Below are 141,340 nucleotides of genomic sequence, written 5' to 3' on the forward strand. Positions count from 1 at the left end.
ATTCGTGTACTTTATGAGTCTGAACTCGTGACCTCAGATGCATCGTGGAACAATTTATGTTTTCTTTTTTCTTCCTACATGATGAACATCTGCAAAACCCCCCCTGAGCCAACACGCTGACAACTTACATCGTAGGAGTCTAAAAAAAAAAAGTGAACCCACCCCTTTTCTCTCTTCCTTCCTCAACCCTTCCCTGTCCTCTTATCCCCCTCTTCTTCTTCTTCACTCCCATATGTTTCTCTAGTCCTTGGAGGTAGAGAGGGGAGACAAAGATGGGGGGGGGGGGGGGTAGATCCTGCTCCACATCTGAGGTTTATTTGGTCTCTCCCAGGGGAGCGTGGTGAAGCTCTGCATCTCAAGGAAATTGCCAGCACTCTCTGGTTGGCTTGGCACACTCTCAAACACACTCACACTACACTCGTAGACGTACATAAACACACACACACACATTCTTCTCAGCTGGCTCAAGTCTCCATTTCACGCTGTCAAAGTGGCAAAGTTTGTCCACTTTTCTAGCCCTCACTGTCCTTTTTGTCTGGATATTGCGCACTATTTTAATGTAGTCCCATTGTCTCAGCATCAACAGATGCATTCCCGCTCTGGAAACCCCCCGATATGCATCCTACGGCATGGTTAAGGGATAATTTTGTCGCCGAGCGGGCCTGTACTTGTTGAGGAAGAGGGGGCATCTAAGAGTGAAAATGCTTTCAACGGCGTGGATTTTTTTAAAATCTGTCTTCATGAGATCAAAATCTCATTTAAAAGAGCAGCCACCAAAATGCTGAGCCATTTATACTCTGATATACAAATTCTGTACAGCCACAAAAAAAATCACACACATGTTGCAGAAGGACTGTTTTAAATAAGCAACACGACGACTTAAGATATCGTTTTCCCTGTTTGTCGGATGGAGAAGTTTGATTGTGGCCGGTCTTTGTACCTCAGACACGTCGACTCGGTGAAGGAAGGATACAGACGGATGCCATCCTCACCCCTCGGGCCTTCGTTCCCTTCTGCATCCCCCCTCTCCCTGCGTCTATTCCACACCTGGCTGCCATTGAGGTTAACAATCTGGGTGTTGGGGGGGGGGAGGGGAGAGAGGGCCACAGGATCACAGACAGGTGGCTCTTCTAGTGACCCGGATGTACTTATCCCTTGATCCCCAACAACCCTGACAGGAAGTAAATCGCTGGCCAAGTGACCTCCCCTGGTGGGCCTTCCTGTCCCCACATTGCCTCTGAGGAGGAAGGAAGGATGCGGTCTGTTGTCCTCAGGCGCCGCTCGTTCGCTCTCCCCTCCTCAACCCGGCTTGAAAATACAGATTATTGATTCCAGGCTCTTCTTTCCTTTTGCATTCATTTCCCATCTTCTTCTCAGCACCAACTTTATCTCATTTTGACATCTTTGCTCTTCTACTTGTCCTTTCTGTACCCTCAAGTAAGTAAACACTGAGGACATGACAAACCGCGACATCTCCAGTTACACTCTGGGATCCAACAGCACATTTGATTTATAATCTTCATTTTATTTTAAGTATTTTATCTGACACTGACTTGTTTATTTGTGCTATTGTAGTTTTATTGCCCTTTTCTTTACATTAAATGTCATTCATTTAATGTGGTGGAGACGTCCTAATGTCAGGCTTCTGGGTTTAGTCTGCTCTCAAATAATGTGCATGCACATTGGGAATTACAAGACATCATTTGGTGGTAGTTAGGAAGAGAGAGAAGGGGACTTCCAGACAGACAGAGACGAAAACCTCGCTGACAACATCAAACAGTGTTTGTGTTCTAGCTGCAGTTTAACAACAGAAACTCAAAGCACCAGAGGTGAGAAGGTCATGGAGAGCCTTTGCTAACTACTCAGCCACACTAATAGCACCAAAATGCAGATAACGCAACAACGTCATGAACTCACGGTCAAATTATTCATTCATTTATGATCCAGGCTGAGAAGGTGGCTCATTAGTCCATGTTGCAGCCACATAATGGTAACATTTACCACCTTGATATGATAACAATTTATGGTCTCAAAGCTAAATATCCTCATATTCGTTCATTTGTAAACATGGTAAATTTAAAATTCAAATATATGTACTCGATAAACAAAGCAAATGGGATTTTAGGCCTCATTCGAGTGATGTTTTAGGCTATATGTTCATAGTGTTTAGTATTTTTTGTTGCAGTAATAAATAGAAAATAAAAGAACCTTTGAGAACCTCAAAGCTTGACCTAATATATCAGCCCCAGAGAAGGCAGTGGTTTAGGATTAGGAACTATTCTTTCGTGAAAATGATCACAACAAACATGACATTTGAATATGACATTTGAATAAAGTATTAATATATATATGTAATATGTAATAATATGTATAATGTAAAAATATGTATAATATGTCGTTTTCTTAATAAGTTCCTTTTTATGATCAATCCCCTGCTGTCCTCATCAGACAAATCAAATGGTTTCTTCTTTTTAAAAGTGAATCCTATTAGTTGTTTAGTAAACAGAAATATAACACGTTCTAAAAGACTTGGGACACACGAGAGAACAGCAGGGACAGAGAAGGAAGTGAGATGGTGTGATCCCACAGGTGTTTCTCTACCCTCTGTGACGCAAGGCTGCAACTGCATTGCCACCTAGTGGAATAGGAGGATCACTCTCTTCAGATCCTTGATGATTTAAAATAGTCTTTATTCTGAAAACTGATGTAGTATGCACTAGAGAGGCTTCTGTGGTGAAGGAATAAAAAACTGCAAGGTCTGTCATCATCTCCGCTTCCTCCATTGGCTATTTCAGGTCAGACCGTTGCTCTCCGACAAAGTTTTCCAGCCAAGCAAATCCATTTATTTCTCCAAAAAAACATCAGCACCAAAAAGCCAGCCAATGAGTTCACATCTGGAGCTTATGTGGGGGATAGACATTGATATGTCAGACATTCAGGCCGTAAGCAATCATCCTTACAGTTGCAAAGTATCAAGAAAGCCCGTATTAGATAAATCACTTAACGCTTTAGGCCAGAGACACTGAAAAAAAGTGTGTCTGTTAGCAACAAAAGAGGAGAGAGAATAAGGATAGCTGGAGGCAGGGTGGAAAGAGAAAGAATTTTGTAAAGGCAAGGGCTGGGTTTAGTTGGCTCTGTTTTGCTAATTGGTCTCAATGGGGGAGTAAATGGTTTTAAGTTTATGTTAAAGCTCCACTGAAAAATAAGTTGGAAGCAACAAAAGGCTCACTTTCTGTAATTTTCAGTCCGAAAATTTTGTGTGGAAAATGGAGACTGAAAATTACCTAATCAAGAGCCACACATAGCACATCTTGTTACTCCTTCATGTTTTAAACAGATGTTGGGGGAAGTGAAGTGAATTTGGAATGGTTTCACACATTAAAAGCCATTTCAGTTTTTTTTTTACACCTCAAATGTCAAGCACACATTTGAAGATCATGGAAAAGCTTTCATCCACGTTGATACCGCCCATGTCCGTCCAGTGTCTTTCAACACTATCGGGTTATGAGGGCTTCTTCTTCTCCTGACCCTCACCAGTCGTTTTTGGTCAATCTCTCATCGACTGTAGGCATGTGGCAACAGCGCTCTGCTCTGGTCAGATGGCATCTGTCCCTCCAATAATCCCGGCGTTATCGCTACACATCAAAGAGTTAGAGGCTTGCATAATTGAGTTAACGAGTGTTTTCTGGACGTAACCTAATCTTTTATTCCCCGTGAGGAGTGCGGCCACAGTGTGTGACCACAGACACAGGCGAAGACAGGGCGGGACGGAGCGGGAGAACCCTAAAGCCCCTGCAACAACTGCGGGTTCACGCCGTGGGCCTGGCAAAGTGCCCGGCGCCCCGGGGGCCCGTACCGAGCTAATGAAACAACAACAGAGGGGCAAACGCCGGTGGTGCTGGCGCTGCGCTCCCAGCGCCAGCACCCTGCCCGCTGCACAACTGCCCCGGGTCAGCACTGGCACTGGCAAGCGGAGCCAGTTGTCACGGCCTTAATCCTGCTTGCTGAATGACCTCATCCTTCTCTGCTCTGACCGCCTTCCCTGCAGCTGCTGCCGCGGCTCGTTACTGCAGGAGCACCAGGGTGACCTCACTTGCACGCCGCACACAATCCCATGCAAAGCAAGCAGATACACTGGTGCAGTGCCCCGAAACATGCAAAAGCTCAAGGAATACAATCGCCTAAATTGCAAGAAGACATTTGTCTAACGATGGCTTCTGGCCATGCAAAAGGAAAAGAAATATACTTTTTAACCTTTAACAGCAAGGAGTCTATCCAGTCCCGCTCACGGTGGAAAATTCACAGACCTCGCTGTGGGCAGTTTGGATTGAAAATACATTGAATAAAATGAATTGCTCCAGTGAAAACTGTCCTCGGAGAGGCCTGTGGATTGTCCAGATTAACCAGGGCATTGTTTCTGGGGTGACATGTTGCTATAGAATTTTTCAAAGCTTTGCCACAGTCAAAGTAGGTCTCTATTTGCAACACAGGTAGCAGTACACTCAATATGGAGCGAAAGGAAAAGGGGGTTGTGAAGGATTTGGTGGTTGTGGATGTGTGTCCAATCGCATCATGTCACAGACTTGAAAATAATGTTCACGTCCAAACCAACCACAGCTGTGGTCTTATTCAATCACAGTTTGAGTTTTTTCTGTTTCAGTTCTTTTTATTTAGTTTCCTATATCTAACCATACCTCAGTCATAATGCATTTGCTGGACCCATACCCTTTCTATTTAAATTATTGTAGTTGCCGTGAGCAGATATTGTATTTTTTATATTATTGTCATTTTTTATAACATTTTCATACTGCTAATGTAGCCTGATGCTCCCACTGTGCACAGTGAGAGATTTTCCCTTAGTGATCTGGGTGCGTTGACCCTTTGCAATTAAAAGCTCCCATGAATATACATAGTTCATGCATTTTCATGACGGTGCCTTATTGCACTCGTATCGGACAGGATCAGACTGTTCTACGCACACGGACCAATGCTAACAGGGACAAACACAGATGTAGTGTTCACGAACATACATCCACACACACACACACTTGTGTGTGATGAAAATAAAGAGACACTTGCTCTGTTGGCACCTCCTCCAATCACACACGCCGCCTCCACTCCTTCATCCCAGCTGTCACAACTGCAAAAACTCTACAAATACACACGCACGCTCTCGCATATTCACACTCACCCACACACAGCACTTTTCCTGCTCACACCTTTTCCCGCTCACCATGGCTCTCTCCAGTTGGTGCTTGTGTGCCCACTCTATGCTGCAGCTTGCATGTGATGCGTGTGTTTGTGTGTGTGTGTGGTTTTTTTATGTGTGTGTGCACGGGTGTGTCATTGCCTTTTCCTCAGGCACGTAGAGCCCACCTCTGGCCCGGCAGCGTGAGAGTCGCGTTTCATTGCTCATTCATTCCTCCAAACTGCGGAGAAAAAAAATGTCCGACGCCTACGACTCAAATTGTTTTGCGTCTGAGAGCCGAAGGGGGGCACGGATAGCAGTGAATCTTCTGCCTTTCCTCATCTTCAGCCTCCTGAATCTCATGATCAGTGTGCGAAGTCACTCCTGTGCTTACTCTGCATGTTTTGGTGTGTCCGTGCACTTTACGCGCAGCGTTTCCTGTTTGACAGCCACACCATGTGTGAGGTCGTAAATTTGGTCACCACGGACCCAGAATACCGTGACACTCGCGCCTGCAGGAAGCACCCTGGATTAGGGAGAATTTATGTTCAGGCTTTGGGTAAGGCTCCCATCCCTTGTGAATGCATCCAGTGGACGCTCTTTCTCAAAAGGACAATGCATCTTTGCCAGTGCAGACTAACGTTTCTTGCACCTTAAATCAATCCCTGAGAACGCAGAGCAGATTAAAATCAGATTTTGCTTAAAGTACCTATATCCAAATAATAGGGGGACGGAAATAAGGAGCAGATATTTGGGGGAAACTGGGCCTTTGGTAGCCATTATTGTCCTTGTTGAGTTTTTCCATCCTAGTACCTTGGCTCCGACTCTTATGTCTGGATCTTTTAAAGGGCCCGTGGAGGGTTGGGCAGGTATTATTTTCAACACTTCAGATTAAATTCTGCAATGGCTCTCTGAAGCCTTACTAATACGGACCCCCTGCTGAGTTACAGCAAAAGAGAAAAAAAAGAGCAGTGAGTGAGAAAAGCGTATTAAAACTGGGTTGGAAATCGAAAATGCGACACCGAGATGCTGTGATGACGTCTTTGGAAAGGTAATAATTAACGCAGTCACCTTTTTTACGACGTAGAGGAAAGAGAATCCAAAAAAAAATGCACGATGACCGATTTGAAGTCAGCGCTTGGCTTCATTGGTTTGGGACGTTAAAATGTGGCAAGAGAGGAATAGTTGTGCCAAAGCAATTTCAAATCACCAGAACACATTGTTGTTGCAGAGGCCCATTTCTCTCCATTTTCTCCCCTGTAAGTTACAGTTGATACAATTGGCGCCAAGCTCTCACATAAATTGTACAGTGAGAACAATCCAAATATTATTTCAATCATTCATCAACCTGTGTCTCTCAAGATGGGATTCAGAGATAGAGGAAAGTGAACACATTATTTTAACAAATAATAATTCTAATCCAAGTTTGAATAAGAGTAAATAAGTAATGGCAGCAATGAAACTTATTTGGAGTGAAATCAAACTACTCTACACTGAATAGGAATGATAAACATTGAAGATTTTTTAACTTACTTCATCCTCATCGTGGGGAAGTTAAATCTGAGGAATTCTCTGATATTTACCCAGAACAAACATAAGACTTTGTGAAAAAGCAAAAAAAAGTCTAATGAATGAATGATTAAAAGCTTTGGGAATCTTGCGATTCTGAAATAAATCCCATTCACATTCAATGTGGTCCAATGATGATAAGACATATACTGTTTCCCTCATTAACAGACTTGATACGCGTCACTTTTTTCATTACAATATTTCAACTGAGAAGTCAGTCGTGAAGTAATAATCAGGATAATTGAATGAACGTGCAGGTATGAATACATCAAAACGCAAAGGATACGTACTTCAGGTCAAGTTTAACACAATGCGGTTTATATTGTAAAGATCCACTCCACTACCCTCCAAAATGTACATTGCACACTATAAACAAGCAGCACTAACGCCACTCATTTTCCTCTCTCTCCCTCACAGACACAAACCAACACACACACACACACACACACTTTGTGTCTCTTATTTAAGATGCCTGGGAGAGCGAATAAGTGCCAGGCGGTACCAGTCCGCCGATGGTTGTCCTCGCCAAGGCCTGACAAACAGGGGTACCGGCTGACAGGATGCCCCCCCCCCCCCCCCCCCGCCCCTCCTCGCTGCACTCGGGTCGGAGGCAGCTGAGGGAAAGCGCGGCCAACGGATCAACAGTTGCTGTGACTTTGGTTTGAGCGACTGGCCGGGCTGCCGCACGCCACCCGGCCCGCATTCAGGGCACCTGACCGTGGGTAAACTGACAAATGTCTTTGGGTGCGCCTGCGGATTGACGACCCTGAGGTCATTATGACATGTTTTTTTTTTGTTCAAATGCACTGCTCTTACCCACGCTTTTCAGACTGCTAAACTTGTTGTCATGGAGACAGAGTAGCTTCAAGGAGGCTTGCAGCCGGTAAAGAGGGCTGTAATTTGCTCCTCATTAAACAATTGAAATTCTATAATTTTAGTCTATTCTTTACAACTGAATCACACTGTTGATTTTCATTGCAAAAAATAGGTTTAATCTTAGTTTACACATCTTGAGATACAAAGTGCTTCCATAGTTTGTATTTAGGTTTACTGTGCCAGTGCTGCCATATTCCCTTATATACACACAATCACATATGCTACACAAGTTAACACTGTAGCCTTGCAATGCACATGTATCACTCATCTTGACAACATCGTTACTTTCTCTGAAAGCAGGGAAGGTTTCCAATGGTTCTCCCTATCCAAGTCCTCTCTTCCCTCCAAAATGCCCAGCTGTTGTCGCAGTAGACAGCTGCTTTCATGGTGGAACAAATCTCAGCTGTTGAGGGGAGTTGCCCGAGGGGGTGTCGGTGGATTTTGGGGTTTGTATGTGGAAAAATGCTGACGGAGGGCAGATTTTAAGGACAGAAACCCGAGGCCACAGTTGTCTGCGTGTTTACAACCAGAACTGCTCAGAAACCCCTAACCTGGAGCCCCGGGGGTCAAATAAGTGCCGTAAAAGTCAAAGTAGAATAATGAATCTGCACTTGCTGTGCAAACTACAGTGTGTGGCAGATGGAACATGAAAGAGGAATATCATATGCTTGCTGCTTTGATGTTAGATTAACATTAAATAGTATTGTTACATCAAACCTTAGTCACAATGCATATTTACAACATAAGGATCAGTAAGCAAATATCATCCCTACCATTGAAACTACCATAAACATGACTCACAAGCTGTTTCTTTCTGCGTTAGCTTCCAATCTGTTTGATTTATGTAATAACTGGAGCTGCCTCTCTAAATCTGTTCTTATTCCCAGCACATATTGTAAAGGTCAGAGGTATTGCAAGCTCAACAAACTCTTGTGGGGAGCAAACGAGGCCTCCGGGCTACGATCTTTGAGCATATTCCAATGGTCCCCGACAGCATGGCGCTTGATCAGAAAGGCAGTTGTATTATACTTAAATTCTATGTTGCATAACCAACTAGATTACATGGGGAGGGGGGGGGGGGCAATATCATCTTGGTACTGGCCACAGAGGATCAGCGTCTAACCGGAATATGCTGCCGTTCTTTGTTGCAAATGTAAACAATTAGTGGGCCATGCTAAAGAGGGACATCCTCCATGTCATAGAGAGACATTTAAATGGTTTTGACTTTTCTGGTGTGATCACAACTAGCGTATCGATGGAGGCTGAACAAAGCTGTCGGTGGAGATGCCCCTATAGACTTTACTATATGCAAATTAGATCAATTAAATTCGTCTGATTTGCTTCAAATGTCGGTACATTTGAATTAGTTTGTTGGTGTTTCCCCAAGGACTTCAGCTATTGTCCATCATACTTGTGTAGTTGATATCTAAAACAGTTCCTACATTTGGGAGTTGTTCTAATTAAGCCCAATTCATTTGGCGTTAGTCCATTTGATTGATTTAAGGGACCAAGATGCTCTACAATGATACTAAGATGAACTTTAGCCTGCTGTTCTATTGCTTTTCATCTGTAACTTTCTATTTTATGCTCATACATTGCCCTCTTGTGGTGCCGTGATGAGATCACATCCCCGACGCGGTCTACAGGTGGCTGCTTGTTGTTTTTGATGTATACCGATGGGAGTGAGTGGAGGGTCCCACATTTCATGTGGAAATGTACTCGCTGCTTCTTAAAAAGTGAAAGCTATTAAATGAGTTGAAGAAAGTCAATGGGTCGTGTCCTAATGCATGTGCAAACGAAGTGATTAGAAGGCTGTTATGAATAACGCATATTTTTTTATTAATGCTTTCATTGATAAAAAACATTTTAAAAATCGGCGTTGTCACTATAACGGAATATAACTAAAACATAGCTCTAAGTATGTTATATAATGTCTTTTTTTATATATATATTTCGAATATTTAAAACGCAATGATTAAATGCCAGAATGCAATTACTAATTATCAATCAGTCATTGAGGTTCATAATGTGAAGACACTTCACACGACGTTTGCCAGAGAGCGTTAATTTGAACCCAAATCAATACACGTTCCTTGTGCTTAACCCCGATGACCTGTAGAGGCAAACTTCTCCCACGTGAGATGATGAAGGGCTGGGGGCTCTTCTTCAGGCGCGTTTGGACTTCCGTGCAGAGTGCGCCTCTGCGGCCCGAGGATCGTCGTGCGCTCGAGGTTGGAGTTTCTTCTGCCACATCGCATCCAATCGGTGCCCGGGAACAACGCGCACTCATCTCAGCTGTTGTCAGCAGCGGGAAGCTAAAGGTGGTTGTTTTTGCATTTCCAGCATCTCCTCCCCTTTGCTTTGGGCAGAGAAGGTGTCGGACCATGCGTTCGACGCGCAGGTGAAAAACAAATCTCCGATTTCAAGTTTGTCGCTGCAGCAACTTTTCGCCCCCCTCGGAGGATTCTTTTTTTTTCACTCAACATTGATAAAGATTTTTTTTTTTTCATTAATCCTGAGAAATGTCTCGCAAGAAGTCTGCCAAAGGCAAAGCCGCGACCAGCAGCCCGTCCGCGGGCAGCATCACCGGCCAAAGGAGCGGGAAATCTGCGAGGAGCAGCCCGGGCATCGTGCAGATGAACGGCGTGGTCCATCCCATCAGACCCTCCGTCAGCTGCAGCAGCGACTTCTATGACATCGCGTTCAAGGTAGGACGGACAAACTGCAACGGCCGTGCATTGTACACACCCGAGAAACAACCAATGCGAGGTATTGATTTAATATAATATGCATAATGTGTCACAGGAGTGCGGGACTAACGGTATTAGTGTCGTCTCACTGGTTTTACAACCACTTTTTTAAAAATGCATTATTAATCAGTAGCGAGGTCCTGACACCAGCTGTGTCAATAAACAGTCGCTCTGTCGTGTTTGTGTTTGTTTGTGTGTGTGTGTGTGTGTGTGTGTGTGTGTGTGTGTGTGTGTGTGTGTGTGTGTATTTGCCTCAGCAGTGAGCGATTTGTGTGCTTCACCTAACCTTTCCCCACATTCACACGCACCGATTATCTGTGTTTACTACAAGCTTCAGGGGGACTCCATGGGTTTGAAGCAGCTGTGTGATGTGGGGAGGCGGCACACTGCTTTTGCTAAGCTCCTTCTGCAGAACGATGGGATGTTTTTTTGTGGCCCTGAACATCTGTACACGCCATATTTGCCGCCAAACATGACGATCAATGAAGTAGCACCGTGTTCAAGCAGAAATACGATAAAATTCTTCGTAGTTACAGGTGTTGAGTTACACTACATGTCATTTGGCTGACGCTTTAATCCAAGGTGACTTGCAATAAGTGCATTTCAACCATAAGGATACAAACTCAGAAGAACGAGAGTTCAAGGTGATTCCAATGTCCCGTTGTTCATCGTTCCCAATGGATGCCAGTCGACTTTGAGTCGGTGAAAAGAAATGCATTGCATTTGAATACTGAAAGTGACGAGAGGGACCAGGCAAACATTCTGCTTATGTAGCGAAAGAAGACAACCTGATATAGAGATTTGTAAGAGGAAAAACAAAAGTTTGAAATGGTTATTAAGACCTTTCCATTCTGTCTTCCTCCATCTGTGCTGCTCCTTCTGTGCATCGAAGAGGCAATTTTGATTGTCAAGGTCTGGAACATCACAGTCCCTCAGCTAAGAAGATAACCGTAATCACATCAAACCTTTTAACTTCATCACAGATTCCCCCCCCCGAAGCCTGTTTTGTAATGTGTCCATGCCTCAAAGGTGGTTATGTTTACAGGAAGGATCCAAGGACATCGACTAACAATAACCAGTAGTCTCGTACTCATTCACGTGCACCCTCTTCACCGGCCGCGTACCGAAATAACAGGACAGATTTAGCTGAATGATTCAAATGTCCTGTTTTTATTTCTTGAGGACAGACAATTAGACACTAGTATTACATTAACATGAGTACCGCCCCCCCCCCCCCCTCCCCCCCACTCCCTGTTCATTTTTTTCCTGTGGTGACTCTGTGCAGCCCTCCAGTCAATTCCTGTCTTATTTTCCCTCCTGTGTTTCTGTGCAGGTGATGCTGGTTGGAGACTCCGGTGTGGGGAAAACATGTCTACTGGTCCGTTTTAAAGACGGAGCTTTCCTGGCCGGCAGCTTCATCTCCACTGTGGGCATCGACTTCAGGGTGAGTTCAAATCCATGCAACTTAAAACCCCAAAATGAACCACGTCCGTGCCAGCACACTGTCTGGTTTGTGGAACGGGGCCACGTTTGTACTTTTTTTTTTTTTTTATTCAATTCACATGTTCCAGAGCTATGAGTAGTTCCAGTGTTACGCAAGATAGGGTATTGATTTCTTAAATTAGTTTGACATGCTTTAGTTTTTCGTTCTCCCTTGTGGTCCCGCATGGGCACTCCAACTTCTTCTAATGATCACACTACGGTGTCCAATAGACTGAGACCGACAAACAAACTGACCTGGGCAGCAAAAAAAGAGGCAATTGCTTCTATAGGGACCGGGTGCACAGGGTCACGCCAGCCACAGGAGCAGCGTGTTTGGTGTGTGTGTTTTAGAGGCGTTAATATCAGTACTAATTTAGCCTTGCACTCCTATAACATTGTCAAATTTCCAACAGACAGTTTTAAAGTCAAAAATCAATGCAGGGAAACCGGAGATGTTGTTTTACAAACCTGATGTTGTGCTTCTAGCAGCTAATGTAGCCTCAAGCTGTCCTGCTCAGAGATGAGGAGCGTGCTCCCGAGTTAATAAACTCTCTTCTATCTATCTATCTAACACACAGATTTCTTTGAATTTTCAACCCAAATTAATATATTGCTACAAATGACATCGATTTGGACAATTTCACAGACACAAGGCTCTCGCGCAGTACTACTCTGGTTACCCCTGGTCCTTGTTAATCACAATAGTTTGGTGGATTAGCTGGCGTTTAAATGACATTGCTATTGCTTACCCTCTTCATGACTTGCTTACTTATCAGTTACTGCCTCTCGATGTACATTTGGGCCCATTTGAGCAAAGCTTTCATCAGCTTTCTTTGCCAGCTGCATTTACTTTTAATGGAGGAAGAAGTACAAAACTCAAAAAGTTCAGTGCTTAGTCGGCTCTTTTGTCAGACTGGGTTATTATTTTATTGCAGTGTGGCACAGAGCTGCGTCTCAAATAATTTCATTATCGTCCTATTCTCTTTCCAGTCGGGGTGAAATAGTCCTCTCGACTCACAACGCTCCTTTCTGAGTTAATCTGTTGGGTTAATTGGATATTTGTTTTAACATATACCTCAATGTACATAACGAACCAAACATGTCATTGGGGATTTGATCCAATTCCTACTTCAAAGCCTCAAGATGCTATGTTCTCTGCTGTTGTCTTGCCCTCCTTGTTTATTGACGTGTCATCTCGTTTAGACCACAGCATGTTTTCAACAATAAAAGAGCTTTACTTGTGCGTTGTGAGGCTTAAAACCCCAGTCATACCAAGAAAACATAAATCCACAAAAATTGCATTTTATTAGAAGACCCTCCCAATGAAGGTATTTTAAGGGCCATAAATAAATAGACAAAGAATAAAAACTAGACAATACCTGATCATATTCCATGCCGATCTCCCCTTTTTACAACCCCTTGCTTGGTATTATTCTGATAAATCATTATTGCCTAACACTAATGAGAGAGGGGACTGATTCTATATGACCCGTGGGTACATTTATGCAAATGTCCTGTAGACCAAATCAGGTTTATTGATGTAATTTCACCTCTGTAGCCTCCTTTGAGATTTATTGCTTACACTACAATAATTATTGTCACAGTGAGTGTGACGGGAATCTCTCTGCTGCATGTGTAAAGGGCTAAAATGTAAACTTTTTCTATCGCTTTAGGTTAATTTTCAAATACATACAATTTTACATCCACCCTTTTTTTTAGAAATGGCTCAATAACAAAGAATGGCCTCATGTATTTTTGCTCAAAGCTGAAGTGCCGTGCTCGTCCCTGTGCTCGATTGTGTGGCTTAGAGTTCTTGGCTTGTGAGGTGTGATGTTCTTCTTTTTTATTTTCCTTCAATCAGGAGGTCATGAGCGGATTTGTGTGAGGCGTCGGATGACTTTAAAGGACTCAAAATGGAGCTTGACGTGTTCCTCTTGCTCGCTGTTCCTTTTTTGGGCAAATACAGATTTGTAACCGGCATAAATCAAATACATAAATATCACACTTTAATGTCATCATATACACTAAACCACTTTAGGCTCGGGCTATGTAGTGTTTTTGATGAAACGTTTCAGGGGCTGCAGTAGTTATCTAAAAAAAATGTTGAGCTCTGCAGTGCTGCAAGGAACAGGTTAATTTATTTACAAAGCATACAAAAACATACAGGCTAGAAATAAACTGCACATTTAATGGTTGACTGGCTTTCTTTTATCATTATGACACTTAGTTATTTATTTTTTGGTAGGGTTTAGAGTATTATAAAATAAAGAATTAAGTGAAACTTATCATTCAGAAAGATGGAGAGCGAAGGAGCAATCTACAGTCGACTTGCACTTTATAGCAAGGAGCTTTTTTCATACAATTTTCTTCAATTTGAAGTGTGTTCATCAATATTCAACATTTTTTTCCTGTCAAAAAACCCTGTGAAAAGAATGAAACAAAGCGTGTATTAGTCATTTGTACAATACTTTTCCCACTCCCCCCACCCACCATGTGTGCATCACTGGGCAACATGGCACCGTCTGTTAGTGGAACTGTCCTTGGTGCTGAACTCCTCCAGATTGGAGTTCAATCAAATCCGCCTGTGACCAAATAAAACGCTTTAAATATTGTATTTGTTATTTAGCCGAGTTAAACTGAGTAATCTCATTTTCACGCAAAGTGAAAACATTAATGGCAGCTTTACAGAGGATTCTTTCTTCATCAATGTGGTTAACAGTCAATAGGAAGACATGCAAAAATATGTCCAATGAGGGGGGAAAACAACCTCACTCCCTCCCATCTTCAGAATTTACCTCGACTCACAACCAGAGAGAATTTATTTTTAAATCCCGTAGCTGAAGTAAATGCAATGTTGGGGAGAAGAGCAGCACTTCTCACTCTTATTGAAAGACGATGCAGCTTCACCCAGCTGTCAGTTTTGTCTACTGTGCCTCAAGTGACAGACCTCTTATGCAACCACAGATTTCACCTCTCTGCACCTAAAAGTCGGGGTGGTTAGTTTTGGGGAAGCAGAGTTCGTATGATGCCTGAAGATAGATCACCAAATACTTTAGAGGCTTTTTGACCTGCACCAAACCCTCCCCCTGCAACTACGAAATGTTCCCCAGAGGAGAATTATTACTGACTTCTTTACTTGTCCTCTACAGACACCACGAAGTTGGAATTTTTTTCAGTCTGTATTGACATATCAAAACGACCTGCCTCCACTGAGGTTCCCGTTTGCCCTGTGACCCTCTGATCTTTTTGAGTCACACGTTGGACCTGAAGCTTCACACCTCAGGGTTGAAGCCAGTGAATTAAGTTTCCCTTTCTATGCACAGCAGGGGAGTTTCACACATAACTGACAGACCTTAATTCAGAATTCATTTCCATCTGCTGTTATTTTTGGGTGTGATTTGTATGTATGTGGGGGTGGGAGCTATCAAACAGGCAACAGCCAAAGTTGACTTGAAATATAAGATAACTTGACGTTTTTGGTCCCTAGAATAAATGTCTCGAGCCTCCGATAGATACTCTGAGCATGACAACATGCTCCCTCTCATCCTGATTAACAAGGATTAAACCCAAGAATTTCCTTCACCGGAGATAGGGCAGGTATGAATTTCCTCACCATGTATTTTTGTGCATTGATGTAGAATGAAGCAGATACAGCAGCATTAAAGAAAGGAAATGACACAGAGACAACCACAAATAATATATTTGCATATTGTTCCAGTGCTTTTTCTAGGCATCTTGTTTTTGTGAGATTTTAGTTTCGCCTTAGTTTGCTTGTATCCATCAAATTTAGACCCTTACATTATTGCTGATTTGGCTGTCAAATCTGCTTGAATTCAGAATTTAAATTCAATGTTCATAATGCACCTCACCCTTCTAAGTTGCATTTTGTTTTTTGCATTTCAACAAGATTGATGATGTTTTTTTGTCAACCGTTGATTTCTTTCCTGACCTCTGACCCCATAATGCAGAGCATCTACATCATAAATCATCCCATCTACAACATCACAACGGTTCATGGTTCGGTCAACCTCTGAACAGGTTTTCATGGTTTCACTGGGGAAGCCCTTGTTGTTAAAAATGGATTGTTGATGATGACTTTGTGTGAAATCCGGAAGTGAGATCTTGCTGTGGTTTCCATTCAATGCCGGCCAGCCGCACATCTGATGGCACATATAGTGGCCGTTAAAGACACAAACGCGCGTGTGCCAAAACAAAACAAAACACAACACAATCCCACTACTAGAATGTTCCAACAGATGTGGCAACTGTTAATAAACCAGAGGAGATCCATTAGGCGGCTCTTGTTGCTCAGCTGTCCATCTCCCCTCGCTATAGCCAGACATTGTTAGCAGCCTCCTCCTACATCACTGTTGGCAAGTCTTGCTTGTGCAAACTGGCCCGGCCTGCTGAATAGTCTCCATGTTTTGGGATCTGTTTGGATGCAGGCAGTTTCTCTGTCAAGCTCAGAAGTGATGTGCTGCGACGGGTGCCGCATTGGGGGGGGGGGGAGCCTTCAAAGATGAATGAGCCTCTACTGTTGTTGTGTTTATGTGTAGGATGGAGTTTTATCCATTTGCAAATGAATATATTAGCAACTATTTCGCAAAGCACTAATAGTTTAGTCAGTCTGAGATTTGGTCATTTTTGCTTCAAAGTAAATGACTGGAAACTAGTACACGGGTCTACTTCACTCGGCATTTCCATTTTATACTACTTTGTATTTGTACATCACATTTATATATTCTTCACAGAAAACAGATATTTTCTAACTGAATAATTTAAAAAAATAGTTGCACATAGAAATTCAAAATACTCTTATAGGGACACACTCATCCTCTGCATTGACTCATGAGCCATTTCAGCCTTAGTGATATCGCTTTGATTAAATTAGAATGAGCGTGATATGAATCAGTCTCCTTACTTTCAAAAGACCAAAGTGTGTGTGTGTGTGTGTGTGTGTGTGTGTGTGTGTGTGTGTGTGTGTGTGTGTGCGTGCGCACGTTGTACACCCCCAAACAATCACTGCACTGCAGGTTGCCATTGTGACGTCTGCTGTTCGTGACTTTTTCGAGTGCATTAATATACAGTGCATTTTTAAGTGTTTGTTTAGTGGCTGAAAGTCTCTCTGTTCAGACAAACATGAGGTAATTATCGCCAGACAGGTTGGTTTGAGAGGGTGACTCATGCAACAAGTGGATGTTCGTCATCTCATAAGCACTCTACCTTAGTTGGAAAGATAAATGCACTGCTGTTGAAGTTGATTTCGATATTTCTCATTTTAATCACCCGCCGGTTTATTTACTTTCCTTCCAGTATTTTACTGACTTTGTAGTTCAGCGTGAGTCAAAATTAAGGTGTTGACGAAAGCAGACGGGTCAAAGGTTTTGCTTTGATCAGTTGTTGATGGTTGCCGATGGCGTTGTGTCTGATTGTCCCTCAAGCTATTAACAAAGGACTAATCCAATGAATGCCTCATTTATAATGCAGATGAATGTTTCTTTATGCTGATGACAAGGGCGAGTGTGTCACTGAACGTTTCTGCGTTTGCGGGTCTCAAAAATAACGCACAAACTCTATTATTACATCCTCTTCTGAATGCTTCGGCTTTGAAGGTTCCTCTGTCATTGTGCCTGTCACGTGTCTATCTGAGTGTCACTTGTTCCCAGCTTCTATGCATATAGTCTTGTGTTGTTTCTACTCTCTCCCACTTGCCTTCTGAGTGGGTGCAATTGGTGCCGAGAGTGAGGTTTTTTCTTCTTGAAAATTCAATTGATTAAGGTGATGTTGGAGCTACAATGAGAGCCCGAGGCACGGTTGGAGGTGCAAAAAACAGGCGTGTGTGTGTTGAAGTGACCTTCACTTTAAGCCATTTTGCTGGATTTTCAGTAATTGTTTTCGGGTGTCTAATTGTATATTCATGTGTGAGCTGGCCTGGTGTGTTTATATTCACGCCTCAGCCCGTTCTCAAGCATTCTGTCATATCCGAGTAAGTGTGAATGTGTGTATCCTGTGTGTGTTTGTATTAGTTGGGGTTCTCTTCTGCCTAGGGAGTTTGTAATTCATTAAAAAAAAAGCAGCTTTGCCACCTGCTGCCCTAATGTCACTGAGACCTATAGAGGCGAGGAGACCCATGAATATTTAACCATGGCATGGATTAACAGAGATGAGAAACATTAATTGTACATACAATACATTGTATTGAGAAACAGAAAATGTGGAGTATTGCTCTCTGTTTGCATCAAGTAGTGCCAAAACGGACCCAAGTAAGGCCTGATCCTGTTAGTTGATCTGCTGAAATGGATAATACCTACAATTTAAAATGTACTGAATTGAATTTCCTTTCCTAAGTATGTCATTACGCAAACCCATTTTACAGCTGAACCGTAAATCAATTGTAAAGGATAATACAAGTGCATGATTAACAAGCAGATGAAAACAATGAACCGTTATCATTCATTTTAATTGTATGAAGAAAAATCATTTATTCTGCTTGTAAAAGACAAATGTACCCAAATTAACACGGTTACATAAAGCATATTTTGCTAATTTAATAGTTTTTGTGCTAAATTAAACTCCTTTCACCGCGGTTTACAGGAAGACATTACGGGGAAATTCATCCAGAGACGGCTTTCTGTCAACATTAATGTCACATGCAATACTTGAGGCTAGTGTTCGTATTATTATTTAATGTCCCCATCGTTAGTCTATATGTAGAGTGTGCCGATTAGGGTTGGGTATCGAGAATTGATCGGAATCGGGACTAGCTTTGCGATTTACCCGGTATCGTTCAAAAGTTTAAAATTCGATTCATAGTTTCGATTCTCAGTCCGCCGGCGCCGACCGGAAATAGAAACCGCTGAAGCAAGGTAACGTTTATGTACCTGCAGTATCATACACTCATGTGTAAATGTGTTTTTGTGAGGTTTCAAAAATAAAGCTCTCTGGAGGAAAGTGTACCCCTGTTAAAATATATTCATAATTTATAATGTTTATACAATATTCAAGTTCATAGTTTGATATTTATATTGTCGTTGAAAACAGCCCTGTTAGAAATTCACAGTAATTAATAAAGTTAATAAAAAGTTCATAGAATTAACATTGATGGAGAAGGTCAGACTATTTCCGTTCAGAAAGACCCTTGGTTAGCTAGCTCATATAAAATATCTTAAACTTGACTCTGCCTCTTAAAAGAATCTGAATCGAGAATCGCTGGGAACCGGAATCGAAACCAGGAATCGGAATCGTTCAAATTCAAACGATACCCAACCCTAGTGCCGACTAAAGGTCATATTTGATTTGGATGGAAGGAAGCTGGTGGATGGAGTCTAAGCGGTTAAGACTGTCGTTTGTCCAGGTTACATTTGTTTTGTCTCAAGGCATTGGCACAAATTCTGTGAAAATCCGAGTAGAGGGACGATGAGGCTCTCCAGGCTGTGTGTATCATATAAATGAATGCGGAAGCCCGCCACTTTGGCGCAGTGCAATTGTCAATGTCCATTGGCCTAAGGCCCTCTGCTCCTACAATTAACTTCTGTTTTATTTTTATTTTTTTTACTTCAGAGTCTCCCAAGTGGAAAATGTCAATACCAGGAAAGCTCTGGCTGTTACACAGTCACAGGGGTTTTGGGGGAAGCAGACTTTTTAAGCAATAAATCTCCATTCTTAACCTCCATGTTTATTCCCAGAATGAAGTTGCTATCCATATAAATACAAAAATAACAATAATGTGCAAAGTAATTAGACAAGTGAAAACATTACACCAAAAAGACTTGCCTTCATTTCAGTTGAGAGTACAAGCAATTATCACAACTGGAAACCATTGTTTCCACATTAGCAAAGGTCAGCAAGTACAGCCCAGAGGTGATGGATCGCATAGCCTCTGTAGGTGGCTTTGTGTCTGGGTCTTTGTCTAATGGGATTTATTGTGCTGCCTCCGTTTCCAGGAGAACACCAAGTGCATCTTCATTAGAAGTATTTGTGAAAGGGTGTTGTGGCTCAGAAATGCTGATGATGCTGTATCTAGGAACGAGAGCGGGGAGGCGGTGAAGGGAGGCCACATGTCAAAAATACTATAATATAATGGATTCTTGAAGTTGAAGGATGATTGTGTATAAAGTTGGGCTAACTGACCCGAAGCGGTTGGAGTTGGACTAACAACATCAGCTGCCACCTGCAGGCAGAAAGCAGCGGACACAGAAGTGTGTGCATGTGTCGGCGCCAACGTGACTTGGGGAACTTGACAGCCGGGAGATGGGTTGACTGTAGAGTAGAGGCCTGGCGCTCCCTTTGCCCTCCGTTCTTGACTCCCCATTGCTTATATTTCTGACGTGTGTGTGTGTGTGGGTGTCCAGACAGCCTCATGCACCGCTGAGCTCTGGGCAACGAGAGAAAAGACATCGAGCAGCCTCCCTCTCGCTTATTCAGTTTTATCAGTGCAGTGAATCTGTCTCTCTCTTTTGCGGCCATCATGCTCCTCTTCTTTGCCGCATGCCGCTGCCATTAATGTTTTATTGGCTCACACTTCACGGAAACCCTCTGAAAGCTCTTTGTGCATTTGTAATTCATGATCCCTGCGAAGAGCTGTTGGAGTCCTTCTGCAGCCGGCACCCTCTCACTCTCACACGGCCCTTTTTGAATAGCCGAACTCCGGTGTCTGACCGGTGAGTGGAGCCGCTTGTGTTTGAAGGTGTGTTCTGTTTGAAGTGTTAAGGGTTCTGCTCAGGAAATGACGTTGACCCGAGTGCGGTGCTCCTCGGCTGTAAACCTCAGCCGTGTCGGCGTGTGAGTGGTGGAAGTTCTAAAAGTAAACTGGAGCCGCGTGTTGCTGGGAGAGTGATTGACAATTTGTAATCCGCAATACTTTACTTTAATTCCCTTCCCTAATCTTTCGACAGTAGGTTTAGTGCTCGGATACTTCTTAGTCCAAACTCTCGGGCGCTCGCAAAATCTGTTGAATTATGTCCTTGTTCAGGCGGATTCCATGTAATTCCTCTCAGCAAATTTATAATTATCAGACCAACCACCCAATATCCTTACGGTGTGCTATCATTTAGATTCTATTTCTGGGTTACTAAATATTTATGAAGCCTCCGAGCACGTTGTGAGTTGTTTTTAGCAATGGCAGCAACGGCGCTGATGAGATTCCCATCAGCGCACACTTACAAACTGCAGCTTGACTTATTCGTGAATATGTATGGGAGTCCTCGTCTGCTTGGAAGGTGAATCGACCTGTCAATCATTCTATTTAGAAGGGCTCTGCTGGCCGATTCTTGGGCTTGAACATAATTTCTTTCTCCTCTGGGATCGAGGAATTGGGAGGTAGTAATAACTCTGAGGGGGAGGGGGGGGCTGAAGGGAGGAGAGACGCCAGGTGCTGTTATCCACATCGGCCTACTAGCAGGATTGTGGGTCACGGACTTCTTATTCTCTTGTGTGCCACAGGGTCTTGTGGTAATAGATGCAATGGGAGCTTTTCCTCTCGACCTACAAACAAAAAAATGGAAGAATTGCAGGGATTTTTGCAATTCCTGCAACCGAATGTCTGAAAGACCAAAGACTTACAGCTCGCCTCAACTGTACAATATTTATGTCTGATAGAGAATGTTAGCATGCTGACAAGCTGAACGTAGATGATAATGTGAAATAATAATCACGGTTTGCTAGGTTTGTCATTGTGAACATATTGGCATGCTGCATGCTAGACTTTAGTTATACAAATAAGGTAATAAATATAGGTATAATAATAGGAATATCTTTGTGCTTTTTGGACTGACTTTGACTTTTTTGGACCAATAAAACCAAAAGGAATTCGAAGACGCCGCATTAGACTCAGAGAAATGTATAGGTCTGATCTTATATGAACAAAACAATTCTAGTTATATACTAATATAATGTAGTTTATGAAATGTGTTGCAATGTTCTTCTGGTGTAGATTAGTCCGATGTGGTGGTTATTTAACCAGGACTGTAGTTGCTCAATAAGCTGAAGGGCAGAGGCCACAAGGCAGGTTTCGTACCTCGGAGCTGGCTTTTCCTTCACTTCTTTATACAGTGGTGCAAATGGCTTTTTAGTTCAATTTGTACCCGGGTATTTGGTACAAAGCCACGCTTTTGAAGGACATTTAGTCCAACTCCTGCCACCTTTCGGATGGACTTTTATTTAGCAAGGTGTCTGTCTGACCTGGAAAAGTGCATGTCCACTTGGATGAGCCTCACTGTGCTTTGTGGTGGAGCAGATTGAAGCCCAGATCAGAGGAATGTCTCTGAGATGGCGAGACGTATGCGAGGAGAGCGCAAAGGAGCTCAATCCTTTGGAGAAAAGAGACGAGGTTCATCAAAAGAGCCCAATGTAAGGTGGCGGCATGCAATATTGATGGATAGAAGAGAAAGTGTCCAGTAGATTAGAAGAAGAGCGCATTCATCCAGGTGTGGCACCACAAATTGATGCAGACCCACACCTCTGGTTGTTGTTTTTGCTATAGGCTGAAGAACTTGTTTTTCATTAAATGTTTTTAAATTCAGGCGCTGTCCCTTACGATGTCTTGCTTTCATTTCCAGAATAAAGTCCTGAACATTGATGGAGTCAAGGTGAAGCTCCAGGTAAGAACGTGCATTCATCCCAGCAATAATCAACAGCTGCTACCACAATGTCAATACGAGTTGTCGTCAAGAGCAAGGCGTAAATAAGAACCAGTCTTTCACTCCGGTGGCGTTGTAGCCACCTGTCAGATCCTGTTTCCAACACCACCTGCCCCCTCGATAAAACTCACTTCAGCTTCAGCAGTGCCTGCTTTTTACAAGATCCGTTTGCAGCACTACAAAACGAGAGAGAGGGGAAGATATTCATCCCTCAGTAATTGGCGTCCTTCATTAGGGCAACTTGGATCTGGGGGGGGTGGGGGTGGTGGCCCTGGGGGTAGTCTTGAGACACAATCAGCAAGAAAGCTGTATTATAGAAGAAGAAAAAAGATAGACAAAAAAGGTCCAGGCAAAAAAGGTGCGGGAGTAATTGACAAAAAACAGTAATATCTGCAATTACCTGCAAAATGTCTGCTAAGGAGAGTGAAACTGCATCAACTGAAGAAACCAAATGAAAGGAAAATATTTGTCTTTGATTAACCAGGGTGAAATCCCAGTCACTACTGTGGCTCCATGGCTGGTCACCTATTATTAACGTTGATTTCAATGTGTTTACAGCTTGCGCGCAGAAAAACATGAATTAATGCAGCTTGAAGTACAGCTCTTTTTCATTACTGAATTCATAAAACAAAGGACTATTCATTAGTCCTCTGTGTCTCATATCCATATTGCAGACTATAATTGGAGGGGTTCACAATGAGCTACAGTGAGATGGCCGAGCAAACAGAGGGCTTATTATAGAGATGGAAACTTCTCCTCCATTCAGTGATTACCTCGCTCTCCTATGCTCTGCAGATCTGGGACACAGCTGGACAGGAGCGGTTCCGTAGTGTCACTCACGCCTACTACCGGGACGCCAATGGTGAGACACTCGCATGCAAAAACACACCGAATATGTTGTTCTTTTTTACAGCAGAGGATTCGCTTTGAAGGTAAAACAATGTTAATTTGCTCACATGCATCAGGTGCTTGACATGTAGCCTAATATGCAAATGATGGCCTCATTAGAATAGTCTGGAAAGGAGTCTGTATTCTCTTCCTGTGCACATCAAGGTACAATAAATGTGAGGTTTATGAGAATTCGCCTGAACGTGTGTCCATATAATTTCATATATTTTATTTAAGCTTTTGTTTACATGATTTCAGACAAAGCCCTTTGCGGGACTTTAGTGCAGCATGTTTTGGCCTCTACATGTACATCAAACATTTTCTAAAGAAACTGATTTGGTCAAAGGGGAAAAAGTAGAACTTAAAGGAGCTTTAATATAGTTGATTTGCTGCATTGCTGCAAAGAAGAAAGAGAATAAAAGATCCACATCTCAATTTTGCGTCTGCTCATGTCTTTGCAGCCACCTGGCAGGAAGTAGAACAAAGACTTAAATGATTTGTCTGTGTGTATAATCCTACTATGAATGCAATGCATTGGCAGTTAGCCCGCATATGCATTGCAGGATTTATTTGTCTACTGTAACCTGGAGGACCTTTGATGAAACTGACGTTTAAAAGAGTGGAATTGTGTTTTCTGCTTCACGACTTTCATTTAATGAAAAGCATTGAAGCTCAATCTAAAAATCTGAAAAGAATTATTATACATGTCATGATGAACCATGGAAACAAACTAAAGCTTTTCAAATGATGTCGATGAAATCCCAGGTGTTGAGATGTTGCGAATGATGTGTGAATGTGAGGAAGAGATCAAAAGAGCTTTAATTCCCATCGCTGTTCTGTCTTTGTTTTCACATTTTGAAGTTTCTCACCAAAAAAGGCTTTTTCTTTTGCAGCTTCTGTGTCTCGGCTTCTTATCAAGCCTTTCTCTATTCTGTACACACAATCTATAATCATTTCCTCCTTCAAAAATGTTCTATTTGTCAGTAAATCATGCCTATTATAGTTATTGATTGAGTTGAAAAAGAAACATGATTTTGTGCAAAACATGTTTGTTTTGCACCAAATCGACACACCTGCTCCGATATGTAAAAGCTAGCCTGACAAATAACATGTCAGGCTAGCCTTTACATATAAATGAGAATAATTAACAACTTTTGATGATGTTTAATAATGCTGGCATGAATACAAATAAATATAAATAAATGATTTTCTGTGTCCTGACTCAAACTATTAAGTGATAGCTGAGGGCAAAACAGTGCGAAGCGGCTCCAGGAAAAGTCTGTATTAGCTTTATTACTTTCCTACTTAGCTGTTAATCTTCAACATGATCATCACTCTTGAATTGCATCCTTTCCAAGCTGTGCAGGCCCTTGATGCTTCCCAAATACCTGAACTCCCCGGGCTCCATAGACAGATAGGGAGACATCCAATGAGGTATCTTTGATGTATGAAATGGGTTTTTCACTCACATTTTCTTTTCAGTGCAGATGTTGGCAAAGTTCCTTGGATGAGAAGAAGCAGTCTTTGAGTTGTGTTTTATGTGGGAGTTCAAGGACCTGTCACAATCAAATATAATTCTCAATTTCTTATGGTGGTGCTGCATGCCAGGGCAATGCCATCTAGAGAATATATCATTTCCTAAATCATATTGCCTAATGGAAGTGTGTGTATATAAGACAGAGAATTCAAATTATTCAGCGTCAGGCACAAAGTAAACTTCATTTAAAAGGGAGTTCAAAAAACAAGGGGAAAGCATTAATTAAACACTTTATTTAACAAAACCATACGCTTAACCTTTCTTTTTTGTGTGTGTTTTTTTAGCTTTGCTTCTGCTATATGACGTCACAAACAAAACATCCTTTGACAACATACAGGTAAGTAACATTTTGTTGATCTTAGTTTATTAAGTAATAGTAAAAATGTTATTAACTACTTTGACAAACGAAATATAAATGTTATTCTTAACTACAAGATATTCCCATCATTTTATAAATGTGCAAATGTCACATCTTATATGGTCATTTTTTATTATACTTGATAAACATTCCCGTCACATTAAATTTATAGATTGAAAACTGCGGTTGGATTCCGACTTTGACAATTGTCACAAAAGGCTCGTGTGATACTGATAAATGAATCTTTTGTAAAGATGCTAAGATTCATTCAGTGTCGTTTTTTTCACCATCATTAACCTGCGTTTTCATCAAAGTCAGTCAGTATGACCAAGTAGGGACTTTAAGGACAAAGGGGGAAAGAATTACCAGAACTAATTGAACAGGAGGAATGGGGGCAGTTGAGCGTGTCCTTGTGTCCCTTCTGAGGTCCACAGGAACTAATTATCAGCCTCTTAGCGTCTCCATCCCTCTATTTATCTCCATCTCTACCAAGCTATCTCTGATATTTGGTATGCCTCAATTCAAAAGAAGGAAAAAAAAGCAATTTTGAGCATCTTCCGGTGGTGAAAATGCATTGACATGGCTGCTTCCCCTCTTTGAATCTAATTTTGGATTTCCGAGCCAGCAACAAGTCTGAATTTGTCGGTGTTCAGTTTTCGGCATGAATGTAGTTGCGTCTGGTCTGTCTGTAGCTGTACCTCCTCTGCTCTTGTTCTTCTTATCTTTGAAACCATTATCACACAAGATTTGTGATTTATTTCCTACATGACTGGATGGATACATCTACTAAAACAAAGATTTATTCATTAAAGTTGATCACAGAAAGTTACACTCTTTGCCACCCAGACATATTCAATTTAATGTTGCAGCTGATTAAATAAATGGAACATTTTATTAAAAAGTTAATCTTATTTCTCATTAACGACACACCATCTTGACAGAAAAAAACAAATGTAGAAATTTTTGCACATTTATTAAAAGGAAAAACTGAAAGCAACAGGGGGGGAAATCTTTTCCTTTTTCTCTGCAGTGTATCGGGACACTGAGACGAGCAGAGCATTAATGTCACAGCTGTCCGTCATCTCAGCAAATAATTCGCCGTGTGCTCGGGCTCGCTACATCTTCAGCTGTTTAAAGGCAATGACAATGCATTTTGCTGCTCCGTGCAATAGAACTTACTGAATCGCTGACGTGTTTCAGCCAAGACGCCGGCGCCTGCAGGGCCTTTTTGTAGCTCAACCTTTTAAAAAAACAAAAACAAAAAAAAACAGCGGTTTTCATAACATTTTAATTCATCAGCATCAAGTCGGCCGTCTAATTAAATTAGCCTCGCAGGACACAAACTTTATATTTGTTATCGACCGTTAACAGATCAATAGCTCCGGCCCGGGTTCAGAATACATTTTCTATGAGTATGATAACATCGTTCCCATTGAACAGTCTGGCTTTGATGCCGATTGTTAAATGATCCAGTACTTTACCGCCGCCATTGCTCGTGTGTGTTGTGTGTGTGTTGTGTGTGCTGATGCCTGAATGCTTGATCGTGCTTACGTGTCTGTGTTGTAGAAACCCAATGAAAGCAACGAGCGAGATGAAACCTTCATTCATCGCCCTGCGTCTGTCTCCGGGGCGTGGACGTCCAACGATGCCTACCTCATAGCTGTTAGTTAAATGTCATGGCACCGCCGCACCAGATGGTGATGACAGAAAGTGTACGTAAATAATGCAGCCTTATGAATTCTAATAGCGTTCATTTGTAATCAGAGGAGACCCGGCGCTTAGCGGGGGGAACCGCGCTGTGCAAGTGTTGCATGAAGAAACCAACCGTGGATTGTTTTGCACCATCAGGTTCTATAGAAATAAAAAAAAATTAAAAAAATGAGGCAATGCACATTCATTCTGTAATTTTGTCTCCTGTGTGGAACATTGTTAGTCTGCAAGCTCCATTGCTTCTGTATATTCCTGCCTGTCCTTGAATGTATGCTTGTGTGACAAAGCCAATGGAGCAAAGTCCTGCTTTTTGCTGCTGTTGTTGTTGTTGAAGAAATTCAATTTCCCAGACGGAATGGAATAAGTGAAATACCTTAGCCGACGTATTCATGTTGAAGGGGAATGACTGACGTTATGGAAAAGACTTGAGGGTGGATGGAAAACAAATAGCAGAATCTACTTAATTCAGCCATGTTGCACGATTTTACAACCTCTTTGTCGATGGGTCACGGAAAAAGCAAGGCCATCATCGTATTGTTCTTTGTTACACAACACACCATTTCCACCCCCGCTCATCAGAAAAAGGCCCTTTATGTTCCTCCGAGTTTGTTGCAACTGTGCAGAAGGAAGCTCTTTACTCGTGGCGGTCAAAGGTCAAAGCCATTCAAACTCTGAATATAGTAGCTACAGCCATAAATGTACCATATATGTGTAGCAATATTAAAGAAAGAAATAAGTGTGCTTTTAAAACTACTTTTCACTTGATCCAGAAGAGTTACATTTGTACATTAACTGCTTGCATATACTTTAATTTAAATTCATGGAAACTCAAACGTCAGAGAAAATGTTTCAGTCTTTTCAGCCACAGAGTTGATTTGATGTAAAGAAACGGCCACTTTCAAATTTCACAGGGTCCTGACATAAAGCCCCCTAGTACCCAATGGCGTAATCATTCCATTAAAATATAATGACTGATATTATAGAAATTGCACCTAACCTGATTGAAAATGTAAGGAAACATAAAAAATTGAATCCGTCGCCTCACTGAAATTTTTACTATTAATGTCCTCCCTTTTGAGGATGTTATTTCCCCAAAAACTGATGTTGATGTTGAACTGATGAATGTTATTGTTATTAACGGATACTGGGAAATGCCTGCACAATTTGCAGAAGAAAACCCTCAAAGTACCTCCATAAATGTCACCAAGCTGATGTGAAAATGCCAACATCATTAACCCTGTATGCGAACAGGTTGAAATATTGAATTTTGGTGCACTCGCTGAGCCGTGTGCACACGGCTTTCTCTGTGTCCTCCTTGTGTGTCTGACAGTGACGCTCCTCCTCTCAGGGGACAAGTTCCACTTCCCTCCTGTACTCCTCTCTGAGATGGCCCAGTCTGACTCTGCCCCTTGCTGGGAGAAGACTTAACTGCTGGTTTAATGCTCTGATCAAAGCTTGGCAAGGAACGGCAAATCTGCTTCGACAAAAGTACAGTGGAGAAAAAGTTATTGTGGTCAGCAAAAGTATGACGTATGATCAATGCTTTTTATTTGCTAACTAGAAGACGTTAGTGGAATCCAAGGACATTTCTTTTTTCGTATATTGTTTTGAGGGACTAATTGTACGGTGGCCGAGAAGGTTCAGACAAATACAAAAGCAACAACACAACCGCAAATGCCACAACGCAACACGAACGCCACAACACAAAATACAAAAAGCACATCACAACTGCAAATGCCACAACACAACACGAACGCCGCAACACGAAAATACAAAAGCCACATCACAACCGCAAATGCCACAACGCAACACGAACGCCGCAACGCGAAAGCGAAAACGGAAGTAGCTGCCCACGGGAGCGAGCGTATTTTGGAGGAACGGAGCTGGAGGATGGCAGATCGTTTAAGAAGTAAGTGAAACATGATTCCTTACTTTAACTGTAGCCGCAAGGAATCATGTTTCACTTACTTCTTAAACAATCTGGCATCCTCCAGCTCCGGTGTTACGTGCCGACTGGGTTTTTGAACCTACTGGTTTGGCTACGCGTGCGTGTTTGTTTTGCCCCGACAGCGGCAGATGTTGTCTGCCTCGGTCACCTGATCCGTCACACAGTCGCAAACATATTTCTGAAAATGTTCAAAATGTATCCCATATCCAATGCAGCGGTTATGATTGTATAAGTGAGCACTACATCACTGCTACGTATAAAGAAATAAATAAAAGAACATACGTTTATTAAAAGATCGCCACAACCTGGATTCGAACTCGCAGTCGAGCAAAATAGCAAAACTTTATAAGACGGCGGCGCTACGCCGTCGGCCAACCGAGCTGTCAAATGCCGCTACTGATTTCACTACTTATCATGAAATTGCAAATCGTCAGTGGCAAGAACATCTTTTGGTTCAGGGTGTATATGTATACGTGTGCATAATTACGTATGGGTATGTGAGTATATGTGTATGTATATTGGTAATTTTTTTTTATCTTGATCTAAAAACCGATAGACCTGATGCTACACGAAACCAATTTGAACGGAGGACGTGCTTTTCGTTTTACTTAAGAGGTAAAATACAACTCTGAATTCTATCTCTGCCTGTTATACAATTCAAATCCTGGTCTTTGGGGGGGCGGAGAATAACAAATGTAGGACTCAGTCTTGCTTTTTCATCTCCGCGACAACTAATGCAAAACAGGCAGCGTCGGAAGAAACTCTCGTTGCTCCCTGCCAGTGGCAACTTGTTTCACTACACCGCTGCCGGAAGATGTCTGGGCTTTTATCCTCCTCTTTCTTTTGTCTTGTCTCTTACCGTCTCTGTTGTCTGTCTCTCCATCTTAACGCCTTTTTGGCCCCTTCTGTTGCATCTCTACCACGTCCCTGCCTCGCATCGCTCCTCTGCCGTCGTTTACTTTGAGTTTTGACCTTTGGCATCAAATTAAATGTTATAGAGCAAATGGGTACTAATTACCGCTTATCTTTTTGTTAAAATTGACCGAACAAGTTACGTGAGTGGTTTGTAAAGACATTATAATACATGAGATGGTTCGACTAATGAGAACTGAAAGCATACGTGTAAATAAGGCTACAACAGATGTTACAGGCACAGCGCTGCTGATGGATGTATTGGCTCTCAGAAATGGGATGTTCATCATTATATTAAAGTGGACTTTGTATCTTCCAGTTGAATTTGTTTTTTGAGGATACGGGAGACGTATCACAGGTCCACCAACAAATACAAAACCATATAAATGAACTATTTTATGCAAATGACAGTGAGTACTGGGGATGCAAATTCAAACAATCCAAACTTTTTGTCACGGTTTGGTCCCTCTTCCTGTTTTAGTTTGAAGTTTCATGTTCCTTGTGGTCCTGGGTTAACTTCACTTCCTGCCTTGTCTTGTGATTGCGTGATTGTCTCCACCTGTGTCCAATCACCTGCACCTCCCTTGTGTATTTAAGCCTTGTGTGCCTATTGTCCTTTGTCGCGTCATTGTCTAATGTCCCTCGTCGTTGGAGCACGTCTATGGTTTGTCTAATAAAGAGCACTTTGATTGAAGAAACTCTGCGCTTAGGTCCTCACTGCAACCTGCCCCAGCCCGAGTGTGACACTTTTATTTTCATCCATCGGGCTTTGCCCGACCTTTTTTTGGACAACTTTTCATGTCCCTCAAAGCCCCTCCTCACTGGGGATTTGGCTCTGCAGCTGGAAGCCCGTCAATTTATTCTAGATCGCTTTGTGAGAAATGCTGCGGACAGCAAAAAAGGACGGTAGCATAAATATTCTAATTAATGAATGAATGAATGATCTTCCTTAACCCCAGCGCCATTGACAACACGTTTCCTGTATCGTCTCCTGTTCTTTAACATGACCTTTGGCTTGAGGTGAACCTCTAGTATCACAGTCATCAGAATAAATCCTAGAGGGGCTGTGGGAGGGGGGGGGGAGGGCTCTGGAGTAGGACTACTTAAGGAGAGGCAGATCGATCACCTGCCAATCAGACATCCAATGTGGAGTCATTCACCGTGGTTGCAATTTACGCCCTATGTTGAGATGAGGGATTTATTATTTTGGCAGGAAAGGTTAGCGGGTGTCTATCAGAGCTGATTAAATGAGCAGTAACTGAGGGGGGTTGAGGTGCTGTGGGAGCTCATAAAAACTCTTTCTCTCACCTGTGTACTGACTAGTTACTGCAGGATGGATTATTTCTCTTTCTCACGTACAGTACCAGTCAAAAGTTTGGACACACTAATTTAATCTAATTTAATTGTACTGTAGTTGAAGCCCTTCTACCTGTTTGCCAGACTTGACAATTGCCGTACAAGATGTTCTCTTCCTGAAAGCCCTTTTTCTTGTGCAGTACATATTTTCTTGTCTCTTTTCTCAGGTTGTTTTTTTAGGTTTTCTAACAGCTCATCTTGTGTGTGTGTCTGTGTGTGTGTGTTTTTCCCTTTGTTGTTAACAGGCATGGCTGACTGAGATCCACGAGTACGCCCAGCAGGATGTGGTGCTCATGCTGCTCGGAAACAAGGCAAGTCATCGGGTTAAAGAAAAAATCTAAGGCCGACAAATGGTAGATTGTAAAGGCCCAAATAACGGCAACGGAGCAAGAAAAAGCCAATTCATCTGCTGACATCACGCACTTCACTCCTGTTTACCCCATTTTCTCAATTTGTTAATTCGGTTAAATGAACAGTTACATTGTCATTGTCTGACTGGCCTGTATTGTGGACAATGTGTAGCGTTACATATTTTAGAAATAACCTTTTTGTAAGTGAGCTGAAAACCGTTCGGATTGGAGAAAGCCTCTTGGTTTTATGAAGAATATGTGGAATATGAGCATTTATTTTGAAGCTCTTTAGTCTCTAAAGCAACAATGTGTAGAATAAAACTGTTAGAAATAGCCCTCAACAATTAAACAATATTACCATTATGTGTTGTCTTTTTTTCCCCAAAAAGACATTACCCAGTTCTTCAGAAAGTGATACGCCCATATAAATTAAAGTGATACATTTTACACATTTGTATTATGATTTACTGTTAACCTTTGGCTTTAGGCTCGGTGCCATAGTCCGGATAGAGAAAGTGTTTCAATTTAGACAAACGCTCAATTAATTACACCCTGACAACAATGTAAACTATTAGCAGGAGAGGTTTGACTTCCTGTCATATCTCTAAAAAGGGGAAAACTTCTAACACTCTCCTCAATTTGAGGTATCCAATAATGTATTGTTTTTTTTATATCTCTTCCATAACTCAGTTGCCGTATTCCGAAAGCTAACAGTATCCAATGCACTCATTACATTTCATTACAACATCATTAACCAAACTAATGTGATTTATGGATAATTAAATCTGTTTTCAAGCACACAAACCTCTTGCAATATCTCAAACTGCTGATTTGCAAATAACATTGGTACCACTCACATCCCTCCTCCCCACTCAGTGCTTAATTGGCATCCTGAGAGTCAATCTTAAGTCATTATTTGCCATCAGAACTGAACACCAGAGGAAAGCTTACAGGAAACCTGTGGACAAAGAGCGAAGAGATCAGCAAATGGTGTGGGTGGAGGTTGGCGTGACCTTGTTTTTCCCTGTCTCACCAGGCCGATGCCACTCACGAGAGGGTGGTGAAGAGAGAAGATGGTGAGAGGCTTGCAAAGGTGAATAATAGAAAATTTGAACCTTTTTAGAGTCCAGATCCTACAAATGAGTACCTTCTTATCGTGGATTTCTCCTTTACAACAGCATTTGGACAAATGCATCACATCCACGCTGGATTTATTGCAACATAAACCAGTTCACTGGGAGGCAGCAGCGGGTTGAAAAGTGTTAAATGACCATGCATGTCTTCTGGGCAAACAGTAGTCTTCAATAATTGTCCTAATTTTGACTCTTCAGGAGTTTGGCGTTCCTTTCATGGAGACCAGCGCCAGGTCGGGTCTAAATGTAGAGCTGGCTTTCACTGCTGTGGCAAAGTGAGTATCATCCTCTCTGCAGGTGATGTGGATCAGTCTGATTTTGTCTTTTCAATCTTCTAAATATAGAAATATTAAAGGAATTCATATAGGAATATTGACATTAATAATGTGTTGAACTTGTTAGTTTAACAAAAAAACGCATTTCTGATTGATTATGCAATTTTTCTCCCTTAACCTCGATTCTGAAATATTCTCCTCATTTCAAAAGCTAATTTCTGGTGCATGCATCTTACCTCCATCTCAGGGAGCTGCAGCACCGCTCTCTGGAGGATCCCAGTGAGAAGTTTAAGCTCCAGGAGTACGTAAACAAGGAGATGAAGAGCACAAGCTGCTGCAGGTCTTAGATCGTGTGTGTGTGTGTGTGTGTGTGTGTGTGTGTGTGTGTGTGTGTGTGTGTGTGTGTGTGTGTGTGTGTGTGTGTGTGTGTGTGTGTGTGTGTGTGTGTGTTGGTGGATATGTTATATCTGGACTTTTCACCTGATTACACACCAGCATTACGAGGACCTATATGGTATTTACGGACCATGCTGAGGTCCTCATAAAACAAAGAGTGTAAACGGCTTATAACTGTTTAAGTAACATACTCTCTCTTTTTCGTGGAAAGTCCTTTTTTACCACTTTACCTGATTTCTGTGTATCACAGTGTATAGAACAGCGCCGCGTAGCGTCCTGACCATGCTGGTGCTGTTTCATACACATTTTGACACACACGGTTAAAATTTCGCGGGCTGCCTTGTGATTGGCTGGTTTTTCCTGCGGAGCGGGACAGGGTGAGTGACGTCGGAGGGGCGGGTCAGTCACGTTGGAAGGACTTACGGACGTCAAGTACAAGGTCTATCAGCCCTTTAAAGATGAAGACAGGCTTGAATACCTAGCTCCGAGATGAAACCGTGTGAGGTGAGATATGATGGCATGCTTTATGATTTTTACGTACGAACGTCAAGTACAAGGTTCATCAGTTTTTTAAAGATGAAGACATGCATGAGTAGCAAGCTCCGTGAGTTACGTTAGCTCCTGGTAGCTCCGTGTATAGCTAGCTCCGAGTAGCTCCGTGAATAGCTAGCTCCGAGTAGCTCCGTGTGTAGCTAGCTCCGAGTAGCCCCGTCTGTAGCTAGCTCCGAGTAGCTCCGTGTGTAACTGGCTCCGTGTAGCTCCGTGAGTAACGTTAGCTCCGAGTAGCCCCGTGTGTAGCTAGCTCCGAGTAGCCCCGTGTGTAGCTAGCTCCGAGTAGCTCCGTGAGTAACGTTAGCTCCGAGTAGCTCCGTGATTAACGTTAGCTCCGAGTAGCTAGCTTTGTATAAAACGGAGCTAGCTACAGTTACGAATGGAGGAGATGAGACCGTGTGAGGTGAGATATGATGATATGCTTTGTGTTTTTTTAAACGAACGTGCAAAACGTAGCGGACATGCTAGGGACTTTCTTAACTTCTACAGTTAATCTTAGAGCATCTAAAGATGTTCTTAAATTGTGAAACAGTGTTAAATTAAAATTTGAATTGCGCTGTTATGGATTTTCTTATATTATCTCCGTTTATTACTGATTTAAATGGCTATAGAAAGTTTTCTGATCGTGCATGTTCTATAAATAAAGATAAAAATGCTGATAGCCTTCTTTGGTCATTTCAGTAACAAAATATGCATCGGCGAAGACGCTTAAATCCGAAGGATGATGCCAAATTTTACATTGATACTGGAGGGGACAAAGTGGGACTTGATGTCAAATACATCAATGCCTTCAAAGGTAAGTTGAATGTTTGGATTTTGTAATCCTGATTAAAGTATGAATGAACTTGACTGATGTTTTTTTCTGTCTGTCTATGAAATAGGTCGCGGCATCTTCACCTCGGCTCCATTTGATAAAGGAGACTTTCTGTTAGAATATAGAGGTGAACTAATAAACCATAAAGAATGTCAGAGGAGACAGAGCCTTTACCATGACCACCTTAAGGTGTTCATGTTCGAGTTCCATTTTAATGGAAAACTATGGTGGTGCGTATCATGTCAATGCTTAGTCTAATTAAACGACACATTGCCTTTATTTTATATATTTACTCTTGTGAAACTAATGTTTACTTGTGTTTTTGTAGTGTTGATGCAGCAAAAGAGGATAGGTCTCTTGGAAGGCTTGTAAATGACGATAATGTAAACCCCAATGCCAAGATGAAGTACCTAAACATCCAAGGGAAGCCCCATCTGTGTTTGTTTGCAGCACGAGACATCAGTCAAGGAGAGGAGATCACCTATAATTATGGTGACTCTGACTGGCCATGGCGATGCAAGGTAGTCAAAATATTTCTTTGTGAAAATGAAGTTCTCCTTGCTCTTTGCTCACACGCAGCTTTGATTTTACATATTAATTTTTCAATATGAAAATGGTTTTTGACATTGTGGGTTGATGGGGTACAAAAGACATGCTGCTACATACAAATATCGAATTTCTGCTGTATTAACTATTCAGTTTTTACTTGAACCCTTTGGTTTGATGTTTATTGTTAAAATCTTCAGAAATATTAAGGAAAGTCTTCTGATCGTCCACCCACTCCCTTTCTATCTGCTACAGATGATCACTGCGAATGAGCTGATGGAGTCTGCTGCAAGTGACGAGGCCAACAAGATTGAGACCTCTGTGGATGGCCTGAGTCCAACATGTCCACAACATAGTCCCCCCAAAAGGGTTGAAAAGGTAAACTAAGTCTAAACTTAATTACTTGTGAAAAAGCATTGAATCATGTTTCATGTGTTTGTGCAGTTGCCTCATTAAAAGCCTAAATATTCTCTCTAATGGTACATTTCCAGTTTCTCTATTCATTGTCCTCCTTTTCTATCTGCTACAGATGATCACTGCGAATGAGCTGATGGAGTCTGCTGCAAGTGACGAGGCCAACAAGATTGAGACCTCTGTGGATGGCCTGAGTCCAACATGTCCACAACATAGTCCCCCCAAAAGGGTTGAAAAGGTAAACTAAGTCTAAACTTAATTACTTGTGAAAAAGCATTGAATCATGTTTCATGTGTGTGTGCAGTTGCCTCATTAAAAGCCTAAATATTCTCTGTAATGGTACATTTCCAGTTTCTCTATTCATTGTCCTCCTTTTCTATCTGCTACAGATGATCACTGCGAATGAGCTGATGGAGTCTGCTGCAAGTGACGAGGCCAACAAGATTGAGACCTCTGCGGATGGCCTGAGTCCAACATGTCCACAACATAGTCCCCCCAAAAGGGTTGAAAAGGTAAACTAAGTCTAAACTTAATTACTTGTGAAAAAGCATTGTATCATGTTTCATGTGTGTGTGCAGTTGCCTCATTAAAACCCTAAATATTCTCTAATGGTACATTTCCAGTTTCTCTATTCATTGTCCTCCTTTTCTATCTGCTACAGATGATCACTGCGAATGAGCTGATGGAGTCTGCTGCGAGTGACAAGGCCAACAAGATTGAGACCTCTGTGGATGGCCTGAGTCCAACATGTCCACAACATGGTCCCCCCAAAAGGGTTGAAAAGGTAAAATAAGTCTAAATTGTATGTATGTATGTATGTATGTATGTATGTATGTATGTATGTATGTATGTATGTATGTACACATACATATAATATATGTATGTACACATACATATAATGTATGTATGTATGTACACATACATATAATATATGTATGTACACATACATATAATGTATGTATGTACACATACATATAATGTATGTATGTACACATACATATAATGTATGTATGTATGTATGTACACATAATATATGTATGTACATATAATGTATGTATGTACATATAATGTATGTATGTATGTATGTATGTATGTATGTACACATACACACATACATATAATGTATGTATGTATGTACACATACACACATACATATAATGTATGTATGTATGTACACATACACACATACATATAATGTATGTATGTATGTACACATACACACATACATATAATGTATGTATGTATGTATGTATGTACACATACACACATACATATAATGTATGTATGTATGTATGTATGTACACATACACACATACATATAATGTATGTATGTATGTATGTATGTATGTACACATACACACATACATATAATGTATGTATGTATGTATGTATGTATGTACACATACACACATACGTATAATGTATGTATGTATGTATGTATGTACACATACACACATACGTATAATGTATGTATGTATGTATGTACACATACACACATACATATAATGTATGTATGTATGTATGTACACATACATATAATGTATGTGTATGTATGTATGTATTTATATGGTGTATAGGGACAGTGGTGTATAAGGACATTAGACATGGGAATTAAAATCAGAATCGACATTCTCGATCTAAATCTACTAGCTGTGTGTGTGTGTGTGTGTGTAGGCGCCTCTCATGGTGTATGGGGACAGTTTTATATGAGGACATTCTCTGAATCTACTGTGTGTGTGTGTGTGTGTGTGTAGTCGCCTCTCATGGTGTATGGGGACAGTTTTATATGAGGACATTCTCTGAATCTACTGTGTGTGTGTGTGTGTGTGTAGTCGCCTCTCATGGTGTATGGGGACAGTTTTATATGAGGACATTAGACTCTTTAACTCAACAACGGTGCTTTTGAGGAACTAACTGCTCAAAACTCATAACTAATCTTGGTACACACATTTAATGGCAAAGATAAGTTACCTGATTTTATTTTAATGCTTCAAAATGGCACTTTGGCTTAATTGTGCCCCTTACAAATCAATCATCCAGCCCCCAGCTCAACGGTTGACCTACGTGTATGAAACTTCGTAGTCATGTATAACGCATGTAAACTAAAAGTGTCTTGGGATAGCCCCCTAAAAAACATAACTCTTTGTTGTGAAAGCATACAGATGTCGCACTATATGACTGATTGACCTGAAATGTGGCACACATGTTAGAACTTATAAAATACCAACATGTCAATGTGACACTGTTAAATATACATTATATATATATATATATTTTTTTTTTAACAGTGTCTAAAGCATCACCTGGTGTCCGCAACAATATCCTCTTTGGACAAATGTGTCCAATGTGTGGGACCTGTATCCTCCTTCAAGTGGGTTGGCTATGAATGCAGAGGTGAGCTATTTAGTGAATTAGTACAGAGTTTGTCTTTGGGTATTGGGTCGATATATTTGCTGTGTTCTAATGTACACACCATTCTATAATGAAACTCTTACATATTTCTTCGTTCACAGCATAATAAGCTGATATATCAACTATTTCTCATAATTGTGAAATGTGTAAACATCTGTTGTGATGAAGTTGACATAGTTGGTGTGGAATATCATTCAGATTACTTAAAAGGTGTTTTATTTTGGCACTGACCAGATCTGTTGTGCTTTAATGCTAGAGGTTTTTCTCCAATACATTTGTCATTACAGTTAAAGGTACAAACATGGGCATTTAAATTATTAAAGGGGAATCTTTTGCATTATGCATTTCAGATCTCTATTGATCTGACACAACAACTTATAATAAATCTGTGGTATTGAAACTTATACTAAATATTCAAAATGTCTCAGTTTGTTCAGGAGTCTGGCATAAATCCTGCCTCAGGAAAATGACGAATGATAACCAAGACCCATCACAGGTCAGTTGGACACAGAAAACAGAACAAAGTTTGTTGAACTCTTAACTGTCTGGAGCTGTCCATCACGTAAAATCCTTTCGTTTTCTTTCCAGTTTCTCGATCAAATATCTGATGATGATGACGATGATGACAACGACGAGTGTGTGTCGAGTGAGGAATACATACCAGACTCGGAAACCCATGATGAGGATGATGATTCAGATGCAAGCATCCCCATTACCCCAAGTCAGTTGAAAGCCGGATGGATTAAAGTAAAACCAGTGCTACCTGATGTTGGAACAGCCCATGGGTCAGACAAAAGCATCCCAGTTCTGTCCAGTTCATCAAAAGGTTGCCCATCTGCTGCTGAAACATTGAATTCTCCCAAAGACTTGACAAAGGAAAAGTGTGAAGTTGAGCTTAAACAAGTAAACAATCTGACCATGACCAAAAAGAATTACTGTTATGTTTGTGGTAAGCCACAAAGCAAAATTTCCCGCCATTTGAAAACACACAAGACGGATGCTGAAATTGTAAAAGCATTTTCCCTCCCTGAGCACTCAAAAGAGCGCAAGATTTTGGTAGAAAAGATGAGGAATAAGGGAAATTTTAGACACAACACTGCAGTTTTAAAAGATGGAACAGGGCCACTGAAAGTGAAAAGAAAACCAAAGGCTAAAGCACTCGCTGGAAAGTTTATTCACTGTATGTACTGTCAGGGCATGTACATTCGTAAGGAACTTTGGAGACATGCCCGCAGATGCCCCTTTAAGCCAGAAAACACTGAACTGAATAGAGAACCTGGGAGAACAAAAGTACTGGCTTTGGCTGAAGCTCAAAAAAATGCATTCTGTCAGCAGATCTCAAGCGGAGTGTGGAAGATCCTTAGTGTCATGAAACAGGATGAGGTTGCCTCTGTTGTGCGAAATGACCTCTCCATTATTAATTTAGCTCAGTCACTCTACAACAAACATGGACAAGACCCTACTAAGTACGAGTACATACGACAGAAGCTCCGTGAAGTGGGGCGTTTGTTGCTATGTCTGCGTACAGACTTCTCTGTGCATAACCTAGAGGAGGCTGTTAAACCTGCTAACTTCCAGAGGGTTGTGCAAGCTGTAAAGAGAGTTTCCGGTTTTGATGAAGAAAAACACTCGTATGCAACACCAAGCCTCGCTCTGAAATTGGGTCATACACTTCAGAAAATTTGTGACATTGTTCATTGTAGGGCCCTCATGGCCGAAGATGAGGACCTGATCAAGTCCACTGACATGTTCAAGAAGCTCTACACCACCAAGTGGTCTGAGGTGGTGTCTCACGGTGCCCTGAACACATTGAGTGATGCAAAATATAACAAGCCATCAACATTACCCTTCACAGAAGATGTTCAGATCCTTCATCGGCACCTTGAGAACTCTGCAGAAACTGCCTTTCGCAACTTGGAGGAGGCCAGTACTCAGAACTACGCACAACTTGCAAAGTGTACACTTGCACAAATCATTGTGTTCAATCGAAGACGTGCTGGGGAGGTTTCAAAAATGCGCCTCAAAAGTTTCCATGAAAGAGACAATACGAAGCTTCATGAAGATGTTGCAATGGGGTTGTCGAAGACTGAACAGAGACTCTGCAACTATTTCAGCCGAATCGAAATAATGGGGAAAAGGGGCAGAAAGGTTGCAGTTCTGCTCACACCAAGCATGGTGGAGGCTCTGTCACTCCTTACCAGCAAAAGAATGGATTGTGGTGTTTGTGCCACAAATGTCTTCCTGTTCGCCATACCCAACTCGATGAGCCACTACAGAGGACAGGACTGTTTGCGTGTTCATGCAAGCGAGTGTGGAGCAAAGCACCCCGAGTACCTCAGGTCGACACAGCTCAGGAAACATGTCGCCACACTCTCTCAAGTCCTTAATTTGAAAAACAACGAACTTGATCAAGTTGCAGATTTCCTGGGTCACGACATCCGTGTTCACCGGGATTTCTACAGATTACCAGTTCCCACAACACAACTGGCAAAGATTTCCAAATTGCTTTTATCGATGGAGAAAGGGAATCTTTCCACCATGCAGGGGAAATCACTGGACGAAATTGAAGTGGAAGGTTTGTAAACAAATTAACACTTACAACACACCTGATTGTGGTTTACATTTTACAGGGCAAACATTGCCAGAATTATATGTATACATAATATCTGCAAATAATTGTTGAATCTCCACCCACAGACACACACTACCCTGACACGCCCAGAATGGGTAGGAAAGGGTTAACTTTAAGTAGAAATGTGCTAAATTAACCTTTTAAAATTAATTTTATGCATTCCTTAAAAAGCTTGACTTTTGATTTTTAACGATTGCCCTCTCATCCAAATTGGCTCTTTAGTTTACACTGTGCAGCCACTTGTGGCCTGAAATAATGTTACTATATAACAAACACACATCTCAAACTTTGATTTTTAGTTATGTCCAGCCACCCATGAGTGCTACTAATATTTTTCAGATGAAATTGCATTAAGCGACGCTGAAGAAAAGGACAGTGGGAGTGAATCAGATGACGGTTGCACAGCAGGCAGAGGATCAGAGGGTGGGACTAGCGAGCCTGTAAATGCTGCATCCGACTCTACAAAGCAGGTCCATGGCTTTGACGATGCAGGTAGGTTCCCTCACTTTATAGTTGTCACTGTTGACCAAATGTACTTAAATTCAATTTGAAAATAAATTATTGTGAAATTTGTTTTAGCAGGAACCGTGTCGTCCACAGTAAATGAGAGCTACCCTCTCTCTGAAGGTAAGCAAAGTTTGATGGTAGAGCATCTTTTTAAAGTACTTGGACACAAAAAGGCATTGCTACAAGGTGTAGAAGAAAGAAAAGGCCAAAATAATAATTATTTTTGTGTGATCGTTTTTGTCTACTTCGTGTATCTTCCAGGAAAAGATGCTGGGTCCAGAAGAGGGACAAAGAGAGCGTGGTCTAAATGTGAGGTTCAAGCGGTAATGCGGCACTTCAAAGACCATATTCGTAAAGGTCACTTGGCCACCAAGAACGAATGCAGTCACTGCAAGTTGGTTGAAGGACCCGTCTTGGAACAAAGAACTGTGCAAAATGTCAGAGACTTCGTCCGGAATCGGGGAACAGCTGAAAAAAGACGGTCCCAGCTGTAAACAAACAAGCGTTTTTGTTATTTGTTCTACATCCTTTTTTGTCTTATCTGTTGATTAGGTAAATTTCCATGGTGCGATGAAAAAATGTTATGTATGTCCTGCCCATCGCTCTGTCGTTCTCTTCGGTTGTTTGGTAAACAGGACTTGTTTTTCCAAAAGCACTAGTCTTTTGTAAACAATTGTTTCATAAAATAGTTTACAAAACCACTGTAGTCTGGTTGCTTGTGTCCTGAGTGGGACAGTAATAAAAAAATCGCCCCAGCTCATTGTTGTGTTTTTCATGTTAAGTGAAACCCAGGTTGTAGGGGCTGATCTCCCTCTGCATAGATGGATCATTAGATAATATAGATAGATTTCTACACATACTGTCTCAGTTTGAGGGGCTAAATTTGTATGCCACTAATTTGGCCATCCTTTAACAATATTTTTTTATATTAAATTGATGGTTCCAGTAATGCTGTGTCCAGTCTGTGTGTATTTATGTTAATGAGGAGGGCGGGATCATTGTCCCTTTAAAGACCCAATAGTGTTTTCTTGGTCCTTATAAGTCATACTTTTGTCAAAATAAAAATGTCTACCTATACCACAGTATAATTAGGTTGCTGTGTATGAGGTTGTGTAGGGTGTATCTGAAATCTAAAGTGAGCTGATTTTTTTTCAGATTTTTTGAAGTGTTTTAACCTAACTGCCAAAGCTGAAGGACCTCAGGAAAGGGTAGTCCATCTAAACCACACCCGGGCCTGTATGGCGAAAAAGTCCACCTAATACATATCTACCTGTATGTGTGTGTGTGTGTGTGTGTGTGTGTGTGTGTGTGTGTGTGTGACATAATTCGTTTTCATATCACAGATATATTCATCTCTGGCGAGTCGGCTCCACCGAGGTATAAATAATTCTGCCCTTTTTGTTCCTACTCTCTCAATCCTCCTTATCAAAGTCCACAAATCAGTTTGTTGTCTTTCACTCATCTCGCTGCACTTGTCTATGTTCACTTGTCCTCCTTGCACTCATCCTCCTCTTTCTGCAGCTGTGAATGTAGCTCCAGGTTACGGTTTGCCAAAGACAGTTAGACGCTCCAAAACCCAGTCACGTATCAATTCATTTATTACTGTAGCTGCATGATAATTAGAAACGTCGGAAACCACTTGTGTGGTCGTGTCATTGGGATGGGATGTTTTTGCATCAGAATTTGTGGTGTTTTACCTGTAAAGTTGTTTATTTCCCATCAAATTAAAAATGTCGGTGACGTCCAACATTTTGGGAGAATGCCCTCAGTGTGTGGAGGAATGTTCATATTAGATAGTTTATAGTGATGCTTGTTCTGTCCATAGTTCAGTCTTGTCTGTAATTTAACAGGCTCTTTGGAGCCAATTTTGCTCACCAGCATAAACTATTACTATTATTTATCATTAATTTCAATCTAATCCAAGAATTGGAGTATGGATGAGGTTTTTGGGGAATAAAGAGAAGTGTATATCTCTTGCTTTTTAATGTTACATTTGTTGTCAGATTTTCAAATATATGTAAGCCGCTTTAGTTTTTGCAATCAAATATATAAATGGAGTATATAGTGCCATTTTTTTCTTAAAAAAATTTGGACCCGTGCATTTCTTCTAATCTATTTTAACCAGGTCTCAATAAAAGAATCGTAGGCCTATTTTCTACATGACTGTTTCTTTGGTGGATTGAATTTTCGTCATAGAAACTGGATATCGCTGTGCAGTATTTACTATACATATTATGTTTTTCCTATCTTGATGTACACAGGAATGTGTTGATTTTGGGCTTTACTTTTTAATGTGCAACTGTATCGGAAAAATAACAACAATAAAAAAAATGAGCTCCAGGCTATTGTGTCTGGATGTCATAGAAAATCAAATGCTTGCCTCTGTCTCCATCTACTGGATAAATGAATCCCCATGAAAGTAAATGCTGAGGTGGATTACTATTTTCATACGGTTTTACATCCTAAGAGAAAAAGGAATGAAAGCACCTTAAACAGTGTTAGTCAATATAGCATCACACACTGAATTTAGCAAATTTTACTTAAAAATTAAATACATTGAAAATAAAATAGAACCCTTATGTGGATTAAATCTCAGCATCTGCAACTCATATTACTGAAAACATCTTTTGACATCTGAGCAGTGAAAATTCAGATTCCCACAAACAATCACACCAGGACGATTACGATGACTTCCTTCAGGTGTGTAAGTAACATTACGACACAGACGCAAGGATGACATTCATGAGCTCGGGAGTTATTGGCACTCTCTTAGAAATAGTTCTGGCTCACAATGACACTGAGTGCGATGGCGGCTCGAGAAGAGTCATTGGGGTAAGATTCTCTCCTAATGGAACTTTGTCTCTTGACACACTTAATTCTTCAGGTCCTTCTTTTCTTCCAGTTCAATGGCCTAAAGCCCAGCTTCAAGCACTAAGACGGTCACGGTTTGTGCTTGAAATAGGCCTCCACTGCAGAGAAAACGGAAACAACGTATATCAGACTAATACGTTGTCACGAAGAAATGAGCTACATAATGACTTTTCGGGTGTTCAGTTTACCTGCATACTCCCGAGGCTGCATTGGCCTGTTGATAACAGTCTGAAATGCCGCGATCCATTCTTTCTGATCCTCGTCGGTCTCACACGCAAACAGAAACTTCCTGTCTGGGGTCTTGATGGTAATTCCAAACTGCCAATGGTAGCCTTGCGTGTTCTGGGGAAGGCCGGGATGCACACTGTAGCTGTTTTCCCTGCTGCCAATGAACACCTCGCCTCGGGCATAAGCGTCCTGGCAGCGTAGGGAGACGTGCATAGTTTAGTCATCTTGATTTAAACTGCAACTCTGTGTTTTTGAATAAAACACACTGATTTATAGTGATCGTTGAACCATAAAAGACAAAATCTCGATAGACCCAGATGGAAAGCTGCTGTTATTGTTAGTGCTGGGTCGAGAGTAAATATATATTTTTTGGACCTTGTTTCTCACCGAATAGACATAGACTAATACATGTTATGAATAGGTGTTAATACCAGTGGATCTTTGAAGTACATGAGCCTTCTTTCATCCATCGTAAACCATCTCTTCTTAAAGACCTCTGTATGCTGTGGGACAGAAATGAAAGCGGGACAATTCATACAGGAGAGCCACAAACTGGCGTGAATGATTCATTAGTCCTGATGGTCTTTATACAGGACCAAATCCATTAAAGAAAATTCAATACATTTATTTCATACTCAGCAAGACAATTCCATGGGTATTTCATATCTCCCTAACATATAAACTTCATTGTGGATATGTGATACATTCACAAATATGTTCCAGGAAAAAAACGACAGAAAACGCCTTACCTTTGGACCAGTCTTCTCCATGTAACCCTCCATTATATAGTTCCTGGTTAGCTTTGGCAACAACTGGACGAACAAAGAGCAGATACTTAGTCACTGATTTAACTCTCTATAACTGCTGTTATTATTTTGGTGGATTTTTCCTCCAGATTGGACACAATTCTGGTGTGTTTTTTAAACATAAAAGCTAATGTATTAATGTAGTCAAGTTTGAATATATCAAAATTAAAAATAAAAAAACGTAATTTTCCCACCAAGACAATATACAATAAGGGCTTTTGTATGTGCATGCATGTGTGTGTGCATAAACTCACATCAGAGATCGATGCTCCAGGAAAAGCCACCTGGAGGTAGTGAAATCTGGCTGCTCTGATGCCATTGAACCAGTCCACCATTTCCTTCCAGACAAGGACCCAGGAAGTTCAGTAATTGATTTCTTTCTGAAAGATAGCTTTTCCTCACACATGCCTCCTCATCCCTGATTCTCCATAATAACCTCCAATGACGGAGAAAACAGTTACTTTTCTAGCTCTTAACCCAAAGGATTGGTACTGCATAATGAAGAAGTAGATTGTTCATATAGTATGATTTTTCATGCTCTATGAGTGTTACCAAGCCTTGACCATCTCTCAGTTGTAATGTCAATCTTTGTCCACCAGGGGGACCCTCAGCTCTTTCTCTCCACTTACAACACAACACAGAAAGGTACTGCACCCCACCTTTCCATCCTCGTGGTAAACAAAGATGTTCCTGGTACTGTTGTCTTTCAAATAGGTTATCTGGAGGCCCTGGGCTGTGCCCATTTTGGTTGGCTGGAAAGTGGCATTCAGAGTATTGATCTTCATTGTTGCTTTGGGCTCTCTGGCCTGCAGAAAATATATATATATTTTTAAAAGTTAGAAGATAGTAAATGGTTTCATCTTCCTCAAAAAAAAAGCTCTGTATAAAATGATGCATGACTGTGAATGTTTTAAATGGGTGACCACTACTACTCTGGTGTACTAAGCAACATTTTAAACTGGAATTTGAGTGGGATCTTCAGATTCTACCAGAACATCTAACCTTTTATTTGAGGCACTTTGACCACTGAGATCAAGTTATCAAATTCATTTTTTTTAAAGATAGAAAGTGGAACACTCACATCATGCTTTTTGAAGTACTTCAAAACACCTTCTCGTTCGGACAGAATAAATTTCCGGCTGAGGTACTGTCCGTTGTCTCTGCCTCGTTTCCATAGAAACCCCTCTCTGTAGCCTGCCGGTAAAGGAGTGCGAGGGTCACGCAGCAGTAACAGTAGAAAGGAGGAAAGACAGACATTTTTACAATTAAGAATTCAGCGTATTAATGTTTTTTGCCCTTCAAAGAATATACATCCAATAATCATTAGACTTCCTCAGTTGTTAAATACTCTGCAAATGGCAGTTCATATGTCACTGCCATTTGCAGAGGTTGCTAAAAAGCTAAAACATTCTAACACACAAGTCTAGAGATCCATTGGGCAAAATTATTAATTGACAGTCATAAATGATATTGTCTTTCACTGAATAACATTTTAAAAATGTAAAAATATATTCTGATGCTTTTTATAAATGTATATATCTTTACAAATTGTCATCATAAATCCCATGAAAAGTGTGCACATGTGGTTCAGCAGAGTTCACTCTCATGTTTCATTCATTTGAGAAAATTACACAAGGATGGAAACCAGGAAAACTCCTCTCAAACAGCAGCTGTAGAATTAGTGTGTGTCAGTGTGTGTGTTCACACGTTTAGCTATGTGGTCACTATGCAGCAGCTCAGCAATGCTGGGAGGAAGCACCTCTGTTTTTACATCAAACATACTGTATATCTCCGCTTCAACTGCAACTTCCTCTTCATTCCTCTACACACTTTTGGGTGTGTCAACTGCGAAAGCACCATCGTGCCTCAACCCACAATCAAATCAGTATAAATATGCACAGAAATGTCTATCTGTTATAACATTTTTATTTCATTGTTTGCGTATTCAAGTACAAAAACTAATAATGTGTTATTAATCCGGCGGCGCTGGGCCACTACTTTTCAAGTTTAGAGTCTTTTACCCTTTTACAGCTTGTTTCTCTTTCATTTTGGTTAAGTTTCTGATCTTTTATGGCAATCTCTTGTGGTATTTGTTATATTTGATTGTATATATGCATGTATTTTTTTGAATAAATGGAATAAACTAAGGCTTTAATGTTCGTCTTCCGGTCCACTTACACCTTATTTCTTGCGTCCCTCATCTTCCTTCTTTATACAGTAATAATTCATCATCGACTGGTTGGGCTGCAGTAAACCTCTGGTTGAGCAATAGCTAAATTAATTATTCACGATCCAATGTTTCCTCCGCTTCTGAGAGAGGGTTCAAACTGTCCAAAACTACTTAACACTTGGTAGAAAAAAAGAATACATTTAGTGTTAAAACAGAAATGTCGAAAATGCATGAAAACTTTGGAGACCGAAGGAAGATTTTGACTGCAGCGTCTCACAGCCGAATCATCCTGACATGAAACATGGAATGTTAGAAACAAAAGAGACTATTCTTCCTCTGTGGTGGAGACACAACCACATGCTCCTAAACCTCTGCACAGCACAACACAAATGTGCCTTTGAGAGCGGGAGGACATGGAGACACACTGGAAGGGTTTGACAGTCACCAGACTCTGAGAATAGAGCTTAATCATGTCCACCCCTGAAATTGATTTATATTTAATAAATGAAATTTCAACTGCAAGACTGCTCAACTCTAGACCCTGTTAGCACACAGGCTTTCTCAATCTGAAGTTATTATGAATTTGAAACTTTTGTGCGAACTTGACACCTATTTCTAGAGACGACATCACGATGCTGCAAGTTTAAAGAGAAAGCTCTTGCCCATATCTTCTACAGAGAAGGCATGAAGTACCACAGACATATCTATATTTCAAATCTTCCCTCAAACAAGTAGCCGCAAAACATGACCTCAATCCAGTTAACTGACTATTGTTGCACATCTTTCCGTTTGAGGCACAAGTAAAAAAAATAAAAATAACAGTCAACAAAACCTGATAGAATTGGTTTACCAGGGGAACGTGCTTACAGCATCCCGTTTTAAGACTGTGAGAGGCATGGCACATCCGCCATGTCAGTGGGCCAGCATTCACCACACCAACGATCCAGGGCAAATACCTGCATGAGATTATTATTTACAAGTCCAACTGCGAGGGTGTCAAAGTGCTCGTCGTTTTGCATTTGGATGAGTTTCAGGCTGAGGACAATCAACCTGCTGTTTCCTAACGACAGGGGAGTGGTCAGCGCAGCCGACTTCCATTAACGAGGGAGTATTTAACTGGAGACTAGGTGAAGCGTCAGCGAAGACCAGCAGAACAAGGACAAAGGAGTCTTTCGGGGCAGCTGAGTGCGGCGCCTTTCATATTCATTCATAACTATGTGTTTTATCCCTGTACCTGTTCGTATTTCTACCCGCAGATACTACCGCCCCCGGACTAGATCAATTCTTAATCGTAATCTCTCCTCTCTCTCTTACCTACCTCACCCGCTCCACACATGTCCAACACCTTGTCATAGGAGGCCTCTGGAACATCCAGTCAGCTACTCGCAAGGCAGACTTCATCTCCGGCTTTGCTATCCAGCAGTCGCTTGACTTCCTCGCCCTCACTGAGACATGGATCACACCGGACAACACATCCACCCCAGGTGCTCTCTCCTCTGCCTTCTCCTTCAGCCACACACCCAGACCCAGACCCCTGGCAGGGGTGGTGGGACAGGTTTACTCATTTTACCCACTGTCTTTTGAATTCCATGCTGTGACCGTTACTCACCCGGTTAAATTAAACATTGTTGTCCTCTACCGTCCGCCAGGCTCTTTGGGTCATTTTCTGGAAGAACTGGACATCGTCCTGTCCAACTTCCCTGAAAATGGCCCTCAAATCATCCTCCTAGGAGACTTCAACATCCCGACAGAAGTCATCTGACCTCATACTCCTACTTTCCTTCCGAAATACTCCCACACCACTTCTCTGTTCTCTTCATTGGTTACCAGTGGCTGCCCCCATCTAGTTCAAAACATTGGTAGTTGCGTACCATGCTGTGAATGGATCGGGACCAGTTTACATCCAGGACATGGTGAAACCGTACATCCCAAGCCGCACACTCCGATCTGCATCTGCCAAGCGGCTTGTTCCTCCCTCACTGAGAGAAAAGCACTCGGCGAGATCTTTGCTCTTTGCTGTTCTGGCTCCCAGATGGTGGAATGAGCTCTCTGATGACATCAGGACCGCAGAGAGCCTCTACATCTTCCATCAAAAACCCAAAACACACCTCTTTAGACTCTACATTGACTAAAACACTAGCAAACTGTAGCACTAACAAATGATAGCACTTAAACTGTACTCATAATGGCATTTTTCAACATGTTTTTAAAACTGCTTATTTGATGAAAATTGTACTTTCTTGTTACTTGTTCTTCTGAGTTTGTATCTCTATGTGGAAATGCACTTATTGTAAGTCGCTTTGGATAAAAGCGTCAGCTAAATGACATGTAATGTAAAATTAGTAAAACCCAGTTGTGACAAGGCAAAAATTCATAGGTTATTGTTGACAAATACTGTACATTTATAAACACTTAAAATGACGTAATGATGATCTTATCCTTTGCTAAGAAACATTTAGTGTGGAGGTGTTTTTTTAAAGAGGGAAAGGTGTAAAAGTGTCAATGTTTCTTGTGTAATATTTAAACTACCTCAACTCGATTCACTTTGCGTGACATCAAAGGTCGATCCTTGGCATTCACCATGGAAATGTTTCAAGTTTCCTGAATCTTAAAGATCATCAATTGACCAGATCATCAATTGACCAATCTTAGCAGCTGCACAGCCACTTACTTTACGAGGGCATCCGTTATTGATTAGCCGAATCTCGATAGCAGCAAGGTTGGTGTAACTCTCTCTCTTTTTTAATGAGGTGCCACCAGACAACTAGCCACCAGACATTTGTCCTTTGTGACACACGCGGTCGGCACGCATGCACATGATTCAGCTCGAGAGACAGCGATGTGGGTTACGCAACAGATATTTAGTTAGCAGCTGTGCCAGTGACATCCATGAGAAAAGAGAGAAAATGATTGTGGCTGTGGAGGCGCTGACACACCCTCCATCCTCAGGCGGACTTGGGGGGGGCTAATTGGGCTGGGCTACGCAAAGGATCAGTGGGTAATGGTGCCTCCATTGAACCACAAGTTAATTAACAACCCTTAAACTGTGTAATGACATTGGCAGGCACGATAGCACCTTTACACACCCTGACAGATATTTGTACACTTTTCTCACAAGGTCACCAACATAAGAGTAACTGCTCTGCTAAGTACTATGAATACATTAAAATGTTATGGGAAATGAGCAAGATACATTTGATAGTTGTTAAAAATACACTATTTAATTTGGTTGGGAAGGTTGCTAGCAGTCTCCTATGGGTATGGGACATGGTTAGCTTAGCTTAACATAAAGACAAGCAAGGAGAAACAGGTGTGAAAAGAACAATGTCTTACAACATCTGTAAAGCTCACCGATTACTCGATGTTGGTCACTTGTTTGGGCCATACAAAAACAGAAATGTAAAAACTTTCAGATAAGTTACATGCTGCATTTTTCAATGTTAGCACTGATATAATATGCCATGTTTCTGCTCCATGTTGAATATGTGGCGCTGTGTGAGTACCAGAAAATGATTTGTTCTTCATGAGTCGGCCAGAGGTATCGTTCTATCATTTGTTTGTAGCTAAAGCTGGAGGCAGAGACGCATTCCGTTCTTACCTGCCGAGTAAGGCTCCTGCCTCTCCACATACTGGAACTCCTTCCTCTCATACTTGGCTCGGATCCATTGGTCTTTCAAGAGCCTGCAGACCAGTTAGACACTCAGCTCGGCCCGGGTTTGATGTGTACATGCGTGTTAGATGAATTTGATCTCTTTTTGTTTCTTCTAAGGATTCTTTTTAACATTCTCAACGCATCCTGCATGTCACAACTCGTCATAACTGCTGTTTCCTCTTTAACATGTCTGCATGTCTTTGTAGATATCGTTTCTATTGTATCAAAACTTCCCTTTTTTTCGGCCTTCAAGAATCTTCCTCGATAAACACATTTAAGGGGCGGCTCTAAAATACACTTCACAGCACATGGTTTTTGTTGCATATGCATATTTTTATCACTCGATTTTTAAGTAGAAACCCTTGAACTGAAGTGTTGCTTCCTGTTCACAGGAAATTGGTATTCTTATCACTGAGTAGCTTCTGCAGTCAGCCTGCTCCTAAGTAAAGAATTGCATACATTTTTTTTCGTCTCCTTGCACAAAATAACCATAATATACAGTACATATATTATAAGTAATATATAGTTACAACACTGATAACATTTGACTGATGCAGCGCTGTCGGCAGGGCCTACTGCATCGTGTGCAAGCTTCTGACGCCATGTGGTCAGTGCTAGAATTGTGGATGGATGAATCGTGAATGAATTAACCCGCCCATTTCCTCTAATGCAGCAGCAGTGTCGGCCTCAGTGGTTGTTCAAAATCCAAACATAAAAGAAGATATGTACTAATCATTCTTAGATGCAATGGTGACTTGAATCTGACACACCACTTACATGCAGTCTTTATATGTGGGGCAGTAGTAAAAGGCAGGAACTATCTTCTCATATTTCGCCTTGGCAGCATTGTTACCCACAGATTCCATCAACTGCAGAGAAGAGGAAGAGAAACTGATGATTGTAAGTGGTATATCTGTGTATTACTGTTACTCAGTGACCTAATCCCTTTGAGCACATGTGTTATGGGCTTTTGCTCGCAGGTCGCGTTCACACGGCCACACACACACACACACAAACTTAAACACAAAATATAATAAGGTGCTTGCAAGACAGTGTTTGCGTGGCTGACTCCTTGCCTAGAGGCAGGCAGTGTTGCTGACATAGCTGCTTCTTCTTTTGTGTATCTGTACGTAACACAGAGAGCACTGCTAGGCGTGCATTAGCACACAGCGAGGAAAACACAAATCACACACGCACAATCTTGCCTTGAGGCTCACTGTGGAGCATGGGGTTAGGGTTAGCGTTAGGGTGCTGGGTGCTGGGTGAGGACGAGGCCAGAGAGTGCAGACAATTACCTCCAGCCAAGCATCGGACTATAACTTGGGCTTCTTGCGCAAAACATGGGGGGTTTCTATGTTTTGGGTTATGTATGAACAACACGCAACCGACACAATGGCTTACCTCCACCTCAGAGGCGCTCCAGGGATCCAGCAGTACAGATTTCACTTTGCTGATCCGAACGATGTTCCTATGAAGACCCGAGCAGCTGAGACACACAAACACTCCTAGAGTATAGGAGGCCCATTCTGGATCTGCAACAAGACATATGTTGATGCAAACACTGTTAGATCATGATACAACTTTATGGAATTTCCTTTTGGCTCAGCTATCATTAAAGCACAGTAAACAGTCAACAACTCTGATATGACACATTACGAATCCTTATCATATTTAAATAATGGGTATTTGCCAGTGGTGTTGGACCAGAAAGAACAGAAAGGTATTTGGAAAGGGTCAAGAGAGAGTTGGTTCCAATCCTAGGAGTAATCAGAAAACCCAAGCTTGAAAGGTCCTCAGAATTCTGATGAATGTGTGACAAGCTCTCAATTGTATTCAGGTTTCATGTTTGAAAATCTAATCTACGGGAGACATTATATTTGAAAACATGTATCACGTTGCCAATACGTATTCATGTCCCATTGTTATACTGTGTAAAAATACATTTAAAAAAAAAGGAATTACCTACATCTACAACTACGGGACAAGTAAGAATATTTGAAATTGACACAATTACTGTTCATCGGGTACTGCTGTGTGCGACACGTTATTCACAGCTACATAATATTCGCACCCTGAGTCATTACAAACCTCCAACACAAATGACTTTTTGTAACAGCGTGTCACCTAGTTCTTGCTTAGGATGTTCAGTGAAAGGTCAGATCTTTCTCACACAGTTAAATACTTTTTTTACCTGAGGGACCCAAAAGATTTTCACAATGAGTCCGCTGAATGCTTTCGAATGGCTATGAACACGAACACAGCGGCAATATTTAATAGTCATATCAATTCAAGCAGAGGTTACAGCTGAAATGGAGTCACTGCTAAGTAGTTTAATGCTGGAGCCCATCCGCCACTGCTGATGAAACTCTGTGAACTCATACTACCAAAATAGCACAAGAACGAAAAAAAAGTACTTCCTTGTGCATAATCACAAAGCTGCACACATGCATCTGTCCAAAGGACACAAGTATCTGATGTGTAAGTAGCGCGTGTGGGCCTCTTGTGGAACCAGTAGAACACAGAAGTGACAACCACATGCCTACAAAGTCAAATAACGGATGAAATGCATACTTGGCGTGGAATAAAAACGTAAGAGAGGGGGGTGGGGGGGTCAGCGTATTACAAGTCAAACCTGTTTGCCTGTGTTTTTTTAACCTCTTCACGATTGCTCGTGTCCTTGACTGCCAGTATAAGTGCAAAGCTATTAGGTGGGACCATCAGGGCGTGTGACCACATCCGCATCCAAAAGGAAATGAACCTCCAGATGAATACATATTTGAACCCTCGACAAACAAAAAATACGTTTGTAATAAATACCCCACATATATGGTGTATGTAATATGTAGTATATATATACACATATATATATTTTTTTGAATAATGCTGAGCTCTTTCGTGTAATTCAGTGTTACATATTTACACCTATTCACTATTACAAAACATAGACTTAAGTTTATTTTCTTTTTCTTTAGAATCCTCCCCCTAAAATCCGTGAGGGTCGTCATTATGTCAACTATTACATACATATATTTATTTATTTATGTATTGTCCGAGTCAAACAGTGACTTCCCTTCCGGCAAATACCTGCGGCTCCGCAGTCGGCACAGTGTCCATTTCCAGGTTTGCCCAGAAGCCGTTTCACGCGTTCACTGTTGTCCTCTTGATCCGATGCCATGGTGCCAAAGTGCTCGGCGGCTGGAGAAGTCAAGGGGTCATGATCCGGGAGGGGGATCAGGGTGTCCGGTTCAGGCGCACCGGTGTGCAGTGTGAGCCGTGGAACGAAACAACACGTTGTGGCGTGTCTGGTTTTAGTGAGTGAGACCTCCAGCGGTCATTGCGATGGTAGAGAAACGACACTAGCAGTCCGTTAGATTTACTTTCCTCTTTTGACAATCCACTACGTGGGAATTATCTTTCATATGATGTCAATCATTTTTTATTTTTGTCCGTCAATGTTTTTCCAACAACCGCAAGGGACGGTATCCGTCACACGAATTGGGTTGTAGCTGTTTCAAGATATGTGAAAGCGAAACATTTCCGTCTATAGAAAGGTATGTTTGTGCATTAGTTTCCAGACTAATTGTAAATCCTGCAGGGCAAAATATGATAAATGTTTTTAAAACTCCATCTGCTGCAAAGTAGATAATTGTGGTGAATGATTTTGAAATTCCTTAAATTGTTCTTTTTTATTTTCTGTCTTAGGAACTATATAGCGGCATCTAGTGGTAAGGTCTCAAAAATAGCTTGAAGTTTAAAAGTAAACAGATTCAAAGATTAGGAAAAAATGTATGAATTAGACATAGATCAATATCATTTCTACATCGAAAATGTAAATTAAAAAATAGATGAGTAAATAATGAAGAACACAGACCTCTGATAGAATTTGAATAACTCCCCAGGATCTCATATCTCCATCAAGTAAACAATGCTAATGAAGAGGAACATTCGCTTTCAGCTGCAGTGAGTCATCAATCTCCAGCTACTCTAGAAAAGCAAACACATAGGTGCACATTAGAAACAGAATGGAATCATATAAAAGTACAATAGGCCTACAAACGTGACCTTGAGAGATGACATGAAAGAATTAGGGCCGGGACTCGCTTAAAAATATTAATCTAATTAATTAGAGGCTTTGTAATTAATTAATCGAAATTAATTGCATAAATATTTGACCTGAGAACAGTGAGAAGTAATTTTTTTCACATGGATTTTTATTTTTGTTCAACCAATTCCAGCAGACAAGTGTGTTGCTTCAAAAGCATCAACAGGTCTGTGATGGAACAGTGCAGGGAGATAGCAGGAAGGCTGAAGTGTGGAGGATCCTCAGTTCAAACCCGCTCTCTCAGAAGGAGGCTTTGGTTGCAGTCAGGGCTTCAAACTGTAAACTTTGAAACAGTTTTGAGGTTTAGTAAACAATCCCAAGGTCTAATATGAGAAATGGACATAATGAGGCATGTGCTTGAATAGCACAAGGGAACAATTGAAGGGCTGCCGGCTCCAACCTGCTGTCTGAGGTTGTGGGTTCACGCCCCTTCATGCAGACATCACTTCTGCTTTGAAAGAGTTTTGAGGTTTGAGTAGCAGTCTCAAGGTTAAATACGAGAAACAAAAATTGAATTTGTGCATGGTGAGGTAGTGCAGCACAAGAGCTGAGGAGCTACTGTCCTTACCCTGTAGGTTGTGGGTTTTAAGCCCAGCCTTGGGTTTGAGCCTTTGGCTTTACTTCAGGTTTGAGTAGCAATCTCAAGGTTAAATACAAAAAACAAAGGGCTGATTAGTGTGTGGTGAAGTAGCACATCGGAAGAGCTGCTGCCACCACGGGGGCCAGCCGTGGATAGCTGGCATTCACTGACAGCCAATCAAATTGCAGCTTTATTTTCACAGAAGACCGTGGTTCAATTCTCGGACGGGGAGAAATCTTAATTTATTTTCATTCATTTGCTTTACAACAGAGTGTACACATAAACTGTTTTGTACTTTTTTGTTTGTTTGAAGAAAAATAAGCCTTTTTATCATTGGCCATTTGTGGATACCTGGCACTCACTGACAGCCAATAAATGTGCATCACTGTTGGCACTGTCTAAGGTGCTGAAACACCTTGTCCAAGGCGCTTTAAAGCTATTGTTATTGTGCTTTTTTCAGCACCTTGCACTGAATTGTTCTCCTGGACTCTGGGGCAAAGAGACACATGAATGATGAAGAGCTTTTTTACAAATAAATTAATGTTTATCTCACTTTGCTGTCTGCTGGTTATCACTATTTTAGTGGAAAGAGTTTGTCCTTTCGCCCTCTCTACACACACCTGGCTGTACTCAGGTGATGTCTCAATATAGTTAACGTACCCCTGACATAATCGTTTGCATCATCATGACAATCATTTTAGCTATTTATCAACATGTAAACAGTATTTCATTATGATCAGCATAATTTGATGGGTGGTGCAATGATTAGAATTCACTCACAGGATGTAATGAAGCTAAAGTTCAAAACCAGTGTAATGGCTTCAAAACTCATTGATGACATGTAGACAGCGTGAATTAAATGTATTTATTAAACACAACAGGGACATTCCATGTTGACTACAGAGTATTGTAAGTCCTGTCTCCTTCAGCATGTCCTTCTGCTCACTGTGTTTATAAAGCAGGAAGTGGAAAGCTGCTCCATCGCTTGTCTCCTTCCTGTCTACAAAGGTCCAGTTGGTGAGGACAGCAGGGGCAGAGACGGACAACGTGGCATCTATAAAAACAGAAGACAGAGTACGATAAGTCCTTCTGACCTACAGAATCATACACTTCTGTGGGTAAACATATAATTTAATGTAATAGGACGTGACCTACAAGTTAGTTACTTCTAGTTAATGCTGAATTGTTGGAAAAACTTAAATAATGTTTTGTCTTTGTTGTCTAAGTAATATTGACTTAGACAACAGAGAGACTAACGTGTCTCTCTCTGTTCATGGTCTGCTGATAGTCAAGATGTTTGTGTGTCAATGTCAATATCTAGAGTGCACTTGTGAGGTAAATGTGTGTCCTAAGGTGCAGCATGATGGCATACATTTAAGGATTATTACCATCACTCGGTGTTTCCTAAGGTCTTTTTAATGTTAAGTTTTAATGTTTATCTTCCAACTACATATTCCAGTCCTTGGGAAGAAGACCTTTGAGTAGCATCAATGCACCACTTGTTTGTGTCTCCCGCTTGCAAGTATTATTCAATAAATGTGCTGTTAAATGATTTACACCGGTGTCTTTCACAATTATTACTATTGATAGCAAGTTGATGCAAGAAGGTAACTTTACATCTTCACTTTACTGCAGCTGTACACTAGAATGCTCCATAGATTTAGTCACAAAACAGTGCACTGGTTTCTAATTGACAACAAGGAAACCACTTTGAAGACTTTGATGAACACTATTTGTGAATATTCTTAGGATCGAGGTATAGAATACACAGTTTACAGCAAACTGGCGGAACTGTAAGTGATTGAGTATCTTCATGTGGTAGAAACAAAGAATTAAAAGAGAGCAAAAGTTTACTCACAGCTCTGCACTTGATGCTTTGAAGGAAAGATGGTCAACTTGGGCCTCCCCAGCTCCTGTTCTTCATCCTTCACTGTGATGTAAACATACAACAATGAGCATGTCATTAAATGAACATCTGAAGTGCAAACATGATGATGTGCATCTCCTTCTGTGTATGGAGGAGCCAGCTTCTTCTGGAGATACATCTGGAGCTTGTGCATCTTCGTACCTGGAGGACAGCTCTTCTTCGGGATGAAGGGTGTAGAGCCGTCATCCCTGCTGTCCCAGATTAATCTGTCACGATGAAGAGCATGACATGTTAAAAGGGGAATTGAAGTGTGAAGTAGAGTTCACCTTCTGACCATTAAACTATGTAATAAACAACATAACCATGTTTGCCTGTCTGTTCTCTCATTTCCACACTGATCAAGATATTGTACTACAGTAAGAATATCTATTAACACCACAACCTGCTGTAAATACTGTATTTATAAGTAGAAATCCTTCATTCAAGTAACTTACTTGTTACTTAATCAAAGTCTGCAGACAAAAAAGTGAGCATCAAAATAAACCATGAGGATTAAAAACAAAAGTAGTTGAGTAATGTTACATCTGTGATATGCAACTAGTTAACAATGCAGCCAAACACAACTAACAGGTGACGTGACACTAACATAAATGCATTTATTGGACGTAACACTTGTATAAAGTACAGTATTTATGGCTAAGGACGTTTTAACAGTTGACTGTTGAAGTACGTTTATAGTATATAATGTTTAAATTGTATAAGCTGAACATCTGGTGAGAATCTATATTAAATAACATACAGCAGCAAACGCTGCGCATTTATCTGAATAATTATTACACATTACATTTCATGTACTTACAGTTCAGCGTGACTTCCACACAGCGCGAGGTCCGGTAAAGGTGCGCCGTCTCTTCCGTGCTCTTTCCCGGCTAGACTGACGGAGAATGTCCGGAGATACTCTTTACATCCGGGTAATCGCTCGGCCCGCACCACAGCGCCACAGATGGCCAAAGATATATTACATCCGTAGTGGTTTAGCACTACCATAGAGAATGAATGGGATTTGGTTTAGGGATTTTTAGCTAAAGAATTCACGGGTGCCGCGCGGAGGCGCGGACGCGGAGCACTACATTTGAAGGTTGTGGGTTCAAGCCCAGATGTGGAAATAGCATTTAAAAAAAGTTTTGAGGTTTAACTCACATGCTCAAGGTTAAATAGGAGAATCAAAGTTGCCAAAATGTGACCAGGACTGGTAGTGTAGGGGTGCAAGTAGGAGCCGAAAGCCTCTGTAAGTGCCGCCAGTGGGTTCAAATCCCGCTCCTGCCAAGTCTTGAGTGCACTACCGCGGAGGTAGTTGTGGGGGCATTGTCCCCACTGGTTGTTTCAGAGAAGTGTACCCTGGGGGTTATGCAGAAACACAAGGTGTGTTCACTTGGGTTATGATGGCATTGTCAAGAATGATGAAGAATCTTTTGGATGATGAATTGACTAAATTTGATGTTAATTGCTTTGCTTTTAGCACTTATTAGCCTATAGGGTTCCACGGGAGAGAAGGCCGGATGAGTTAGTAAAGATGAGCAGATGTGTCTCATTCAGTGGTCACACGGACATGAAACTTATTACAGCCTCTGAGGGCATTTTTCAAGACAATCACGTTTGTCTACTTCAGGGCATCCTGTGGACAACCTTGAGTGTAGATTTATTTACCCTTTTTAGTGCATCCACCCTCCAATTCTGTTACATTCAAATTCAACTCACTTGTGCCTTTACCAATGCAGGAAGGATGAATAGCATGGTTGATCCTCCAAGATGCACCAATCCTTCTCTGGGGCAATATCCCATTATGATTTTGTATAACCCAAAACTAAAAAAGGATTTAGGAAGAGCCACCATGTCCCTTGAGGGTTGAACCCCGATAAGGTTTAAAGTACAGAAATTTGGGGCATTTGGCATTAGTGACAGGGACGTGTAGGTTGCTCCATCTAAGATCATTTCAGTCATGTCATGGGAAAAAAAATATTGTGAAAAAAGTAAAAATATGTAGGGTCAAATGTCACAGAAAACATTTGTTTTAAATAATAGGTAAAAAAAATATATGTACGGTCAATATATATATAATATTATATATTATTAGGGCCGGGACTCAATTAAAAATATTAATCTTAGAGGCTTTGTAATTAATCAAAATTAATTAATTGCATAAATATTTGACCTGAGAACAGTGAGTAGTAATTTTTTTCACATACTGAACTCACTCTCTGGACAGGTTTGAGAAAATTTATTTTTCAAAATGTCAAAAATTAGTACATGGTAAAAAGAAGTCACACTTTAAAAGAAGTTTTTGTAGAAATCAGTAAAGCCCAACCTCAGCTTGAACCACAACAAATAGCAAGACAGCTTTCAGGGTCAATCGAATACAAAATATGAAAATAAAAACACAGGAAAAAAATGTATGCTATGTAAATGCAGGCAGAGGTTTCCAACAACATTTGATTTGATTTCTTGTGGGTCCAGGAGGTTTGGGAAAGCAAGATCTCGAGCTGATCGGGTGTCAGAATTTAAGACCACTTGGCAGGAAACTCGTCTATCTGGAGGAGTTAGAGCTGGAGCGAGAACGGTGGCGTCTACGACCAGGAGATCTTGAGCGAGTACGGCGACGTGGTGGGGACCGCCTCCTAGGGGAGCGAGACCTGCAAGGACAAAAGAAAAAGGTTGTATTGTATTTTGACAAAGAAAAAGTCCTCCCCATATAAACAAGTGTGATTCATTTCCAATGAGAGGGATGCAGTCTCTTGTTGAGATCATATTTTTACATGCAACTGTACAGAGAACATCTGTACAAAAGCTTGCGTTGGACTACAAGAGGATCGGGAGGTCCACTGTGCTGGTTGTCATCCAGGGAGAAGAAGTGTAGCTGTGGATTAGGACAGCTACTGTAGTTTGAGTAGAAAACACCATGGCATTGGATCAAGAAGATAGCAGTAAATGCGTGAAATGGCTTCTGGGAAAACCTGGAAATGGAAACTGTGGAGCTGCAAGTAGTTGCCAGAAGGGAGTCACTATCGAGTTGAAAACAATACAAAACTGGGCAGGACCCACAAAACTGTAGAGCAGATTGTTCTTTCTGCAGACACTCAGGTCCTTCAATGTGTGCAATAGACTCCTGCAAGTCTTTTTTTAGCCTGTAGTGAAAATAAGGTTCTTCGCGCTGCTGATTAGGTATGCTGTTGGACAATGTGGACTCACAACGTTGTATGTTCATTGAAAGCACCCCCAAAAAACATGTTTAGCCAATATAGCTTTTTTGCAGTAATTTATGTCCTGACCAAATATGAAACATGCAATACGACAATATGATGCTTAATAATGGCATGGAAATGTTTGTATAGCGGATAATGATTTCCATATGGAAATAAAATGTCAACACTTCATTATTTCTTCCTACTGGAGACCAGAGTGACCATGACCCATCTACTACAAATTATAATTTGTTAATCTTTTGGGGAAGATGGACAAGACAAAAACCCTGTGCCTGCAGCCATGTCGGGCTTGATGGGAGGGCAGGAGGAATGGCGCGTAATGATCCAAAACAAATCATAAATGTACCTTCTCCGCATGCGTGGAGGACTGCGGCGCCACATAGGTGGCGGCGGAGGCATTCTGCGAGGGGGAGACGGTCTGCGAGGTGGGGGACGAACTCGTTGAGTCAGCACTGCAGATGCACTAATTTCTTGTCCATCAATCTGGCCTAAGAAATTTAAGAGAAAAACGATTAAACGTGTGTGCCTACCAGAGTAAATGTGTGAGGCAGCCACTGAACAAGACATGCTGACATACCTCCATCCATGTGTTTGAGGGCCTTCTGAGCCTCATCAGGAGTCTCAAACTCCACATAAGCATAGCCCCTGGAAAGGTGAGAGTGGATACGGTCCATTGGCATGTCAACCATTTTGATTTTTCCATAAGTGGAAAAGATCTCCTGGATGTGGTCCTACGCAAAAAAGAAACAGTACCTTTGTCAGAACAATGTCAACAAAAAAAGTTTCTCATCTTTGACGGATTCTTGCTCTTGTTGATGGGAAAAATATCCTGAATTCTGGAGCAAACAGCTGGCAACAAAACTGCGTCACTTAAAAGCCTATATAATGGATACTAACGATAATGGAAATATCATGCATTTGGCTAAAAACAGCTCAACATTTTCTCAGCTGACCTTGGTGACATTTCTGGTCAGCCGCCCTAAGTGAACTTTGGTTGGTTTAGGGCTTGGGCTTCTTTTTCTTCGCTCCTTGTCATCTCCCCTCTTTTGCGTTTTGGACCTACAGATTCACAAGCAAAACACTGCTTCAATTCATCGGGTCTCTCACAAGTGAAAAAATACATTAAAGTCCATAAATAACGGGGAGCTAGCTGCGTTAGATGAAGTGACTTACGCTGAGCGGGATCGGCGGCGGTTGTCATGGCGTCTTCGACTGGGGCTGGGGGAGCCCGAGGAGCTGGAAGATGAGGAGGAACGAGAGCTTGAAGAACCAGAGCGGCTGGATCCAGATGAGCTGGATCCACTTGAGGAACCGGAGCTTGAGCCAGAGCTGCTGCTTGAAGTCGAGCTAGATCTTGAGATGGTGAAAAAAGAAAAATATGTTATAAAATGATACATATTTAAAGACACTAACTGACCGAATAACATAAACATCATTAATCATATAAGGAACAAACCTGCTGCTGCTGCCAGTAGAGGCACTGCGATGTTTCCTAGCTTTCTCCCGTCCTCTCTCCTTATCTCCTTCCCTGGTACCAGTTTTTTCCTTGCCTCGGTCTTTGGTCTTTTCCTCCTCCTTTCGCTTAGTCGGTGATGGTGCCCTAAATTCAGAGCTGCGGTTACTTGGAGATCAGATACTTGTGACTGGTGTAGGGCAGAAGCTTACAATTATTGCCATTAATTTAACCTATTGTCAGCAAGTAGTTGAAATGATGCCTTTGCAAATAGCAATTCCCCAAAGCTGGGGATAATTTAAATCTTGAATATGTCTGACAAACAAATCCAAAGGTAATCAAACTAGTACTATACAACATAGAATTAGAAAAAATGTTTAGATGCTGGAGCCAACAAGAGGTTTTAGGCTGATGAATGACTGTATAAAGACTGTATTAAACATTTCAATATTATTCATCATATATCGGACCAGAAAACAAAACGAGGTGACAGAAATAACTAGGTATTAAAAATGCAAACAAATCATTAATACTAAAAATAATGTAAAATCCGCACAAATGGGAACTAACCGTCGCAACAATGCAAGGAATTTCCTTACTGTCGCTAAGAAATTTTGAAGAAAAAAAATCGGTCGGCTGCAATGTTATTTTTTTGGAGTGCTGGTATAATCTCATATCAATAATATTGTAAGTAAAACCTTAGACTAGTAAACTGTACTGCCAACAAAGGTATTTTAGTACAAACCTGCCGCCATTGATTTTCATTTCAACCGACTTCTCAAAACAAGGGGCACCGCGCCACGGGGAATAACGTTTTACGACTGCTACAATATAGGTAAGTTCAACACGGGTTTAAAAAATGAAACAATACTGCATATATGAAACAATATCTACTCGATTTGAAACTAGATCAAACCTAATTAAATATGAGGATAAACTTACATGTTTCGTATTCGAGGCAATTTCGATTCAACCACTTGCGGTCCGAGACAACGTCGCTCAGTGATGACGAAAGAGCGGAAGTTACGTATCCATCTAAGCGCCACATACGACCTATTTGTTTATTTACCTTCTTTTCGATAAAAAATATATTTATTCTGGGCGTGACTACTTCGTTTCTGACTGGAACGAAATATTACATATTGGGTTGTGAAATTATTTAACCACTCGACATTCCATTGACCAGGTGAGCCTTCAATCTTAGACGAAACTATGCTAAGCTAACTGTTGTCGTTAACTAATTTAGCTCGGCTAACGTTAACGTCGGTTTTGGCACATTTAGTTAACAATAAGGCATCTTATAACGGTCTAGTTAAGTGCCACGCCGCAAATACTTTTCACCAATTCTATTCAACTATTCTGTATATTTGTTTGTATATTTCTGGTAACATGTAACTATGTTAGCCACCTCGTATTGTTACTGTTATAACGTTAACTGTTTAATCTTTTCTGTAGTTATAACGTTAGATAGGAGTTTCTTGATTCGTTTGTACTGGGTAATGACAAAAGCGTATCTTGATACTACACCATGCAAGTTTATTGTTTCAACAAATAAAATCGTATACCCTCATAAGTTTCAACAGTTTGCGTGCTGTTGCAAGCAAAACCACTGTGTTTTATAGTCCACTTTGGCAGCTCACATTGTTTATTCCCCAATATTAATCACAGACTACTTCTGTCCCTTTTTATCTACATGTTGTGTATGAGTCCTTCATAAATCAACCACCAAACTGACAGAGTCCCTCTGCAGTAGAGACTATGGGCCGGCTGGATGATGCCTCCAAACTCAAAGTGGTGGAACTGCGGAGGGCTGGTCTGAGTTTCCGTAAGATCCAAGCTGTGCTGGAGTTGGAGAACATCAAGGTGTCCGCCCAGGCCATCTACATGTTCCTGAAGGACTTTCAAGGGCGGCCGCCTGGGAGGGTCAGACCTATGGATGCCGGAAACAGCACATCTCCCGCCCAAGTGCAGCCTCGATCCGGGGCAATGCAAGAGAGCTGGAATAATACTCAAATCCAAAATTTTCTGCGAGAAGCATCACACCATTCTGGATTTGGAGCATCTGCCCATTTTGCCAAACATACTTTGACAAATCCAGATACTGGAGCAAAGCCATCTACGTCTGGTGGGACTGGTGGAGGCAGCCGGCCAGAACAGCACCAAACAGAAAATAAGGAAGAAAATGACATACAGATTGTAAGTGTCACCTCCCTTGCACAGAGCAGCCAGCAGAGAGTTCCCCCCACGTTAACAACAGCAGAGGCCAGTGCTTTGTCTACCACGCTTACAGTCTCTGGAGTCATGAGAAGGAGAGCTACACCATCTCCAGCCACCAATTCGATGCTGGCAGCCCGAAAGAGGCTTTTGGATAAGGCACTGTCACATAGGATGAAGGTAGCGACTTACACATAATTTTCCAATTTTACACAATTCCAATTGTTCATTTTATAATTTGTTGTAGCCATCTGTATAATGATTGAAATTCCAAAAGCATCAAATCATCTGACAATCTTTACTTGCACACATTGCTTTCATTTCACCAGTTGGCGCCATTGCTAAGGAGAGATCACACCAGAGTCCATGGTTCTAATTTGAGAGGTGCAATACACCAACCTCCTGAAACTTACGATCTGACCACTGAAAAGGTGAGGAAAGAGCAAAACCGATCTCCGTCTTTTTTTACCTTAGCTAAAGCGTGTGCCTGCACTTAACAAGGGCGGATGCCGTCACCTTTTATGACGGGGCCACATATGATATTAATATTTTACAGCAGTTGCTTGCACGGAGTAGGTTTCCAGCATATGTCCTCACCTGATTCTAGGAATCTGAGAGTCTTTGTCTTTTTATTAAGATTGCATTATAACTTTTTAACTTTTTTGCACTTTTTAAAATATTTCTGTTGCACAGACTGCTGTTGAAGGTCAATCTGGAGTCAACCCCGCCAGGCGTCTGCTCAAACGCAGACAATGTCTGTCTGGCAGCTCTCTCCACTCAATTCCTCCGGTTGGCATTCGTCTTCCTAATCGCTCACCAGCACCTTTACCATTCTCTGCCCCTGGGGTTGCTGTTATCCGCTTACAGACCCCTGGAGGCCAGGGCGCCACTCATACTGATGGGAACCCGAGTCCCCAGCAGGCAGTCCAGGACTGTAGAGGTGGTCTACAGGATCAAATTCAGACCCTAGGATCTGAGGTGCGGAGCTTGGGTCTGGCAGTGAGGATGCTGGTGGAGCAGCAAGGCTGTCTGGAGAGGGAGCAGACGCAGCAAACACACATTCAGAAACAGATCCTCAGCACTCTACAGACCCTCGCCACCAATTTAGGACGTTGTAACATTGTTCAACAGCAGCACAACAAAACTCCATCACCATCTGGATTGCCAACAGCTTCAGCATCTACCTCTTTCAGCCAGGACACTTTCAACTTTAGTCAAGGCACATACACCCAGTGCAGCCAAACTGAGCCAAGCTTCCGCTCTTTAGAGAGTTTAGAAAATGTAGAGGCCTTTAAAGTACCAGGTCTGAGCCCTTCAAATATGAATGGGTTTCCACCGTGTAGCAAAGCTGAGAACCTCCCACTTACTTCCACTCCCGCTCGCACACAACCATATGCAGCTGCTTACCTACAGCAAAACAGTCAAACACTTATGCAACCCTACACACAATCCTATGTTTCTCCATACAGCCAGACACATTGTCAGACTTTCAGAGGATCAGAGAGTAAAACTACTGATTTTCCAAGCAGCTGTTCCAGGACCCTCCAGGACTGTGTGTCTATCCAGCCAGTGATGGACTCCAACCTCTCTTTGCGGAATCAAGAGATCAATATTGTCAAAGTTGAAGGAAAGTAGAAGCCGTCAGATACCACAGATTTTTATATTATATATATACGGTATATTACATATTGGGATGTGATAATTATTTATTCAATCAACAACCCATTGATAAGGGTGAGTGCTTCAAACTTTCATGAACCAGTGCTAGCTTGTCGTTATTTAGCTTGGGTAACGTTAACATTAATTCACAATACGGATTATTATAACGTTACCTATCCACCAAGTAGAGCAAATAAATAGATGTAGGTACTTTAACGTTTGTCACAATCATTGTTTTTATCACTAAGAATTACAAAATGTTACGTCCGACTTCCTCTACTCCTTTAACTGAGACATTTACAATAAAATATGTGTGAGAAGTATGTTGTATGTGTGTACATCTAAAGTTTACTAAGGCAAGGGCAATTCTTTTAGTATAGCAAATATCACATAATGCTTCACATAAAATCAAAACATCAGGCAAAATAAAAGCAAATATGAAAACAATTAAGTAAAATCAGATATTTAAACAACAGACAAGGTTAAAGTAGAATATAAGGTGCAATACGGTTGATAAAACAAAATCTTCCCAACTAAATCGGCTTCAAATAAAAGCAACTGTCAATGGAAAGGTTTTTCCTTCTTTTCAACGTCAACAGACCTGGGATCTCATGACCTGAACTGACAGGGTTAAAGTCTAGGAGCTGTAGTTTAATGTACAACTGCTTTTCCTTGATTTGACTCTGTACCTCCTGAGTACCTAGCATAACAAATACCTGTCAATAATCCTCTCCACTCAGTTGTTTTGAGCCATTCACATTGTCATTGTTTAAGCATGTTATCGGAAACAATTGAAACTACGTTTTGCAATTTACATTTAATTCACAATGGGGGTGCATCCAATTATTTGGAAACCAATCCCTTTTCTTAGATCGCAATAAGGACACACTTGAATAAACCTGATGATCCTGTATTGTACTCAACTCTAAGACAAAAAAATGGACTTTAGTTTCAAATACTTTAATTTAGAACTTAAAATCTGTAGTCTGTTGAAATCTATACACTGTGGATGGGACCACTTAATGTTTGAGATCATCCAGAATAATCTGCCCATCCCTCCTTTATATCATCATGTTAATTCATACAGGTTTTTTTGTTTTGTTATATAGCTTGAAGAAATCTGTTATTTTTCATCATATTTCATCAAATAAAATGTGTAAAATTGTATATCATTGTCTAATTTACTTTTAAACCTCCAAACAAATCCAATTGTGTGTTTGACTCATTGTTGAAGTATTTCAATGTGATTTATGTGTTCTAGCCTAAATAAATGATATTTATTTGGTAAAATCAGCTATTAAATTATACGTACTATTTCCAAAGTGCAAAGACTTGATCAAAGTTTGTCACACAGACGCGAGATGAACAAATATTCTTTGGATTTCTATTCATCGCCACAGATATTAGCAAAATAACAAGAGACCCTGTAGTCCCGCCTCTTGATTACGACAATGCTATAATACAACACATATTTCTCATCTGCAGGCATAATACACCAACAACATGATTTGTCCAAGCTGATCAATAAATAATCGACAAGTTCCGGTTAATCATTTTTTCCATTCCACAATTGTGGCTGAGCATGCGTATCTGCAACATCACTTAATTGACTGTCACAATGCTGGCTAACAGCGGTTTTGCACGTCAAGTTGACATCACTGTAATCACAGAATCTGGTAGTTCATTCAAAGACCTATCTTTCGCAGTGCTGAAGACACGTCAGGAGGTGACAGAGAAAGCAAAGTAGTGGTATGAAATGTTCAAATCTTTGCAATAAAAAAACAAGATGCAATTAAAGCTGCGAGCAGCGATGAATAGCCCTTCGCCTCTCCTTGCATGTCGGGGGGCCAGCGGTCAGCAGGACACGCAGGTCAAAAAGAGACTAAAGAGACAAAATAAATCACTCTTGGGGCTGGCATTCAAACCTGAGTCTGTGGTTTCATAAACGGAATGCACCAAGAATAGGCTATTGCTGAGCTGCAAAAGACCCAGTAGGAGCTGGCGCAAATCGTGGCAGTGGCCACTCGCTGAGGCACTTCCTGTTGCAGGCTGCGGTGCCGCGGTGATTCGTGGCAACTGCCTCGACTCTGTGGCAGTTGCCACGACTTCACGACAGCTGCGTCGACTTTGCGGTAGTGGTGCCAAGCCCAAACATTTTTTGGCAAAGGTCATTTTGAGGGGCAAATATGCTTGAAACATAAGAAAATAAGGAACACAGATGTAACAAACCAAATCTTTTAATTCAAATTGCTTCATATATTTTCAATTGCACATCTCAAGGTGTGTGTCCACTAGTTTGAGCACATTGTCAGCACTACTGTGCACAAACTTTGCAAATGCTTTCAAATTTTCTAACATTGCAGTGCAGAACTTTTGGTAGTCCTCCTTTTGTTCGAAAATAAAGGTAAAAAGCTCCACTGGAGAGTCCTCGTTTAGGTCATCTTCACAATTGTGGAGGTCCTGAAGAGTTTTCTCTTGTTCTTCCTCTTCTATGGAAAGGACAGCGGGAAGTTTCAATCTTCCTTGAAATTGTGTCTAGCGACACGAGTCAGCTGCGGTCAGGCAGTCTCTTAGTAGAACATTATTCTGCAGCAAACAATTAAAATATATATATCCAACGTTTGTCAAATTAATTATTAAAAGTTATAGAGCATTTGAGGTACAAATTAAACAAATACAACAATAATTAAAGCTGCGAGCAGCGATAAACGGGCCTTCGCCTCTCTTTGCATGTTGGGGGGGCAGCGGTCAGCCGGACACACGGGTCAAAAAGAGACTAAAGAGAGTAAATAAATCACTCTCGGGGCTAGTAGACCCACCAGTTGAGAAACACTGTTTTAGAGCATAGTCCTCAGAGACTTTTTAAAGACTCCCTGTAATACATTTGTTCAAAAATGTCCGTACTTGTAGGTCAAATAGGGTGCCGGCGCTGCTTCGTCGAAAACCTCCAGGGGGCGCTATGGAGGCAATTTTTCCACTTTTGATCCAAAACTCCACATCAGGTCTGTAAACGTCATCACATAGGACACTCAGAGGTTTTCAAGAGTTTGAGTGTGCCGAGGCTCAGAAGATGTGCTTGAACTTTCATGCGAAGACGGTGTTGTCACGGCAACAAAGTTGGTCCAAAACTCCCAATATTCACTGTAACCTATCATTACAGTCTTACGTCTTATATTCCCAGATGAAGTGGATCATATTAAAGGGCTAGGAGATGGACATCCAACTGTAGAAATTTGCATTGACCTAAGCCAATAGGTGGCACTATACTTTTTCGAAAATCACTGCATGGCAATACTTATAGGCTTACACAAGCATCATGAATAAACATTTCTAGCCAGAAGTATCAATGTTCCTTGGAGTTATATAATTTAAAATTTTTAAGAAAATCGTCCAAACTGGACGCAAGATCACGCCCAGGTAGTTTTATGAAAACACTTTATTTTAATAACTTTTGATCCCACGGTTGTCAGGATCAACTTGCCTGATTTTGAAATGGATCGGATTTGAACTCGCATTTGCATACCAGAATTGACTTTTTTGTAGAGCACATCCAAGAGCACCTGTGTGCAAAGGATCAAGTAAATCGGTAAAAGCATGAAAAAATGTCCCCATAGGAATGGCTTATGGGGGCGCTAGAGAGCATTTTTTTTCATCCCCTAATGGCGCGACCCGAAGAATATCTAAATTTTTCGCACTTCTGAAGCACGTGCAAAAATTCAAGAGTTTTTGAACATGATGAAGTCACCATAAGTGCGATCGAAGTGGCGAAATAATAATAAGAACTCTTGCAATTTCAATAGGGCTTTAGTCAATAGTCGGCTCAGGCCGAAATTCAATATGTTGCTATGTTTGTCAGTATGGTGGGAAAATGTCATGAAAAAAAGTAAAATATGTAAAGGAGGAAAAAGTCATTGTTAAGTTATTGGCTTATTCCTGCATAGATACCTGGCATCACAGCTGGACAATCACGCTGAACACGGCAAGTTTATTTTTTGATTTTAATACACCCAAACTATAGGCACCCCAGCCTCACTTCAAGGTAACAGCAACCTCCTCAGAATCTGCCTAACCACCACTAATCCCTGGCTATCTTCTGGAGTCGTGCCGGGCTCGAGGCAACTTACAGGCAACACATCAGTGGCCGAAACCCTGAAACGCCAGCCCCCTTTGGAGAGCGCAGTCTCCGCCCAGGATTGACTCCGAAAACAATAAAGGCAAAACAAAAAATTAGTGCCCGAAGGAAAGGCTGATTAGGCCAAGCTGGACACTACCCTATCTAGACTGAGGAGAAGCAGTTTCCCAATTACACGTTAGCAAAAAAGAGGCAGCACACAGGGATATATCAAAATATCAAACAGATAAACCTACCGCGACAGACAATGATGCAGGTACAAGCAAACTAAATATCCCGGACGAGCCCCCAATATTGTTACGTCCCTAAAAAGGTCTAGGGGTGGGGGACGCAAACGATGTATCTTCAGAAGGAAGACGAGCTTGGCTTCTTTGGTCTGCAACTGGTCTGCCACTGACGAATCCACCACCTCTCTGCTCACTCTGGCCTCCACTGCCACAACCAACCCAAACTCTGGCTTGGCACCGCCATTTATCCTTTTTCTGATCAGCTGCAGCTGCAGGAGTGACATAACCATCACACCTGAGGAGAATCTCACACTCACACACACACACACACCACACAGCAAAACAAAACACGACACGTAACACACTGCCTCACCCAGTACGCCTTAAACACAACACAAATCCTCCTGGAGTCTCTTTGTGAATCTATGAACACTGAGCATGCTACATGTACAGAAGATAACTTCAAAATATTAGGAGGATTCAATGTCATGTAAGTAATGTGACGGAGTTATGTGATGAAGAATAGCTTGTCTCACTCACCTGACTTTGGATAAGTGACGAGGAAGACGTCACTGTCTCGGATTTCAAAGCTCTGCAGTGAGTCGATGTGCTTTGGAGTAGTGAGACTGATGCCAAAGTTGTAGTTTTTGTACCTGCAGAGGTGGTTGGTGATCTTCTCCATCGTCCTGAAGCACACAGAACAAAAGGAGGAACGTTCAAGACCAGGAGCACCTCTCTGCTGGACTCTGGACTTTGACGAGTGTGCGTTATTGGCTGCTTCCTGAATAGATACCTGGTATCACAGCTGGGAAACAATGCCTCGACCAGTACGCCTTAAATACAACAGAAACCCTCCTGGAGCCTCTGAATGCTGAGCATGTGTAATGTACAGAAAGATAACTTCAAAATATCACGTCATGTCTGTCAAACGCACTTATAGACGAAATACTTGAGTTATTCATACGCTGGGTGATTTACAGGTATATGTAGACTTTCAACGAAAGGACAAAATATGGAATAAAATCACTCCTACAACCCTAGAATGTCGGATTACTGTTGCTTCATATTTTTCTATAGTTCTGCAGTTTATTTCTCTGCTGTTGAGATTACTACGACTACTATCACTTAAAACAGTGGTTCTCAACGGGTGGGTCGCGGACCCGTTTTTAGTGGGTCGCGGGCCGTTGCGTGGGAAAATAAAAATAAAAATTCATGTGATGATTTTATTTTGAAGGGAATTTTTGTAATGCAGCGGAGGGTCGGTTTTTTTGCCGGCTCGTCCGTTCATGTTTTCAGTTGGCGCCGCAAAGACAACCGCTAGCACCCTGAGGGCTGATGACTAACCCCGCTAGCACCCCCCGTCTACGTCGACACCGCTAGCACCCCCCCCCCCCCCCCCCGTTGACCAATCGATTTGGGTCGCGGCTTGTCATTAAGGGGTGATGGTGGGTCCCGGAGCCAGTTGAGAACCACTGACATAAAAGCATTGCCTGATGGCAACATCAGGCAAAAGTCATTTTGTACATGGCAGCTTAGACAAATATATCACTCCACTACATTTGGAAAATGAACAAAGAAAAACATTATGGTGTTTAAAACTGGGTTATTTGATTAAATAGAATCCGTTAAAAAAGTACACAGACTGTCAGTTAACAGCAGGATGTACGAAATGAAACAAATGAAAGGTCTCTTAAGGTCCACTGACATCAATGGAAAGCTAATTCAGAGCCATTAGCATCTGCCTAATTATGCAAACACTCCAAATAGTTCTGCGTTTAGCAGCAGAATTCTGCAGAAAACAACCAAAGCACAGCAGCGTGGATTCTTTACTCAAGGAATTTAAAGATGAGATTCATCATCCATGGTTTTCTTTCCTCTCTCGTTCCGGATGAAGAGAACTAATGCGCGGAGTCGCCCCAGTGACTAAAGCAAGTCTTCATCCTACGTTGGAACAGGATTTAATTTCCCTTTGACGTTCAATAAATAAAGATTGGCCAATCGATTTTATTTGTGGTCTCTGCTCATTTCTTCCTGATCGAAAGTCCAAACGAAGGTTAAAAGTATACATGTGATGCAGATGTCAAACAGTGTGAATTCATTGAGTGGATTTTACAGTAAAATGTGTGTAAGAACTTTTATTCCTTTATTTTTAAACCAACCTATAGCATCATATTTCATGTTATTCCTCTTGCACTATGTTCTTATCTGTCTGCTGTTATGCTCCAACTGCCGAGTCAAATCTGACTTATTATGGTGATAAATGTTTCCTTCTTCCTGATAATCAGGTTGCTCCATTATAAAAAAATATATAAGTGAAGAATGAAAACATGTTTTATAAAAAAAGATTAAAATAAAAGAACTGAGTCTACCCCGAAATACATTTTATTTCATTTGAATACATTGTTGTATCTTTAGACATTGGTCTACTCCCAGATGAAGTGCAGAGAGGTGTCTCCGAGTCTCTCGTGCATCAGGCGATCCATCCTCTGACTCTGAGCGGCGGTGAAGGTGTTCTTCCAGTCGCCGATCTTACCTGCAATGGAATTCTTCTTAAAAGCCAGACGGGAAACCTGCTTCTGTTCTGCATGTGTGTCAAACATTACCTTTGCGCATGAAGTCTTTCTCCACCTTATCTTTTGGCAAAAACGTGTAGTTGGCTCTTGAGTCTCTCTTCATGGTGTCGAATGTGGCTTTTTCCACAACTCGGTCAATGGCCGCTTCACTCAGGTTTTTCCCCAAGAAGTTGCAGATCTTAATCACTGCCCCCTTAAGGTCCTACAGGAGGGAATGAAGCCCTCGAGTTAAGACGCTGACAAACACTTCATCAGAATATTTACCAGAAGGGAAAAGCACATCTTACTAGAATCATGTCCTCGTAGGTGAGGAAGAGGATGGTGTACTGGTCTCTCTCTGAATGCCAGTCCCTTATGTGGTCAAACCAGGATGAAGCTACGACTGTGTGACACACAAGTTACACAAGAGAGAGTGATGCGGCGTGTCAGAAACACGCCTGGTGTTGCATCATGGCGTCTGTGCCTTGGAAATACACAAGATGTGATTCTACAGGACGTCGTTAAAACTTATTATATAAATATAATCAACTTAGTATAAACAAAGAGACATGATGTAAGTTATTAAGCATTAAATCTGTTGTATTTTTACCTTGAATTGTCTTGGATTTCAAAGTAAATGTTTTTTTCGATTGAGATTTTTTTGCACTTTCACCTATTCTGTGAAGTGTTTTTTTATTTATTATATTATGACAATAGCATGATATATAAATGTCCCCAAACAAAAACAGGTATTGTCAATATTTTCATTTTTTCGAAAATAAAATGATTCATTTTCCCAATCTTTCTGTAGACTCTTAATCGTCTTCCAGGTTCCTCACCATTTCCCTTCAGATACTGCTCAAAGAAGTCCTCGAAGCTCTTGGGGGTCTCCAGGCTGCCGCAGTGGCTGCTGAAGTGGAAATATGAGACGATGTTGTCCTTTGGATTCCGCATCACGTAGATTATCTGACACAAGAACAAACGCACCCGGAGATTAACACACACACACACACACACGTGTGTTCACGCTTCGTGGACTACTGACTTTGGCCTTCTTGTCCCTCAGGCCCGGGGGCATGAGAGCCGGGGTGAGGTGAGAGGAGAAGAGTCGGGGGGAGGGTCGCAGGGCGAAATCCTCTTTCCCCTCTGTGTACTCCAGCCACGGCATCTGCTCCAGGTTGTTTGGATATTCAGGCAGAGCGCCGTCTGACTTGCAGATAGATATGATGATCTGTTGAGTCCATATGGTTCCTGTGGGTCAGTACACGTGGTGCGTGTAATTAAATAACAAACTAAATGGCATTGACCATGTACGGAAAAAAGAGAAATATCACATCAATATGTAAGGTGGAATTTCTCTTTTTTTAAAGTCAAAGTTCATTGTGTCTAAAAGTCTCAAGTAAGAAGAGAAAAAAAAGACAAAAAGAAATAAATGTTAGGTTGGAAAAAAACAATATATATATAAATATTTTGAAAATACAAATATGTACAGTGGGAAACTGTCATGGAAAGAAAGCCAAAGAACATTATGTAAAAAGATGTTTTTAAAAAGAATAGAATGTCTAATATCGACATTGAATAAAAAGGAGGAAAATGTAATTGTTAAGTGTGCGTTATTGGCTTATTCCTGCATAGATACTTGGCATCACAGCTGGGAAACACTGCCTCAACCAGTACGCCTTAAATACAACACAAACCCTCCTGGAGTCTCTTTGTGAATCTATGAACACTGAGCATGCTACATGTACAGAAGATAACTTCAAAATATCAGGAGGAATCAATGTCATGTAAGTAATGTGACGGAGTTATGTGATGAAGAATAGCTTGTCTCACTCACCTGACTTTGGATAAGTGACGAGGAAGACGTCACTGTCTCGGATTTCAAAGCTCTGCAGGGAGTCGATGTGCTTTGGAGTAGTGAGACCGATGCTAAAGTTGTAGTTTTTGTACCTGAAGAGGTGGTTGGTGATCTTCTCCATCTTCCTGAAGCACACGGAACAAAAGGAGGAACGTTAAAGACCAGGAGCACCTCTCTCCTGGAATCTCCGCATTCGAAGATTGGAAGCCCAGTTGGGGATATATTTAGCACAAATCCAGCCAAAAAAATTATCTTGTTCTGGGAAATCAATTTGTCAGATCACAGGTCAAGTATCAGCCCTGCGTTTGCAAAGGCAGGAGCAGTTCAGGCAGCACACAGTTTGGAAGAATAACTAACTAAAATCAGGAAGAATATCATGTTTTATAACCCTTGTGAAACAGAAAAGACAATATTTATATTGGCCCTAAACTAGCCATCCTGAGTTGCTCTGTCTCCCTTCCGAACATCCCTCTTTGCTGCATTTGTGCAACCAACTTCACATATCTTTTTGTTACACATTTCTTATCTTTTTCTAGGGTTTTATCCATATGTCTCTTATAAGTCTTAAATAGGGTGAAACCCAGAGTGCCTTCTTTACATTTCTCCCATATCGTTATGGTTTCCTCCATTTTCATCATAGTTCAACAGGTTATTTTATTTGTTCACATGTGGCTTCAGAACACAAGAGAAAGGACGCAATGCCCAATACTGTGAACCCAATCAAGAAACTTCTACTGTATTAGAGGAATACAGCTCTCGATTGTTGAGGCTTATAACACCAGTTCACCTGTATTGTTTTATTTCTCCTGTGTTTGTACCACCACTATTGACTATGATTTTCCCTTTTACCCTTTAATACATATTCCCACAGATGTGTATTCCGGTCAAACACTTTTCACTGCCGGATTCTCAGTCCTTTTTCAAGTTCTGATCCACAGCTTCCAGGTTTGGTAAAACACCAGGAGTTACACCAACCACCCACATATTTCCCAGTATGAAAAACAACAAATCTTTCCCTGTGTCCTTATTTCCTCGTCTAATATTCTAAACTGCCAGTCCACAAAATATATATGCTGGACTCCGGTCACCAGAGGTACCGTTCGACATGGATTTCTACCGACTAAGAGTCGACCTCCGGATAGCTCAAGTGAGCCCCTTCGTTCCTTTTTAAACTCTATATTTCATTGACCTAAATCCCTAAACCTAAGTGCCTACACTTACTCTAACCTGCCAGACTAAGAGTCGACCTCCGAATATCTCAAATAAACACCTTCATTCCTTTTTAAACTCTTTATTTATTTACCTAATCCCTAATCCTAAATCCCTACACTTACTCTTAACTGCCAGACCACAAAATATATATGTAAAACTCCATGTATGCAGACTTCAACTTGGATTTTTACAGACTAAGAGTTAACACCCGGTCCTTTTTAAACTCTTCATATATTTTTATTTACTTAAATCCCTAAACCTACGGACACTTATTCACTTTCCCCGTTATTATATTGTAATTCAATTGTGTGTAAATATATGCTTTTACTTTACATGGGATCAACATCACATTTTCAAATGTAGTTTTCAATTTAGTGGTCATATAATGACCTTATTCAGTCACTGGACAGAGACGTATTCTGCAGTTAACAACAATTCTTTTAGATGTATCCAATTACAGACATTCTATTCATTTAGAACAAAAGGTTATCTGCTCACCTGTTAACGTTGTGGGCGCCCTTATTGTCAAGGTTCTAAGATTAGTGTAGAATTGTAGTTTGTGTGATGTTAGATAGTAGATATATTTGTATGTTAGATGAAGTGAATGCATTATAGTCAATAACAATTTATAGTCATGTAAATCATATAAATACTGTACACATTAACATCCTGTCATGATGTAATGTTAAAACCTGGGGACGGAAGCTAATTGCCATCCTTTATGGATTTCTCCCATCTTTCCACAGAAGAGGGTTTTTTGATGGGAGTTTTTTCTCTTAGTTAAGCAATTGGATGCAATGTATTGCACTAGATAAACTGTGATAAACCAATAAATACTGTGATCTTATATGTTGTGTTGTAATTGAAGTGTACTAGTTTTAAGATGAAGACAATGAAACAAACCAAAGGACAAGTGTCTTATCTCCCTTAACTCCTTACCTGAAAACAGGAGAAAACATGAAAAAACAAAATGGGCTTCTCACCCCTACCGACCTCCTTGCTAACCCCAACACCCAAACATCCACGTGGTGCATCATGGCCCAGTTGAAGGCTGGAGAGACAGGGAAAAGACCGCGGGCTGTGCCCCAGTATCCCTTAAAATGGTAATTGGAATCTGGTCCCTCTCATGGCCACTCGGGGAAAAGTAACCGTGGGAAATAAAAGGCTTAAAAGAATCATCAATTCCTCACGATTCCTCTTTCCAAAGCTCAGACAGACTAGTGCTTTCCTCGCTCTGAATAGCCCGACTGCAGAAGGGCTTGGTCGGTGACATCTTTCCTTTTGCTGTAATTTCGGGCAGCTTGCAACAAAGTGGCCCGGTTCATGACAATAAAAGCACTCACAATTTTCAATCGGGGCCGAAAAGTTACCTTGCCGGAAAGTTTTAGGCGACCTTGCTTCATTTAAAATAGGTACCGGCAGCCCGCGCTGCAGAGAGGATGGAAAAACCCTTTTGTGAGTCAGGACAAACTCATCTGCCAGGACAGCCGCCTCAGTAACGGTCGTTTAAATACAAGACCATGCGCTCTGGCAGCCCCTTTCTGAACTCATCTAAGAGCATCAGCTCCCGCTGAACTTTACTGGATCGACACCATTTATCAAACAGCATGCCTTTTCCACGTGCAAACTCTGCGTAGGTCTGGCTCACATCCTGTATGTGTCATCCTGTTTATGTTTGCAGGAATTTCTATGTCAAAAGAGTTTGCAATGAGCACCAAATCCACTTTCCTAAATTTGCTTAACAGCTGAAGTGTAGGATCAGCTACAAACTTGTCCAAATCAAAATCCATTTTTCACCCACACAACATATCGAATGTACAATCAAAAACCAGCAATGCAGAACGAAAGAAAAGAACGAGCCCCCAATTATGTTACGCCCGGCCGAGGGCAGCCGGAGCGCCGCATAAACGAGAGTCTCCCCACCGACCTCCTTGCTAACCCCAACACCCAAACATCCACAAGGTGCAGCATGGCCCCATTGAAGGCTGGAGAGACAGGGAAAAGAGCGCCGGATGGCGCCCACAAGATCCCTGTTACACACCAACGACCAATCAACTACAAAGAAAAAAAAAGGCACAGAGCAAGGCAAAATATAACAGCAACCCCCTCAGGCAGGGAGTTGAACTGCAACTTGAATATGACACTCTGGGTCATAACAGTATAATACACTTTAAGTATGACTGTTATCCGCAAGTTGAGTTGCCACGACATCGCGACAGCTGCGTCAACTTTGCGGTAATTGTGGCTTGACTGTTCCCGTTTTCTTTTTCTATTTTGACAAAACTATACGGTCATTGAGAGTATTAGTATTGTTAGTTGCAATTGGTTTAGTCATAAAACGCCAATAAGTGATACAATGTCTTCCCGTTTAAGTCCAGCTAAGATTTGAGAATTTGAATTTGATTCTAAGTAACACGTTACTCTAATATGACAAAACATAAACTGACTAATAAGTAAAAAGATTAAATGTGTACTCCCTCTCTACAAGTACGTGACAGTGTGTAAACCAAAGATTTTGTTATATGACCCGTTGGTTCACTATTACTATTTGTTTGTGCCTCCTGTGTAGGTGTGGAGTATTTTACGTAACAAACCTCTCTGATGTAAAACTTATGGTGTAAAGTGAAAGTGAAGATAATAAGGCACGCAGATTCCTAAATCTTCTGGAAATTCACAATGTTGTTCTTTTCAGATTGTGTTCTGCTTAACTCTGGGTATTGTGCGCAGCTAGACGCTGCAGAAGCAGAACTCTATCAAAAAAAAATTATCAAAGGTTGAGAGAGCTGACAATTGAACCCTTTATCGCAACGTCCAGAACATCAGCACCTTCCAAAGCCTGGGACGTGGCATCGTTGTCTTATCTCCATTCGAAAAAGAAGAACATCAAGTTCATTTCTCACTACACGCTGTTCTCTATTTGAACTCTAAAGAACAAAAACTTGTCACGCCCAGGAGGAAAACATGAAGCAGGCGCAGGGTCTTTTGGTGCGCAAGGGTTTTTTATTAATGCAGCCGTGGTCCTCCAGACAGAGTCAAAGGCGGGCTATGAAATTGTCCTAGGTCACACTTCTTCCGATAAAAATAGACCAGGAAGAAGTGTGGCTAAAAGATGATCAAAAACCAAAATCACCCCACTCTAGGAGGAAAACAAAAAGGCTTTTGATTTTATCAAAATAACAAACGCACTCCATCGACAGAGGCAACGTCTCAAAACCAAAATCGCTCCATACGGAGGAAAACAAAGAGGCTATGTAATATTAACTTTGCCTAGGGTACAAAACTTCAACGAAATCAAAAAACTCGCTTGGAGGTGAAGGCGCTGGGCCGACCGAAGATCCTTGGCAACAACGACGGGAACCTGTGGCGTGGCTGGACAGCGGGAACCTCATGGGTAACAATGAACACACTGGCACAGGCCAAAGGGAGATGCAGACTATTAATACACATGGAGGGGAATGGGGAACAGGTGGACACAATCAGGAATCAGGGAAGACAATCAGACTGGTGACACATGAGGAAGGGTAAGTGACCTGAAACGAGAGGAGTTATTATTTCAAAATAAAACCGGAAATGACAAGACAAAAATGCCCGACAGAGTAAAACAACAGACAATTTCACTGCGTGTGACAGAACTCTCAAAAGTCTACAAGGAGACGTCTCATCGATCAACACAATACAAAAAATTATGAAAAAGTAAAGACAACTTGAAGTGGCAAAGCGGTAGTTTCTGACACAAATTCATGAGGGTGTAGTAGGACAGATGTGTTGGGACTTCAACATGTGGTTGGATCAATGGGAGTTGGGCCAACCTGCAGCCTGCTGGAGTTTAATCACACCAAACCCCACTAGACATTGAATCTCACCTGTGACGAGTTATTGTGTGTGTTTACTGACTGCCGAGGACCCCTGCTGTTTAAAGCCATGTAGTGTGTGAATGAAGCCTGTACTGTGTGCCTCAACAATCTATGAAATACATAGAGCCTTGCTGTCAGTTTAGTATATTGTTATCATCTACACTATCCTAAAGGCCATTTTTATTTTGCTCTGGATTCTCCCTCTGATCCTCTAAACATCAGACTTTAGAGCTTTCTGTAATTACTTTTTGCAAATGTATTGTGATGTCTCAATTTTAAAGCCTGTGCACAAATTCTCTCTAACATCTTCTGTTAATTATAAAGAGTGCAGGATAGACGTGTTTACAAAGATAACAAAGAAAAGTTGCATCTTTGACCAAAGGACCTTGAAGACTGATTTCATTTTCATGGGAAATGTTTGGGAGGAATTGACCATAACAGTGCACCTTTTTGGTGTATTTAGCGGATTCACTTTAGTTTCTCAAAGTAAAATAGTGATACATTTATCAATGAACCAGAAACTATTTTCACAGAGGGGGTGTTGAACCTTATTAATATTCAATAGTCAATAATAAAGCAATCAGGTACGAGAGGCTGTACTTTATCTTCAATAATGTAACAGTTGGAAAAACAATATTGACAGTACATGCAACAAGACTAACTAGAATTAAAGTAAACATGGCTCCAAAAAAGAGTTTTACAACAAGAAATCAACAAGTTTTAAATTGTTTGTCTTCATTTTATTTATTTTTTGGATTACTTTGTGTACTGCCTACGGGATAGTTTCCTGACTAGCTAATATCCCTCACGCTAGAATTGGAGACAGTTTTACTGCAACCACTTTGTTTTCCCTTATTAGGGCTGAATGGACACCCAGCAGCCAATCAGAATTAAGTGTTCTTGGAGAGAACAGTCAATATGGACATGTGTTGTGGAATATTTCAATAAAACTAGTTCGAAAGAAGAGAATGATTTGTTTCTGGGTTTATGTAATAAATGTCTTGATGAATGATCAAAAAAGTCCATTTATTGCTTGCGAGCAGGAGGTCAAATACACAAGCGCGTATAACGATGCTCTGTGGAGATGGCGTCTTCGAGAAGTGAAAATGCTGAGTTCTTATAGACGCACATGAAGGTCATCCTCAGCGGCAGGTATGAAATGTTGCAAACCAAGTGGAGATGAGAACCAGGATTAATATGGGGGTGACAGGGTTCCTTTAAATGAGCATTTGTGAGAAAGCGTCTTCCTTTAGACAGTTGCAAAAGACACCTTTTGAATCTCCCTTCTCTTCTCACATTACTTCAATAGAGACAATAATCACTCTTTCGGCATAAGACTATGTTATAACATATTTTACCATTACACATGTTAATAATACCACAAAACATATCATGAATCAATAACATACTCAACCCTGTGGCGACGTCTTTTAAACACATTGATGTTTCGCCTAATGAATCAAGGTAGAAAATAGCTTTTCTAACAGCTTTTAAATAATTGTTATCCCATTTACTTATTAAGTAAAGTCCTTAAGTATTAATCTACTCATTTTGAATTCCCTCACGACTGACAGCACACAGCTCATGAGGTGAAGGGGTGCGGGTGAAGCCCACAGCTGGAGTCAGATCCAGATCCTCCTCTTTCACTCCAGGTGGAGGAGTGAAACGGAAGCGCTGTACGAGGGAAGTGAAGAAGAGGAAGAGCTCCATCTTGGCCAGACCTTCTCCAGGACACGCCCTGCGTCCTGTGAGGGAACAGCCTTTAGACAATCTGAAAGGTGTATTTTGGTATTGGAAAGAAGTGTTGGCTTGGTTCACTAACCTGCAGAGAAGGGCATGTGTCAGGGGGGGACGTGGTCGAGGGCAAGGAGGGAGGAGAAAACAAAACCAACAAACAAACAAAACAGGGACCTAGACTTGAAAACACAAACCTGACTTACGTGACACATGAACGGTCGACATGTAATGACGCCACACCAGACAAGGGACTCACAGGGCTTAAATACACAAGGGAGGTGCAGGTGATTGAACACAGGTGGAAACGATCAAGCACGGCAGACAATCACAAGGGAAGACAGGACAAGGCAGGAAGTGAAGTTACCCAGGAACACCAGAGACATGAAAACAGAGCAGACCCAAACCGTGACAGAACCCCCCCCTCAAGGACCGAATTCCAGACGGTCCTAAAGGGGGGCAGAACCATGAAAATCAGACAAGGGGCGGGAGGGTGGGGACCCGACAGCTATGGTCCGGCGGCCTGCCGGGGCGGCGGCCGGGCGTGGGGTGCTCTGGGGGTCTGCCGGGTCGGCGGCCGGGCCTCAGGGTCTCGGGGGGTCTGCCGGGTCGGCGGCCGGGCCTCAGGGTCTCGGGGGGTCTGCCGGGTCGGCGGCCGGGCCTCAGGGTCTCGGGGGGTCTGCCGGGTCGGCGGCCGGGCCTCAGGGTCTCGGGGGGTCTGCAGGGTCGGCGGCCGGGCCTCAGGGTCTCGGGGGGCGCCGAGCTGTGCGGCTCCGGCGTCGTCGTGGCGTGGGGCGCCGAGCTGTGCGGCTCCGGCGTCGTCGTGGCGTGGGGCGCCGAGCTGTGCGGCTCCGGCGTCGTCGTGGCGTGGGGCGCCGAGCTGTGCGGCTCCGACGGCGTCGTGGCGTGGGGCGCCGAGCTGTGCGGCTCCGACGGCGTCGTCGTGGCGTGGGGCGCCGAGCCGTGCGGCTCCGGCGTCGTCGTGGCGTGGGGCGCCGAGCTGTGCGGCTCCGGCGTCGTCGTGGCGTGGGGCGCCGAGCTGTGCGGCTCCGGCGTCGGCGTGGCCGGGGGCGCCGACCCAACCCCTGACCCCACCCCCCCTTCAAGGACCGACTTCCAGGCGGTCCCAAGAGGGTGGGAGGGAGGGGTCATGGTCGGGGGCCGTGGGGACGGGGCTGGAGGGGTCATGGTCGGGGGCCGTGGGGACGGGGCTGGAGGGGTCATGGTCGGGGGCCGTGGGGACGGGCCTGGAGGGGTCATGGTCGGGGGCCGTGGGGACGGGGCTGGAGGGGTCATGGTCGGGGGCCGTGGGGACGGGCCTGGAGGGGTCATGGTCGGGGGCCGTGGGGACGGGGCTGGAGACTGGAGTCTTGGGGCCGGAACGGGCGGAGACTGGAGTCTGGGGGCCGGAACGGGCGGAGACTGGAGTCTGGGGGCCGGAACGGGCGGAGACTGGAGTCTGGGGCCGGAACGGGCGGAGACTGGAGTCTGGGGGCCGGAACGGGCGGAGACTGGAGTCTGGGGGCCGGAACGGGCGGAGACTGGAGTCTGGGGGCCGGAACGGGAGGAGGCGAGGCTCTGGGGGCCGGAACGGGAGGAGGCGAGGCTCTGGGGGCCGGAACGGGCGGGGGTCTTGGGGCTGGGGGCGTGGGTCTTGGAGCTGGGGGCGTGGGTCTTGGAGCTGGGGGCGTGGGTCTTGGAGCTGGGGGCGTGGGTCTTGGAGCTGGGGGCGTGGGTCTTGGAGCTGGGGGCGTGGGTCTTGGAGCTGGGGGCGTGGGTCTTGGGGCCGGTTCGGGCGGAGACGGGCGTGGTTGGCGCCGTCGCTGCCGCCGAATGCGGAGGTCCAGGGCGTGGGGGTCGTACCTGGCCTGGAGGCGGGCGGCCAGCTCCAGCACCTGTTTCCAGCGTGCGCTGAGGACTGGGGGCTGGACGCTGGCCTCCATCGGCGAGGCCCAACCTGGGTCTGGAGAGCGGCAAGGGCGGTGACCGGGGCGCTGCCTGGAGCCTGCTTTCGAGCCAGGGTTGGCGTTGCGCCGGGCAGCCAGCTGCGTGCCGTGTGGGTCCCCAAATGCCAGGCGAGTTCCCAAAAACGGATTTCTTGGGTCAAACCCTGCTGAGTCCTTAGGAGGTGGCGTCATTCTGTCAGGGGGGGACGTGGTCGAGGGCAAGGAGGGAGGAGAAAACAAAACCAACAAACAAACAAAACAGGGACCTAGACTTGAAAACACAAACCTGACTTACGTGACACATGAACGGTCGACATGTAATGACGCCACACCAGACAAGGGACTCACAGGGCTTAAATACACAAGGGAGGTGCAGGTGATTGAACACAGGTGGAAACGATCAAGCACGGCAGACAATCACAAGGGAAGACAGGACAAGGCAGGAAGTGAAGTTACCCAGGAACACCAGAGACATGAAAACAGAGCAGACCCAAACCGTGACAGCATGAAGGCGTCTCTCATGACAAATTTCCCGTCCTTGTCCAAGAAATGGGCAGGATTAAAGGTGCGTGGGGTCTCCCACTCACTCTCATCCCACAAAACCGATGTCAAAAGAGGAAACACGGGGGTCCCCTTGAGAAAGACACATTGATTATGATTACAATGTTTTAAAATGCAGTATAAACTACTATCTTTAAACAGCTTTCAAGATGCATAATTCAGCATTACTTTAACAACGGTTTAACTTTTGTTTTGTTTTGGGGTAAAGAGGGTTATTGTCTGATCCACATTCAGGAGCAGAAGGTGGCGGTAATGCACCAATAAGATGGATGCCAACCGCCGTAAAACAACAAAAAGAAGGAGACTGTTTACCTTTCTTATGAAATATCCCTGAAAAGTCACATCTGTGCTGGTGTGATGAGGAATAGCGATGGGAAGTATATTAGCAAATCTCTGTGTCTCATGGATGACAGCGTCAGCAAAGGGCAGGTTCTTCCTGTCCTCTGCCCTCACCTGACGGTCTCCAACCACCCTGCTCAGCTCCACCTGGACCTGGTCTGGAAATGACAAAATGAAAAAAAACACAAACAAATCAGCAGTTAAGTATTCTTTAATCACCAATTCTGTAGAAAGTTTAACTTGATTATTTTTGACCAAACGTCCAAGAACCAAGTCTGTTGCAGCACGTTGCTATTGCTCCATCAAAATGTTTGGCCCATGGTAGATAATTACCACATCACTGATATTGTGTAACTCTCAGGCCAGTAGAAAAATGTACTTGGGTAAAGAAAGTAAGGCATTTCTCCAATTTAGCCAAAAATTATTTTCCCAGAGGGATCAGCATTCAATTGAGGATTACATCATGGGCAAAACGAATTTAATCTGTAATTTAATCTGCAGTTAAAGTTTCAAGTTACTGTTTGAGAGTAAAAACTGGGGCTGCAATCTTAAGAAACTAGCAAGAGTATAGAAGCACTGTTTTCTTATGATAGTAGCTAGCAGTACTAGCTAAATCGAGCAGGGCCTCCCTGTGAAGCTAACAGTTTGTAGAATACTCTGTTGACCATCATTGAGTGCAAGTGTAGTGCACTGCAGTTCTTTGACTGTCACAAACTCAAGATTGATTTGTCAGAGCATTTGATTCATTGTTTACTTTCAGTGAACAAATTGTCCTGGATTGTAAATGAATGAATAACCCATATATACACTATAGACACTGTAGTTGAAATATTTCAACTTTACAGTTGGGGACTGCATCTCAGGTCTAAGCATATTACTTACCTTGAATTTGGGGATATTTGGCCATCAGCAACAGAACCCATCTCAGTGTAGTTCCTGTCGTATCAGTACCAGCCGCAAAGAGGTTGGCAGCAGTCGACACCAGGTTCTCCATGTCATAGTGTGAATCCGTAATCTTCAAATCCTTAACAGGGAAGAGATTAAAACTAACATTGAAATATAATACAAAACGTTTAAGATTTAAAAACTTTTATCAAGATATCATGCATGATTTGAATACCTCCAGCTTCTGTTTGTGTGCTAGGAACGAGTCCACAAATCCTCTGCACATCTCAACATTCAAGGTTTCTTGTAGACGTCCGATCAGCAGTTTTATCTGTTTTCGGTTTTCAGCAACGTTCCTCTTGAGACGCATTCTGTTTCTCGCACATTGAAATATACACGGGAACATTTCAAACAACTGTTGGAGAATAAAAGGTTCAGCAATTAATTTGTTATCTAATTGTTATGAAGGTACAGTTAAAAACGGTCAGTATGCCCCGCTAGTCTGTAATTCTCATTATAACCCACAAAAAGGTACATCTTATAGTTTTTTTTAATGAAAAGAAACAAAGTGGTACCTGTATTGAAGAAGAACCTAAAAGCTGAATGTTTTCATTTGCTCGGGTTACCATGAGTTTAAACTCTTCATTACTGTATTCAAATCTGCTGCCAAAGACGATTGAAGAGATGATGTTGGAGACTGCATAATTTATTGACTTGGCATTACTGAAGGGTTGACCTATGAAGAAAAAATGAATGAAGTAAAAAAAGGATACCAATATGAAATTCTTGTAAAGACATAATGTTATAAAGTAGACCAGTTACCTTCATGTCTTTCAAACACATCAATCAGATACTGAATCTCATCAATGATTTTATTCTCTGCTGTTTTTTTGCCCATCCCAAAGTCTCTCAGGTTGCTCAGAGCAAAACGCCTCATTTCTTTCCACGAGTCTCCGTTGGCAAACATGATTCCATTTCCTAGAAATAAATTAGTAATTGTTTTGCCAGATTTCAACTATAGTAAATTCAGGTTACAATATTCAGAAGTACTGAGGGTCTGTTGCAAAATGTGAGCAAACATCTTGGAGTATCTACTAGTCTATCTATCAAGCAAATTGGTTCGACTGTTGCTTTGCCACCCAGCTCCACAACCTTCCTTACGGTCTGTTGTTGCTACTGATTATATCCTGACAAAGACGTCCCTAAAACTATTCATCAAAAACAAACTAAATTATATTATAGTTGTATACGTTCATCTGTGAGAGGTTAACATTGTGATTGAATCAAATGTGGGTGCCCCCTAAACCAGTGATTCTTAACCGTATGGCCCCCGACAGGGCTGCGAGCGCCACCTTGAGGGCCGCAAAACACTTTCAATTTGTACACGTGGTCCAACCCATCTAATAGTATGAGTGAGTATTGCTTAAATCAGCTGGGTTATATTTACTTTGTTCACCACTTAAGTCATGGTTAGCGAGACTGATATATCTGTCTCCAAACTCCACAGCATGGTTGATCAGTGCCTGCTTCACGGTCTTGTATCCAGCCAGAATCACCACTTTGTGAGGTCCAAGGTACACTGTGAACACCGATCCATATTTCTTGGAAAGCTATCAAACACAAGCGTTAATCATTACAACTTTGAAAAAAATTTTGAATATTTAAATTGTCAGAACACAACTCTTGACATGACAGTTGAGAAGAAATTAAATTTCATACATACACTAATATCTGGAATGGGATCCCATGTTTTGTTAAAGCAATAACCTGTATTACAAATTGCAAACAGGCATACAAATACCAATTGTTTGAAATACACGTGTGCAACCTGTCATTGAAATGACGTATCATCTTGCTCACAAACAAATTACTCACATCAACAAGAGAGCGGTCCATTCTCTTGAGATCCATCTGAAGCAAGTTACCAAGCAGGGGAAGAGGTTTAGGTCAGGGAGGCTCCCTCGTCTCTTCTTTGGAGCGGAAAAAAAAGGAGACAAGAATGCATATGAGACCCACCATCAGCCCTACTGAAACGTAGGACTGGAAAAGATCTTCCAACATCATCATATTGTAACTTTTGGAACGCAACCCTCCCAAGAAACATTTCAGCTGAACACCTTTGTGAAAAGGTAGCTGACAAAAATCTAATAGTGCGACATTGGCTTACCTAGGGGAGCCAGATGATAGTTAATGATTAACTATTCCATCTTTATCAGTGCTTTTTCGCAATGCTTCGTAGTGTTATTTACACATGACATCCACAAAATGTACACCGTGGGTTAAAATGCAATATAAGTCCTTTTGGATAAAAGCGTCAGCTAAATGACATGTCATGTAATTCAAACCTCCCTTTCCTTTGGTCCGTACTTGTACCACTTAGTAACAGGAGATGGCGTAGTTAAGCCATTTTAACAGGATTTATCTAAAACCATTTGAACTGTATCACATTTACACAGTCTCATACTATGCATTTTTATTTTTTATTTTTTTACAGCTTTCAAAGAAGCATGGGTCCGTGTTCACGGTCTACCTTGGAACCAGCAGAGTAGTGGTCCTGGCGGGATACACGGCAGTCAAAGATGCTCTGGTCAACCACGCAGAGGACTTTGGAGACAGAGAAATCTCCCCTATCTTTTATGATTTGAATCAAGGCCATGGTATTATTTACTCTTGAATACTCATTTACTCTTTAGCACAGAACCAAATAGCATAGTGACAGTGTCAAGTGTTGTATGTAATGACATCCAAATGACTAGCGCAGTTTAAAATAAATTTACACTTTTATGCTTGAAAGGAATTCTGTTTGCTAATGGAGAATCCTGGAAAGAGATGCAACGGTTTGCCCTGACTTTGGAATGAGAAAACAACTCTCTGAGCATAAAGTCTTAGAAGAATGCCAATATCTGATTGAAGTGTTTGAAAAGCAGCAAGGTACGGAGTAGAAATATACATGGGAATAGTATACAAGTCTACAAGGACATTTCTTAAAGTATAAACGAATAAGAGCAGAAAATCTTAATTGCGAGTGAATATTCCTCCACAGAGTGTGTTATTTTGTGTATTCAGTACACCTTTAATGCCCGGCAAATGGTACTGTCACGGTTTGGTCCATCTTCCTGTTTTAGTTTAAAGTTTCATGTTCCATGTGGTCCTCCTTGTGGCGTTAACTTCACTTCCTGCCTTGTCCCGTGATTGTCTGAGTGCTCCCACCTGTTTCCCATCACCTGCACCTTCCTTGTGTATTTAAGCCCCGTGTGCCTGTGGTCCCCTGTCGCGTCATTAATCCCTGTCAGACTGCACCAGCGCCATGCCTCGTGACAGAATGACGCGACCCTGGGCTCCCGAGCTCCCGCAGGATTCCAAAAGTGGTTCGGCGCAGCGCTTGCTCCCCAGCCACTTACGAGCCCAAGTTCCCGGACCTTGAGACCCAACGGCGGCGGCGCCGTCCAAAACGCCCGTCTCCGCCCGTCCCGCTTCCAAAACGCCCGTCTCCGCCCGTCCCGGTTCCAAGACACCCGTTTCCGTCCGTCCCGGTTCCAAGACACCCGTTTCCGCCCGTTACGGCTCCTCGACACCCGTCTCCGCCCGAACCGGCCTCAAGACGCCCGTCTCCGCCCGTCCCGGCCCCTCGACGCCGTCTCCGCCCGAACCGGCCCCACGACGCCCGTCTCCGCCCGAACTGGCCACAAGACGCCCGTCTCTGCCCGAACCGGCCCCAAGACGCCTGTCTCCGCCCGTCCCGGCCCCTCGACGCCCGATCTTGACCCCCCCCCCCCCCCCCACCCTCTGGGGACCGTCTGGAATCCGGTCCTTGGAGGGGGATTGGGGTCAGGGCTCAGCCCGGTGGTCCACGCCTCGCAGCCGGAGTCGCTCAGCCAGGTGCGATTGTCTGAGTGTTCCCACTTGTTTCCCCATCACCTGCACCGTCCTTGTGTATTTAAGCCCCGTGTGCCTGTGGTCCCCTGTCACGTCATTAATCCCTGTCAGACTTACGTTGGAGCACGCTTCTGTTTTGTGAGTACAAATAAAGAACACTTCTTTGTAAGAACCCTGCGCCTGAGTCCTTAAACCCTGTCAGCCTGCACCAGCGCCATGCCTTGTGACAGGTACACTGTGCAAGAATCGTGCCCCACTTTTTAGTTGTTTTTTGTAGCCTTCAATGTAAGTCCTACTGAGGTTTCTTATAATTGAACAAAACACAACTTTAACTTTAGTGCTACATCTTAATAATGTCCTTTTTTATCACTGCCATTTGACAGGAAAACCCTTCTATACAGAAAAGCCGTTAAGTTATGCTACATCCAATATAATCTCTGCTAATCTCTGCAGCCGGTTTAAATACAACGACCCCCAATTCATAAGTATGGTGAAGCGATCCAATGAAAGCATAAGGATTGTGGGCTCCACACAAATCCAACTTCATATTTGTTTTTTGTTAATTTGCTGCAGTATAAGGGGTTTTATTAGGGTAGCTGTTAAAGGTCGCGCAGAATGTTAAACAACACCAGTATGTTATCGCAACAAGGCAAGAAAGTTTTATTTGTATAGCACATTTCAACAGCAGGGCATTTCAAAGTGCTTCACGTAAAAACATTAGAAACAAACAAACTTCGGGGACGGATTATAGGACAGAGAGCGGTGGGTGGAGTGAGTTCGGTTCCAACAATGAGCAATTCTTTCATGCAGTCAGTGAAGGGAGATGAGGAAGGGGGGGGGGGTGTAAGAGAAGGAGGGAAGGAGACCTGGATGAAGTTTACAGTGTGGGAGGAGAGGACGTCTCCTCTCTCTCGGAGGCAGGTGTGTTTAAATGCTAAATACCTAGTTTATGGTTAAATACACTGTACGTATTTGGGCACATATAACAAATCTTGCTGTTAAATTTGTTTTTATTAGTATATGAATTCTACTCAGGATGTTGTTTGGTGTACATTGTCTTCACTAATCTTTGTCGCCTTCACTGCTACATCACAGCTTTACAACATGTTTCCCAGGCTGCTTAGTTGGACAAAAGAACGGCAGCTTTTGTTAAATAATCGGATGGAGGCTGTCAGAGATGTCAAAGAACTTATCATGCATCTGAAAGACACACTGAACCCTCAATCGTGCAGAGGCCTTGTCGACTGTTTGCTGATCCGGATGCAAAAGGACGAGGTAAGACCATTTCTTTTTTTTGCAGTTTTCAACCATCCAAAAGACCTAATATCGTGCTTAGGTAATGAAATGTGGATGTTCTTTCTCTTAGGAGGCTTGTGTCAAGGACACTCCATACAATGAGAACAACTTGATATGTACAGTGACCAACATGTTTTCAGCTGGCACTGATACCACAGCGACAACTCTGAGATGGAGTTTGCTATTTAAGGCTAAATATCCACATATTCAAGGTAAAGATAGGGATGCCGATTGCTGGTGTGCATTTTTTTCCACTTGTAAAGCTTACTGGTCCAAGACAAAGTTCAAATGAAAAGTCCCAAAACAGAAACGTTTTGTCCCTTTTGTTTATAGAAATATAAATAGTTGTGAACATTTTATGCTGCCGACTTTAGCAGTTACATGGTAGTAGGCTACGTCTTCAGAGACATTAGGTGACTGTGGGCTGGTCTATATGCAGAAACATCTGTGTATTTGTTCACGTGTGAGTCCAGACCAGGTGCAGGAGGAGCTGAGCGGGGTGGTAGGAAGCCGTCAGCCTCGAGTAGAGGACAGAAAGAACCTGCCGTACACTGATGCTGTTATTCATGAGACACAGAGACTGGCCAACATTGTCCCCCTTTCCATTTGTCACAAAACCAGCCGAGACGTCACCTTCCAGGGCTTCTTCATTAAAAAAGTGAGTTGCTCACACCCGTTTCATTTTGCTGGTAATAATATGTATGTGCTTAAAGAACCTTAAGTTTACAAAGGTTACAAAGGGATTTGATGGCAATAATAACTTGGAAAGTAAGTTTGATAGCAAGCAAAAGCAGTATAACAGTCAAATAAATAAAACAATAAAAACAATAAATTAATGTCAAATAACTAATGAAATGTTCATCATCATCTTAAAGTCTAAAAATCTAAATTATTACCATTATGCAACTGACACCTTTCTCTATACCTTTGCCTACAGGGGACCACTGTGTTTCCTCTTCTTACTTCTGTCCTTCATGATCAGAGTGAATGGGAGACCCCGCACTCTTTTAACCCTTCCCACTTCCTGGATGAGGATGGGAAATGTTTACGGAGGGATGCTTTTATGCAGGTACCACAACTTTGTCAGGACTTTGTATTTCTTTTGTGTTTTTACACACTAAGATGCAGTCTTTGCTCATCCCTTTGTTCTTACAGGTCGCAGGGTGTGTCTGGGTGAAAGTCTGGCTAAGATGGAGCTCTTCCTCTTATTCAGCTCCCTCCTCCAGCGCTTTCATTTCACTCCTCCACCTGGAGTGAAAGAGGAGGATCTGGATCTGACTCCAGCTGTGGGCTTCACCATCCCCCCGTCACCTCATGAGCTGTGTGCCGTCAGTCGCTAATGAGCACGAGAGCTGGAGTATGGCGTCACACTGGTGACCATGGTATGAACAGGGTTTAACGCACAGGCAGCAGAAAAGTAAATCTATGTCTCACTCTAGATACGTGATAACACATCAACATCCCTGCGGATTGTTTAAAACAGTGCCGAAAATACAAAAAATAATAAACACACATATACTCCTGCTTCGGTTTCCTGTTCATTATTTTGACGAATTAATGTTCGTGATTGCGTAGATTAGTTTTTCAAGGATTTTCTTTTTTGTATTAGTATTGAAGAAATCAAATGTTTTATCCCACTGTAAATACATTAAGAGATGCCCTTTCCAATAGCTAATACCTGTAGCTTGCATCTAAATATATCATGTTGTTATGTGCTGTGTTTTGTTTTGCTGTTTGGTGTCTGTGTGTGTGTGTGAGAGAGAGATTCTCCTCAGGTGCGAGGGTGATGTCACTCCTGCAGCTGCAGCTGATCAGCTGATCAGAAAAGGATAAATGGCGGTGCCAAGCCAGAGTTGGGGATGGTTGTGCCAGTGGAGGCTGGAGTGAGCGGAGAGGTGGTGGGTTCGTCAGTGACCAGTTGCAGACCAGTTGGAGACCAAAGAAGCCAAGCTCGTCTTCCTTTTGAAGATTGTTTTCAGTTGCTATTTGTTGAGTTTTGTCCATTAAATACTTGTCGGTCAAGACCTCCCTGTCACAAGGGGAATTGCCGGTGCAGACGGAAGCAGGACTCAGATGCAGGATTCACAGACGAAGTGTGCTCTTTATTCGAAAAACAGGACAACGTGCACCGACGGAAAGTAACACGGACAATGACGCGACAAAGGACAACTGGCACACAGGGCTTAAATACACAAGGGAGGTGCAGGTGATTGGACACAGGTGGAATCAATCACGCAATCACAAGACAAGGCAGGAAGTGAAGTTAACCCAGGACCACAAGAGACATGAAACTTCAAACTAAAACAGGAAGCGAAGCCAAACCGTGACACTCCCGGGTTTATTATTTTACATTGTTTGCGTCCCCCACCCCTAGACTTTTTAGGGATGTAATAATGTGCAGATTTATTAATAAGAAAATAGAACTCCAACTGCTTAAACTCAATTAGTTAGAATGGGTTAATATGTTTTTTTGCGTTGGTGACAAGAATTTTTATTTCTTGAATAGATGAATGAATATTGTCTGATTTCATGTGTTTTTCTCCATCTTCAATCCTTTTTTTAAAATGTATATATTCTATCATGATAGTCTGAACACATGTGTGCTGTCCTTTTCACTTTTGTTTTCACTGGTTAACTCGTTTTTACTGTCACATTGCAATAACTTGTGGGTAATTGGATGCTGACTCAGAAAGGCCTCATTAAGGCCTCAAAATGTCAGCATGAGTGCACTCAACCCTTTTGACAATGAGACGGCCCTAAATCCTAAAGGAATTACCAAGAAGGGCGCCACAACATCAGAGTGGGTAAAGGTGTGGATTGGGCATATTTCCTCTTTCCTACTGAAAGGCAATACACATTTGCTGAATACAACTATTTTGAGCTGAAAGGTAGATATTTACTTACTATTTGTAATGTCGCTGGCAACCGTATTCATAAAAGCAATAAGGTTATTGAGGGATCGATTTGATGAATAGCATAGCATTCACCGTCATTCTCAATACAATATATAATAAATCAATAACAATCCTTGTGCTGGCCAATCTCTTCTAATGGGTAATAAATCAAAACTATTAACATTCTAGAAGTTTTATTGGTGCAGCTGTAAATTAGCCAAATGTGGAAGGGTAGTGAATTTATCTCATTTAATTAATTATCTGCTCATTTAGAACTGAACCTTCACGACTGATGGCACACAGCTCATGAGGTGAAGGTGAGAAGACGAAGCCCACTGCTGGAGTTAGATCCAGATCATCCTCTTTCACTCCAGGTGGAGGAGTGAAACGGAAGTGCTGTACGAGGGAAGTGAAGAAGAGGAAGAGCTCCATCTTGGCCAGACCTTCTCCAGGACACGCCCTGCGTCCTGCGAGGGAACAGCCTTTAGACAATCTGAAAAGCGTAAAAGGTAAATTGATAAAAATCCTTAGCCTAGCTTGCTTACCTGCAGAGAAGGGGATGAAGGCAGCTCTCCTGATAAATTTACCCTCCGTATCCAGGAAGCAGAGGTGTGGACTCGAGTCATGTGACTTGGACTCGAGTCAGACTCGAGTCATGAATTTGATGACTTGAGACTCGACTCGACAAAACGTACAAAGACTTGCAACTCGACTTGGACTTGAACACCGATGACTCGTGACTTGACTTGGACTCGAGCCTTTTGACTCGAGAAGACTTGCTACTTCCCATGAAAACTGGGGGAAAACATTTTCACACCACCGCGCCGCTCTGTTTATCTGCATCTGTCAAAAAAATGTGCGCCACCTGTATGCAGAGAGCGCGCGCTGCCTGAACAACATCCAATCACTGCAGTCCATTTGACCGTATCAACGAGGCAGCTCGTTCATGGTTACAAAAATCGGGATTTTTGAACCCGGATTCAGACTCCGATGGAAATCCTCGCCAACATTATGTCAACGTCCGTTTTAAAGTAGTGTAATGAGCTGAGTTAAAGTTATTAGTTAATCAGTTATGCAGATGTTGCATGTGTTCACGTTATGCTTTGTTACCAGCTGTAGTTACGCGAGACAACCCGAGTTTTGGGGGGCCATGTATGCGGAAGTGTTCGTTCGGCGTGGTGACGGCCAACAGTGACCAAAGTTGAGTTGTTTTATATAAATAAATGCAGCGGAGTTGCAAGCCAGTCATCGCCTCCTTATTTACGCTGCAGCATTGGGGTGAGCGTTACAGCACTATAACACAGTCACAGTCGATCCACCATTACCCTTCCCTTCGTAGTCTAGGTCTGTGAGGCAGCGCACCATCACCCAGGGTTCCCCGTCCCCACTATATTAAAAGGACTCGAAATGACTCGAAACTAAAATGGTACGATTTGTGACTCGACTTGAGACTTGTTGGCTGTGACTTGTGACTCGACTTGGGACTTGCTTCGTCTTTGACTCGACTTGACTCGGGACTCGAGGGCAATGACTTGAGACTTGCTTGTGACTTGCCTAACAGTGACTTGTTCCCACCTCTGGAGATAATGATTATGTTTCAGCCAGTTTCAGTCAGCAAAAAAGGCAGAACGACACTAAATGTGGCACATGCACAAACGGTAGTCCTCATTTAATGAATTTATTTGAGTTGACACTTTTTAACCTAAAAAAAACTTTTCAAAAGTTAAACTTTTAAACAATTTAATGTTGCTGCTACTGATTATATATATGTTTACCCTATAATAATAGATATATTCACATAAAGCAAACACCATTTAAACGTGTGACATCTAAGCTTGAATCATTTGTGCAGCGTATCCCTTGTTTTAATGTCTTTCTTCTTATTTCTGGTAATTTAAAAGGTATGGTGTTTGTTGTGTTCAAGGGAGCTTGGTAACAACAATAACACCTCATCGATGCTAAGGCATTGTGGAGCCCTGCATGAGAACAAGGAGACCAATGAAGCTTCATCTGTGCCCTGTGAAAAGGTGTTCTCTAAAGCAGATGAAGTACTCTGCATGAAACCCAGGAAAAGTGTGGAAAAGTTGCTAAATAAAAATGAATGAAATGTTTCACGAGTTACATGTAGTAACATAAGCACACTCTAAAACCAAATAAAATGAGTAGAGTCACAAACCAAGAAATTTAGGAATTTGGCCGTGGCTCAATGGGTAGAGGGTTACTCAGTAACCGCAAGGTGAACGGTTAGATCCCTGGATGTTTTCTTTTTAGCTTTTCACATCACAACCCTCTTTCCAATTTGTTTCCACTTTTCCTTTTGACAGACACCATATTAATACGTTCATAAGTCATGAATCACGCATCACAAACATCAATCATTTATTCACTTCACTGGGTCACACACCAAAGCCATGATGTGATTTCATTTAGTGCGCACTAGAGCAAATGAAGCTTTGGCCCATGTGTGACACAATTGGATGGAAAGCTTCAATGTTTCATAAAGCTTCATCTTGCCATCACTAATTGTAACTTTTGGAACGCAGCTCTCCCAAAAAACCTTTTAGCTGAACAGCTTTGTGAAAAGGTAGCTGACAAATAATAGTATAATAATAAAAGAGATTTATGAAGTTAGGTCGGTGAGGATGGGAGGAATCTGACCTTTCTTTGCAGACATTTGCCTTTAATGCTAATGTAAACCCTGGTTGGATAAGGATTCAAAATTGGATATGAAGATTAAATCTGATGCATAGCTTCAGTGTTAAAACTGATAAAATAATTGCTGTCTGTGGTTCTATATGGGCTGTGGCATTAATTTTGAAAAGAATAGCTCGCTGCAACTTATGGAAAAAAATAACTGAACTAGTTCATTTTTTGAAACTGTGAACTTAGTTCAAAAATGTTGAAGTTTGAACTATGAACTGAACTAGTTAATTTTAAAATTTGTGAACTAAACTTTGAACTAGTTCATGTAGAAAGTGAACTTTCCCAACACTGCTCTTTATTAACTGGGAATGAGCTGGTCTCACATTTCTGATATAACGGTTAATCATGAGTAATCTTCTGTAATGAATAAAAAATACAGAAAAGAAGAACACTATCAAAAATGTAACTTAATCAGAAATGTAACTTGTTCATACTTGTTTAGTCTGTTTTGCTGTTTAATGCAGGGGTCTCAAATTGCCGGTCCACGTGTATGGAAGTAAATCTGTGTCATCGGGTTTTGAAAGAAGAAGGTGATTGAATTTCTAGCACTGAATATTAATGCATTGAAATTATGTATCTGAATGTTTTTCAACGTTAAAATACTGCAAAAAATTAAAATATTCAACCAAATAATTCAACCGCAAAAAATTCAACCACAACAACCGGGGCCTCAAGGAAGAGCAATCGATTTTAGATTCAAGCTCAGGAGTGTGCGTCAAGCAAAAGGAGCGAGCACCCAATACAACTTCGGCTTGTCTGCAGCATGGTGAACGGATTTTAGCCACGTCCAATAATAACGGGGCTTTAACTCTTCTTTATGCCATCAGTGTGGTTTGCAGAGGTGGGACCAAGTCATTGTTATGCAAGTCACAAGCAAGTCTCAAGTCGTTGACCTCGAGTCCCGAGTCAAGTCGAGTCAAAGATGAGGCAAGTCCCAAGTCGAGTCAGAAGTCGTACCATTTTAGTTTCGAGTCATTTCAAGTCATTTTATTATAGTGGGGACGGGGAACCCTGGGTGATGGTGCGCTGCCTCACAGACCTAGACTACGAAGGGAAGGGTAATGGTGGATCGACTGTGACTGTGTTATAGTACTGTAACGCTCACCCCAATGCTGCAGCGTAAATAAGGAGGCGATGACTGGCTTGCAACTCCGGTGCATTTATTTATATAAAACAACTCAACTTCGGTCACTGTTGGCCGTCACCACGCCGAACGAACACTTCCGCATACACGGCCCCCCAAAACTCGGGTTGTCTCGCGTAACTACAGCTGGTAACAGAGCATAACGTGAACACATGAAACATCTGCATAACTGATTAACTAATAACATTAACTCAGCTCATTACAGTACTTTAAAACGGACGTTGACATAATGTTGGCGAGGATTTCCATCGGAGTCTGAATCCGGGTTCAAAAATCCCGATTTTTGTAACCATGAACGAGCTGTCTCGTTGATACGGTCAAATGGACTGCAGTGATTGGTTGTCGTGCAGGAAGCGCGCGCTCTCTGCATACAGGTGGCGCACATTTTTTTGACAGATGCAGATAAACAGAGCGGCGCAGCCATGTGAAATTGTTTTCCCCCAGTTTTCATGGGAAGTATCAAGTCTTCTCGAGTCAAAAGGCTCGAGTCTAAGTCAAGTCACAAGTCATCGATGTTAAAGTCCAAGTCGAGTTGCAAGTCTTTGTACGTTTTGTCGAGTCGAGTCTCGAGTCATCAAATTCATGACTCAAGTCTGACTCGAGTCCAAGTCACATGACTCGAGTCCACACCTCTGGTGGTTTGTGTCTGTAAGATTGAGTAATAAACAGCTGACATTTGTACATTAACAGACTCTATTGAACATGAACTAAGCGGAAGTTAAATGAGAGCGTACAGCCGGTCAGAATATGCCTCTTCTTCTAGTTTTGAATCAATTGAATGATGCTGAGATGCTTCAACAAGCTGATAGGAGTGATTGGCAGAGTTTTGAAACCAGGAACGCACTTTAAAAGGCACATGAAGCGCTGTAGCATAGTGTGGGGGGGGGGGGGGGGGGGCAGCGGCTTTAGAGGAGCGTGCAGACGCATAAACCCGCCAGGACATGCAGGAATAACCAAAGTAACAGAAAAGTGGTGCGGAAATTGGTCGGTGGAAGGATCCTGTTTTAGAGTGGCACAAGCCGATCTCAGTTGGGTATTAAGCGGCATGCAAAGTCCATGTAACGTTAAATGAGTATCTTCATGACCATGGGTAAACTTTATTGAGGATCTGGCAAAACACTGGTTTGCCTACGCATACGTGTTTGTGTTCTAACAGCGGCAGATGTTGTCTTGTGTCGTCACACATTGGCAAACTGTAACAAGTCTGGGTTCTGGGCGAGGGGTTTCGGAAATGAAGAAGCCTGCATGGTTGGTTATGAGTTGGATTTTTATTGTTTTTTTGTTCTGCTCGCTGATGTTGCTCGCCGATGTCTATCGCTCGTGACGTTCAGTTGGCCCCGCTCTCTCCTCTCTCTCCTCCTGGGGTTTTTAATCACAGGCACAATCAGTCTCTACCTGGTTATGATTGTTCTCACCTGGCGCTGTTCCCTGAGCCGCTCCCACTCTTTCTCCTCTGCAGCCGAGCCAAAACCACGCCCGCCACCACATGACCCCACCGCCCGACATAGGCCGGGGAGCCGTCCGGCCTAGCCTACTCCCCCCCCTCCCTCCAGAGGGCGGGAGAGGAAGTCTGCCACGACCATTTGCGCCCCCTTGAAGTTAAAAGGCTGTAAAGTGAGTGATCCAGGCGTTGGTATCCTTCATGCGGTGGAGCCGTTGGAGCGGGGCGTGGTCCGAACAGAGGGTGAATGAGCGTCCCAGGAGGTAGTAGCGCAGGGAGCCCACCGGATGGCCAGGCACTACTTCTCCATCGTGCTGTACCTGGCCTCCCTCTATGACAGCTTCCGGCTGATGTATAGCACAGGGAGGTCGACCGCCTCCATCTTCCTGGGACAAAACGGCCCCTAGACCCCAGTCCGATGTGTCAGTATGCAGAGTAAAGGGGAGAGAAAAGTTCTCCACAGAGAATCTGTTTTACCTTCTCAAACGCCCGCTGGCACTGCTCCGACCACTGGACCGGATCTGACGCACCTTTCCGGGTCAGGTCGGTCAAGGGGCTGGTGAGGTCCGCGAAGCCGGAGATGAACCGTCTGTAATACCCCGCCAGCCCCAAAAACCGCCTCACCTCTTAAGTCTTGGGACGCGTCTTGTCCACCTGTGCACCTGCTCGCCCCCAAGTGGTACCACAAATACCGTACCTCCCTCCGTCCAAATGCACACTTCCCTGGGATGACGGTGAGCCCGGCCCATCTAAGCGACTCCAGCACCGCGCCCACCACCGCACATGCTCTGCATGCTCTGTTGTTCCCGTTCCTGGGCGCAGAGCAAATTCTTACGTGACATCCTTCCCAGTGTGTGGAGCTTTGCTCGCAGGTCCAGGACGTACTGGATCTCATTTTAGCAGGGGCTCGGACCTTCCTCCCAGTTTTCTTTATTAAGGCCCAGCACCCCTTGGCGTCCTGCCAAACAAAAGTTCAAAGGAGAAAATCCCTTGGAGGCCTGGGGGACCACCCGGACTGCAAACAACAAAGGATCAAGCCATTTATCCCAATTAGGTTCATCATCGCTAATAAATTTACGGATCCTGGACTTCAGAGTCTTACTCCATGAGCCCATCAGTCTGCAGGTGGTACACACTAGTACGTACGGACTTAATGCCCAGTAATCCGTAAAGTTCTCTCAGTGTGCGCGACATGAACGAGGTGGCCTGGTCCGTCAGAATCTTTCGGGATTCCGACCCGGGAGATGATCTGAAACAGAGCCTGCGTGACGCTTTTTGCAGACATATTGCGCAATGGCACTGCCTTCGGATAACGGGTTGCGTAATCCATGAGGACTAACACAAAGCGATATCCGCGTGCGCTCCGGTGGAATGGCCCGATGAGGTCCATGCCGATTCTTTCAAACGGAGCCTCCACTAGGGGTAGAGGACGTAACGGTGCCCTCGGGATGGCCGGGTGGTTAACTAACTGACACTCCGGGCAGCACCCACACCAGCAGCGTGTGTCCCCCCAGATGCCTGGCCAATAAAGTCATTATCTGGTCTAGTGTCTTCCCGTATCCCATGTGACCCGCCATCGGATTATAGTGAGCCGCCTGGAAAATCATTTCCCGGCGGCTTCTCAGCACCAGAAACTGGGTGTTTTTCTGCCCCGTACTAGTGTCACGACTCACTCGATACAGTCTATCCCTAATCAATGAAAAGTGCGGATATGACTGCGCTGCGTCAGGGCGCACCCATTGACCATCAAATCTTATCACTTGGTTGTAGGCTGAGCGTATGTCACCAGGGGGACATTGTGGTTTCTGTAAATTAATTGGTTTATTACATTTTAGCGTGGTTTGTTTTATTACATTTTAGCGTGGTTTGTTTCATTACATTTTAGCGTGGTTTGTTTTATTACATTTTAGCATGGTTTGTTTTATCCCATTTTAGCATGGTTTGTTTTATCCCATTTTAGAATGGTTTGTTTTATTACATTTTTACCTATTAACCCACCGTTCAGTAAACTACATGCACCTGGAGGGACTAATCAATTACAGAGAGCCCTGGCCAACCACATTACACAATGAAAGGACCTCCCCTCTCCAATTAACATAGCTGCTATAAAGGACGCTAAGCACGGCATGAGAGGAGAAGCCACAGCAGAGCAGAAGCCACAGTGGAATCAAGCGAGAGGACGGCAAGATAGCGGACGAGCAGGCAGGGTGCAAACGAGGAGGGGAACGACACGGTATGGACACCTCACTCAGGAAAGGAACAGATTGGAGACTAGAAGAACGGGCAGGACGGATCAGGAGCAGGAGCAGTGGCTGGTCGAATTCTTAATCTTTTTTAGCACTTTGTTCCAGCTGGACTTTAAATACAATTGTTGTTATTTATGGGTTTTTAGTTAATAATAAAATCCTCCTTTTAACCACGCTGTTAAGTCTTGTGATCCATACTGTTCTTCCTCTGATGAAAAATAACCTGTTTTTATGGAGACCTAGAGTCCGCAACTAGGTGGCGTTGCTGGTACCTTTTTTTTTATAAATGTATCTTATTTTTTTAGATTTTAAGTCCCCGGCCTCACAGGGCTGACACGTAGAGTATCGTCCCGAGACTGTTCGAGTGGAAAATCTTCCATGTAGTGAAACTCGGGAGCCGATGGAGTCTCCACGAGAGGGGGAGCGGCGCCCGCCGGGGGGGGCGGTGTGGGTCGTCCTGCTGTCTGCTGCTGGTGGTGGTGGTTGTTGTTGTTCCGGGGTGCGGCTGCTGGTCGGGTCGAGGCCGGTGTGTCCACTCGGTCCCTCGGCAGGCTGGGGTGCACCACCACGTGGTCCTCCGCCAGGGTGATGGCCGCTTCCAGAGTCGGTGCCCGGTGGTACTGGACCCACGCTTCCGTCCGGGCTGGAAGCCCCTTCATGAATTGTTCCAGCACCACCTTCTCCACTACAGCCTGCATCTCTCCCGCCCCGTTCTGCTGTAGCCACCTGGTCGCTGCATTCTTTAGCCGCTGCCCGTATGCGAATGGTCTATCGTCCGGCCCCAACCTGGCCTCCCCGAATCGGCGTCAGTGGTCCTCGGGCAGCAGCCCCAGCCTGTCCACTACGGCCTTCCGCGCGGCTGCGTAGTCCCGCCGGGCCACTGGTGGCAGCCCCATGGCCGCTGTCTGCGCCTCCCCGGTCAGCCGGACCGGCCACTCTGTTCAAAATGCATCCCATATCCAATGCAGGGATCACGATTACCATGCTGCCGACAAGCCAAAGTTGTATTGGGTACTCCCTCCTTTTGCTTGACGCACGCTCCTGATCTTGAATCTTGACCCGATTACTCTTCCTTGAGGTCCTGGATGTAGTGGTTACAATTTTTGCGGTTGAATATTTTAATGTTGTATTATTAGGGTCCTCGCTATGACTAGTCGAAGAGGAACCTATTGTATTTCAAGGAATAATTATTATTTTCACAAACCACGGGCCTTTTTGGGGCCTTTATCATATTCAAAAAGTTGTTAAATTTGGCATGGATATCCAGACTGTTAAATTTTTTAATAATTTTTGGGTCTCACGTTGGGGTATAAAGAAATGCTAAAAGAAATTGTTAAAAGGTTTCCTCACTGAGCTGAAACTCACTGGGCAGCGCGGAATGCGGAATAGGCATGTTCAAAGACAAGTTGCCACTTTAAAAAAAGGACCTTGAAGACTGAAATAGTTTCTTTGATTCACGGTAAATCATGCTTTTTTTTCAGGCATTTCGCAAGTCTATAAGTGAATGAAGTTGACAAACAGCACATTTTAATAATTATAAAGACTTCCTAGAAAACAAAACTCAAAAACAATTTTTTAAGTCAAAAGTTAATTTTTAATTAGTTTTTTTTTCGGTTACTCTGCATTTTGCTAGTGGGATAATTTTCCAAAATGCCAATCACCCCAACTTTTAGTTGTTTTCCAGTATCATTGACACCAAGCAGTCAACCAGAATTGGTTGTCAAGCAGTCAATCAAATATGTCAATAATGGTGTGACACAAAATGTAATGAATACATTTAAAGCTGCGGGCAGCGATGAACGGGCCTTCGCCTCCCCTTGCATGTCGGGGGGGCAGCGGTCAGCCGGATGCGCGTTGGGAAATGAGAAGGTTAACCTGGGATGGCATGTCAACCGGGCCCCTACATATAATGACCCTCGATCAGCCAGTTCTCACAAACCTTGTTGTACTGAAAGGATTTCAAAAGTCATTCATTTATTGAAGATCACATTTTTATACAGTCAAATCACACCTGTTTGAGTCTGTAAAACATGGGAGATGTCGATTCAATGTGTGGCTTCAGGCAATAACATGACCATGTTTGAAGTACTCTAAGAGGTGGAGAGCATGTAACGGTTAGCTGTTAGATCTTAAATGTCATTGATTCTTTAGGTTGATATAATATTGAAAAGTAGGATCACTTTGGTTCACTCAAGGCAAAGGACGACAGCTAATCACACCACTTTTGCTCCATCAAGAAATATCAACCTTTTAACTACACACACTGGATGACCACGTGGCTGTCTTCCTGAAGAGAGCTTTACTTAATAATTTTAGTAAGATATGCTTTTCCTCCAGGGCATTATATATATTGGTAAATTCAAATTGAATCAGTTAAGCCATGTACTTTTAGCTAAAAGTAATATTGTAGTCTTAAGGCAGAGGAGATTCCAGCAATGTTATCAATGGATTGTCAATTAAGGTTGATAACTTGTCTACCTGGGCTCACTTTGAACTTTCATTATTTCTGTATTCTGCATGAACTATGAATAAAACCATGAGAGCTCTAGTTGTCACGGTTTGGGTCTGCTCTATGTCTTATTTTGTAGTTTTCTTGTCTCTCGTGTCTCTGGGTGAACTTCACTTCCTGCCTTGTCTTGTGATTGCCTGATTGTTTCCACCTGTGTCCAATCACCTGCACCTCCCTTATGTATTTAAGCCCCGTGTACCTGTTGTCCCTCGTCGCGTCATTGTCTTAGTGAATAAAGAACACTTTCTGTAAGAATCCTGCGCCTGGGTCCTACTTCCTGTTCTGCCTGCACCAGCGAACCACTGTGACATTAGTGAACCTCTAAAGTGTGAAAGTTAAGTCATTAACTTCACCAAGGAGAGTAAACTGAATCCTTTTTTTTGTTAAATCAGCCAGACACGCAGTTAAAAAGAAGAAAAACAAATATACACTATGGCTCTATCGAAGCCAGGTCTTTCAAATGAAGAACCTGTGCCTATGCACTCAACCACTTGGGCTGTTGTGATTACGCAATCAAAACATGACCTAAAGAGGTGGATTCAACCACATTGCGTCAGGGCAGAGAATGCAATCCGTGGGGACTATTTTTTGCAGTATTATTCAATAAACACAATTTAAGTCACATCAGGAGTCTTATTAAATAAGTTGGGGCGATGTTCAATGTGCAAAACCTGAATAGAGGTTACTTTGAACAGAAATACATTACGTTAGAGCTGGCGAATTCTCGCGATAATAACAAACTCACGCGAGACTACGAGCGCGACCGTATGTGGCAGAATACATGTATTTAAATCCAAAGATGTAATTATATTGAACTGTCCTTGTTAGTTGTCTAGGTTAGATATGTTGAACTCGCGACCCGCCGCCGAACGGCTGCCCCATCCAGACCGCCAGCGCCTCCCCCCCCCTTTGGCGTTGCTTCAGTGAGCAGAGCAGGGACGGTTAATGGAGATCGCAGAGTAAACTTGTTCGCATGTCAAGCCGTATGTGGCAGAATACTTGTATTGAAACCATAGATGTTATTATATTGAACTGTCCGTATTATTTGTCTAGGTTACATATGTCGAATTGCGACGTTTGTACCGCCAGCTCCCCCTGGAGTAAACTGAATCCCTTTGTTCTTTCGATCAGCCGGACACGCAGAAAAAAAAAGAAAAAAAAGAAGTTAACATTTCTGTTGGGAATCGATCACGGGACTCCTAGGGGAATGACTTGGAGCGATGCTTAAGGCTAGGGGCTCACTTGAATATTTGGGACTTTTTTTGCCGAAGATTTCGTAAGAATCGAACCAGGCATCTAGGAGGTGTTCGCAAAAACGTGTTTTTCACCAAATTCAAAATGGCGGACATAAAACTGTAGGCGCATTTGCATACCATAATTGACTTTTTGTAGAGCAAATCCAAGAGCACCTTTGTGAAAAGGTTCCAGCTCAATCGGTAAAAAATGTCCCCATAGGGAGCATTTATGGGGGACTTTCAGTCGGCTCAGGCCCTAATAATTTCCACCCTGTGGTCATCATTTATACACATGTTTTTTGGCAATTTTGTGCCGCTTTAAATTGGCCAAATTGAAGAAAAAAGTTGATTCAGTGAAGTCAAGAATCTACTCATTTTGACTTCCCTTGCGACTGATGGCACACAACTCATGAGGTGAAGGCGTGCGGGTGAAGCTCACTGCTGGAGTCAGATCCAGATCATCCTCTTTTACTCCAGGTGGAGGAGTGAAACAGAAACGCTGTACGAGGGAAGTGAAGAAGAGAAAGAGCTCCATCTTGGCCAGACTTTCTCCAGGACACGCCCTGCGTCCTGTGAGGAAACACCCTTTAGACAATCTGAAAGGTGTATATTTGTATTGGAAAGAAGTGTTGGCTTGGTTCACTAACCTGCAGAGAAGGGCATGAAAGCGTCTCTCATGACAAATTTTCCGTCCTTGTCCAAGAAATGGGCAGGATTAAAGGTGCGTGGGCTCTCCCACTCACTCTCATCCCACAAAACCGATGTCAATAGAGGAAACACTGGGGTCCCCTTAAGAAAGGCACATTGATCATGATTACAATGTTTTAAAATGCAGTATGAACTACCATCTTTAAACAACTTTACAGACGCATAATTCAGCATTAAATAACCATAAAAATCCATAAAAAAAGTTTACCTTTCTTATAAAATAGCCCTGAAAAGTCACATCTGTGCTGGTTTGGTGACGCAAAGCGATGGGAAATATATTAGCAAATCTCTGTGTCTCATGGATGACAGCGTCAGCAAAGGGCAGGTTCTTCCTGTCCTCTGCCCTCACCTGACGGTCTCCAACCACCCTGCTCAGCTCCGCCTGGACCTGATCTGGAAATGACAAAATGAATTGAAAAGACACAGTGACTAAAAACAAAGCAGCAGTTCAGCATGCTTTAAACCTGATTATTTTTTACCAAACGTCCAAGAACCAAGTCTTTCCCAACACGTTGCTATTGCTCCATCAAAATGGCCCATGGTAGATAATTACCACATCACTGCTATTGTGTAACTCTCAGACCAGTAGAAGAATTCACTTTGGTAAAGAAATCAAGTCATTTTTCCAATTTAGCCAAACATTCTTATCCCGAGGTGGAACAGCATTCAAATGAGGATTACATCATGGGCAAAACTAATTTAATCTGTAATTTAATCTGCAGTTGAAGTTTCAAGTTACTGTTTGAGAGTAAAAAGTGGGGCTGCAATCTTAAGAAACTAGCAAGAGTATAGAAGCACTCTTTTCTTGTGATAGTAGCTAGCAGTACTAGCTAAATCGAGCAGGGCCTCCCTGTGAAGCTAACAGTTTGTAGAATACTGTTGACCATCATTGAGTGCAAGTGTAGTGCACTGCAGTGCTTTGACTGTCAAACTCAAAATTGTTTTGTCACTGCATTTGATTCATTGTTTACTTTCAACAAATTGTCCTGATTGTAATTGAATGAATAACCCATATATACACTATAGACACAGTAGTAAAATATTGAAATATTTCAACTTTACAGTTGGGGACTGCATCTCAGGTCTAAGCATATTACTTACCTTGAATTTGGGGATATTTGGCCATGAGCAACAGAACCCATCTCAGTGTAGTTCCTGTCGTATCAGTACCAGCCGTGAAGAGGTTTCCAGCAGTTGATACCAGGTTCTCAATGTTATAGTGTGAATCCATGATCTTCAAATCCTTAATAGGGAAAAGATTGAAACTTTTTGGTAGAAATATAATGGGGATGCGTTTTAAATGTGGAAAAAGGAAAAAACTTTTATCAAGAATACCTCTAGCTTCTGTTTGTGTGCTAGAAACGAGTCTACAAATCCTCTGCACATCTCAACATTCAAGGTTTCTTGTAGACGTCCGATCAGCAGTTTCATTTGTTTTCGGGTTTCAGCAACGTTCTTCTTGAGACGCATCCGGTTGTTCACCCATTGAAATATCAACGGGAACATATTTAACAACTGTTGGAATTTTAAAAAGGGAATAACACGTTTAGCATGTTTTTTTACTTATCATGAAGGGACAGAAAAAAGGGTTAATATGCAAGTCCATGACCCCAATGCGTCTGTAATTCTCACCATAGTTACGTATAGTTTATTTAATAAAAAGAAACAAAGTGGTACCTGTATTGAAGGAGAACCTGCAAGCTGCATGTTTTCATTTGCTCGGGTTATCATGAGTTTAAACGCTTCATCATTGTGTTCAAATCTGTTGCCAAAGACGATTGAAGAGATGATGTTGGAGACTGCATAATTTATTGACTTGGCATTACTGAAGGGTTGACCTACAAACAAAAATGAATGATGGAAAAAAAGATACCAATATGAAATTCTTGTGAAGACAAAATGCTATAAAGGAGACCAGTTACCTTCATGTCTTTCAAACACGTCGATCAGATACTGAATCTCATCAATGATTTTATTCTCTGCTGTTTTTTTGCCCATCCCAAAGTCTCTCAGGTTTGTCAGAGCGAAACGCCTCATTTCTTTCCATGATTCTCCGTTGCCAAAAACGATTCCATTCCCTGAAGTGAAATAAAGTACATATGCTTTTGTGAAACGTTTAGACAAAAACATATTTTCTTGTTGGAGTCCTGCCTCAAGTACCTTACTGCTTTCAGAAAACAGCTACCAGCGACATTATAAATAGTAAGTAAATAACTGCCTATCAGCTCAAAATAGTTGAAGCTACCAAACGTTGTGGATCACATTTCAGTAGTCAGAGCGTGCAGAGGCACTGTTTCAATACTACAAGCAAACATCTTGGTGTATCAACTATCAATCGTGCACATTGGTTCCCCTGTTGCTTTGCCACCCAGCTCAACAACCTTTCTTCAGGTCTGTTCTTGCTACTTTTGTCCAGACAAAGACGTCCCTACAACTATTGGATGAAATTAAATGAAGTTCTATTACAGCGGTCTACTTTGAGATGTTTTATGTTAACATTGTCATCAATTCAAATGTGGGTGTTGCCTAAACCATCTTATAGTATAAGTGAGTATTACTTAAATCAGCTGGTTAATACTTACTTTGTTCACCGCTGAAGTCATGGCTAGACGGACTGATATATCTCTCTCCAAACTCCGCAGCATGGTTAACCAGCGCCTCCTTTACGGTCTTGTATCCAGCTAGAATCACCACTTTCTGGGATCCAAGGTACACTTTGAACACTGATCCGTATTTCTTGGAAAGCTATGAAACACAAGCAGTAATCATTACAACGTTGAAAAAAATAATTCATATTTAAATTGTCAGAACATGACTTTGAATTCCCAACATGGAAAAAGAAGACAGAAACACCTGATAATGTCAGTTTCAGGAGCACATATTCCAATTCTGCCTTGAACATCACAGTTGAGGAGAAAATACATTTCTTACGTACACCAATATCTGGTCTGGTATCCCATGTTGTGTTAAAGCAATAACCTATATTACAAATTGCAAACAGGCATACAAATACCATTTGTTTGAAATACACGTGTGCAACCGGTCATTGAAACCACGTATCATCTTGCTCACAAACACATTACTCACATCAACAAGAGAGCGGTCCATTCTCTTGAGATCCAGCTGAAGCAAGTTACCAAGCAGGGGAAGAGGTTTAGGTCCAGGAGGCTCCTTCGTCTCGTCTTTGGAGCGGAAAAAAAAGGAGATAAGAACGCACATGAAGGCCACCATCAGCCCTACTGAAACGTAGGACTGGAAAAGATCTTCCAACATCATCATATTGGAACTATTGGAACGCAGCCCTCCCAAGAAACCTTTTAGCTGAACAGCTTTGTGAAAAGGTAGCTGACAAATATCTAATAGTGGCAGGCAGATCTTCTTGTCTTATGAACTCAATTTTCTGCAGAGAAGGCCCCGCCCCTTTAACCACAGCTGTGTAAAGCTCTTCATTAACTGTGAATGAGCTGGTCAGCCAATCAAATTTCTGATATAACAGTTACTCATGAGAAATCTTCTGAGATAAACAACAAACACAGAAATGAAAAATACTATGAAATATTATACATAAAACAGACATTGCAAAGTGGTTACAGGTAATGCATGTTTTGTGTTTTACTGTTTCATGGTAAAAGTATACATTTCTATACTTTTTAAATTCAAGAATTTTTTTCAGATTTTTGGAGAAAAATGTTCGAGAGAACAAAAATCAAATATTTGTTCATCCATAATACTTTTTTTACTTTAAAGGGTAGAAAATTAAAAAAAAACAGTCAGTGATGTCATTGTAGGATATTAAAAATAAATGTACCACCAGGTTCATAAATTAAGTATAAATAAAATGCATTTAATGTACACCAAAATACAACCACGATTCTGGAGATATGTATTCAATAAAGTGATGGGAATGTCGTAAAACCACTGTAATTTTTAAACTGTAATCAATAAAATAATACCAATGTACAGTTATGATTGTATTCAATGTAATATCTCACTCATCTCATCTTCAACCGCTTATCTGGAGTCGGGTGGCGGGGGCAACAGCTCCAGCAGGTGACCCCAAATTTCCCTTTCCCGGGCTATCTAACAGCTCTGACTGGGGGACCCCAAGGCGTACCCAGGCCAGTGCACAGATATAATCTCTCCACCTAGTCCTGTAGTACAATATATTCGTATGTTATGACTCAGAGCATCATAGTAAATTTGCAGTTCACCTCCCTGCCTGAGGGGGCTGCTCTATACTTTGCCTTGCTCTCTGTCTCTTTTCTTTTTGCAGATGATTGGACGTCGGGGAATAAGAGGGATCCTGTGGGAGCCAGCCAGGGCTCTTTTCCCTGTCTCTCCTGCTTCCAACCGGGCCATGCTGCACCTCGTGGATGTTCGGGTGGTGAGGGGGTTTAGCAAGGAGGTCGGTAGGGATGCCAAGCCCTTTGTGTTTGTTCATGTTTTATCCTGTTCCTTTTCGGGTAGGGAGAAAGGTAAAGACACTTGTACTTTGGTTTGTTTCATTGTGTGTTCTAGGGAACGTAGGGGACCTGCACAGATTGTTTTGTTTGTTGTTTTGGTCCACGCTCACCCTGAAGAGAGTTCATGACCTCGTCCTTGTAATAACTAACCATTGTGAACGAGAACGCTGCAGGTGGGGAGACTTGTGTATGCGGCGCTCGGGCTCCTCTAGGCCGGGCGTAACACCATTAAACCATCGCGGCTAGCTAAGAAGCCTGCATTTATTTACAAATGCCATTTTAAAGTCATCTCATAGCAATGTGTTATTTTGTCTAGCTGAATTCGGATGTGGTGTATACATTTATTTAACTTGCACTACAATGATGGTAATTTATTGAATAAGCTTCAAATGAGCATGGGGTGTGATTCGGAGTGTGTGCCTCACAGTGTAGTCTAGAGAACAAGTTCGGACGTTAAAACAAATCCTGTTAAATTTTCTGGTTTGTTTATCTTTTGTAAATTATTATGCACAAGGAGCAACCTGTATTTTTGCAATGTGAATTTGCAGTTCTGCTTTAGAATAAAGGGTTGAAAATTTAAGATTTTTAATGCTTTTTTTTATTGGTTGGCATTGGTTTTTGCTACCGTTTACATAGAGCATCATTTAATTAAAAATAATACTTTTACAGTTGTTCATTTTCATGGTATATGTCCAGAACATAATTACAATGACATAATTTCACTTTTTAAATTATGATGAATTGTATTTCAACACAACTTAATCATTTATCAGCTGAGCAAATATCTACGTATCTAACAATTTAAAGGTAATGAGTAAAACAAGTGCAAATACATGAAGTAACAAATGTTTGAATTAGATTAAATCCTATAAAGACTTAAGCCACATCTGTCTGGAAGTTCGGTCCCTACTACACACACACACACACACACACACCAAAGCAATGTGAATCATACAAAGCCGTAAATTAAAGTGAATTACTCTTAAGTGAGATTTTCTTCTATTAGGACAGTATCTCCATTCGTGTCACTGGCGTGAAATCAGAGGGAATTTTTACGAGTAAGGATGACATTTGAATCCTCAGGTGAACTACAAACAAACCTCTCTGATGTAAATTTTATGGTGTAAAGTGAAGATAATAAGGCACGTCTGAGTCTTCAGCCTGAGGGTTGAGAGAGTTGACAAATAAACCCCTTCTTGCAACGTCCATAACATCATCTCCTTCCAAAGCCTGGTACACGGCCTCGTTGTCTTGCCTCCTTTCAAAAAATGAAAACACCTGCAATGGGGGCACGAAAGATGGTGCATTATTTGTGAAGCTGGTATACTTTCTAAAATGTTGTCTTTATGCTATTCATCAAATCGATCCCTCAATAACCTTATTGCATTTATAAATACGGTTGCCAGCGACATTACAAATAGTAATTAAAGCTGCAAGCAGCGATGAACGGGCCTTCGCCTATTCTCGCACGTCGGGGTGGGGCGGCGGTCGGCCGGGCTCGCGGGTCAAAAAAGACTAAAGAGACTAAACAAATCATTCTCGGGGCTGCCATTCAAACCCGAATCTTTGGCCTCGCGAACGGAATCCACCGACGCCGGGCTGTTGCCCCGCTGCAAAAGACCTGCAGAGTAATCATTACGGGTCTCGGGCACGATGACCACGATAACAAAAAGATGCATTCCTGTAAAATAAAGGTAGAGTCTGAAGCGCAAGAATCACAGCAAACGCTCGTCTCGTTCTCCAGTTTGCGTCCGTATAATTGATTCAACACACGTACAGTTTACATCCAGTGCATTTTTCTTGTCCTGTATATCTTATAGACGCAGTCTCAATCAAGGTTAATTCACACCTTGGTTTAGTCGAGGTAGAAGGACGACAGCTAACCCCACCTCTTTTGCTCCATCAAGATATGTTAACTTTTTAACCAAACCCGCTGGATGACGAAGTGGCTGTCTTCCTGAAGAGAGCTTTGCTGAATGAAATAATTAATAATACATTGACTAAGATACACTCTTCCTCCAGGGCTTAATATATCGGTAAGTTCAGTTTGAATCAGTTAAGCCATGTAGAAACTTTGCATTGACCCAAGTCATTAAAATTAAAAAAGTTCCAAGCCATCCAGGCCTATATGTCGTCAAGACAATTGAGTAGTTGTCCAACAGAGTTATCCTTTTTTGTTTTAAGATAAAAACCATAGCTGTTATTACTGCCTAATATAGTTCCAATTGACCAACTACATGAGACATTTCCACACCATATTGACCGTGCAATCTCTTCTTCAAACTCCGTTTGAAAGAAGACCACTGGCTGAAAAACAAAAAATAAAAGAAATGGGACCGGACCAGCCACAAATTAACATCAGACAGCAGGTGAAAGACAAGGAAGCGTCGTACACTAGAGGCTTTTCGCGGACATGGTACACTAGGAAGCCGTGGCTAACCGGCTGTGGAGTAACTAACTCGCTGTTTTGCTTCCCTTGTTTGCTTTTTAAAACCGCAGCGACCGATCGAGTCTGGTGTGAAAACGGTGTTCAGGACATGAAACATTTCATCTCATCTGCTACTCCAAGCACTCACCATCTCATCTGCTCCTCCAAGCACTCAGCATCTTATCTGCTCCTCCAAGCACTCAGCATCTCCTCTGCTCCTCCAGGCACTCAGCATCTCCTCTGCTCCTCCAGAGATGCTGTTGTGTCCCTGGAGGAGCAGAGGAGATGCTGTTGTGTCTCTGGAGGAGCAGAGGAGATGCTGTTGTGTCCCTGGAGGTGCAGAGGAGATGCTGTTGTGTCCCTGGAGGAGCAGAGGAGATGCTGTTGTGTCTCTGGAGGAGTTTTATGTTTTTTTTGTGTGTCTGTCTTAGAGGTGGTTTGCTGTACGATTTATGTGAACACTGGAGACAATGTAAATAATTTTTATTGACTTGCTCACCATTACAATTGGTAATGCACAGTCTTCTTCATCTAGTGGTTACTCCATGTAATAACAGCGACTATTTGCCTCTTTGTGTATATTGAATATTGACGCAAATTACAGCAATTATAAGTTCACCTTGTATGACTTGGTTTCCTAATATGATGTGTATGACTTGGTATGACCTTGTCTTTGAAAGAACAATATTTGAAATCTACAAGGACATTCTAAATTCATAATAATTACATTAGATGCTATTTGTTTTTAAGTCGTTACTTTGGTGTTAATGTAATAAATAAACGGCAGAAATCTCCCTCAGCCCCCCCTACTTTTTCCATCACCAGCCGCCACTGCTTAACAGTAACCCGTAATATCACAAAACGTGTTTGCATCTCCACCCGTATGTTGCTTCCCAACGGAGCCACCAGCTCACTGTGATTACGCAATACAAAATGGCGGAGAGTGCGATCTTTGGGGACTATATTTTGCAGCATTGTTCAATAAACACAATTGAAGTCACATCAGGAGTCTAATTAATTAAGAAAGGGCGATGTACAAAGTGCAAAACATGAATAGCGGTTACTTTGAACAGAAATACATTACGTTAGAGCTGGCAAACGCCAGGTCACTCACGTCTCCCCCTCCAGCTCCACACATACGGCAGCTGTGCCCAGCAAAAAAAAAGTATGATTTCGTCGGGACTCGATCTCACGACCATAGGATCGGGGGGCGGTCTCTTACCAGGAGAGCTAAACCCTCTGATGGCTCTGAGAATTCGAAAACTCACTGAAATAGGATTGGTCACTCTCCGCCAAAAATTCAGGTAATATTCACACTAAAAAAATTATAACTGCCTTCCTGTTTGTTTTAGAGAAAATTCCTCAGAGACTTTTTTAAGTCTCCCTTTAATACATTTGGTAAAAAATCAGCGGACTTGTCAGTCAAACAGGGTGCGGGCGGGGCGTCGTCAAAATCTTCCAGGGGGCGCAATGGAGGCAATTTTTCACTTTTGATCCAAAACTGCACATCAGGTCTGTAAAGGTCATCACGTAGGATACTCACAGAGGTTTTCAAGAGTTTTGGAGTGTGCCGAGGCTCAGAAGATGTGCTTGAACTTTCATGCGAATATGGCGACGTCACAGCCACAAAGTTGGTCCAAAACTCCCAATTCTCACTGTGAGCCATCGTCACAGTCTTACGTCTTATATTCCCAGATTTGAAGTTGATCAGATTAAAGGGCTGGGAAATGGACATGTAAATGTACAAACTTTGCATTGACCTAAGCCAATAGGTGGCGCTATACTTTTTCGAAAATCACTGCATGGCATTACTTAAAGGCTTACACAAGCATCATGAATATACATTTATAGCCAGAAATATCAATGTTCCTTGGAGTTATACCATTTTACATTTTGGAAAAAAATCGTCCAAAATTGTCCAAACTGCACGCAAGCTCACGCCCAGGTGGTTTTATGAAAACTCTTGATTTTAATAACTTTTGACCCCAAGGCTGTCAGGAACCAGTTGCCAGATTTTTAAATGGATCGGATTTAAACTCTCGGAGGAGTTCGTTCGTTTGTAAATGCAAAAATTGAAGGAAATGGCCAAAAATACACAGAATCACTACAGCGCCCCCTAATGTTCAAATATTCTGGGAAAATTTGGGGATGTTCTAGGACTCATTGTGAACATGTCCTCAAAATTTGGTGAAAATGGGGGTTGGAAAAAAAAAAGTTATAGGACTTTGAACTTTCAGGACACAAACCTACAAACTTCATTGGTCCATAACTTTATTGAAAAATGAGATATCAACATTCTTTCAATAACTTTTGATCGCATCGAGCCAACGATCATTTTGCCGAAGATTTCGTAAGAATCGGATCAAGCGTCTGGGAGGAGTTCGCAAAAACGTGTTTTTCACAAAATTCAAAATGGCGGCCATAAAACGGTAGGCGCATTTGCATACCATAATTTTTTTTGTGTACAGCACATCCAAGAGCACCTGTGTGAAAAGGTTCCAGGTCGATCGGTAAAAGTAAAAAAATCAATTAACATTGCGGCCACTTTGGGGGGCGCTAGAGAGTTCTTTTTTTTCTCCTCTAATTGCGGGACCCCAATCATACGTCAATTTTGCGCACTTCTGATGCGCGTGCAAAAATTCAAGAGTTTTTGAACATGATGAAGTCCCCAAAAGTGCGTTCGAAGTGGCGAAATAATAATAATTAAAGCTGCAAGCAGCGATGAACGGGCCTTCGCCTATTCTCGCACGTCGGGGCGGGGCGGCGGTCGGCCGGGCTCGCGGGTCAAAAAAGACTAAAGAGACTAAACAAATCACTCTCGGGGCTGCCATTCAAACCTGAATCTGCGGCCTCGCGAACGGAATCCACCGACGCCGGGCTGTTGCCCCGCTGCAAAAGACCTGCGGAGTAATTGTTACGGGTCTCGGGCACGATGACCACAATACGTATCACAGCAACACTTGTCTCGTTCTCCAGTTTGCGTCTGTATAATTGATTCAACACATATACACATCCAGTGCATTTTTCTTGTCCTGTATATCTTAGATATCATAGATGCAGTCTCAATCAAGGTTAATTCCCAGAAATATCCACCTGTAATTACCTTAGCTGTTATTTCTGCCTACTATAGTTCCTATTGACCAACTACATAAGGGATATTTCCCCACCATGTTGACTATGATAAACGTATACAACTCTTATTCACATATGGACGTTGCACTTTAGAATGTGTATTGATTAACTCGGCATGTACCAAACCATATTGACAAGTAAAAAAAACAAAATATGACTAAACATGACTGAATAAATCACCGCCCAAAACATGTTAAAGATAAGTGGCATTATAAGTACAATTTAAGTGCTACCATTTGTTAGTGCTACGGTTTGCTAGTGTTTTAGTCAAGGTAGAGTCTAAAAAGGTGTGTCTTGAGTTTTCGACGGAAGATGTAGAGGCTCTCTGCGGTCCTGATGTCATCAGAGAGCTCATTCCACCATCTGGGAGCAGGACAGCAAAGAGTCGCCATCTCGTCGAGTGCTTTTCTCTCAGTGAGGGAGGAACAAGCAGCTTGCCAGATGCAGATCGGAGTGCGTGGGTTGGGATGCAGGGTTTCACCATGTCCCGGATGTAGACTGCTCCCGATCCATTCACAGCGTGGTCCGTCAGTACCAATGCTTTGAACTGCATGCGGGCAGCCACTCGTATCCAAAGAAGAGAGCGGAGAAGTGGTGTGGGAGTATTTTGGAAGGTTGAAGACCAGTCGAGCTGCTGCATTCTGGATGAGCTGCAGTGGTCGAATGGCGGCAGCAGGGAGACCTGCCAGCAGAGAGTTACAGTAGTATTTGGTGTATTATCAGAATACGATTAGGGCTGTCAACAGATTATAGACAATTAACTAGTTAATCACACATTTTGAAAAACATTTATCTTGATTACAATATTTTTTTCTCTTATATTAACTGTTTACAGTTTAGTAATTTGTTGTTTCAACTCCATAATGAGCTTGACGTGTGTATATTATTTCATTGGAATGAGGGGCATATGAATCATATCATTTAATGTTAGATTCATGCTCATTGTGAAGGAAATGAATATATAACATATTGAAAAGCATTGAAGACGCACATTACATTACGTGTCATTTAGCTGACGCTTTTAAACAACAAAGTAGTTAGTTAGCTGCTGCGAGCACGGTTCTACTCAGTGTGTAAATAAAGTGATTCAATCGGGCCAAGTTATTTAGGGCACACGGAAACGTAAACAAAGTGGCGTTAATAGCGTGAAGAGGTGTCTTTTGACGCTGTAAAGCTACCGTAGTTAGCTTAGCTAAAAGACGTATGCTGGGTGAGACTGGAGAACGCACAAGGAAAACGTAATCACTCACCGTCAAAGGCGTTTCCACTTCGTTGAGTACATGTGGACGTAAGCACCGGTGTGTAGTTAGCAAGCTGGCTGACTGGCTGCTCCATCCGGCAGCCGCTAGCTCCACTCGCTATCCCAGTTAGCTGTCCGTGCCGTCGAGCAGATATAACAAGCCCTTAAACAAAACGTACCTCACTGGCTGCACACATCCAAGAGGGAATGAGAACACTTTGCTTACATCCACATAGTAGTAATAGTTCCTGAAGTATAGGTGTGTAGTTAGCAGTTTAAAATACGGAGCGGTGATACTTTGCCTGTTCAACACAAAACCGGAACATGCGCAGACTACGTGCGCGGCTGTGCGCACGTAGTCTGCGCATGTCCGTCAACGAAGAATAGGGAATTCTGGGTGATGAAGTTCTTTAACTTAAAATTTCCCCGTAACATCTATTTACATCACCAAACGTGTTTGCATCTCCACCCGTATGTTGCAGAATACGTGTATTTAAATCCAGATGTAAATATATTGAACTGTCCGTGTTATTTGTCTAGGTTAGATATGTCAAACCCGCGACACGCTGCCGAACGGCTGCGCCGTGAGCCAGCTGTCCTGCATCAGCCTTACCTTCTTCTGTCAGCTGTATGCGCGGCCACGGAGCAGTTTCTGGCCTTAAACTGAAACGAGTTTGACATACCTGCTCTTAAGTGTACAAAGTCCATAACCTCAGCAAGGAGAGTAAACTGAATCATTTTGTCCGTTAGATCAGCCGGACACACGTTTAAAAAAAGAAGAAAATAAAATAAGTTCGTCGGGAGTCGATCCCACGACCATAGCGTCGGGGGGCCAACACCTTACTCACTGAGCTATTCTTCCAGATGGATTTTAGAATTCGAAAAGTCATTGAAATAGGATTGGTCACTCTCCGCCAAAAATACAGGTAATATTCACACTATAAAAATTATAACTGCCTTCCTGTTTGTTTTAGAGAAAATTCCTCAGAGACTTTTTTAAGTCTCCCTTTAATACATTTGGTAAAAAATCAGCGGACTTGTCAGTCAAACAGGGTGCGGGCGGGGCGTCGTCAAAATCTTCCAGGGGGCGCAATGGAGGCAATTTTTCCCTTTTGATCCAAAACTGCACATCAGGTCTGTAAAGGTCATCACGTAGGATACTCACAGAGGTTTTCAAGAGTTTTGGAGTGTGCCGAGGCTCAGAAGATGTGCTTGAACTTTCATGCGAATATGGCGACGTCACAGCCACAAAGTTGGTCCAAAACTCCCAATTCTCACTGTGAGCCATCGTCACAGTCTAACGTCTTATATTCCCAGATTTGAAGTTGATCAGATTAAAGGGCTAGGAAATGGACATGTAAATGTAGAAACTTTGCATTGACCTAAGCCAATAGGTGGCGCTATACTTTTTCGAAAATCACTGCATGGCATTACTTAAAGGCCTACACAAGCATCATGAATATACATTTATAGCCAGAAATATCAATGTTCCTTGGAGTTATACCATTTTCCGTTCTGGAAAAAAATCGTCCAAAATTGTCCAAACTGCACGCACGCTCACGCCCAGGTAGTTTTATGAAAACTCTTGATTTTAATAACTTTTGACCCCAAGGGTGTCAGGAACCAGTTGCCAGATTTTGAAATGGATCGGATTTAAACTCTCGGAGGAGTTCGTTCGTTTGTAAATGCAAAAATTGAAGGAAATGGCCAAAAATACACAGAATCACCACAGCGCCCCCTAATGTTCAAATATTCTGGGAAAATTTGGGGATGTTCTAGGACTCATTGTGAACATGTCCTCAAAATTTGGTGAAAATGACGGTTAGAAAAAAAAAAAGTTATAGGCCTTTGAATTTTCAGGACACAAACCTATAAACTTCATTGGTCCATAACTTTATTGAAAAATGAGATATCAACATTCTTTCAATAACTTTTGATCGCATCGAGCCAACGATCATTTTGCCGAAGATTTCGTAAGAATCGGACCAAGCGTCTGGGAGGAGTTCGCAAAAACGTGTTTTTCACAAAATTCAAAATGGCGGCCATAAAACGGTAGGCGCATTTGCATACCATAATTTTTTTTGTGTACAGCACATCCAAGAGAACCTGTGTGAAAAGGTTCCAAGTCGATCGGTGAAAGTAAAAAAAATAATTAACATTGCGGCCACTTTGGGGGGCGCTAGAGAGTTCTTTTTCTTCTCCTCTAATTGCGGGACCCGAATCATACGTCAATTTTGCGCACTTCTGATGCGCGTGCAAAAATTCAAGAGTTTTTGAACATGATGAAGTCCCCGAAAGTGCGTTCGAAGTGGCGAAATAATAATAATAATAATAATTCTTGCAATTTCAATAGGGCTTTCGCCCGACTTTCAGTCGGCTCAGGCCCTAATTAAAGCTGCAAGCAGCGATGAACGGGCCTTCGCCTATTCTCGCACGTCGGGGTGGGGCGGCGGTCGGCCGGGCTCGCGGGTCAAAAAAGACTAAAGAGACTAAACAAATCACTCTCGGGGCTTCCATTCAAACCTGAATCTGCGGCCTCGCGAACGGAATCCACCGACGCCGGGCTGTTGCCCCGCTGCAAAAGACCTGCGGAGTAATTGTTACGGGTCTCGGGCACGATGACCACAATAAGTATCACAGCAACACTTGTCTCGTTCTCCAGTTTGCGTCTGTATAATTGATTCAACACATATACACATCCAGTGCATTTTTCTTGTCCTGTATATCTTAGATATCATAGATGCAGTCTCAATCAAGGTTAATTCCCAGAAATATCCACCTGTAATTACCTTAGCTGTTATTTCTGCCTACTATAGTTCCTATTGACCAACTACATAAGGGATATTTCCACACCATGTTGACTATGATAAACGTATACAACTCTTATTCACATATGGACGTTGCACTTTAGAATGTGTATTGATTAACTCGGCATGTACCAAACCATATTGACAAGTAAAAAAAACAAAATATGACTAAACATGACTGAATAAATCACCGCCCAAAACATGTTAAAGATAAGTGGCATTATAAGTACAATTTAAGTGCTACCATTTGTTAGTGCTACGGTTTGCTAGTGTTTTAGTCAAGGTAGAGTCTAAAAAGGTGTGTCTTGAGTTTTCGACGGAAGATGTAGAGGCTCTCTGCGGTCCTGATGTCATCAGAGAGCTCATTCCACCATCTGGGAGCAGGACAGCAAAGAGTCGCCATCTCGTCGAGTGCTTTTCTCTCAGTGAGGGAGGAACAAGCAGCTTGCCAGATGCAGATCGGAGTGCGTGGGTTGGGATGCAGGGTTTCACCATGTCCCGGATGTAGACTGCTCCCGATCCATTCACAGCGTGGTCCGTCAGTACCAATGCTTTGAACTGCATGCGGGCAGCCACTCGTATCCAAAGAAGAGAGCGGAGAAGTGGTGTGGGAGTATTTTGGAAGGTTGAAGACCAGTCGAGCTGCTGCATTCTGGATGAGCTGCAGTGGTCGAATGGCGGCAGCAGGGAGACCTGCCAGCAGAGAGTTACAGTAGTATTTGGTGTATTATCAGAATACGATTAGGGCTGTCAACAGATTATAGACAATTAACTAGTTAATCACACATTTTGAAAAACATTTATCTTGATTACAATATTTTTTTCTCTTATATTAACTGTTTACAGTTTAGTAATTTGTTGTTTCAACTCCATAATGAGCTTGACGTGTGTATATTATTTCATTGGAATGAGGGGCATATGAATCATATCATTTAATGTTAGATTCATGCTCATTGTGAAGGAAATGAATATATAACATATTGAAAAGCATTGAAGACGCACATTACATTACGTGTCATTTAGCTGACGCTTTTAAACAACAAAGTAGTTAGTTAGCTGCTGCGAGCACGGTTCTACTCAGTGTGTAAATAAAGTGATTCAATCGGGCCAAGTTATTTAGGGCACACGGAAACGTAAACAAAGTGGCGTTAATAGCGTGAAGAGGTGTCTTTTGACGCTGTAAAGCTACCGTAGTTAGCTTAGCTAAAAGACGTATGCTGGGTGAGACTGGAGAACGCACAAGGAAAACGTAATCACTCACCGTCAAAGGCGTTTCCACTTCGTTGAGTACATGTGGACGTAAGCACCGGTGTGTAGTTAGCAAGCTGGCTGACTGGCTGCTCCATCCGGCAGCCGCTAGCTCCACTCGCTATCCCAGTTAGCTGTCCGTGCCGTCGAGCAGATATAACAAGCCCTTAAACAAAACGTACCTCACTGGCTGCACACATCCAAGAGGGAATGAGAACACTTTGCTTACATCCACATAGTAGTAATAGTTCCTGAAGTATAGGTGTGTAGTTAGCAGTTTAAAATACGGAGCGGTGATACTTTGCCTGTTCAACACAAAACCGGAACATGCGCAGACTACGTGCGCGGCTGTGCGCACGTAGTCTGCGCATGTCCGTCAACCAAGAATAGGGAATTCTGGGTGATGAAGTTCTTTAACTTAAAATGTCCCCGTAACATCTATTTACATCACCAAACGTGTTTGCATCTCCACCCGTATGTTGCAGAATACGTGTATTTAAATCCAGATGTAAATATATTGAACTGTCCGTGTTATTTGTCTAGGTTAGATATGTCAAACCCGCGACACGCTGCCAAACGGCTGCGCCGTGAGCCAGCTGTCCTGCATCAGCCTTACCTTCTTCTGTCAGCTGTATGCGCGGCCACGGAGCAGTTTCTGGCCTTAAACTGAAACGAGTTTGACATACCTGCTCTTAAGTGTACAAAGTCCATAACCTCAGCAAGGAGAGTAAACTGAATCATTTTGTTCGTTAGATCAGAAGACACGCGTTTAAAAAGAGGAGGAAAAAAAAAAAATTGATTTCGCCGGGACACGATCTCACGACCATAGGATCGGGGGGGCGGTTTCTTACCAGGAGAGCTAAACCTTCTGATGGGTTTGAGAATTCGAAAACTCATTGAAATAGGATCGGTCACTCTCCGCCAAAAATACAGGAAATATTCACACTAAAAAAATTATAACTGCCTTCCTGTTTGTTTTAGAGAAAATTCCTCAGAGACTTTTTTAAGTCTCCCTTTAATACATTTGGTAAAAAATCAGCGGACTTGTCGGTCAAACAGGGTGCGGGCGGGGCTTCGTCAAAATCTTCCAGGGGGCGCAATGGAGGCAATTTTTCACTTTTGATCCAAAACTGCACATCAGGTCTGTAAAGGTCATCACGTAGGATACTCACAGAGGTTTTCAAGAGTTTTGGAGTCTGCCGAGGCGCAGAAGATGTGCTTGAACTTTCATGTGAATATGTCGTCGCCACAGCAACAAAGTTGGTCCAAAACTCCCAATTCTCACTGTGAGCCATCGTCACAGTCTTACGTCTTATATTCCCAGATTTGAAGTTGATCAGATTAAAGGGCTAGGAAATGGACATGTAAATGTAGAAACTTTGCATTGACCTAAGCCAATAGGTGGCGCTATACTTTTTCGAAAATCACTGCATGGCATTACTTAAAGGCCTACACAAGCATCATGAATATACATTTATAGCCAGAAATATCAATGTTCCTTGGAGTTATACCATTTTACATTTTGGAAAAAAATCTTCCAAAATTGTCCAAACTGCACGCAAGCTCACGCCCAGGTAGTTTTATGAAAACTCTTGATTTTAATAACTTTTGACCCCAAGGGTGTCAGGAACCAGTTGCCAGATTTTGAAATGGATCGGATTTAAACTCTCGGAGGAGTTCGTTCGTTTGTAAATGCAAAAATTGAAGGAAATGGCCAAAAATACACAGAATCACCACAGCGCCCCCTAATGTTCAAATATTCTGGGAAAATTTGGGGATGTTCTAGGACTCATTGTGAACATGTCCTCAAAATTTGGTGAAAATGACGGTTAGAAAAAAAAAAAGTTATAGGCCTTTGAACTTTCAGGACACAAACCTACAAACTTCATTGGTCCATAACTTTATTGAAAAATGAGATATCAACATTCTTTCAATAACTTTTGATCGCATCGAGCCAACGATCATTTTGCCGAAGATTTCGTAAGAATCGGACCAAGCGTCTGGGAGGAGTTCGCAAAAACGTGTTTTTCACAAAATTCAAAATGGCGGCCATAAAACGGTAGGCGCATTTGCATACCATAATTTTTTTTGTGTACAGCACATCCAAGAGAACCTGTGTGAAAAGGTTCCAAGTCGATCGGTGAAAGTAAAAAAAATAATTAACATTGCGGCCACTTTGGGGGGCGCTAGAGAGTTCTTTTTCTTCTCCTCTAATTGCGGGACCCGAATCATACATCAATTTTGCGCACTTCTGATGCGCGTGCAAAAATTCAAGAGTTTTTGAACATGATGAAGTCCCCGAAAGTGCGTTCGAAGTGGCGAAATAATAATAATAATAATAATTCTTGCAATTTCAATAGGGCTTTCGCCCGACTTTCAGTCGGCTCAGGCCCTAATTAAAGCTGCAAGCAGCGATGAACGGGCCTTCGCCTATTCTCGCGCGTCGGGGTGGGGCGGCGGTCGGCCGGGCTCGCGGGTCAAAAAAGACTAAAGAGACTAAACAAATCACTCTCGGGGCTGCCATTCAAACCTGAGTCTGCGGCCTCGCGAACGGAATCCACCGACGCCGGGCTGTTGCCCCGCTGCAAAAGACCTGCGGAGTAATTGTTACGGGTCTCGGGCACGATGACCACAATAAGTATCACAGCAACACTTGTCTCGTTCTCCAGTTTGCGTCTGTATAATTGATTCAACACATATACACATCCAGTGCATTTTTCTTGTCCTGTATATCTTAGATATCATAAATGCAGTCTCATTTAAGGTTAATTCCCAGAAATATCCACCTGTAATTACCTTAGCTGTTATTACTGCCTACTATAGTTCCCATTGACCAACTACATAAGGGATATTTCCACACCATGTTGACTATGATAAACGTATACAACTCTTATTCACATATGGACATTGCACTTTAGAATGTATATTCATTAACTCAGCATGTACCAAACCATATTGTCATGTAAAAAAACCAAAACATGACCAAACATGACTAAATAAATCACTGCCCTTGCATACTGAACAAATATTGCATTCTGGATTCATTTTAAGTCACATGAGGAGTCTTGTGCATGCCAAGAATCAAACCCTGGTTTACTGCGCCAGGGGCCAACGCTCTGCAGATGACCTATATGGTCCAATACAATTTCACATTCGAAACGTCACTCAAATAGGATTGGTGCCTCTCTTGCAAAAATACAGCGAATTTTAATACTTAAATGAGAGCTAAAGGAGAAAATAAACGCAGTAGGTCACATAAGTTCTGTCGGATGTTCAAGTTGCCCAGAAGGATGAGCGGAGAGCTGTCATCTGGAAGTTGTAACTCTTCCATTCGTTGTAGAAGTAAATAACTTCTTCTCTGGAAGGATCATTTTCCGCTGTGGTCCAGTCGACTTGGGTCTTTGCCACGATTGCCCGCGGTTAAGCCCACCCGTGCCGTGTGGTGGAAGAAAAAAAGAAGGCCAAATTATTACATCCATCGACAGTCACACGATATGGAATGCTGTTGTACGAATGCGGGAAGAAGTCTTTTACAATTATGCAGACAGAACAAAATATACATAAAGAAATGCTTTCCCACCTCGCTGGAGTTGAAAGCCACGTGTCCCATGTGCCATTCCCAGTGATGTCCTCAGACTGGTGGCATGACTTTGCACGGGCCATCTGAAAATATTTGAGCACCAACGTGTATTATCAGAATACGATTATGGCTGTCAACAGATTATAGACAATTAACTAGTTAATCACACGTTTTGAAAACATTTATCTTGATTACAATATTTTTTTCTCTTATATTAACTGTTTACAGTTTAGTAATTTGTTGTTTCAACTCCATAATGAGCTTGACGTGTGTATATTATTTCTTTGGAATGAGGGGCATATTAATCATATCATTTAATGTTAGATTCATGCTCATTGTGAAGGCAATAAATATATAACATATTGAAAAGCATTGAAGACGCACAATACATTACGTGTCATTTAGCTGCGCCCGGCTGCACGCTGCGGGGAGATTATAGACAATGAAGTTAAACAACAAAGTAGTTAAGTTAGCTGCTGCGAGCACGGTTCTACTCAAAGTGTGTAAATAAAGTGATTCAATCGGGCCAAGTTATTTAGGGCACACGGAAACGTAAACAAAGTGGCGCTGATAGAGTGAAGAGGGGTCTTTTATCCCCGTGAAGCTACCGTAGTTAGCTTAGCTAAAAGACGTATGCTGGTTGTTATTGTTCAGTGCTAAATAAAAACCCTCTTGAATGTAGAACACAACTCACGTCTGGCCTCATACCATGACAGGCACATTAATGTTGACAATTAACTTCGTTAGCCTTGTGTTCACCTTTCCTGCCGGTCCGTCTCTGACCGTAGTCGGAGTTTGCAGGGGGAGGCGTTGCTGTCTGCTCCAGGGCCAAAGTACTGTCGGCTAAGTAAACTTTGGGGTTAATTCCCTTCGTCCCGGGGTTGGTGAATAAAAGTCCGCTTTACTTTCTTTGAGGATTTATTAATCTAACACTGAGTAACAAAGTTACAGTACAGACAATTCTCCGGCCGCTACATCCACTCCGTCATCACAACAACAACACAACTTCCTCATGCGCTCTCCCCCTCCGTAGCCCGTGCGTGTAGCTCTTAAAGGGGCCGCACCATTTTCTCTAGTAACATCACCATGACGTATGTTGCAGAATACGTCTATTTAAATCCAGATGTAAATATATTGAACTGTCCGTGTTATTTGTCCAGGTTAGATGTGTCGTAACTCGCAACCAGCTGCCCGGTCCGCCAGCTGAGTGCCTCAGTCTGCTGTTTCATTCTGTTCATGTGCCACGGAGCAGCTTCTGTCCTTAAACTGAAACGATTTTCACAAACCTGCTCTTAAGTGTAGTTGTTTAAGTCAAACACATCAGCAAGGAGCGTAAACTGAATCATTTTGTTCGTTAGATCAGACGACACGCGTTTAAAAAGAGGAGGAAAAAAAAATAATTTCGTCGGGAGTCGATCCCACGACCATAGCATCGGGGGGCCAACACCTTACTCACTGAGCTATTCTTTCAGATGGATTTGAGAATTCGAAAACTCACTGAAATAGGATTGGTCACTCTCCGCCAAAAATACAGGAAATATTCACACTAAAAAAATTATAACTGCCTTCCTGTTTGTTTTAGAGAAAATTCCTCAGAGACTTTTTTAAGTCTCCCTTTAATACATTTGGTAAAAAATCAGCGGACTTGTCGGTCAAACAGGATGCGGGCGGGGCTTCGTCAAAATCTTCCAGGGGGCGCAATAGAGGCAATTTTTCAATTTTGATCCAAAACTGCACATCAGGTCTGTAAAGGTCATCACGTAGGATACTCACAGAGGTTTTCAAGAGTTTTGGAGTCTGCCGAGGCGCAGAAGATGTGCTTGAACTTTCATGCGAATATGTCGTCGCCACAGCAACAAAGTTGGTCCAAAACTCCCAATTCTCACTGTGAGCCATCGTCACAGTCTTACGTCTTATATTCCCAGATTTGAAGTTGATCAGATTAAAGGGCTAGGAAATGGACATGTAAATGTAGAAACTTTGCATTGACCTAAGCCAATAGGTGGCGCTATACTTTTTCGAAAATCACTGCATGGCATTACTTAAAGGCCTACACAAGCATCATGAATATACATTTATAGCCAGAAATATCAATGTTCCTTGGAGTTATACCATTTTACATTTTGGAAAAAAATCTTCCAAAATTGTCCAAACTGCACGCACGCTCACGCCCAGGTAGTTTTATGAAAACTCTTGATTTTAATAACTTTTGACCCCAAGGGTGTCAGGAACCAGTTGCCAGATTTTGAAATGGATCGGATTTAAACTCTCGGAGGAGTTCGTTCGTTTGTAAATGCAAAAATTGAAGGAAATGGCCAAAAATACACAGAATCACTACAGCGCCCCCTAATGTTCAAATATTCTGGGAAAATTTGGGGATGTTCTAGGACTCATTGTGAACATGTCCTCAAAATTTGGTGAAAATGGGGGTTGGAAAAAAAAAAGTTATAGGCCTTTGAACTTTCAGGGCACAAACCTACAAACTTCATTGGTCCATAACTTTATTGAAAAATGAGATATCAACATTCTTTCAATAACTTTTGGTCGCATCGAGTCCACGATCATTTTGCCGAAGATTTCGTAAGAATCGGACCAAGCGTCTGGGAGGAGTTCGCAAAAACGTGTTTTTCACAAAATTCAAAATGGCGGCCATAAAACGGTAGGCGCATTTGCATACCATAATTTTTTTTGTGTACAGCACATCCAAGAGAACCTGTGTGAAAAGGTTCCAGGTCGATCGGTAAAAGTAAAAAAAAAAATTAACATTGCGGCCACTTTGGGGGGCGCTAGAGAGTTCTTTTTTTTCTCCTCTAATTGCGGGACCCCAATCATACGTCAATTTTGCGCACTTCTGATGCGCGTGCAAAAATTCAAGAGTTTTTGAACATGATGAAGTCCCCAAAAGTGCGTTCGAAGTGGCGAAATAATAATAATAATAATTCTTGCAATTTCAATAGGGCTTTCGCCCGACTTTCAGTCGGCTCAGGCCCTAATAATAATTCTTGCAATTTCAATAGGGCTTTCGCCCGACTTTCAGTCGGCTCAGGCCCTAAATATCTGCCTTTCAGCTCAAAATAGTTGTATTCAGCAAACGTTGTGTATTGCCTTTCAGTAGGAAAGAGGAAATATGCCCAATCCACACCTTTACCCACTCTGACGTTGAGGCGCCCTTCCTACTATTTCCTTTAGGATCTAGGGCTGTCTCATTGTCAAAAGTGTTGAGTGCACTCATGCTGACATTTTTAGGCCTTAATGAGGCCTTTCTGAATCAACATCCAATTACCCACAAGGCATTGCAATGTGACAGTAAAAACGGGTTAACCAGTGAACGCTCTGAGGGTAAAAAATAGTAAACAAAGGACAGCACACATGTGTTCAGCCTGTCATGATAGAATATATACATTTAAAACAAAGGATTGAAGATGGAGAAAAACACATGAAAACAGACAATATTCATTCATCTATTCAAGAAATAAAAATTCTTTTCACCAATGCAAATTGAAGCAGTTGTAGTTGCTTTATTTCTATTTTCTTATTAATAAATATGAATATGATATATTTAGATCCAAGCTACGGGTATTGGCTATTGCAAAGGGCATCTCTTAATGTATTTACAGTGGGCTGTAACATTTGATTTCTGAAATACTAATACAAGAAAGAAAATCCTTGAAAAACTAATCCACGCAACCAAGAACATTAATTCGTCAAAATAATAAACAAGGAACTCGAAGCAGGAGTATACACTCACCGGCCACTTTATTAGGTACACCTGTCCAACTGCTCGTTAACACTTAATTTCTAAGCAGCCAATCACATGGCGGCAACTCAGTGCATTTAGGCATGTAGACATTGTCAAGACAATCTCCTGCAGTTCAAACCGAGCATCAGTATGGGGAAGAAAGGTGATTTGAGTGACTTTGAACGTGGCATGATTGTTGGTGCCAGAAGGGCTGGTCTGAGTATTTCAGAAACTGCTAATCTACTGGGATTTTCACGCACAACCATCTCTAGGGTTTACAGAGAATGGTCCGAAAAAGAAAAAACATCCAGTGAGCGACAGTTCTGTGGGCAGAAATGCCTTGTTGATGCCAGAGGTCAGAGGAGAATGGCCAGACTGGTTCGAGCTGATAGAAGGGCAACAGTGACTCAAATAACCACCCGTTACAACCAAGGTGGGCATAAGAGCATCTCTGAACGCACAGTACGTCGAACTTTGAGGCAGATGGGCTACAGCAGCAGAAGACCACACCGGGTGCCACTCCTTTCAGCTAAGAACAGGAAACTGAGGCTACAATTTGCACAAGCTCATCGAAATTGGACAATAGAAGATTGGAAAAACTTTGCCTGGTCTGATGAGTCTCGATTTCTGCTGCGACATTCGGATGGTAGGGTCAGAATTTGGCGTCTACAACATGAAAGCATGGATCCATCCTGCCTTGTATCAACGGTTCAGGCTGGTGGTGGTGTCATGGTGTGGGGAATATTTTCTTGGCACTCTTTGGGCCCCTTGGTACCAATTGAGCATTGTTGCAACGCCACAGCCTACCTGAGTATTGTTGCTGACCATGTCCATCCCTTTATGACCACAATGTACCCAACTTCTGATGGCTACTTTCAGCAGGATAATGCGCCATGTCATAAAGCTGGAATCATCTCAGACTGGTTTCTTGAACATGACAATGTGTTCGCTGTACTCAAATGGCCTCCACAATCACCAGATCTCAATCCAATAGAGCATCTTTGGGATGTGGTGGAACGGGAGATTCGCATCATGGATGTGCAGCCGACAAATCTGCGGCAACTGTGTGATGCCATCATGTCAATATGGACCAAACTCCCTGAGGAATGCTTCCAGCACCTTGTTGAATCTATGCAACGAAGAATTGAGGCAGTTCTGAAGGCAAAAGGGGGTCCAACTCGTTACTAGCATGGGGTACCTAATAAAGTGGCCGGTGAGTGTGTGTGTTTCTTATTTTTTGTATTTTCTGCACTGTTCTAAACAATCCGCAGGGATGTTGATGTGTTATCACGTATCTAGAGTGAGACCGCTCATAGATGTACTTTTCTGCTGCCTGTGTGTTAAACCCTGTTCATACCATGGTCACCAGTGTGACGCCATACTCCAGCTCTTGTGCTCATTACGACTGACGGCACACAGCTCATGAGGTGACGGGGGGATGGTGAAGCCCACAGCTGGAGTCAGATCCAGATCCTCCTCTTTCACTCCAGGTGGAGGAGTGAAACGAAAGCGCTGGAGGAGGGAAGTGAAGAAGAGGAAGAGCTCCATCTTGGCCAGACCTTCTCCAGGACACACCCTGCGTCCTGTGAGGAAACAGCCTTTAGACAATCTGAAAGGTGTATTTTGGTATTGGAAAGAAGTGTTGGCTTGGTTCACTAACCTGCAGAGAAGGGCATGAAGGCGTCTCTCTTGACAAATTTCCCATCCTTGTCCAAGAAATGGGCAGGATTAAAGGTGCGTGGGCTCTCCCACTCACTCTCATCCCACAAAACCGATGTCAAAAGAGGAAACACGGGGGTCCCCTTGAGAAAGACATATTGATCATGATTACAATGTTTTAAAATGCAGTATGCACTACTATCTTTAAAGAGCTTTCCAGATGCACCTTTCTTTTTACCTTTCTTATAAAATAGCCCTGAAATGTCACATCTGTGCTGTTTTGGTGACGCAAAGGGATAGGAAGTATATTAGCAAATCTCTGTGTCTCATGGATGACAGCGTCAGCAAAGGGCAGGTTCATCCTGTCCTCTGCCCTCACCTGACGGTCTCCAACCACCCTGCTCAGCTCCACCTGGACCTGGTCTGGAAATGACAAAATGAATTGAAAAGACAGTGACTAAAAACAAAGCAGCAGTTCAGCAGGCTTTAAACGTGATTATTTTTTACCAAACGTCCAAGAACCAAGTCTTTTGCAACACGTTGCTATTGCTCCTTTAAAATGTTTGGCCCATGGTAGATAATTACCACATCACTGCTATTGTGTAACTCAGACCAGTAGAACAATTCACTTTGGTAAAGAAATTAAGGCATTTTTCCAATTTAGCCAAACATTCTTTTCCGAGGTGGAACAGCATTCAAATGAGGATTACATCATGGGCAGTTAAAGTTTCAAGTAACTGTTTGAGAGTAAAAAGTGGGGCTGCAATCTTAAGAAACTACCAAGAGTATAGAAGCGCTCTTTTTCTATGATAGTAGCAGTGTCACAATCTGTGCTGGGTGCAGGTTGACGGAGGCAGGCAGGCAGGACTCAAACGCAGACCCCAGACGACCCCCAGGGGTGGGGGGGAGAGGACCAAGGGATGGGAGGGAGGGGGCACGATCAGGGGCCGTGGGGACGGGCCAGGAGACTGGACTCTGGGGGCCGGAACGGGCGGAGGGTGGACTCTGGGGGCCGGAACGGGCGGAGGCTGGACTCTGGGGGCCGGAACGGGCGGAGGCTGGACTCTGGGGGCCGGAACGGGCGGAGGCTGGACTCTGGGGGCCGGAACGGGCGGAGGCTGGACTCTGGGGGCCGGAACGGGCGGAGGCTGGACTCTGGGGGCCGGAACGGGCGGAGGCCGGACTCTGGGGGCCGGAACGGGCGGAGGCTGGACTCTGGGGGCCGGTACGGGCGCTGACGGGCGTCTCGGCGCCGGAACGGGCGCTGACGGGCGTCTCGGCGCCGGAACGGGCGCTGACGGGCGTCTCGGCGCAGGAACGGGCGCTGACGGGCGTCTCGGCGCAGGAACGGGCGCTGACGGGCGTCTCGGCGCCGGAACGGGCGCTGACGGGCGTCTCGGCGCAGGAACGGGCGCTGACGGGCGTCTCGGCGCAGGAACGGGCTGGGGCGAGCGTCTTTGGGCCGGCTCAGGAGCCGGGGCTGGAGGGGTTCGTCTCCTCCTCCTCCTCGGGCTCTTCCTCGGGTTGAGGATGTCCCGTAGCTCGAGGCACGCCTTTTGATAGCTTCTGGGCCCGAAAACAAAGTTTGTCTTCCGCTGCCAAAATGGACTTCTCACGTCCAAGTAGTCGGGGCCCAGATCGCTCCAAGACTCTGCTGAGTCCTTCTTTGGTCGCGTCATTCTGTCACAATCTGTGCTGGGTGCAGGTTGACGGAGGCAGGCAGGCAGGCAGGACTCAAACGCAGAGTTTTCAGAAGGTGATCTTTATGCACCACAGAACCAAACAGAAGCCAAAAACGTGCACCAACGAGGACTGACATGGACAATGACGCGACAAAGGACAACTGGCACACAGGGCTTAAATACACAAGGGAGGTGCAGGTGATTGGACACAGGTGGAATCAATCACGCAATCACAAGACAAGGCAGGAAGTGAAGTTAACCCAGGACCACAAGAGACATGAAACTTCAAACTAAAACAGGAAGCGAAGCCAAACCGTGACAAGCAGAGGTGTGGACTCGAGTCATGTGACTTGGACTCGAGTCAGACTCGAGTCATGAATTTGATGACTTGAGACTCGACTCGACAAAACGTAGAAGACTTGCAACTCGACTTGGACTTGAATACCGATGACTCGTGACTTGACTTGGACTCGAGCCTTTTGACTCGAGAAGACTTGCTACTTCCCATGAAAACTGGGGGATAACATTTTCACACCACCGCGCCGCTCTGTTTATCTGCATCTGTCAAATAATTATGCGCCACCTGTACGCAGAGAGCGCGCGCTGCCTGCATGACATCCAATCACTGCAGTCCATTTGACCGTATCAACGAGACAGCTCGTTCATGGTTACAAAAATCGGGATTTTTGAACCCGGATTCAGACTCCGATGGAAATCCTCGCCAACATTATGTCAACGTCCGTTTTAAAGTAGTGTAATGAGCTGAGTTAAAGTTATTAGTTAATCAGTTATGCAGATGTTGCATGTGTTCACGTTATGCTCCGTTACCAGCTGTAGTTACGCGAGACAACCCGAGTTTTGGGGGGCCGTGAAAGCGGAAGTGTTCGTTCGGCGTGGTGACGGCCAACAGTGACCGAAGTTGAGTTGTTTTATATAAATAAATGCAGCGGAGTTGCAAGCCAGTCATCGCCTCCTTATTTACGCTGCAGCATTGGGGTGAGCGTTACAGCACTATAACACAGTCACAGTCGATCCACCGTTACCCTTCCCTTCGTAGTCTAGGTCTGTGAGGCAGCGCACCATCACCCAGGGTTCCCCGTCCCCACTATAATAAAAGGACTCGAAATGACTCGAAACTAAAATGGTACGACTTGTGACTCGACTTGAGACTTGTTAGCTGTGACTTGTGACTCGACTTGGGACTTGCTTCGTCTTTGACTCGACTTGACTCGGGACTCGAGGGCAATGACTTGAGACTTGCTTGTGACTTGCCTAACAGTGACTTGATCCCACCTCTGGATAGTAGCTAGCAGTACTAGCTAAATCTAGCTCCCTGTGAAGCTAACAGTTTGTAAAATACTCTGTTGACCATCATTGAGTGCAAGTGTAGTGCACTGCAGTTCTTTGACTGTCACAAACTGCAGATTGTTTTGTCACTGCATTTGATTCATTGTTTACTTTCAGTGAACAAATTGTCCTGGATTGTAATCATGGAATAACCCATATATATACTATAGAAACTATAGTTTAAGTTGAAACATTTCAACTTTACAGTTGGGGACTGCATCTCAGGTCTAAGCATATTACTTACCTTGAATTTGGGGATATTTGGCCATGAGCAACAGAACCCATCTCAGTGTAGTTCCTGTCGTATCAGTACCAGCCGCAAAGAGGTTGGCAGCAGTTGACACCAGGTTCTCAATGTTATAGTGTGAATCCGTGATCTTCAAATCCTTAACCGGGAAGAGATTAAAACTTTTTCGTAGGATCATAATGGGGATGTGTTGTAAATGTGCCAAGAAAAAAACTTTTATCAAGATATCACGCTTGATTTGAATACCTCAAGCTTCTGTTTGTGTGCTAGGAACGAGTCCACAAATCCTCTGCACATCTCAACATTCAAGGTTTCTTGTAGACGTACGATCAGCCGTTTTATTTGTTTTCGGTTTTCAGCAACGTTCCTCTTGAAACGCATCCTGTTTCTCGCCCATCGAAATATCCACGGAAAAATATCGAACAACTGAATTTGAAAGAGAATAAAAGGTCCAGCATTTTATTTGTTATCGATTCATCATGAAGGTACAAGGGAAAAAAACGGTCAGTGTACCACCTAGTCTGTAATTCTCATTATAACCCACAAAAGGTACATCTTAGAGTTTATTTAATGAAAAGAAACAAAGTGGTACCTGCATTGAAGAAGAACCTAAAAGCTGACCGTTGTCACCTGCTCGGGATATCATGAGATTAAACTCTTTATCACCGTATTCAAATCTGCTGCCAAAGACAATTGAAGAGATGATGTTGGAGACTGCATAATGTATTGACTTTGCATTACTGAAGGGTTGCCCTATGAAGAAAAAATGAATGGTGAAAAAAATACCAATACTAAATTCTTGCAAAGACATAATGTTATAAAGGAGACCAATTACATTCATGTCTTTCAAACACGTCAATCAGATACTGAATCTCCTCAATGATTTTATTCTCTGCTGCTTTTTTGCCCATCCCAAAGTCTCTCAGGTTGCTCAGTTATGCTCTTTTTTAAGCATGCAATTGACCCTTCGCAGGGAGCTTGATTAACAGGTGATTTGACGAATCATACATGAACTTGAAAAACAGTGTACTGTACTGACGCATTTCTGCGGTTAAAAGAGCCGACTGAAGAAAAAATCTCCGACAGGCAGAGACGCAACGCGAGTCGCATTCGTAAGCACCACGTCTTAACAAGCCCCACGTTTACCTGAACTCTTAAAAAGTAGTAAAAAAATAAACCTGAAGCCGAAGAAATCCTTTAAATTTATCGGGAAAGACCCGCGAACCTGATGACTGAGGGAGGGAGAGAGGAGTTCTGTGTATGAGTGAGCCGAGCGGGACACAGCAACACAATAAACAGTGTGTGTGTAGGGGAGGGGCGCTGTGACTACAAGCCAATCACAGAACGCAGACACAGACAGCTACCCAATGAGGACTTTTATTCAATCCGAGCACAGATATTGACTCGTATTACTCGTATAATACTTGTACTCTGCAAAAGTGCTTTATCCGTACCTGATACTCGTTACAGCCGAGTATCCGGCTCAACTCTAGGAAGTATATTAGCAAATCTCTGTATCTCATGGATGGCAGCGTCAGCAAAGGGCAGGTTCTTCCTGTCCTCTGCCCTCACCTGACTGTCTCCAACCACCCTGCTCATCTCCGCCTGGACCTGGTCTGGAAATGACGATATGAATAGAAAAGACACAGTGACTAAAAACAAAGCAGCAGTTAAGCATTCTTTAAACGTGATTATTTTTGATCTAGATCACTGCTATTGTGTTACTCTCCGCCAAACACTCTTTTCTGAGGTGTAACAGCATTCAAATGAGGATTACATCATGGGCCAAACAAATTCAATTTTTAATTTAATCTACAGGTTACTGTTTGAGAGTAAAAAGCAGTACTCTGTTGACCATCATTGAGTGCAAGTGTAGTGCACTAATGTTCTTTGACTGTCACAAACTCAATTGTTTTGACACTGCATTTGATTCATCGTTTACCTTCAGTGAACGAATTGTCATGGATTGTAAATCAAAGAATAACCCATATTTATGTAACCATTAGACACCACGTTTTTTGATTGTCATTTTCAGTTGCATCTGCATGCTTTGACGTCTAGTTGTATAGTTTGCATGTGTTTGTCGTGTGCAGTGATTAATGTATTGCAGATGCGTTTTTAGTTGGTGTCATCTACCTTGTTTTATTAAGTGTGTGTGTCTAAAGGCATCTGATTAGTATGGAAGCCCATTTCCGCCACAAAAAAAAATAAAAAATGGGTTAAAAAGTCGAAATTATGACTTAAAAAGTCGAAATTATGACTTAAGAAAGTCGAAATTATGACTTAAAAAGTCGAAATTATGACTTAAGAAAGTCGAAATTATGAGATAAAAAGTCGAAATTATGACTTAAGATATGCGCATGCGCAGCTTCCGTGACGCGGCCCCAACGTCGCTGGTGTATACGCTATCCAACTCTCAATGAGGTAACTATTACAGGTGACTTTTTAAAAATATAAGATGTTATACATGACCATACGTTATCTTAAGCAGTTCACTGTTAACGCGAAGCACGTTACAAGATAGAAGTTAATGTAGTTTTGGCTACAATATATTTTCACCGTTGATGAACCATGTTCCCCTGAGGTAACGTAACGTTAAATGTTTGTAAACGGAAATGAAAACTCAGTAATCAGCAATGTGTTCTGTGTGTTTCTCAAAGGAGGATAACATCATCGTAGCGCTTTAAACAATATTTGGTACGTGTTGAAATATCCCATGAACGTCATTACAACGCAATGCGTTGAGCCGGTGTTACGTGCCTACTGGTTTTTGAACCTACTGGGTTGGCTACGCGTGCGTGTTTGTTTTCCCCCGACAGCGGCAAATGTTGTCTGCCTTTTGCTGCCCCAGCAAAACAAACACGCACGCGTAGCCAAACCAGTAGGTTCAAAAACCAGTAGGCACGTAACACCGGCACGCGAAAGCTATTGTTAGCATGACCAAGACACTCGTCATTGTACGCTTTTTCCGGTCCTTTTTTTGTCTATGGCCCGGGAAACGTCAGTGATGTTGATTCATACACGGAAATTAATACTGTTAGTAATCAGCGATGTGTTTTCTGTATTTCTCAAAGGGGAATGACGTTACAGCAACATCAACATAGCTGATTACCGGCAGAGAAATGGAGTTTCAGTATATTGAAGACTATTTTAAACGTGGCTTTACAACAGATGAAATCCTTCAATTGCTTTCTTCTTTACATGGGATTGTGCTAAGCAAACGCACCCTTGAAAGAATTTTAAACAAAAAGCAGCTCTGGCGTAGGAAGAATAAAACCGATGTGGCTGAGGTGGCAACCTTCATTGAACAACAACTGGAAACTTCTGGTCAATGTCATGGTTACAGATGGATGCACCAAAAGTGTTGGTTACATGGCATTATAACTGACAGAGAAACCGTTCGAATATTGCTTCAGTTATTGGATGGTGAAGGTGTTGATCTGAGGTCAAGAAACAGACTGCGAAGGCGTGTTTACCACAGCTGTGGTCCAAACTATGTCTGGCACATTGATGGCTATGACAAACTTAAGCCATTTGGAATTGCTATCAGTGGACGCATTGACGGTTTTTCAAGAAAGATGATTTGGCTTGAAGCCTACAAAACAAACAATGACCCAAAGATCATTGCCGGCTACTTCATGGATGCTGTGATCAATGCTGATGGATGCCCTGCCAGACTAAGACTGGATTTAGGAACTGAAAATGGACATATGGCTGAAATGCAGCGGCTTTTGCATTTGTCCGGGGACCAAGCTGAGACGGACTGTGTAACCTTTGGTCCAAGCACAGGAAACCAGCGGATTGAGCGTTGGTGGCTGACCCTGCGCAGTGAGTGTGTCCAGTTTTGGATGGACCTGTTTGACAAATTGAGAGAAGATGGCTACTTCTCAGACGACTTTTTGGATAAGTCCTTGATCCAGTTTTGCTTTCTTCAAACAATACAGGTAATTGACCCACCCACACACACACACACACACACACACACTGAGGGTTGTCAAATAATGTGTTAAGGAGCCATGTAAAAGACAGTAATTTCCTATGTTCTTTGTAGATTGTGTAATTGTGTAATTAAATGGCATTGAATAATGATGTAAAAGACCCTTCTCATTTTTAGGTTCACTCACATTTTGATTGCTGTGAAAAAATTTTGCAACACATTTTTAGCATTTTAAATTTTGCAGGTGTTAATATTGTATTGCGCCATCCCACCATATAACCACGAGAAAGATCACACTAATAAATACCACCATCATTATTATATTATTATTGAACGTGGGATAGTGTGTGTATTCTTCATAACTACTAGTGTGTACAAAGGCCCCTTACGCCAATGCATCAACCAGGAATAGGTTTTTAAAATGCTGTACCTTTTTGTGACTTAAAATTATGTGTGTCCTTAGGAGGAACTTAATGAGGTAATATTGACTTGGAACAGCCACAGAGTCCGTCGAGTCCACAACTCCCGATCACCTCATGGACGTCCCTCCATACTGCATGCAGTCCCTCAACTGTTCGGAGGCAGAGATTGTTTGCACCATGTGGACCTAGAGAATGTTCAAGTCTGCCTTGAAGAGTGTGTATTCAAGGACTTCCCCTGCGATGAAGACGTGTTTCATATCTGTGTGGACCTAATGTCAGAGTATAACCTGAAATTAAACAATGATGTGTTTGAAACAGTGAACCTGTATATTGAACTCAGGCATCTGATAAAGAATGAACTAAATCCTTAAACTTTTTTTGCCAGTGTCAAATTTCAAAAATTGTTTATTTAGATTCCGTTTCATTCCAGGACTAAAATTGCAAACTTATGATTGCAACTGTGAAAATAATGGTTCATGTTATGGATGTTAATATAATTGTAGATAATATATCTACACACAAATTCTGTTGTCCTTACACTATTTGTAAAAAGATTTACAACACTTAATTATTCATTTTTTCAAGTTTAATCACAAATTGTGAATGTATCAAATAGAACTCTGACAGAAACGTTTGTCGTTTTTTCACTTCGATCAATTTACCCTACACATTTTCACATGTGATTTATTTAACAACCATAACAGTTTAAAATTTCCTTAAAGGAGATTTCCTCTAAGCCCGGTGTATTAAAACATACCACCTAAAGGAACATGTTCGTAAACTGAAAACAATGTTAAACAAAGAAAATATTAGAAATTGGCTGAACAAGCTGAAAAATATGGGCAACATGTTAAAACTGACACTCAGTAGATGATTTGTGTCCTTTATAAGCCAACAATCTGTAAACCTAGAAATCCTTAACTTAAACCTCTGATGGCAGTCCACTTCCTGTTGGCTACCATCTGTGTAGCTCAGACAGTGTCCATTACCCACACTTTGCTTTCTAAAACATTGTTCATTTCATGTCGAAAATCCGGGTAGTTGTCATAGCTGACTGGCAACTCCAAGTAACAGCCACATGTGTGGGCAACAGGTCTTCTCTGAAATCCCTGGAGTTGTGTGAAGCTGACCGTGATTTTCTTTCCTGTGAACAAGTCGGACCCAGTGCAAAATCTGAGGAAACGGGAGAGATGCTGGGTGTCTGACTCTCTCAGGTATGCGCTTACATACTTGACTACTTGTTTTTCCTGGGCATTCTGGGTGATGGGGTAAGTGATTGATCTGGTGATCTTTCGTGATGTTGGGTGTAGCTCTTCATAGACTGCTGCAATCCCTTTCAGCTCTGATTTAACAGGTACAAGCATGTGGCTCCACTGTTCAATCACAAAAGCAGGCTCTTGAACCAGTTTTTGGTGAGCAAGCTCCTTCAAGATTTGCTCCATGCTCTGTGCTGTTGGAACCCTCCGGCAGTTGTGCATATCCAGGATTTCCAACAATTCTTCAAAGTCGACATTTTCAAAATCAGAACGACAAGATTCAAAGATTGCCTGCTCAGACTCTGACACGTACTTGAAAAAGCATTCCACAAGATCGCTCTCCACAAAGCCGAAAACAGCTTGCTCCAGAAGAACAGGTGCGAGTTTCACAGGGAGGTACTTCTCTCTTTGCCAGCCAAATGCGATTATTCGTCCAACACTTTCCCATTCTTGTGTACCAAAATCATGGCGTAGGTATGGCACTTTGAAGCCATTTCCCATGGTGCACTGCTCATAAAAGTCAGTCCAAAATTCTGACAGTACATCCCTCAAAACACCACCATCATCAAAAGCCTTTTCAAGCTTTCCATCAGGAAGAATAACTTGAAAGCAAATGTTATCTTCCATGATACTTTCCTCAGAAAACACCAGAATAAGTTCTCTGAGAATCTGTCCACGATGAAGAACAATAACTTTCTTCACTCTTTCTCCCTGACTGGCTTGGTCCTGCAAAACATCCATGGGAGGAAGCAAAGCTGATGCAAACGATATGTCCTGAGAGAGAGCCAAGGTGTCATCAAGAGTGGAGTACTCCATCCCAGACATGGTTTCTGTGTGGAAAGTTACTATGCCACTATCCTCTAAAGCATCCGCATGATGTAATGTGCTATGCTCTGGCAAGGTAGGTGCATCGGTATGGTTGACTGTGGTGCAAAGAAGGGACATACTTTCATCACTTGCATTTGCAAATTCTGTGCTGCTTCCAACATAAATTACATCAGAAACATTTATCTCCACATTGTCTGTTCCAGGAGTATTTGGAGAAGGACGGTAGAGATCAGATCTGTCATTCGTCTCTTCCCCTTTTTGCTCAGTGACATCACAATTCTCTTCCTCAAGATGGATGTCATTGAAAATGTCTTTTTTCTTCGTTGTTAAATAGAAACGCAGGAGAGGTAACTTTGTCTTTTCGTAGAGTTCCCCGACAGTGATACTATCATCCAATGAATGCTGCTGAAAGTCAGTTAAATCTATGTCAAAATCTGAACAGCTCCCCTCTGCATTTACTCCATCTGGAAAAAACAACAGGGTAGCCTTTTCAATCAAGTTCTGTTTTTTACTGTTCTTTGGGACACTCTCTTTTCTGGTTCCCCCTCCCTTTTTGGCACGCATCTGTAAAAATCCCCCATCGCGGAAATTCATCCATCCTAACTCAATTTTTCTCTGAGTTTTTTGAGCATTCTTTGCAGTGGTTTGATGCTTTCTCTGAAATACATGATCAGCTTTGTTTTGTGAGAGCTTTTCTCAGTCGCTCAAAGATCTTTGACTTGCGACTGCTCGGTTCTTTTTCTCTCCGTCTGCAGAAGCCAAACACAGCCAGACGATCACCATAGGATGGCAGGTACTCTCTCAGCTGGTCATCTGTCATGAGGTGTATGACACTGGAATCAATCTACAACGAAGGAATACTTTATTAATTCTATGCTCTGTGAAATAAATTGTAACAATGAATAACCTGCATTTGCGATACCAGATGTTTATAAAGCTGTTCTTAACTTGAGTTTTTTTTTAATGTTTAATCAAAATGTAAGCATTCCCTAGATCAGCTACCTTCTCGTGTTCCATTCGCTGTATGTCTTCCTCATGTACATGCCGTGACCTTAAGTAGTCACTTAGGTCCTCCATCTTGTGAAGGTTCAAACACCTCTGTTGAATAAAAGTTTACCTCAAATCTGATCTTAAATCAAACGTCTAAATACCACACCTTTGTGCTTTAATAGAAATGTTCAGTTACCAGCATAATCACGTCATTCCCCTTTGAGAAATACAGAAAACACATCGCTGATTACTAACAGTATTAATTTCCGTGTATGAATCAACATCACTGACGTTTCCCGGGCCATAGACAAAAAAAGGACCGGAAAAAGCGTACAATGACGAGTGTCTTGGTCATGCTAACAATAGCTTTCGCGTGCCGGTGTTACGTGCCTACTGGTTTTTGAACCTACTGGTTTGGCTACGCGTGCGTGTTTGTTTTGCTGGGGCAGCAAAAGGCAGACAACATTTGCCGCTGTCGGGGCAAAACAAACACGCACGCGTAGCCAAACCAGTAGGTTCAAAAACCAGTAGGCACGTAACACCGGGTCAACGCATTGCGTTGTAATGGCGTTCATGGGATATTTCAACACGTACCAAATATTGTTTAAAGCGCTACGTTGATGTTATCCTCCTTTGAGAAACACACAGAACACATTGCTGATTACTGAGTTTTCATTTCCGTTTACAAACATTTAACGTTACGTTACCTCAGGGGAACATGGTTCATCAACGGTGAAAATATATTGTAGCCAAAACTACATTAACTTCTATCTTGTAACGTGCTTCGCGTTAACAGTGAACTGCTTAAGATAACGTATGGTCATGTATAACATCTTATATTTTTAAAAAGTCACCCGTAATAGTTACCTCATTGAGAGT

General features: G+C 42.4%; 10 protein-coding genes and 1 pseudogene across 15 annotated transcripts; 5 read left to right on the plus strand and 6 right to left on the minus strand.

Moving 5' to 3' along the window:
• The first annotated feature begins 9,651 nt into the window (after positions 1-9,651).
• Positions 9,652-33,869, plus strand: LOC119220474 (ras-related protein Rab-26-like). Its single transcript, XM_062565894.1, has 9 exons — positions 9,652-10,341; positions 11,717-11,827; positions 22,422-22,463; positions 23,298-23,364; positions 25,212-25,264; positions 31,457-31,522; positions 32,598-32,654; positions 32,893-32,969; positions 33,217-33,869. The coding sequence occupies exons 1-9, from the start codon at positions 10,156-10,158 to the stop codon at positions 33,314-33,316; spliced, it is 759 nt and encodes a 252-aa protein (XP_062421878.1). The 5' UTR covers positions 9,652-10,155; the 3' UTR covers positions 33,317-33,869.
• Positions 33,749-43,584, plus strand: LOC119228025 (uncharacterized). Of its 3 annotated transcripts, XM_062565891.1 has the most exons (14): positions 33,749-33,869; positions 34,599-34,713; positions 34,799-34,961; positions 35,060-35,252; positions 35,533-35,655; positions 35,807-35,929; positions 36,081-36,203; positions 36,353-36,475; positions 37,980-38,085; positions 38,532-38,599; positions 38,692-40,678; positions 41,075-41,227; positions 41,315-41,362; positions 41,504-43,584. In XM_062565891.1, exons 2-14 carry the CDS (start codon positions 34,608-34,610, stop codon positions 41,734-41,736), a joined length of 3,549 nt encoding a protein of 1,182 aa, XP_062421875.1. In that variant the 5' UTR covers positions 33,749-33,869; positions 34,599-34,607; the 3' UTR covers positions 41,737-43,584. The 3 variants fall into 3 exon arrangements, with proteins under 3 accessions (XP_062421875.1, XP_062421876.1, XP_062421877.1); XM_062565892.1 differs by lacking the exon at positions 33,749-33,869 and having other exon boundaries at positions 33,992-34,713; positions 41,318-41,362; XM_062565893.1 differs by lacking the exons at positions 33,749-33,869; positions 41,075-41,227; positions 41,315-41,362; positions 41,504-43,584 and adding an exon at positions 40,801-41,033 and having other exon boundaries at positions 33,992-34,713.
• LOC119220473 (arf-GAP with dual PH domain-containing protein 1-like) lies at positions 42,823-54,463 on the minus strand. The gene is made up of 11 exons (XM_037476549.2): positions 54,054-54,463; positions 52,371-52,501; positions 51,747-51,838; positions 50,916-50,998; positions 46,229-46,341; positions 45,807-45,953; positions 45,402-45,485; positions 45,091-45,153; positions 44,773-44,844; positions 44,302-44,530; positions 42,823-44,211 (listed from the first exon to the last, which is right to left on the minus strand). The coding sequence occupies exons 1-11, from the start codon at positions 54,142-54,144 to the stop codon at positions 44,183-44,185; spliced, it is 1,134 nt and encodes a 377-aa protein (XP_037332446.1). The 5' UTR covers positions 54,145-54,463; the 3' UTR covers positions 42,823-44,182.
• A 5,318-nt stretch (positions 54,464-59,781) lies between these two features.
• LOC119220650 (RNA-binding protein with serine-rich domain 1-like) lies at positions 59,782-63,262 on the minus strand. Of its 2 annotated transcripts, none has more exons than XM_037476796.2 (7): positions 63,174-63,262; positions 62,235-62,378; positions 61,952-62,131; positions 61,732-61,837; positions 61,356-61,509; positions 61,125-61,266; positions 59,782-60,208 (listed from the first exon to the last, which is right to left on the minus strand). In XM_037476796.2, coding segments are annotated over exons 1-7 (834 nt in total). In that variant the 5' UTR covers positions 63,176-63,262; the 3' UTR covers positions 59,782-60,102. The 2 variants fall into 2 exon arrangements, with proteins under 2 accessions (XP_037332693.1, XP_037332692.1); XM_037476795.2 differs by lacking the exon at positions 63,174-63,262 and adding an exon at positions 62,977-63,118.
• Positions 63,263-63,273: 11 nt separating this feature from the next.
• On the plus strand, positions 63,274-66,393 carry LOC119220649 (uncharacterized). 2 transcript variants are annotated; one of them, XM_062566075.1, is made up of 4 exons: positions 63,274-63,417; positions 63,982-64,625; positions 64,775-64,876; positions 65,139-66,393. In XM_062566075.1, the coding sequence occupies exons 2-4, from the start codon at positions 63,990-63,992 to the stop codon at positions 66,078-66,080; spliced, it is 1,680 nt and encodes a 559-aa protein (XP_062422059.1). In that variant the 5' UTR covers positions 63,274-63,417; positions 63,982-63,989; the 3' UTR covers positions 66,081-66,393. The 2 variants fall into 2 exon arrangements, with proteins under 2 accessions (XP_062422059.1, XP_037332691.2); XM_037476794.2 differs by having other exon boundaries at positions 63,275-64,625.
• A 6,420-nt stretch (positions 66,394-72,813) lies between these two features.
• LOC119221120 (amine sulfotransferase-like) lies at positions 72,814-75,212 on the minus strand. Its single transcript, XM_037477578.2, has 6 exons — positions 74,853-75,212; positions 74,061-74,266; positions 73,855-73,981; positions 73,324-73,418; positions 73,067-73,238; positions 72,814-72,996 (listed from the first exon to the last, which is right to left on the minus strand). The coding sequence occupies exons 1-6, from the start codon at positions 74,992-74,994 to the stop codon at positions 72,887-72,889; spliced, it is 852 nt and encodes a 283-aa protein (XP_037333475.2). The 5' UTR covers positions 74,995-75,212; the 3' UTR covers positions 72,814-72,886.
• Positions 75,213-80,946: 5,734 nt separating this feature from the next.
• On the minus strand, positions 80,947-87,953 carry LOC119219939 (cytochrome P450 2K1-like). Of its 2 annotated transcripts, none has more exons than XM_037475458.2 (11): positions 87,935-87,953; positions 87,280-87,374; positions 86,852-87,014; positions 86,227-86,382; positions 85,980-86,140; positions 85,640-85,819; positions 85,402-85,543; positions 84,493-84,677; positions 84,123-84,252; positions 81,762-81,773; positions 80,947-81,684 (listed from the first exon to the last, which is right to left on the minus strand). In XM_037475458.2, exons 2-11 carry the CDS (start codon positions 87,313-87,315, stop codon positions 81,482-81,484), a joined length of 1,368 nt encoding a protein of 455 aa, XP_037331355.2. In that variant the 5' UTR covers positions 87,316-87,374; positions 87,935-87,953; the 3' UTR covers positions 80,947-81,481. The 2 variants fall into 2 exon arrangements, with proteins under 2 accessions (XP_037331355.2, XP_037331354.2); XM_037475457.2 differs by lacking the exon at positions 87,935-87,953 and adding an exon at positions 87,572-87,589.
• Positions 87,423-92,485, plus strand: LOC119219944 (cytochrome P450 2K1-like; annotated as a pseudogene).
• Positions 92,486-102,715: 10,230 nt separating this feature from the next.
• On the minus strand, positions 102,716-108,848 carry LOC119219933 (cytochrome P450 2K1-like). Its single transcript, XM_037475453.2, has 9 exons — positions 108,544-108,848; positions 108,039-108,201; positions 107,379-107,534; positions 107,134-107,294; positions 106,792-106,971; positions 106,558-106,699; positions 105,665-105,849; positions 105,396-105,537; positions 102,716-105,318 (listed from the first exon to the last, which is right to left on the minus strand). The coding sequence occupies exons 1-9, from the start codon at positions 108,733-108,735 to the stop codon at positions 105,116-105,118; spliced, it is 1,524 nt and encodes a 507-aa protein (XP_037331350.2). The 5' UTR covers positions 108,736-108,848; the 3' UTR covers positions 102,716-105,115.
• A 20,471-nt stretch (positions 108,849-129,319) lies between these two features.
• LOC119219946 (cytochrome P450 2K1-like) lies at positions 129,320-133,163 on the minus strand. The gene is made up of 4 exons (XM_062566010.1): positions 133,026-133,163; positions 129,991-130,175; positions 129,754-129,895; positions 129,320-129,676 (listed from the first exon to the last, which is right to left on the minus strand). Exons 1-4 carry the CDS (start codon positions 133,048-133,050, stop codon positions 129,456-129,458), a joined length of 573 nt encoding a protein of 190 aa, XP_062421994.1. The 5' UTR covers positions 133,051-133,163; the 3' UTR covers positions 129,320-129,455.
• Positions 133,164-135,382: 2,219 nt separating this feature from the next.
• On the plus strand, positions 135,383-137,758 carry LOC134102881 (uncharacterized). The gene is made up of 3 exons (XM_062566205.1): positions 135,383-135,452; positions 136,103-136,972; positions 137,429-137,758. The coding sequence occupies exons 2-3, from the start codon at positions 136,151-136,153 to the stop codon at positions 137,756-137,758; spliced, it is 1,152 nt and encodes a 383-aa protein (XP_062422189.1). The 5' UTR covers positions 135,383-135,452; positions 136,103-136,150.
• The last annotated feature ends 3,582 nt before the right edge of the window (positions 137,759-141,340 follow it).

This window comes from Pungitius pungitius, chromosome 12 (genome assembly GCF_949316345.1).
Source record: "Pungitius pungitius chromosome 12, fPunPun2.1, whole genome shotgun sequence".
NCBI classification, from domain to species: domain Eukaryota; kingdom Metazoa; phylum Chordata; class Actinopteri; order Perciformes; family Gasterosteidae; genus Pungitius; species Pungitius pungitius.

Coding starts and splice junctions, on each gene's coding strand:
- LOC119220649 (XM_062566075.1), top strand. CDS start 63,990: ATGGGCCGGCTGGATGATGCCTCCAAACTCAAAGTGGTGGAACTGCGG. Junction 64,626..64,774: donor CACTGTCACATAGGATGAAG/GTAGCGACTTAC, acceptor TCATTTCACCAG/TTGGCGCCATTGCTAAGGAG. Junction 64,877..65,138: donor ACGATCTGACCACTGAAAAG/GTGAGGAAAGAG, acceptor TCTGTTGCACAG/ACTGCTGTTGAAGGTCAATC.
- LOC119228025 (XM_062565891.1), top strand. CDS start 34,608: ATGCATCGGCGAAGACGCTTAAATCCGAAGGATGATGCCAAATTTTAC. Junction 35,253..35,532: donor ACTGGCCATGGCGATGCAAG/GTAGTCAAAATA, acceptor TATCTGCTACAG/ATGATCACTGCGAATGAGCT. Junction 41,363..41,503: donor GAGCTACCCTCTCTCTGAAG/GTAAGCAAAGTT, acceptor TGTATCTTCCAG/GAAAAGATGCTGGGTCCAGA.
- LOC119221120 (XM_037477578.2), bottom strand. CDS start 74,994: ATGGAGAAGATCACCAACCACCTCTTCAGGTACAAAAACTACAACTTT. Junction 74,267..74,852: donor CGTCACTTATCCAAAGTCAG/GTGAGTGAGACA, acceptor ACTGACCCACAG/GAACCATATGGACTCAACAG. Junction 72,997..73,066: donor GAAAGACTTCATGCGCAAAG/GTAATGTTTGAC, acceptor ATTCCATTGCAG/GTAAGATCGGCGACTGGAAG.
- LOC119219933 (XM_037475453.2), bottom strand. CDS start 108,735: ATGATGATGTTGGAAGATCTTTTCCAGTCCTACGTTTCAGTAGGGCTG. Junction 107,295..107,378: donor CGTGTTTGAAAGACATGAAG/GTAACTGGTCTC, acceptor TTTTGTTTGTAG/GTCAACCCTTCAGTAATGCC. Junction 105,850..106,557: donor CAAATATCCCCAAATTCAAG/GTAAGTAATATG, acceptor TGTCATTTCCAG/ATCAGGTCCAGGCGGAGCTG.
- LOC134102881 (XM_062566205.1), top strand. CDS start 136,151: ATGGAGTTTCAGTATATTGAAGACTATTTTAAACGTGGCTTTACAACA. Junction 136,973..137,428: donor GCTTTCTTCAAACAATACAG/GTAATTGACCCA, acceptor GTGTGTCCTTAG/GAGGAACTTAATGAGGTAAT.
- LOC119220474 (XM_062565894.1), top strand. CDS start 10,156: ATGTCTCGCAAGAAGTCTGCCAAAGGCAAAGCCGCGACCAGCAGCCCG. Junction 31,523..32,597: donor TCATGCTGCTCGGAAACAAG/GCAAGTCATCGG, acceptor CTGTCTCACCAG/GCCGATGCCACTCACGAGAG. Junction 32,970..33,216: donor GCTTTCACTGCTGTGGCAAA/GTGAGTATCATC, acceptor CCTCCATCTCAG/GGAGCTGCAGCACCGCTCTC.
- LOC119220650 (XM_037476795.2), bottom strand. CDS start 62,996: ATGAAAATCAATGGCGGCAG. Junction 61,510..61,731: donor TGACCAGAAATGTCACCAAG/GTCAGCTGAGAA, acceptor TTTTTTGCGTAG/GACCACATCCAGGAGATCTT. Junction 61,267..61,355: donor CCTCAAACACATGGATGGAG/GTATGTCAGCAT, acceptor TAAATTTCTTAG/GCCAGATTGATGGACAAGAA.
- LOC119219946 (XM_062566010.1), bottom strand. CDS start 133,050: ATGGCCAAATATCCCCAAATTCAAG. Junction 129,896..129,990: donor AGGGCTATTTTATAAGAAAG/GTAAAAAGAAAG, acceptor GTCTTTCTCAAG/GGGACCCCCGTGTTTCCTCT. Junction 129,677..129,753: donor CTTCATGCCCTTCTCTGCAG/GTTAGTGAACCA, acceptor GTTTCCTCACAG/GACGCAGGGTGTGTCCTGGA.
- LOC119220473 (XM_037476549.2), bottom strand. CDS start 54,144: ATGGCATCGGATCAAGAGGACAACAGTGAACGCGTGAAACGGCTTCTG. Junction 46,342..50,915: donor GCAGGAGCCTTACTCGGCAG/GTAAGAACGGAA, acceptor CTTTACCGGCAG/GCTACAGAGAGGGGTTTCTA. Junction 45,154..45,401: donor CTGGAGCATCGATCTCTGAT/GTGAGTTTATGC, acceptor TTGTTCGTCCAG/TTGTTGCCAAAGCTAACCAG.
- LOC119219939 (XM_037475458.2), bottom strand. CDS start 87,315: ATGGATCTCAAGAGAATGGACCGCTCTCTTGTTGAT. Junction 84,678..85,401: donor CAAATATCCCCAAATTCAAG/GTAAGTAATATG, acceptor TGTCATTTCCAG/ACCAGGTCCAGGTGGAGCTG. Junction 84,253..84,492: donor AGGGATATTTCATAAGAAAG/GTAAACAGTCTC, acceptor GTCTTTCTCAAG/GGGACCCCCGTGTTTCCTCT.